We start from the raw sequence: 128,621 nt of genomic DNA on the forward strand, positions 1-128,621 counted from the left end.
AGCAACAGCATTGGAAGAGGTCAGGAGGAAGATGAAGAGCCTAGGGCAAAAGAGCATAAGAACAGGGTAGGTATTAACTCGAGAGGAATTTAAAGATTACCTGCACACCAAATGTTTCTATATTATGACCTCATGTAGGTGATTCACATTGACTCCGTTGTATTTTATTTTCCAGATCATGTATTACACACTTGCACATTGGCCAAATTGACCCGTGAGGCTCTTCAATGCTGCTCAGACCTCGAGCAAATAAAAGAGACTGCAACGGCATTGCAAGGAAAGATGCGTGATTTTGTGGACATGCTTGCCAAATTTTAAAAATAATTATTATAAAATTTTTTACAGTTTGTATTGGGATGTTCCCATTTTTATATAATATTTTAGGCCAGTTTTATGACACTCAGATGTTAAAGAGTGTACCCAAGTTTGGGAAAAGCACTTTCCAACACCCTAACCCTAACCCTAACCCTAACCCTAACCCTAACCCTAACCCTAACCCTAACCCTAACCCTAACCCTGTGAATGTTTGATACTAAAACATTTTTACATTCAACAATGTGTGTTCAATTCTTTATTAGACTTTCGTTGGGGGGTCGAGGTCTAAAGCTGTGTAAAGAAGCACTAAATGTATGATGGCTGTCCTATTCACATACTTACATGTTAATGAAAGCATTTTGGACACTGCCATATGCAAGTTGCTGGAGGTGTCAATGAAATGTTAAAGATACCCCCAGTTTTAACGCATATCACAGTGCGATCTGACATTTCACACAGGATCGGAGCACACAAGTTTGAACGACTGTGCGATCCTATCCTGATGCGGCTGAATAAATGCATCATGTGCGACTTTTGTGCGAGTGCAGTGCGAATTGAGCCATACAAACTGTATAGCTGATTTTCGCATGAACATCTGATCGCATGTAATAAAGGAGCAGTGCGCTACGATATTACATGCCATCAGATGTGCAGTGTGAATTGAGACATACACTTTGTATGGCTACATTCGCACTGAACACGCATACAAGTCGCACATGACCCTTTATTTCTGATGTATCTGGATTGGATCGCACAGTGCTTAACACTTGTGGAATACAATCCTGTGGAAAAAGTAAGTGGCGGGTCACCCTTATGCAATGCTGGAAGGCTGCAAAGTCGCAGACTTCCCGCATCGCATAAGTGTGACTCAACACTCAAGGTACTAGCAGTCCTAGGATTCAATATGGCATTGATATTGCCAGTAGCAATCAGTGTAGGGAGATCAGTGTAATCTATAGTGTATTGCTTGTTCGTTGCTCTAGTTCACTTTCCATTACCTGTATATATATAACACTTTGAGATGAACAATGATCAAGTTTCACATAACACTGACATATCCTAACATTGGTGGGCAGTGAGAAGGATGTCATAAATGAACACAACATAACAGGTGTAGGTACTTTGTTAATACCCTAATGTATTATCTGAAATATATAGTATGGGCAACTTCTGGACAATGAACACCAATATAAGGTGACATTAGATGAACCTTGGGTGTGACCTAGTTCTCAATGTGACAGGGTTTGTGTACATTTTGTGGGGTGCAGAAGGCCCTTGTATTTACACCACTGGCTAAAAAATAACACATGGCCATCATCACTTTGGATCAGCTGGTGAGAGACTACAGTCAAGAAACACACTGATGAATGTATTAACCCTTCCAAAGTCACACATATATAACACATGATTAACCCAAATAATTGTGTTTGGCATATGTGCCCAAATGATTATAATCCACAATACAGAATCATTGCAATTTTTGTTTAATGTGTTGAAAAATAATATATCTCTGACATTTATCTTGTGTGTCCAATCTTTAACAAGATTAATGTGTTTGTGACAGTGATTGCTGCCAGGACACAGCTCCTCTCCCCACGAAATAGTCCAGATATTCCTGGCGGATCTGACGGGCCCTGTGTGATGCCAATGCTGACCGTCCAACTTCCATTGACGTCATGGACTCCACTTGGTTAGAAGGTTGGGCCTCTCCACTTGTACCTGGCATAGCAGGGTCAGTATCCAGTTGCTGCAAGACATAATTTTGTGCATTTCTGCGTAGGAAGTTGTGCAAAATGCAGCAACACAAGACCACATTATCCACTTTGTACAGTGCCAGGTTTATGGACGTCAGGAATATCCGGAACCGGTTGGCCATTATCCCGAAGGCATTCTCCACAACTCTGCGAGCTCTGGACAACCGGTAGTTGTAAATCCTTTGGTCTGGGGTGAGGTTCCTCTGAGGGTAGGGCTTCATGAGATGCTCCCCAAGCGCAAAAGCCTCATCTGCGATAAACACAAAGCTCATACCCTCAACAGTTTGCTCCCTGGATGGCAGGTTCAGAGTGCCGTTCTTTAGACGACGAGCGAACTCCGTCTGATCAATAACTCCCCCATCCGAATTGCGGCCATTTTTGCCAATATCCAAAAAAATAAACTCATAGTTTGCATTAACTATGGCTAGCATGACTATACTAAAAAAACCTTTATAATTATAATAAAATGTGCCGGAATTCGGAGGGGGGACAATGCGGACGTGCTTCCCATCAATAGCACCCCCACAATTGGGAAAATTCCACTTCTCCAGAAATTGATCAGAAATCTCCAGCCATTGCTCTGCGTTTGAAGGAAACTGTGGGGAAAAAATAAAAAAAAAAAAAAAAAAATTAGTGCTTGAGCACATCACATTATTAATTACACACACAGTTGTCTGTTAAATGCTTATGCAACTTGCTAAAAAAATATACAACAGGAAGGCAAAGGTTTGGATATGGGGATGTAACATCTACATACATTTATTTTCAACCTCCTATTGTTCTTATATTGTAAAGGGCCATACACACTAGAAGATTCTCTGAAGACTTTTTCGTGCAGATTTAACTTTTCTATGTAGTGCAAGGGCCTACCAGATTGCATAGGATTTGAAAGTGTTTGTTGGACCTCATATTATTTGGTTTTGGTAAATCGGAAGGATAAATTGTTCTGACAATCTTCTAGTGTGTATGGCCCATTATACTCACCAGCTAGAGCTGAGATTTACAAACTACGGCCCTCCAGCTGTTGCAGAACTACACATCCCATGAGGCCTTGTAATTCTCTCACATTCACAGACATGACTAGGCATGATGGAAATTGAAGTTCGTGAACAACTGGTGGGCCATAGTTTGAAGACCTCTGAACTTGAGCTTTGGTATATGCTGACTTTGAGATTTAGCATGTGGGTGGGGGGATGGGTAAGTAAAACTGGGCATTTATACATCAATTAGGGCTTGTGGTCAGTGAAGGTTTTAACATCATTACATAAACATACAGAATCATAGGTGGGAATGGATGGACTGATGTATTTTAGATAAATCATTAACTAGGTACTAAAACATTGGCCAAGGAATAATTGTTTGAGGGAAAGCAATAAAATGACCCAAATTCAAAATACTGTTAACAGGCAATGCGTTTAGGGACACATAGGAGAGAATGGTGGGGTGGTTAGTGGGTAATTTTACAAATGGTTAAAGATAATCTACATCTTTACTACTATGTGCATGCGGACAGAGGGTAGTTTACAAATAATGGCCTGTGTCAATTGCTGTACATCCAAAAACATCATAATTCAGGTGAAACTAGTAATACATGTAATGTAAAAAATAAAACATACCTTGATATAGTCCTTCTGCAAGACCTTGATGATGGCAGAGCAGGTCTCAGGGATGATGACTCCAAGTGCTTGGGGGGAGATGCCTGTGGTGAACTTCAGATCCTGCAGGCTTCTCCCTGTTGCAAGATACCTCAACGTCGCAATTAACCTTTGCTCAGGAGTAATTGCAAGCCGCATACAAGTATCCTGCTTCAGAATATAGGGGGACACCAGGGCAAGAAGACGGTAAAAGATGGGATCCGTCATCCTCAAATAATTCCTGAAGTCATCAGGATTATTTTCCTGGAGCTCCCTCAGCAAGGACATATGAGAAAATTGATCACGGTTAAGCAACCAATTTTTCGTCCAGGAGGTCCGCTTCTTCTTCCTATTGCTCGTACGTCGTCTCAGAGCCAAAACTCCAACACTAACGACAGCAACGGACGAATTCACGGTCGCCATAATAAATTCTCGAACGATGTCTCGGAAAATAGCGAAATGTCGTCAACCAAACAAATGCTACCGAAATCAGCGCGAGATGCCCAGAAGGGTCACGGCCAAACACTCACTTCCTCTTTTGTAGCGGCGAACGTGCGTGGAACGTACTGACGTCATTTTCTGTCGGAAGACAAATGTCCTGGGCAAGTTTGGAGCACTTTTCAACAGACAAACAACAAACACACCAGCCGCGAACATTTGTAGGACGTTCCGTCGGCCGACGATCGGTACGTGTGTACGGGGCTTTATAGTCTGTAGGTTTTACTGTTGAGTTGGCCCATCCTTTGCAATTACATAAGCTCTGCTGGGAAGGCTGTCCACAAGGTTTAGGAGTGTATCTATGGGAATGTTTAAGCATTCTGATGTTTGATGAGAAGGCTTGGCTCGCAGTCTCCACTCTAATTTATCCCAAAGGTGTTTTATCAGGGCGAGGTTAGGATTCTGTGCAGGCCAGTCAAGTTCCTCCATCCCAAACTCGCTCATCCATGTCTTTATGGGCCTTACTTTTGTTAATCTTTTGATGCTATTGCACAATGCTGACACCACTCAGTTCACAAAAATACTCTGTGTTGTCGGCTCACAACAGGACTGGTACATAAAGGGTCTTTTAAGGAATAAAACGTGGTAAAATGTGCTTTGTACTGATTATATAAAATGAAGGTTTATTACAGTCCGCTTTAATGATTGTGATCCTCACTTGATACAATCTTATTCCTCTGTGGTATGCACATCTAAAAATGTTAACAGTCCTTGAACAAATTCAAAGCTCATAGGGAAATGTCACAGTTTTATTTTAGGCAAGCTATGACTTAGCTGGCATGTTAGATGCTAGAGAATAATTTCTATAAAAAAACATTATTTCTAATATATTCTGCTATGGCTTGTGCAAGAATGTTCACATACGTCACAGACAGATGATAAATTACATGAAACTTAGCATTGATGTTCAATCATGCATGCATATATGCTTGTACACCAAAAAAAATAAAATAACCAGAAACCTTACTGTAGGGGTACCCCCAAATATGACTTGTTTGAGTATGGCTCCAATCCTCCCTCTCCCACAACTGGATTTTTCTTTTTCTTTGTGCTCCTAGGCCCTTAAGCCCCATACACACGAGTAGAAATTCGGCCGGGAAATTTCGTCTGACGACTGATCTGCCGATTTTCGGCTTGTTAGTATGGTGCTTCCGACAACTGACTCCGACTTTTCGGCCGAAAAAATCCTGGTGTGCAGGCTATATAATTTTTGTCGACCGTCAAAACACGTCCGATTTTCATCTCATTAGTACAGATTTCGATGGGGAAAAATCTTATGAGCAAGACTAGGCATGCTCAGAGATGAAAGAACACAAAGAAAGCAATCCAACACATGACATCACTTCTGAAGTAGAATTCTGTCGTGCGGGAAAATTTGTGTGCAGTCTAGAGCAAATTCCAACCAACAGACACGCACTCTGGACAAAAGACGGACGACCGGTCGGCGGAAATTAGTTGCGTGTGTACGAGGCTTTAATCTATACATGGACAGATTTGTTGAAGGGCTCTGCCCAGCCTTCAGTACCCAGTAGAGACCATGCACAGGTGTGCTACGCACTTGCACAAACACAATGAAATTAGGAAGGTATAAGATTTTGTGTTCAGTCTGAGCATGCACTGATAAAGTGGAGGAGACCAAATAAAATTTCCCATACCTTCCTAACTGCAATCTGCTGTAGAGCTCCGCCAGGTCCTGAAGTATGAGCAAGGCACTTTAGCACATGTACACATGTGCAGGACGATCAAAGATAGTTCGCCCTCCTCTAACGCTGCTCCATGCTCTATCTTTGTTTCTGCCATCTTCTCCACTGCTTATTCCATCTGACATCTTCCATTCAATAGGTGGTACACGATGTAACTGTGCATGCAAGCTGGATTTATATTATCCAGTCACTAAGCTCTACTTTAAAGCATCTTGTATGAGTGTACACTGCTTCCATAGACATTGCACAAAAAATGTATGGGAAGGATATTTTTGGTAGAATAGAACGGCAAAACAATTCTACCAAAATGGAAACTGAGCTAGCTGGTTTTAGTACAGTTGCAGCGTTTGCTAGATTGTATTAGATTAAAAATGTTTCATTTACTGCCATTAGTTGCTATTTCAATTTGTTTTTCATTGGTCCCAAGTCTAACTGTTCACAGAAGAGTGAACCCTCCATCCTCAAGTTTCACTTTTGCTTTAAAGCTAAAGTTGAGCTGAAAAACACTTTTGTTTTTTCTACAGCTTTAGTTATGCTACTTAACTGTAATGAAGTATGGCCCATGACGTGTAAGCGGCTGGTATAGAAATCTTTACTGCAGGACTGCCCTGTTCTCTTCCTCCTGCTGAATGTTCAGTGCTGCTGGGGTAAACAAGTTTGGGTCTCCCAGCCTAGCTGCACTAAAGATGATCTGATAGGGACCAGAGGGATCCCTCTGCCTCAATTGAGAAAGTTCTTTCATTGATTACACTGCCTGTAACACACTTTGTGAATGGGGGAGAGTCTAAATAAGCATAGGATTCTTTCCCCATTTCCAGACTATAATCGGTGAAAGAAATTTTTCTGTTAAGGAAGGAGGAGGCATGGTGCCACTTGATCATCCTTAATGCAGCTGAGCCTGGAGACCTAAAGCTGTTAAAGTGATTGTATAACGTGTTCTTTTTTTAAAATTAAAATAACAACGTTATACTTACCTGCTCTGTGCAATGCTTTTGCACAGAGCAGCCCTGACCCTCCTCTTCTCTGGTCCCCATCCAGTATTCCTGGCTCCTCCCCCCACAGCAAGCTTGCATAGAATGCAGTAACACCCAGAGTCCTGAATGTTCAGCAGCCGGAAAAGGACAGGGCATTCCTGAAGTGGATATTTCTACAGAATCCAGCAAACGGCACATTGTGGGATATCATTTATTACAGATAATTAATGTAACTCCAGCTGTAGAGAAAAACTAAGCTTCCAAGCAGGGTTAATATGTACATGTACATTGGTCTAGCTTGATGTCCTTGGAAGCTGAAAATCATTGAAGTAGACACTACTACTCCAATAATCTCCACTTGCTTTCAGGTCTTGTGCGGAGTGACCAGCCTGATTCATGTGAACACAGGAGGTGGGCCTCTTGACATAGACGCCATTCAAAGAATGCTTTGCATTTTCTGAATGAATGCAAAGTGTTCTCTGATCTCCATGTCGTCAAAATGCAAGGCATTCTCTCACTGGCATACATGCTGAGCTGCGGATTTCCCATGTTCAGAATGCAGCAGGTCCACCTCTCAGCAGGGGGCTGGGAAGCAAGTCTACCTCAGTCATTTCCAGAGACATTGGCCAGATATGGTAAATGTATAGTTACATTGGTCTGAGCTGTACAAATGTAACTATGTAAAAATATACCGTGCTTGGAATTCATCTTAAATAAACCACAAGGCACGGAATGGTGATTAAGCAATAATAATATCACTGCAAAAAATATATACATTTACAGAATACAATAAAAACGAAAACACGTGAAAAAAGTTAAACTTGTCTTGTATTTGTTGCTGGCACCTTTGTTCCCAGAGTTCTCACAGTATACACACATTTTGCATGCTTTATATTACAGATCTGTCCATCGTACACGGTGTAGAGAATCATCTGTTTCAATTCATTGGCTTTCTGAAAGTTTTGGTTTAAACATCACTTCTTCTAAAGGCCCGTACACACGTACCGATCGTCGGCATACAAACGTCGGTGGACGAAGGATCTGCCGATTGTACGCGTGTTAGTATGGTGCCTCCGACAGATGTCTGCGCACAATCCGCGGACAAAAGTCTTTCGTGCAAACATGAAAATATTTGTATGCCGACACCAGAACGGACGATTGTTCGCCTGTCAGTACACAATTCGGCCGACAGACCGCAGATTTGCAAGACTGGGCATGCTCAGAAAATAGAAAACACAGGGAAAGTTAACCATTACATGACATCACTTCTGCAGTCGGCGGACAAAATTCTTGTGCTGTCCTTGTGCTGTCTTTGCACTTTTCAGCAGACACCGACATCCCGGGGAGAAAAGAGGAACATTTGTAAGCCGACCATCGGTACGTGTGTACGGGGCTTTAGTTAAAGAGAGGTGTCTCCAGGGTGTCTTGACTTTCTGAAATTCTGAGTTGATTTTATTTGGCGCATTTAAACACAATGTAAACTTCAAAACACTGAAAGACATTTAAACCCTTTTGCAGCTAAGAATATTGTTTCAGGAACAAAACAAGGTAATTCTGTAGTGCAGTCTTGCACTTATTTTCGGTGTTTTTTTAGTCAGTTTCTTTTCTCGAGCTTTTCTAAGTGTGGCGTGGAGTATTCTCTGTGAAAGTTTTACTTTGGCTGCAAGTCCATGATATAGCCTTGGGCTTTCTCTGTCTAATGAGCACTAGAGGCTCATGATGCTTAGGGCTAAGCCACAGGCTCACTGAGACCGGACTAATCACATGAAATAAAGTGAAAACAATAACGTAAAGTAAAAAAAATAAATTAAACCTTCATTCTGGGAGATCTTTGGCTACATGGACACAACTTTTGGGGTTTTGTGTATCGTATTAATAACAATTTGTCCAGTTAAGGACATTGTTTTCTATATAGCTCTTCCCTATATGTACAGTACAGATAGACCTTCTCTTAGGTATATTGATATTTACACATTACAGCTGTCTGTCAGTATTAAGCCCCGCACACACGTACCAATTGTCGGCCGTAAATATTCGGCCGCCGACCGATCGGCCGATTGTAGGCTTGTTAGTATGATGCTTCCGACAGCCGACAGCGCATTTTCGGCCGAACAGAATCTGTCGTGCAGACTTTAAAATATTTGTTGGCCGTCACCAGAACGGCCGATTGTTCGCCAGCCAGTACAGATTTCGGCCGACAGACAGCAGATTAGCAAGACTGGGCATGCTCAGAAAAGAAAAAAGACAAGGAAAGTTAACCATCACATGACATCACTGTGACAAAATTCGTGTGCAGTCTTTTGCAGTTTTCAACAGACACGACAGCCCTGGACAAAAGACGGCCGATCGTTCGGCCGACGATCGATACGTGTGTACGGGGCTTTAGAGAATCCATCCAGATCTAATCCAACCGTATACTGCAGGTAATACGTAATCCACCTAAATTTACTTAAAGGATAGTGCTTGCATATTTGCCACTGTTACCCCTCCCATCACTGGTGGTTAAGGATACTGTTGGCTACACTGTCAACAGCCTTTTAGCAACCAGCAATGCTGACAGTGGGCAAAGACTACTGGGGAAGCTAAAACACTAGTCTACTCTCTCCTTGTGATTGATGGCAGTCAATGGGTGGAGTCTATAGCCAATAGCAGGCTATCTGTTGACTATGGATCTACCCACTTCTTACTCTCAATCACTAGGAGGTGGATCAGATGGAGAACTAGGAGATGAAGAACCATCAGGCTCTGCCCACCCAGCCACCAACTCCTCCGTGCTGCAGTATCTGTGTAACAGCTACAATGGCAGGAAGGAACTCTGTATGGACATTCTGGTCTCTTTTTATTTTCAATCATTTTTATTGAATATTTTTAGAAGAATAATGAACAATATAAACAGAAAGCAGAAATTGACAAGGAGTACAGCAAATTGAAATGAATATAGTCCGATCTCTAGGACATAGCAAGAAGATAAGCACATGTAGCACCCCCCTAGTTAGGTAGGTGCTAGGTAAAAGCATTGGTTGCTCCTGCTGCTTATCAGAGGAGCCTGATCTATTAGTTTGCCTGTCACATGTTTCCAGGTGTGATTCGCTGCATCTGAGGGAGTGTCCCTACTGTATCCAATGAGGGAGCTTGTTGGACAGTGGAGGAAACCCAGCCAGTGGCACATTGTGTTTCATGGCAGTCCCAGTGGGAGGGCATTCCTGCAATGCATCCTGGGATTGACCATAAATACGGAGGGGACATGTGACAGGGCATCTTTGGTGGGAAGCAGAGTCCCAGGAGGAGGCAGATGGCTGGTCTCTCCTCCTGCAGGTGTGAAGAAAATTCAGGCAGTCAGCTTAGTGAACCAGGTGTGGAGCTGAGCTGCAGAGGATCCAGTGTGCTGACAGTGGAGCTGGTGGCAGAGTCTCTCAGGAAAAATAGTGTCGTGAGTACTCGGGGATTTGCCACAGGGTCTGCCGAGGAGAGGGAACCACTCCAGAGAAGTCAGGGGATCAAGGAGCTAGCTCACACAGGAAGTTTAACAGTAAAGGGGGTGCCGTGTAGTTGACCCAGAAAAATAGGAACAATGGGGGTGCCAAGAAGGGCCCTGAAGATTGTTCTGCAGTATAGTACAGTTTACCTCAGGAAGTTCACTCAATTCTATTTCACTACTTATGACAAGGTGAAGCAGCGGCCTAGCTGTGACTAGCGTTATACAGTGCTACTCAGCATTAATCAGACGTCCCAGGTAATTGTGCATAGTTATACAAGTTGGGGTATCCCACTCATTCCCTTCTCCCATCCAAGTTCTCAATAAAACCACAAAAACCAAAGCTACTGGACTATTCCTGACTGAGCTCAAAACACTTGGGAAAATGTTGAACTGTCATGCTGTTGCTAATGGTAACCCAGGGGAAACCGTAACCAGCAGCTCCCAAGGGAGTAGTGCTACACACAGTATGGAACAAATAGTGAGTTAACCTAATCCCCCAGGCTGCCTCCTGAAAAAAATAAAATTAGGGGTGAGGGAAGCTGAGTGCCGTGCACTGAGAAATGGTTGCAATGCCCCTTCATCAGAGAGTCCAGTAAACCCAGTATGAGGGAGAACTGAAGCTCTCATAGGTATCCAAGAAACAATTTTAAAGGGCACAGCAATCAAGTAGTAGAGTAACCATTGATGTGATCTAGTTCCCAGTGAGGACAGGGAGGGCTGAGATAAGGGTTCTCAGAACCCTCCTGGGCCCACTTATATAGAGTCAGCAGATGAGATAACGTTTTGTGTAGTCCTTGTTCAGGCATTACTATGCTGAACTCAAATTAACTGAGAAAGATGAGAAAGGAAGAAGCAGAAGAGAAGAGGAGGAGATGTTTAATCACGGGGGAGGTCATAGGGTAGCAGTATGTGCAGTATGCAATAAGCGGGTAAGGAATTAGTCTGCCCAGGGTTCCCAGATCAGTTCAAATTTTCCAAGCTATTTCTGGAGGATACTGACAATTGTTTCCTGCACCATGATCCAAGAGATCTTCCGTTTGGCTGCCTTAAAGAAAACAGAGCTTTTTCCAGGCCAAGGCTAATTTTAGCTTCTAGGAGCATATAGAACAGGAGGGACGGATTGTGTTTAGGGATATTATCTGCTCGTCTGTTCAGCAGAGCTATTTGGGGAGTTTGGGGAATGGGACAACCAGTGACCTTATGTATCATTTGGAAGACCTTGTTCCAAAAACCTTGTATCTGATGACATGACCACCGGGTATGGCAAAAGGTACCTATGAGGCCACAACCTCAAAAGCAATGCAGGGAGGTATCCAGGAACATTTTAGCAAGACGTGTGGGCACAAAATACCATCACAAAATAATTTTTAGCCTCAATCAGTGAGATATTGGTAACTCCCTGGAAAAGTGAGATATTGGTAACTCCCTGGAAAAAGCATTGGAAGCATTAGTGCCAGGTGTCCACTTCCCGTTAGTTCAGTTCCCAGCTCTGGGCATATGCAGGTTTGTCCCCTGCGTCGACTAGCAAGGAGTAGATGACAGAAATACCTCCCTTCTGGCCTGAGATCTCAGATCACCAATGTTCATAAGTTATTCTAGGAGGGTCAGGCTTACTAATCCATATTGAGTGTAAAAAGTGCAAAATTTGGGAATGCTGGAATCTTTCAGCACTGCGCATTTTCGGGTTTAACTGGAGCAGTAGCTCACAGATAAAGGCCCAATGGAAATGAAGATGTGTCCTATATGATATCGTACTTTATTTAGCCCCCATTGGAACGCTTTGAGGTTGAGGCAGGGAGGAATTGTGGGTTGTGGAATGTGTGTGATTGTGGCCGGAGTTCCGAGGTTATAGCGGGGGACCTGGTCACATAAGGCAAGCGAAAACAACAACGTAGGTGCAAGATTTGTAGACGTAAGCTTGGGAGGGCACCATGCAAGAAAATCCAATGTATGTTGGGGGGACTGTATGCCGTTCCATGTGGATCCAATCAGGTTTAGCGCCTCGTGAGTAAATCAAAGAAAATTGTGCTAAATGAGCTGCCTGGAAGTATCGTCAGAGGTTAGGAAGGGCTAGCCCCCTCATGGGTTCGCATTCTAAAAATAGATTTAGGGCACGGGTAGCCGCTTTTCCCCCAAACAAATTGATTAATTTTGGTCTGGAAGATCTTACATGCTCTCTTCTCATCAGGATGGTAGGGATCTGAATAAATAGAGAAGCCGAATGTGGAGAGTCATTTTAATCGCGTGGATCCAACCTATCCAGGAATCAAAGTCCTCTTCAAAAGTTTTGTAGAGAGGAGGATAAATGGCCCTTTACAACTGATTGATGCTGGGGGTCAAGTGTACTCCCAAGTATGGGATGGAGTCGGGGATCCAGGAGAAAGAGAAATGAGTCAGTAAATAGTCAACTAAAGGGGGTTCTACTGAAATATTCAGCGCTGTGGATTTAGATATATTTACTTGGAGTCAAGAAACTGTGCCAAGGTCCTGCAGCAGTTTAAAAATATTGGTGACTAGATAAGGGGTGAGGAGAAAACCAGGAGAAGGCCATTAGCGAACAGTGGGACGAAGCTCCCCAATCAATCGGCCATTCAGGGCACTGCCGCCAGGGTTTCTCTTTTACATGCATTATTAAATTACAGTTTTTTTTATATTTGCCTTTTATTTTAAAAGCCCAAAGTTTACTAGAGAGGGCAATGGTTAGAAACAGGGCCGGGACTAGGAGTGGGTAGGACGGGTAATCGATTACTGTAGGGATTGGGGCACCTTCCTTCTGTTTCAAGGCTGACAGGAGTAGTGACAGTGATTTTAACAAGCGACTTACTGCTGGGTGTAGGATCCCCTAAGCTTTCACATGCTGAATGGTGGGGGCGCAGTTTGGCATGTGTTGGGCACTGGATGACCTTGTCCTGGCACTGGTTAGAACTGTCCGGTATAGTAGAGAGGATTTTTTTTTCTTTTTTTTTTTAACAGATGGCCTAGGTCTCCACAGATAAAAGCTAACAGAGGTTTTAAACCTTTTACACTTTACCTGAGAAAAAAAAAACTAAACAAAGGGTGAAAGATTATTGTTGAACCATTTTTTTTTAAAAGGAACCAGAACCAAACATAAGATGAAATGTCTCCAAGTTTTGGCTGGAGCTGTAGTGTAAATAACTATAGAGTGTCCATACATTTTTTTTTTATCCTTACTGGGGATGTTGGATACAACAGGCAATGCAGTTCTTGGAGCCGCCTGCTTAAAAATCGGTTATCCATTTTGAGGTCTATGCCTATAGGTGAGTAACCCTTTGAAACCTATTGGGTACCTCATTGCATCTGCCATCGCTCTGCAATGCACAACAATGGAAATCACATTACTCTCTATGGTGCCTATTCATATTAATGCAACATGGTTAGGCATGAATTTGAAAAGGTGCAGGTGCTTTTTTGGCGCAGCATAGTGTTTCTGGTCAAATAGATAAGTGCATGCAAAATGCTTCTACAAATAAAAAAAAAAAAAAAAAAAAAAAAAAAAAGACGCAAAAAAGCTCAGGGAAAAATGCATGATTATGCAGTAGCACTAGTGTGAACCTAGGCTAAAGCCCAGCTCTTTCCTTTCACTTGAAATAGTTAATTTTGGTCAGCTTGGCCCAAACAAATTACATAATTTGAAAGGAAAGCTGGAGTTTGAAATGTGGCCACTTTTTCCCAATATTTACAATTTGAAATGTGACCATGTAATGAAGATAGTTACAGCCCATTTTGGGGAAAAACTCTTACCCCCTCACAATCCTCTATTACCCATTCAGCAGCTATAAAAAAAATAAATGACCTTGTAATGACACCTTCTCTTTCAGGTACAGCAGTCAGACTATGTTACCACTTTATCCTGCTAACTGGATAGTGAATCAGCATTATAACCTCTGTCTCAACAGAAAGTTGATCCAACAGGCAAACACAATTTAAAAACTGTCCATGATACTTTTTTTTGATTTGCACAGCAAGCTTTCAGTAAGCTTACTTTAAAAATCTCCTTTCACGTTTATAATGCAATAATAATGTGACGCACTGCTAAAAAAAAAAAAAAAAAAAAAGAAGACGAAGAAGAAGGAGGATATGCCCAGATTGTGACACCAGTACACAAGTCACATGAAACATAAAATAAAATGAAAATGTGTCTAAGAAATCCTTATTTTCCCACTGCAATTAAACGGTCATCCCAGAACTCCAATGCTGCTCATCAAAACAATGGAAACACGTGTTCCGCCTCTGATAATTTTTCCCTCATCTTCAATTTTTGTCCCACACAGTATAGGTCACAATGCACAGAGAAAAAAAATCGGATTTTTGTAAGATCTTACCGTAAAATCCTTTTCTCATATGTTCATTGACGGACACAGCTATAACATTTACGGAAACCAATAAATATTCACTGCATTTTTTTTTTATTAGGAAATAAAAATACAACTTAAGCAGCCCATAGATTATGAAAATTGTTTGATTCCCCCTAGGCACAGTCAGTGTTGATGGAGAAATGCCTCCCACAGTGCTATTGTGCTCTGCCGCAGGGGAAGGGAGCGCATAACCTTCCTGGCCAACGGAACAAAATGATTACTTCTAGCGGCTATAGCTGCTTGCAATAATCGTATGTACTAAAATCCAACTGGCTGGTTGTACCAAAGTTGATCGATGGATTGACTTGGATACAATCAACCTGCCATACATGCATCAAATCTCAGCTGGTCCCTGCTGAACTGGCCAAATTTCAAACCATGTATGGTGGGCTTTAGTGATATTGTACATTATCTGCCTGTGTAAGCTTGTGGAATAAACATCACACATTGCTGAAAAATATTCTTTATTACTGAAACATTCCAAAACAGCAGTATACAGATGTCATCATGAAATCATATACTGTCTTATTAAAGCATTAGTGCAATTTAATTCTGTAAAATGCCTATCAAAAGTTTTATGTCCATTGAGAGCTTTGATCTTCAGTATTTCGACAGTAAGAAAAAAACCCAGCCCACACTGCAGTAGAGATGCAGTAAATCCATAATTATTCAGAAGAAAACATTCAAATAGTTAAACAATAAATTAACATGAAACATAAAAATCAACAAGACAAAAATTAAAGTATAAGAAAAGGCAAAACTTTTTTTTTTTTGGAAAAAGTGGAGAGGGGATTCAAACACCTGCTAGGTTTTAATTGCCGTTTACCATTATTAACGAGAGTGAAAAGTAAGGGAAAATCCTCCAATGGGGACACTAATTTGAGTGAACCTAGTGATTACCCAGAAATCCCCTCTTTGTAAGGATTTACTCTTCTTTTTTCGCTTTAGGGCAGGAAGTGCAGGGAAATCTCCCCAATGGGACACAGCAAAAACAAAAAACTGACAGGGGCTGTAACTCTCCCCTACTCTTTCCAAAATGGAAAACAATGCCTTTACTTCTACCTTAACGTGGTTGTATAGACTGTGACAGTGACTCTCCTCCTTGTACCCTTGTGCTTTGCAACAAGAAATACATTTTAAGTACGTTTCCAGTGATTCCCAAATTAAGTATACCAAATTATAGTTGAAAAAATGCACTCTGTGGCACAAAAGTGAAGCAGCATCTCCAAGGGTGGTAATTATTCTATACACAGAACATTTACATGTTGCCCAGTATTGTAATGGTTCATCATACATTAAAAAAAAGTTAAGTGCTTAAACAGGATAACAGAAAGTGAATAAATAAAAAAAGGTTTTGTATCGGATTCTTACAAGTATTTGCTGTTGCATAAGTCTGTAGTTTGAACTGTGTGTTATTAAATAATACAGTTATTGTTGTGAAAATCCATTTAGCATTTCACGTCAAACATTTAAGAGCTACATTGTCTTTGACAGTTCTCTCACATAACACATATATGTTACAAATGTTAAAATCTTCAGATGTATCCTCTTACACTATTTTTACCCAGCCCGCTGGGGAAAAAAAAAAAAAACACATTAAATTAAAATTGCTTTTAAGTGTAAGCTCATCATTCGAACAGATCAATAGCATCCATCTCTCCAGTTTCCATCTCGCAATGTGCTCAACGATGATAGAGTCTTCGGAGGCTGAATAAAACTGCATGGAATAGAAAACAATAATTAGGACTCAAATTAGAAACTGCACAACTCATTGCATTAACATTTACTGGCAAGTAGCTCTATTTGTGTTTTCTTTTCTATATGGTTGAACAGGATGGACTATTTTTTTTTTTCAACTTAACTATGTTGTCATGATGCCATGTATGCATTAGATCAGTAGGTTCCCGCTCTAGCATTTTTTTTTTTTTTTTTTTACAAACAAGGAATGCTTTATTGAAAAAACAAGGCAAGTAAATGTCAAACAACAAGTCACAACACCGTGGGAAGTAAAAAAAACATATGCATACAGTGAGAAAACTTGGTATACAACAATCAACATTGTATCGCAAGAACAGTAATTAGACGTCCCCAAAAGGAAAACGCTACAAGTTTCAAGTAACAGTAGGAAAACTAGGAGCAGCTGAAGTCCAGAGGAGGGCAGGGGAGGAGAGGGGGGGAGAGAGAGAAAGGGAGGGAAAAAATGGGGCAGTGGGGAGGAAAGATGCAGGGGAATTGGAGCGGGGGGGGGGCAGAGAGGGAATAAAAGAAAGAAGGGGGGGGGAACAATCAAGGAAGGGGGGGGGAGACCACGGACCTCTGGAATGAATCAGTAGTCCAAGGCGCCCAAACCTTGTCATATTTCCAAGGGCAGCCCCTATTCATATAGGTCAATTTGTACATGGGCAGGTCCACATCTACCAACTTGAGCCAGGACGACACAGTTGGAGGACAAGGAGAGGACCATCTGAGCAATGTATCTTTTTTGGCATAGTACAGCAGGTAGGAGATCAACAGCTTAGAATGGTGCTTCCGCTGATCATCATGAACACCCAACATCGCCAGCGCAGGGGAAACCAGGAGAGAGAGCCTTAGACGACTATTGATGACCCCAAAAACAGCAGCCCAGTATCCAGCAATCACCGGCCAATCCCAGAACATATGGAGGTAGGTCCCCTGATGAATATGACAGCGAGGGCAAGTGGGGTCCCGCTCAGGGTATATGCAATGCAGCTTCACGGGGGTATAGTAGACTCTATGAAGAAACTTCACCTGTATCAATTTATCCCGGGAAGGAATCACCAGTTTGGGACCCAGTTCTAAACAATCCTCCCAGTCCTCCCGCTCCAGGAACGGGAGATCAGCTTGCCACCATAGTCCAGAGCCGCTCAACCCTAGGAGAATCCGCCCGCTGTAGCATTAACCACTTGCCGTCGACCCACAGTACGGTTACTACGAGCAGGAGGCAGCTACAGGCTCAGCAACATACTCACTGAGCACATGCGCACTGGATCAACCCCCTGGGGTGTGCAACCGCACAATCCTGTGACAACTGTGTCAACTAGATCATGGCGCTCAATACACAGCTGCTGTGAGCAGTCAGGGTATCATGTGATCGATATGACCAATCAAAGCGATACCACAATTACAATGTAAATAAAAAATAATTACGATTGGCACCCTGTACCATGTCATCAGCTGTAGCCAGTCACAGACCAAAATAGTAAGCAAGCTGTCATGAATGAAAGCCATTCATGACAGCCAAAACTATTGCTTATAATCTTGATCATCACAGTTGTAAGTAATAACCATGCAAAAAGAAAAAACACAAACTCATTCAGTGTAGAGAAATTTTGAAGCTATAGGGGGAGGAAAAAAAAAAAAAAAAAAAAGTTTTCCCTGTTTTTTTTTTTTTTTTCAAAAGAATTAACATTTTCTAAAAAAATAAATTCAGTGTGGAGTAGTTTTACAAATTGAAAGTCAAATGTGCTACACTGTGAACATGAAATGCCGTGTATATATAAGTGGCATGCTTGAAATAAAAGTACAGCTTATTCAGTAAATAAACTTAAATTTGCTTTTTAAAATGTGCGATAATTCAGAAGTAGCAGAGTGTTTCTGGAATGAGAATTCTGGAGGGAAATGCTACTTGCACTTTCATTATGGTCCTCATCATTTATTTCCCTAAAGTATTTTTTAATGTCCTTAGGACACCTCTGGAATGCAAGGACGTGTTTTAAAAAGAATATTTCATCTCACAATATTTCCAAATTGCAGCTTTGCTCTCAGCAGAAATTGCACTCTGGAAATGTTTCCAAACTCTTTATGTTGGTCTCACCGTTTTACTGAGAGGAGGAAAAGATAAAAACTATTTACTGACCAGACTATAGGGAAACATTATGCTGTGATGGTGGAGAATAATAATAGGAATCATTTAAAGGTTATTAATATAAACAAATTTGTCAGACCCTTTTACCAGTCAAATTAAAGCCAGAGAGGACAGAAACTATCATCTACTGTATCCCAACAATCACCAAGCTGTAGGAGGTACAAGATGGAGCCAACAAGCAAACTAAAAATGGGAACCTTTCCCCTGCAGTGCCCTCTAGTGGCAGAAATGCATATTCCAGTTTGAGAACTGCATTGAGAAGTAGTGTTACTTGAATTTTATTCCAGGATTTGCTTGCCTTCAGTTGAGAGAGCTTGGGGCAGGGAGGGAGTTGCATGCTTCTCTAAAGGCCAGTTCATGTCATATGCAGTCCAGTGAGTTTTTTCTGCATCAAAAATGCATGGAAAGTAGGGGTATATTGTTTTTTAGTGGCACCAGTGCACAGTGCCAGTAAAAATGTAAAAAACATGCTGAATTTTGCCTGCGCTGGACTGTATTGCAATGTGGAAAAACGCATCGAAAACACACCAAAATATTATGAAATGCATTAAAAATGCACCAGACCCCAACAGTGAAAAAACCCAGGAAAATGGAAAAAAAAAAAAAAAGCATCTGGAATGCATCCGGAAATGTATCAAAAATGTCCCGAAACCGGTAATGCGTTAAAAACGCACATGCAGAAACGCATCCAGAACAGATCTGCAGTGCACATTTGTGGTGTGAACCAGCCCTCATGCCTGAAGTACAGGGTATTTCTGTTCAATCCTGGTAGCAAATTGGAGGGATAGGGTGGGAAGGGAAGGCAAATGCTGCTGGGAAGAGGGAACGTTAAGTGACCCTGTTACTTTCAATATAAAGACAGACAGCATATTTCAAATGAATGTAAAGCGTTCTCCGATTTGACGTGGAGGAGAGATGACAGTGATAAAAATGCAAAGTGTTGCCTAAATGTCGCATATGCCAAGCAAGTGTGACCTCCAGTGTTCAGTAAGCAGCAGGGCAGTCAAACGCCAAGGGAGCCGGAATCTAGCAGCAATCACTGTGGTAGCAATGCCTACTACAGTGATTTCCAGATTACATGGGGTTCTTCCACGTACGAGACATGAATATATACTTTGGTCCAGGCTGGAAAAATGTAACTATGCAAAAATATGCATACTTAAACTTAAATTATTATTTTTTTTTAATTGAACATGTTAAGTCTGCCTAATTACCTGCGTGGTGGAGTAGCAATCTTGCTGCGGGGTATACTGCTTCCCCCCATGCTCGACAGAGATGGTCTAGGCAGTGCACTTCTGACAGGCAACGAACTTGCAGATTTGTTTGGCATAGGGATCCCAGAACTTGATAAAGACTGTAAACTAGTCGACTGTGGAATACTGCTGCTGCCTTGTATAGTGGGGCTGACGTAGGCTGTGGCTTTCAGAGGTGGCCTCACTGATACTGGGAAGTTACCCACACTGTGGACCCTCTGCTGCAGTTGACCAGGGGACGGTACTGTAAAAGAAATCGTTATATGACTACACAACAAATATTAGTAAAAACTGCATGTGAACATTAAAAACAAAAATAGTACATTTTAAAACAAAAGGGAGGCTTTTATGGTAAAGATTTCTTTATTCTCTATTTCAAACATGACAAACACAAGGAAACTGTAGAGAGGCAGAAAGATAGAGATAGAAGGTGGAGATAATCAAAATTGTTCCATAGCTCTTACCCTTACCTTCTGAGGCTTCCTCGGTGCATTTTTCTAGAGAGAAAGTTGACAGGATAGTAAAGGGAGGATGACCAGCGCTATGGATTAAAGATATATGAGGGGACAAATAGATAAAGAAATATAGAAGGTGTGAGCTGCCACCAATCAACCCTTAAGTGCAAGGGTGAAAGTGAAATATATTATGTGGCGATTGGTATCGGCGCTACCTTACAGTATAAAACGTGACTTCCCCAAAGTGTAGGTGAAAAAATATTACTCAATATCCATTCCTCTAGATCATTTATGAATAAATTAAACAGGATTTGCCCCAGGACAGAACCCTGGGGGACCCCGCTTTCCACACCCGCCTAATCTGAGTACTCCCCATTAATCACCACCCTTTGCAACCTCCCCTGGAACCAGTTCTCTGTCCAGGTACTCACCTTATGGTCCATACCTACCTTCCTTAGTTTGAACAGTAAGCGTTTGTGGGGAACGGTGTCAAAGGCCTTTGCGAAGTCCAGGTACACCACATCCACAGGCTTACCTTTATCTAGATGGCAGCTCACTTCATCATAGAAGGTTAATAGATTGGTTTGGCAAGAACGATTTTTCATGAATCCATGCTGATTACTACTAATACCGTTTTCATTACTAAAGTCTTGTATGTGGTCCCTTAACATCCCCTCCAAAACCTTACAGACTACTGATGTTAGGCTGACCGGCCTATAGTTACCCGGGATATATCTCGGCCCCTTTTTTAAATATTGGTACCACGTTGGCTTTTTTCCAATCAGCTGGCACCATACCCGTCTGTAAACTATCCTTAAAGATCAAGAATAATGGTCTGGCAATCACCTGGCTGAGCTCTTTAAGAACCCTCGGGTGCAAGCCATCCGGTCCCAGTGATTTATTTATGTTTCTCTAGTTTAGTTCTAAGTCTATCTTCTGTTAGCCATGGCGGTATTTCCTGAGGTGTGTTGTTTAGTTTGGCCTTACAAGCTGGGTTAGTGTAGCCCCCCAATTCTTTTGTGAAGACTATCCTGTCAACTTTGAAATATATTATGTGGCGATTGGTATCGGCGCTACCTTACAGTATAAAACGTGACTTCCCCAAAGTGTAGGTGAAAAAATATATAAGGGTGTCAACAGAAAATGTTTTTTGTGAGTAAATTAAATGAAATAAACAATCCGTGTGTTTATTGAATTTCAAATAAAAAACAAATATAGTGATACATGTGCAATATACATATCGAAATGGTGTAAAAAAGAAAATTATGGGGGGGGGGGGGGAGGGGGGTGTTCCCACAACCACAAGTGTTATATCAGGTATATGCTTTTTCTGATATATTTGTGCCACAACAAGTATTGAAAATAAACAGGTGCTACTGTGCAGAGTTCGAAATGACCACAACCACAAGTGTTATATCAGGACTTTCACTGATATATGTGCCACACATGTGCTAAAAATAAGCAAAAGCTGCTGTGCAGAGTCCAGAGTGTCCACTAGGTGGCGTCTGCAATACGACCTGTGCAGCTGTATGGGGGGTCTCTTCTTCGTATTTGGGGGAGCACTTCCGAGCCGGTGGTCTGGTGCCCTAAATGCTCATAACGAAAGAAGGCCCCAAAGGCCCCACCAGACCACCGGCTCGGAAGTGCTCCCCCAAATACGAAGAAGAGACCCCCCATACAGCTGCACAGGTCGTATTGCAGACGCCACCTAGTGGACACTCTGGACTCTGCACAGCAGCTTTTGCTTATTTTTAGCACATGTGTGGCACATATATCAGTGAAAGTCCTGATATAACACTTGTGGTTGTGGTCATTTCGAACTCTGCACAGTAGCACCTGTTTATTTTCAATACTTGTTGTGGCACAAATATATCAGAAAAAGCATATACCTGATATAACACTTGTGGTTGTGGGAACACCCCCCTCCCCCCCCCCCCCCCCATAATTTTCTTTTTTACACCATTTCGATATGTATATTGCACATGTATCACTATATTTGTTTTTTATTTGAAATTCAATAAACACACGGATTGTTTATTTCATTTAATTTACTCACAAAAAACATTTTCTGTTGACACCCTTATATATTTTTTCACCTACACTTTGGGGAAGTCACGTTTTATACTGTAAGGTAGCGCCGATACCAATCGCCACATAATATATTTCAAAGTTGACAGGATAGTCTTCACAAAAGAATTGGGGGGCTACACTAACCCAGCTTGTAAGGCCAAACTAAACAACACACCTCAGGAAATACCGCCATGGCTAACAGAAGATAGACTTAGAACTAAACTAGAGAAACATAAATAAATCACTGGGACCGGATGGCTTGCACCCGAGGGTTCTTAAAGAGCTCAGCCAGGTGATTGCCAGACCATTATTCTTGATCTTTAAGGATAGTTTACAGACGGGTATGGTGCCAGCTGATTGGAAAAAAGCCAACGTGGTACCAATATTTAAAAAAGGGGCCGAGATATATCCCGGGTAACTATAGGCCGGTCAGCCTAACATCAGTAGTCTGTAAGGTTTTGGAGGGGATGTTAAGGGACCACATACAAGACTTTAGTAATGAAAACGGTATTAGTAGTAATCAGCATGGATTCATGAAAAATCGTTCTTGCCAAACCAATCTATTAACCTTCTATGATGAAGTGAGCTGCCATCTAGATAAAGGTAAGCCTGTGGATGTGGTGTACCTGGACTTCGCAAAGGCCTTTGACACCGTTCCCCACAAACGCTTACTGTTCAAACTAAGGAAGGTAGGTATGGACCATAAGGTGAGTACCTGGACAGAGAACTGGTTCCAGGGGAGGTTGCAAAGGGTGGTGATTAATGGGGAGTACTCAGATTAGGCGGGTGTGGAAAGCGGGGTCCCCCAGGGTTCTGTCCTGGGGCAAATCCTGTTTAATTTATTCATAAATGATCTAGAGGAATGGATATTGAGTAAAATCTCAGTATTTGCGGATGATACTAAACTAAGCATGCCAATATCTTCTGGGCAGGATGTGCAAACCTTGCAAGCGGACCTTAACAAAATTATGGGGTGGGCAACTACATGGCAGATGAGGTTTAATGTTGAAAAATGTAAAGTAATGCACCTGGGTGCCAGAAACCAGAAAGCAAGCTACTCACTGGGGGGGGGGGGAACCTCTGGGTGAGTCTAGGATGGAAAATGACCTGGGGGTACTGGTAGACAACAGGCTTGGCTGTGGCATGCAATGCTAAGCCGCTGCAAGCAAAGCCAACAGAATACTGGCATGTATAAAAAAGGGGATTCACTCCAGAAAAAAAATGGATTTTTGTAAAATCTTACCGTAAAATCCTTTTCTCTTAAGCTCATTGACAGACGTAGTCCTCGTTGATTAATAACAACTCGGGTTATACTGCCCTCTACAGGAGTAGGACTAGACAGGAAAGAAAACGTTCTGGCCACACCCTAGGGGCAGTCCCAGAGGGTATATCCTCTCACTTCCTGCTACAGCAAATCAGTTATGTCACAAAGCAGTGTTTAGAGAATTTAACCCAACCCAACTCAAAAACAGAGGGGCGGGTACTACGTCTGTCAATGAGCTTAAGAGAAAAGGATTTTACGGTAAGATTTTACAAAAATCCATTTTTCTCTGTCGCTCATTGACAGACGTAGTCCTCGTTGATTAATAACAACTCGGGACGTCCCAAAGCAGTACCACAAATGAGGGGTGGGATAACAGAAATCAAAATCCAGAAGGCCCAACCGGAGCCAACCAGAAGCATCAAGGACTCATCGAGCAAAAAGATGAGACCTAAGTGAAACACCCAACAAACCCTTGAGGTAGACCAACAGTCTCCTCAGATTGCGGCCTGCAGAACCTTGTGGCCAAAAGAGGCATCTGACGATGCCATCACATCAACTTTATAAAATGTTGTAAAGGTATGAACCGACGATCAAGTCATCGCCTTGAAAACCTGGATTGCTGACGCCTGATGGCGGAAGACCCAGGAGACACTAGGCGCCCGAGTAGAGTGCGCCTTAACAGGGAACGGAGGATTCCGACCCTTAATAGAATAAGCCTGTACCACCGTCTGACTGGTCCATCTAGATATGGTCTCGGCAGACACAGGCAACCCCCTTCAAGGGCTATCCGTGATCACAAAAAGTGAGTCCGTCTTACGAAAACAAGTCCGTAGTAGTCAAGTTATCCTTCTGAACCCCATCCAAGGAGTGTAATGCAAACTCCCAAGGATGGCTAGTCTTAGGACACGGGGAAGGTAACACAATATTTTTATTCAGATGAAAACTCTGAAAACCACTTAGGAAGGAAGGATGGATTTGGAAGAAGAACCACCTTATCCCTATGAACCACCAGATATGGGGGAACGTCAAAATAATGCGGCCAGTTCTGACACCCTGCGTGCAGAAGTAATGGCCACCAAGAAGGCCACCTTCTGGGATAATGTAAGCAAGGGAATCTCCCTAATATCTTCAAAGAGAAGTTTCTGAAGAACCGACCACACTAAATTAAGATCCCAGGCGGTAAGGGTGCGCACACTGGCGGAGCCAGATGTCACACCCCCTTGATGAAATTCCGCACCAAGGAATGATTAGCCAAAGGTTTCTGAAAGCAGATTGCTAACGCTGAAACCTGACCCTTGATAGTGCTCAAGGACAGTTTCTGCTCAACCCCTTGTTGCAGACAGACCAAGATTCGGGTCACCGAATAGGTATGTGGGGGAAATCCAAAAGATTCACACCACGCAATATAAGACTTCCATGTGCTGGAAGTCACTTTCCTTGCTTTAACTAGAGGTAGGAATAACTGAAGCGGACACTCCCTTGTCCTTCAGTACCTGGGTCTCAATGGCCAGGCCATTAAGCCAGCGATTGTAAAGCAAGATGGAAGATCGGTCCCTGAGACCGCAAATCCTCCCTGAGAGGAAGTCTCCAAGGAGCGTCCGCGACTAGCCTCACCAAGTCGGCGTACCAGGCTCGACGAGGTCAGTCCGGAATTTCCAGAATAACTGGAATTCCCTCCCCCTCTATCCTGCGAAGAAGTTCCCGCAGTAACTTGAGAGGATGGAAGGCATGCCGTAGCTGATACTGCCCCCACGGGGCAATCAGCGTTTCTGCTGCGTCTGCAAGAGGATCGCGGGTGCGAGCTACAAACCTCCGCACCTTCCTGTTGAGCCAAGGTGCCAACAGATCCACATCCGGGGTGCCCCAATGAAGGGACAGCTAGTGAAAAACCTCTGGATGAAGAGGCCATACCCCTTGATCCAGAATCTGATGGCTGAAATAATCTGCCTGCCGATTTCCCACCCCCGGAGTGAACACTGCGGGGAGATCCGGAACAAACTGTTCCGTCCAATGAAAGATGCTAGTTGTTTCGATGGCCACCAGGACACTCTAAGTGCCCCTTTCTTGACATAAGTCACGACCGTGGCATAGTGCGATTGGATCCGAATCGGGCTGCTCTAGAGCTGCTCGGTCCAGTAAATCAGACAAAATCTGATCGCTCTCAGTTCCGATACCCTATTGGTAACCTGGATGCTATCGGAAGGAATGACTTCCCCTGGTTGAGCATCAGAGACTTCCTGGTCCGCTCGCTCAACCGGATCCGATTATCAAGGAAATCGGAATTCTGATTCCATTAGAAAAAAATCTCCTTCAGGAGAATTCGGGTATGAGACTGGGTATACGGTACTGCCTCTAAGAAGGCCACCATCAGTCCCAGCCAATTGACGGACAGCAACATCCGAATCGTTGACTGAACCTTCTGGAGTTTCTCCACAGGGAGAAACTTTCTTGCCCAGGATGTATCCAACATTAGGCCCAGATAGTTCAGTCTCCTGGTGGGAACCAGGGATGATCTTTGGGAAAGTGAAGAAAACGCTGATGTCCTGCGATGATGGGGATATAAGGATAGGCATCCTAAATGTCTATGGACGCCAGGAACTCCCCCTGATGCAGGGAGGCCACCACTGTTCGGATGGACTCCATCTTTCCCCAAGTCCAGAATTGGACGCACCTTGCCCTCTTTCCTGGGCATTGTGAACAGGTTCGAATAGAACCCCTGAAACTGTTCAATGTTAGAAGGGAAGAATCGTACCGGTGGAAGTGATCGAAACTCGATCCTGTATCCTGACCGTATGACCTCGCGAACCCCTTAGTCCGGGGTTCTGGCAAGCCATGGATCCGGAAACCGGTGAAGACATCCCCCCACCCCAGAGATGGGTAGGGGCGCATCAGGCTGTATTCTTCAGGCTTGGCTGAGCCGGACTTCTTGAAGATCTCACAGGAACACTGGAGAAAAAGCTGTCTAAAAAAAATCTAAGAAAAAAATCCTGCCAGGACCGAAGATCCTAGCAAGGCATCTAGGTCCTTACTCCTAACTAGACAGAAAAAAACTGATTTGCTGTAGCAGGAAGTGAGAGGATATACCCTCTGGGACTGCCCCTAGGGTGTGTCCAGAACGTTTTCTTTCCTGTCTAGTCCTACTCCTGTAGAGGGCAGTATAACCCAAGTTGTTATTAATCAACGAGGACTACGTCTGTCAATGAGCGACAGAGAAAAAGAAATTATTCTCCCACTCTACAAGACTCTGGTCCGGCCACATCTGGAGTATGCTGTCCAGTTCTGGGCACCGGTCCTCAGGAAGGATGTGCTGGAACTGGAGAAAGTCCAGAGAAGGGCAACAAAAATAATTAGGGGAATGGAGGACATCAGCCATGAGGAAAGACTACAAGCACTTATTCTCTCTGGAGAAGAGACGCATGATATCAATGTACAAATATTGTACTGGCAACCCTAGCATATGGAAAAACCTATTCAGAGAAAGGAAATACAATAAGACACGTGGCCACTCACTAAAACTAGAGGAAAGGCGGTTTAACCTTAAAATATGCAGGGGGTTCTTCACTGTGAGAGCAGTAAGGATGTGGAATTCTCTTCCGCAAACAGTCGTATCAGCAGGGAGCATTGATAGTTTCAAAAAACTATTAGATGGGCACCTTAAAGACCACAACATAGAGCTGTATACAATGTACGGTTAACAGCAAACACACACACACATCATAGGTTGAATTGGATGGACTGGTGTCTTTTTCAACCTCACTAACTATGCAACTATAAAACGCACCTGCCAGTGCCGATTATTTTTAAAAAGGTATTTTTTCAGTTGGTCTACACAACAAGAATATGGTATTTTTTTTTAAATATATTTGTGCCAAGAGTGCAGAGGACCAGGTCTCCAGTGATTCAGTACATCCACTCCAAAGTAGTGAATCAACAATGCTGCTCATGGTGCATGAGGGTTGTTGAATTGAGTACTAAGGAGGCATGGTGGATCACAGAAGACCTGGACGTCTGTGCTCTATGCGAGATTAGTGGTCCCACTTTCCAGTATGCTGGATCTATCCTGTTTGTGTATGACCCAGCCTGCCTGACTCTGTTTGCTATCACCGGGTCCTGCCTACCACCCTGGATGTTCCAAGTGACCAGTAGTTTGCTACCAGCAGCCATCTCAGCTGCCTGCTGTTGCCAGCACCATCCTGCCTCAGTCTGCTGCCTACCAGCTTGTCTGCTACTTGAGCCTTCTCACTTCACCTGCCCAATGTGGACCCCTGCCCTGCTGCTAGCAAGACTTACAGGGACTTGTGCAACTCTGTACTCCTACACCTCCTGTTACAACACCAGGGGTCCTAGGTCGGAGGTGTAAGAGGCCTTCCTCATATCAGGCTCTGCTATAGGTACGTGATATAGTGGTGATTCATTCTTTTTTTTTTCCTTCAAAATTCAAGAAAAAAGGGGTTTACAAACTTTGCTCTAATGAGCGTATGAAAATATAATAAACATTTTGAATAATATCAATATACAATGACAAGACTAATAAAGGTGTGTCCAGAGCATGGCACACATATTGTGACCATGTGAGCAACAACCAAAGTGGAGGTGACAGTGCATATACAGAGGAGTGATTCATTCTTAATAGTGATGGGTCACTTCGTGTTGTGGCTCTGTGTAATAGGTCTGTGGCTACTTTTACACAGCCGCACAGTTTTTATTTTATGATTAATTGATCACTTATGTCAGGCCAATGCCATATTTGACATAACCCGAAAGTGCTGATCGTTGATTCATAAAAGTAAAAAAACAAAAAACAAACAAACACTCAGCACTGTAGGGCTGTGCATTTTTTAGCAGCTGCAGATGGCTCACAGAGCCTCACAGACTGTGTGATCTTTGTGAATGGCAGTACTGGTCACCAGAGCAGACCCTGTTGCCAGAGACTAGAAATATCACTCACAGATCTATGTCCTAAGGACTTATGTACACTACAGCTTCTAAAATTTAGTTTAGGAGCTTTGGCAATAAAAAACAAAAAACAAAACACCAAAACCTCCTAAACTCAACTCCATAAAGTCTGTGTCCATATACACTTTACTAGAGTTTAGAAGCTGCTGCGGTTAGAAAAAATCACGTTCAGGGTAGAACGTTTTGACTGCACAAATCGGGCCGCGATTTTGCATTTTTCCTCAGTCAGCAGTCATCCTAGTCTGTGTGTACATGAAGCCTAACAGAGGCAACTTGTTCCCCTGTAGGAATAAAGAAAAGTTAGTTTTTTTGTAAGAGATCACTTCTTTCAGAACAGAAGTTCAGAACACACAAACACACTTGAAAGTTAAACTCAAGAAACTATAACTCAAACTATAACCCATCTCTCCCTCTTGGTTCTGATCTGTTCAGTTAGAAGTTGTCCAAGTTTGTTGTAGAATGCAAATTCCAAAACAAGTTTACTTTGGTAAACTGAGTTTTAGAACTGTTAGAAAAAAAAAAATGTTAATGGCACATGCAGCATTTCCTTGAAACCACACTAAATATTTATATAAAAAAAACATAAGAGCATAGGGCTAGAGCTAAGTTATATTGTTGAATGTGAATCCCAAGCTGTTCACTCAGAGAGCTGCAGAGATCAATAGGTGTACTTCCTTTTCAATCTTCAAGCTTAGTTTCCCGAGGGCTGCTAACAGAGCATCTAGAAAAAACAGGGGTATGACTTTGATGACCCATTCCTTACATCACCAAGCTCTATTTGAGGTGAAACACTAACCAATGGATCGGTCATAAAATATTTCAACTTCTCTCACAAAGATCAAGGTATGGACATTGATTATGCTATTTGGCAGCAGTCAAAAGTGCATCCGAGCTGAAATTTGTGCTAACTTGTTTTTGGGTCTACTTGGACAGACCAAGCCCTTGCTGCACTTTTTATTTTTTTATTTTTATTTTTTTAAAAGGCATCTATGAAAATCAATGAAGCAGGAGTCAGTGAACCCATGGGGGTTGTGTTTATACCAGGTCATTTACACATGCCTCACCAATCCTTTAAATATGCCTCTTGAAAACCTTGTTCTGTAGTATTTCCAGGTACTATAAATTTGCACACAGAAATATTACAGGGAACCCATATCTTGTTAGACTAAATCTGTAACTTTCAGCATAAGAATCAAGACTATGGAGGGGTGTGGTTTCTGTGTGCAGCTAACCTTTAGAAAACAAACAAAAAAAAATAAAAAAATTCAAAATAAAAAAAACATAACCCAACCAAATGTATTTTGGAAGATTTACTGCATCTACATTAAATAAAAAAAATGCCCATATTGTCCTCCACTGACACTCCGCATCTAATGCACTTTGTCATCTCCATAATGCCTTATAGAAGCTACCACAACTCGGTTTGAGACTTTACACAAAACAAAAATACATACATACTCTGTGCTACTGTATACCAAGAAATACGCTCATCGGCCACTTTTTTAGGTACACCTATTTGCTTGGTAGCACAGTTTGCTAATCAGCCAATCACATGGCAGAAACTCAATGCATTTAGGCATCTAGAACGTGGTGAAGACGACTTGTTGAAGTTCAAACTGAGAGATGGAAGGGGGAAGAAAGCGGTAGTATACTCTGCTTTTAAATTTTACCTACAGGTAAGCCTATAATAAGGCTTACCTGTAAGTAAAATTAATATCTCCTAAACCTGCATGGTTAAGGAGATATTCGCCCTGCATGCAGCCGCCACCAGCGGCGCATGCGCTCTGAAGGTCTTGCCGGAAAGTGAACTCCTGCGCGCATGCGTGGGAGTGACATCATCGTGACTCCAGCCACTCACACTGGAGCCGCCAAACCCGGAAGAGACATTGAGGGAAGATGTCAGCTGCCTCAGCGGTGTCTAGGCGACCGTGTCGGTGCTACATTCCAAGGTAAGTATTTCATAATGAGGTAGTATGCAATGCATACTAGCTCATTGTGCCTTTGTCCTGCAGGGTTTCTTTTTTTTTTTTTAGGATACAACCGCTTTAAGGGACTTTGAGCGTGGCATGGTTGTCGGTGCCAGACGGCTAGTCTGAGTATTTTAAAAACTGCTGATCTACTGGGATTTTCACACACAACCATCTCTAGAGTTTACAGAGAATTGTCCAAAAAATGAGAAAATATCCAGTGAGCAGCAGTTGTGTGGATGAAAATGCCTTGTTGAGGTCAGAGGAGATGATAGAAAGGCAACAGTACCTCAAGTTGTCACGGTTACCGCACGCCGCCAGCGAGCAGCTAACCAGGACATGGTTCAGTGACTGGGGAGTATAAGGTAATAAGGGGGAACTTCTACTGAATAATAGGACTGGCTGAGACACACCTTCACAGCCCACACTACCTTTGGCCACCACTAGAGGGAGACTCCACTCCAATCCAGCTGGCTGACCACGCACAGGCAGATATGAATCTTACATACAATCTGGTGCACTCTAAGGGTTGGGGAGCATTCTAGCAATTATTACACACTACTGGGATTCCTCCAGCTATCCTACAAGCTAGAACCACAGTGTTAATCACTCTATTGTCCACACACCAGACACACCACAAACGATAGCATGGCACCACCCAACAGTTTGTCAGCAGACTGGTCTGCTGGGCCATCACACACACACACACACACACATAGATCTCCATCTGGTAGATAGGCTAGTTTACAATCTAGAATGCAATCTGCCAACACACAGTTCAATTGCATACAGACTACCACATACCAAGCAATTAAGCACTAAAATTCAGCAATCTCTTCAGAGATAGGAGTCCAAGCTTAGTATGCATTAGTCACTTATTCATTTTATAAATTTAACCACTTAAGCCCCGGAAGATTTTACCCCCTTCCTGACCAGGGGGTATTTTGCGATTCAGCACTGCGTAACTTTAACGGACAATTGCGCGGTTGTGCGACACTGTACCCAAATGAAATTGACGTCCAACAAACAGAGCTTTCTTTTGGTGGTATTTCATTATCTGTGCGATTTTTTGATCATGCGCTATAAACAAAAAAAGAGCGACAATTTTGCAAAAATAACAATATTTTTCAAATTTTTTTATATGAAATTCCCAAAAACAAAAATGTAAAAAATCTAAATTTTTTTAACATTTTCGGCCAATTTGTTTTCTGCTACATAGGTTTGGTAAAAAAAAAAAAAAAAAAAAAATCGCAATAAGCGATTGGTTTGTGCAAATTATTGCGTTTACTAAGGGAAAGATTTTTGTAATTTTTATTGTTTTTTTTTTTAACGAGTAATGTCGGCGATCTGCGATTTTTTTTGCGGGACTGCGACATTGCGGCGGACAGATCGGACCCTTGACTGACATTTTTGACACTTTTGTGGGTACCAGTGACTAGACATATGCCGGTTTTCGGTAATTCGATATATCGCGGTATTGCATAGCCACGGTATTGTTATTGTGGCATTTTTAAAATACCGAGTTTCTCTGTCAAGTCTGCCTGACTTGTGAATTGATACATTTCAGTGAGCTGGATGACTCATTCACTCACTCAGCTAACACCTTTCAGCATTAAGTCTCCTAACTATAAACAAAAATGATTACATTTGTATCTTTTCCTTCCCTCTGCCAGGGAGAAAGGAAGTTTAACCTCTTAAAGACTGGATCTTTTTCTGACACTTGTTGCTTGCAAGTTAAAATCATTTTTTTTTTGCTAGAAAAGTACTTTGAACCCCCAAACATTTTATATATTTTTTTAGCAGAGACCCTACAGAATAAAATGGCGATTGTTGTAATATTTTATGTCACACTGTATTTGCGCAGCAGTCTTTCAAACGCAATGATTAGACTTTAATGAATAAAAAAAAAAAAAAAAAACGTAACAGTAAAGTTATCCCAATTTTTTTTTTTTTGTTACACAGAGAATCGTGATCTTTATTCCAAGCTAAAAAATCGTGATTCTCATTTTGGCCAGAATCGTGCAGCTCTAATAAATATATTATATATATAAATATATATATATATATACACACACACACACACACACACGCCTAGCAGCCCACATTACATTATTATATAGCCATCAAGCAGTGTCTGGCCTACCTGGTGATGACTGGTCCTGGCGCTCTGATCCGATGGCCTGGTCTTTAAAGGGGCAAATCCTTGCGATCCAGAAGTGGTGAAACCTGCAGGAGGACCGGTGTTTTTATCTATTAATGACTTTACTATTGCTTTAGGCCTGGTTCATATGTATGCGGGTTGGTGGTTCACATGTATGCGGGTTGGCGGTTCACATGTATGCGGGTTGGCGGCCCACATTTGCACAGGCATAGCAGCCCATTGATTTGAACGGGCTGCTATGTCCTCATTTTCCGCAGAAAAAAGGTGCATGCAGCATTTTTTTAAAATTCAGTGGCCTTGAAATCCATCCTGCTTTTGCACCATGCGACTAACCTGCAGTTCCTGCTTTGGCAAGCTTTCTGCATTTTTTGTATACGTGGGCACGGCATTTAAAAATAAACAGTTTGCGTGCGCAGCAACGGCAGGTAAGTCGCATGGCGCAAAAGAAGGATGGATTTCATGGCCACTACATTTTTTTAAATTCTGCATGCACCTTTTTTCAGCTGAAAACGCAGGCATAGCAGCTCAAGCCCATTCACATCAATGGGCTGCTATGCCTGTGCAAATGTGGGCCCCCAACCCGCATACATGTGAACCAGGCCTAAAGCAATAGTAAAGTCATTAATAGATAAAAACACCGGCCCTCCTGCAGGTTTAACCAATTAATGACTTTACTATTGCTTTAGGCCTGGTTCACATGTATGCGGGTTGGGGGCCCACATTTGCACAGGCATAGCAGCCCATTGATGTGAATGGGCTTGAGCTGCTATGCCTGCGTTTTCAGCTGAAAAAAGGTGCATGCAGAATTTAAAAAAATGCAGTGGCCATGAAATCCATCCTTCTTTTGCACCATGCGACTTACCTGCCGTTGCTGCACTCGCAAACTGTTTTTAAATGCCGTGCCCACGTATACAAAAAATGCAGAAAGCTTGCCAGAGCAGGAACTGCAGGTTAGTCGCATGGTGCAAAAGCAGGATGGATTTCAAGGCCACTGAATTTTAAAAAAATGCTGCATGCACCTTTTTTCTGCGGAAAATGAGGGCATAGCAGCCCGTTCAAATCAATGGGCTGCTATGCCTGTGCAAATGTGGGCCGCCAACCCGCATACATGTGAACCGCCAACCCGCATACATGTGAACCACCAACCCGCATACATGTGAACCAGGCCTAAAGCAATAGTAAAGTCATTTATAAACAACACCTCCTTCAGGTTTAACCACTTCTTGACCACAAGGATTTGCCCTCTTAATGACCAGGCCATCGGATCGGAGCCGAGCGCCAGGACCAGTTATCACCAGTTAGGCCAGACACTGCTTGATGACCTATTTTAGGCCTGGTTCACAGAGTCTGTACTGACTGACTATATAATAATGTGCATAAGTGAACCAAAGCCCCTAAATTCAGCAATGAAATTGAAGTGAGGTGGAAATTTAATAATTTAAATTTAATAATAGAATACCGTGATAATACCGTATACCGTGGCAAAACCTTAATCAATTAATCGCAGCATGAAAATCTGATACCGTCACAAGCCTACCAGTGACATTACTACAGTAATCAGTGCTATAAATATGCACTGTTACTGTAAAAATGACACTGGCAGGGAAGGGGTTAACTTTATTGGAGAAGGAGAATTGGAGAAGTGTGTCCCTAGGGGCGTGATTCTTACTGTGCAGGGATGTGGCTTTTCATGTAACAGCAGAGATCTATGATCCTACATAGCAGGACCGTATGATCTCTGCTGTTACACAAGGGAGAATGACAGGCGGCTGTGTTTACATTAGCCGCCTGCCTTTCTCCCTCTGTAACTGACGATCGCGAGTGACCGGCAGACATCGGGTCTGCCGGTCACACGCGCGGGGATCAGAGTGAGCGAGCAGGGGCGGGAGCGCGCTCGCCCCCTATTGGCTCGCAGGCGAGTGACGTACCCATACGTCACTTTGCCTGCACGGGGCTGACCGCCGCAGTATATGTACTTGCGGCGGCCGGCAACCGGTTAAGATCCCAAAAGTGGGTAGTGCATATGAAATATATACAAAGAAGGAGGAGTTACAAAAAAAAAAAAAAATACCAAGACAACACAGAATTGGCAATTTGCTATATAAATAAAAAGGAATAAAAAACAGAAATAAACTTTACCGAAGCTTATCCCTTGGTAGAAGCATACTAGAAACCGTGTGGGTACTCCCCAGTTTTGAACTGGCTTCATGGAAGAAGAACACCATCCATATCTCAGGTTACCCAGTTTATTGGAATATGGATGGGGGCTGGACTTTAGCCCTTTGCCAATCAACCCGGGGGGGGGGGGTCCCTCTCTCAGCCCACAGGATGTTTCGTGTTCTGAAAAAAACAGATTTGAATTGGCCAATAATGACGCTAACCGCACAGTCAGGGATAGGATTTCTGACACCAGCACATTGATCTGATCGCAACAGTACCAAACACTGCCTGCTGCCGCAATCAGGCACCATAACGGTTTTGTGTGTTTCTCTGGAATTCTACACACGCTACAAACACAGAGTTACATGTACACGTAGCCCAACATGTGTCCCATCAGAAGGAATTATTTTCATCCCTCTGCCCCTAATATTTTACCTATTATGAGAGATAGAATACATTCCTTAGATCTGGTGATATCAATCAAAGCTTGCAAACTGTTCGGGGCTTCTCATTGCCCCCTGATGGTTCTTGTAGACGGAAGAAGTAGGCCTCTCCTTTGAGGTTTTGGAAAAAGGGGACAATCTATGTTTACTGGCATGGGAGACTTTTCTTGGCATCTAGGTGTCAACTATCCTAGAGACTGGTCCTGTCCTTTTCAAATGCTAATAAAAAGTGTATGACTGATACCCTGGTTGTTACTGAGTTACTGTTGCCTCTTGATCATCTCAAACCAGTCTGCCCATTCTCCTCTGACCTCAATAAGGCATTTTTCGTCTACACAACTGCCGCTCCCTGGATATTTTCTCTTTCTGACCATTCTCTGTAAACCCTAGAAATGGTTGTGTGTGAAAATCCAAGTAGATCAACAGTTTTTGAAATACTCATACGCATTAGGCACCAACAACCATGGCATCTTCAAAGTCACTTAAATCCCCTTTCTTACCCATTATGATGCTTGGATTGAACTTCAGCAAGTGGTCTTCACATCTAGATGCATAAGACTAACAGCAGTGTTAATACAGAAAACCTAAATTCATAACGGATCAGACAAAGCAAAATAAACCATTAGCTGGATTGGCAGAACTATGGGAACAAAGAAAAAAAATACCCACACAAACCTCATCTAAAGAGAACTTTAAAAAAAAAATGAAAATAAATGAACGCACGGTAAAAACCACCATACGAACATGAATGTACAGTAGTGATATGTTACTGAAGGTCAATGAGTAAATGAATAAGAATAGAAGATTCTATATTGTCAAGTAAATGTATACAATCATGCAAAAAAGACTTCTATTGGTACTTTGAGAAATGAGCTTACAATGGCAAAAAAACACAGTAATGAGAAGAGATTGGATAAAGACTCTCCATTCTTCTAGACATCTACTGTATAGAGTTTGGAAAGCAAGAGAAGAATGTTATATATGAAAAATACAGAAAAAAAAATGGGTGTAACTGGGAACATTAAACAGGATTTAAATGATAGTGTGAACTTTCAACTCTTCGTTAAGCCCTTTTGGGGCTTGAGTAATGTTCCCAAGCTACTACCATACATAGAGCTAAAAATCGACCTCTCCGCCTGATATCAAATTTATTACAAATTTCCATTGCAAATCCAGACAGATGGAAAAAATGTTTTCCCCAACACTGGGACATTCTTTGCAATCCCATACTTGCCTCTGTCCAGGGCCAGATTAATGTAGGGGCTATTGGAGCTGCAGCTCCAGGCCCCTACCTTAATATAGGCCCCGGGTTGGCAATATTCACTGTTACCGTTCTTCAGTCACTTGTAAACACAGAAGTCTGGCTTCTATGCTCACTTCCCCAGGCAGCTCCCTCAGAACCTCCCCACACAGCACGAAGGCCGGACAAGGAGGGACAGTTGCCGATGCATGGATGCGTTTATGGGCTTCAGAGACAGCATCCCATGTTGAATTAGGCATGCATGGCTGCACCCTTCCTCCTCTGGGTGCATGCCAAGGCACGGCCCTTAAGGCCCTTCAAAATCCTCAGCACCAAGCCCATGATGCTCTTAATCCGGCCCTGCCTCTGTCATTTCTTCAAAACCATGATTTGTATATAAAAGGGTCCCCAACATCAAAAACAAAATCCCACCCAGTAAATTGGCAAAGCCACACAGGTCCAATCTTCACCCTATGACATTCTTCTGAAATTTAGTAGAGATGTATCAATGCAAAAAGAAACCTTGTAAAATGTGCCCATTTGTACAGCATCAAAAAAACTTTTCACGACTCACAGTGGTAGAGAATTTGCCATCAATCCATTCTTCACATGTTCCACCACATTTGTGATATTTTGCCTTTCTTTCCCATGCAGTCTCCTTTTTGTAGGCCACACTATATGTACTGCTAGGGCCAGGTTCGCCAAACACAGGTGGTTTATAGAGGAGGGCGATGTCCATCATAGTGTGCCCAGACACTACACCCTCAAAACACAATAAATCCCCCAAAGGTCTCAAGATTTGGATTTTAAAATCTATCCCCAATTCTTCATCCTTGAAGAAAGGTTTCAGTTGTTATGCAAATGCAGAACCTTTTGGCTTTTTGCTCTTAATAATCTAGCTCAAAAGGGGCCTAACGAAGAGTTGAAGGTTCACACCATTATTTAAATCCTGTTACATGTTCCCAGTTCCACAAGATTTTTTTCTGTTTTTCATATACAACATCTATACCATGTTTTTCATATACATCTCCCTTACCATGCTTTCCAAATTCTACACAGTAGAAGTGTAGAAAATTGGAGAATCCTTATCCAATCTCTTCTCATCGCTGTGGTATTTTGCCATTTAAGGTAATTTCCCAGAGTACAAATAGTATTTTTTCCAAAAATCTATAAGTTTATTTAACAATATAGAATCTTCTATTCTTATACATTTACCTTCAGTTTTACATCACCACATTACACATCTTATGGTGATTTTTACAGTGCATTATTTAATTAATTTTAATTTTTTGCCATCTTTAGATGACGTTTGTGTGATTTTCTTTGCTCTGTTTGCATAGTTCTGCCAATCCAGCAAATATTGTTTATTTTTATTTTTCTGATCCATTATGGATTTTGGTTTTCTGTATTTAAACCACTGTTAGTCTGCTCCCCTCCTCTCCCACCACCTGGTCTCTGCAGATTGGCTGGTTCATAGCTGTCATCCCATTTGCAGTTTCCCGTTTAGTCAATGCCCACCATCTCCAGCTGGTCCCACTGCCTTTAAATAGGCTTCTCTCTTTCCATTGGCTATACTTTAAAAAGGAGGCGGGGACTCTATAAAGACGTTGTACACTTTCGCTTTATGTTCCCGTGCCTGCAACGATCGTCAAAGATGGCACAGCTGTTTCCATCTCCCAGTGGGTCCGGCTCCCAGATCCTTGACAGCTGCTGCTGCTGTAGAATCTGGCTTCCACCCCATAGACATCAGGTTCCCTCCGCGATTGGCACTTCTGCTTTTATGTAAGTGTGCTAGGATTATTTATTTTTTTAATAAAAAGATCATGTAGGATTCACAAACTCCTGCCCCTTGGCTATATGTTCTTCATACACTGCTTAAGATCCTCCCTTGTCTGATTTGCCTGAGCTGCGGATCCACTCATCCACCCCAACATCCATTTAACCATTCTTCTTGATGTGTCCCAAGCTACAGACATGCCCGATCCAACTCTCCACTCATTCATCCATCCATCCAACCATAAATCACTGATTTTCTACAGCTGCTCACCTCACGAAGTCATTGCTTTGCATTTTCCTTGTGTGGTTTTATTCACTTTGGACCAGCACTCCCTAGAACAAGTACTTTTTAACCCTTTTTTTTCTCTTCTTATTCTAGAACACTTGTTAAGTCAATTTTCATCCATTTTTATCAGTATTTATACGAGGTAGTGTACATGTTTGGGACTCTACACTGAGCGCTGAGAGTACACATCTTCTTTAACGGTTTCTTTATTGCGTATACAGTATAAAGTGCAGAAACAAGGACCTTCTGCGCACGCATGGGGGGAGATTTACTAAAACTGGTGCACACAATCTGGTGCAGCTGTGCATAGTAGCAAATCTGCTTTTAACTTCACCTTGTTCAATTACGCTCTGACATCTACGCAGAGCTGCACTAGATTCTGTGTGCGCTCATTTTAGTAAATCTTCCCTAAGGTGTCTTATCGCTTGTCAACTCATCGCAGCCAGAGAATGATGTAACTGATCAGATCTCTGCTTAGTTAGATACTCTACAGGGGGGGGGTCACTGGGGTCTATTACACTCCCAATGTCTCTATAAAAAGTACCTGTCAACCTACCACACATGCTATCACATAGGGGTTTGTCAACAACTGTGATGAATAGAAATACATGAAAATTGTTTTTTTTTTATAATAAAACGTATTGAAAAAAAAAACGATGGGATCCAACATAACACCCACTGCCCTGCACACATCTGCAAATGCATGCACAGGGTGTTCATGTGAATGTAAACCGTGATCACACCAAACATCTGAAGGTATCGCCACAAACAAGAGTGAGAGCAAACCTAGCACCAGTACCCACACTTAGAGTGGTTGTAAAGGTAGAAGGTGTATTACCTTAATGCATTTTCTGCATTAAGGGAAAAAAAAAAAAAAAAAAAAACACTGATTAGCACCCCCTCCCTAACTTTTACAGCACTGCACTGTGCCAGAGAACAGAAGTGCTGTGCTCCCTCTCCCCTCACTGAACATTGAGGCAGCAGCGGTAGCCATTGGGCCTGGGAGGAGGGCTCATCAAACTTTTGTATTACTTTGACTCTAAACTGATAAGCTGTAAAACATTACTCATGGAGAGGTTTGGGTACCGTAATCTTTTGCAATGTCACTGCCACACGCAATTTTAAGACTTGGCATATTTGGTATCTATTTACTCAACGCAACCTTATTAAAAAGGTTAGGTATTACGTTGTGCGTTTGCACCAAAATTAATTTTATAATATTTTAACCATAAAATTTACATTTAATAAATAGTTGCACAAATATCATGTAACGATAAAAATAGCAACATTTATCCCTTTATTCTACAGGTCCTCTGCATTAAAAAAAAAAATAAAGAATATTCTGGGGGTTTTAGGTAATTTTAAAGCCAAAAAAGTAGATTTTTAGATCTCTGCAAATAATTACAAAATTTCTTTAGTATTAAAAGGGGTTAACGACATTGGGAAATTTAACAATGATCACTGTACTTACTACTTGACTGCAGCCTAGACATCCCATTTGCTGCACCGTGTAGGTTAGAATCAAAACTTTGGCTGTTTCGTACAGTAACAGGGGAAACCACAGTGCTTGCTGTTGTGCTTGGCATTCGAGCCAAATTAGGCATGCTTCTTCGTAGTTTATCTAGGTAGAAAGAAGAAAAGTTAGCATTCGAGTTAAAGGATACATACTGTACAAAACAAACATTAACCAGTTCCCACCCGCCCTATAGACAAATGACGGCCGGGCAGGACATACATTGTTCCAGGTGGATGTCATAGTTTGTGAGCTCTATAAATTTTCTACGGACTAAATAATAAACACTGAATTAGGTTATTTTCACCAAAGAAATGTGGCAGAATATAGTTTGCCTAATTTTTTTAAGAAAGATGATTTGTAAAACTTTTATCAACACTGTTTTTTTTGTCATTGTTTGCCAAATATGCTGGGAAAAAAACACACACTTTGTTTCTAACAAAAGATAGCTCTAGTTGTGTTAAAAATATGATAAAAATGTAATATGGACACCGTATTGCATGACCGCGCAATTGTCATTCAAAGCGCAAAAGCTGAAAAGTGGCCTAGGCAGAAAGAGTGCCCAGTGTTGAAGCGGTTCAAAAAAAAAAAAAAAAGTTTAAAAAACACAACTGAATTTAACAATACATTAAAACAAACTCAATCCTCCTTCTTATATTTTTTTTAACCACTTGAGTGCCTGCACCTTAAAGGCCAAGTTTGTCTTTCAACATGTTACAAGTTACACCTGTATTTGTGGTGCAACATGTATCAGGTTGAGCATCCACCACCTCACCCCCTCCCAGTAAAAGCAGGCGGGTGACCTTCTTCCCGCACCCGCTGTCACAATTTGAAAACTTCACAGCCATGCAGGCTCTGCCCACATGGCAGTGTCATTCATTCACCAAGTTCTGAATGAATGAATGAACGAACTACAAACTACCATCAGAAATTGTGGCTGAATTGCAGGGGAATTGGTGAGCGTACTCATAGTCCATTGTGCTTCCTAGACTTTGGTAAATGCCTGCCCGTATCGGAGGTACTGGCAGACAGTATACTGACAGTCTGCAAGAACCTGACATTGCACCTGAGATCTGCTGATCACAAGTGCAATGCTTACAGACTCCCAAGAAAAAAAAAAAATAAAAAAAAAAAAAAAAAATGCAAATTGTTTTTACCTACAAAAAAATGTGCATTTATTTATCTCTTTTTTAAAGGTGAACTTAACCTTTAAAATGAATTCAGCAACACAGTCCGCTTTCAGGCATTTAAGTGCATAAAAGAATCAGCATAATTACCTTTGTCCAATGACCAGTGATGCAAAGAGGAAATGCACTGCCTTTGCGATCTGCTATGGGTGCAAATACATAGTTAATGGCACCCCAACCACAGATCACAAATGCAGTGCATTTGAGGGGACCAGATCACATGGTACCACAGTACCATGCAATTTGGTGCGACATGTTTTTCAAAAGTGGAGCAAGGACTATTTTTTATGCATTCCTGTGCGATTAAAATGAATAGGCTGCCACACTGCTCTTTAGGAGAACACACAGAAATCCCACAGGAACGCGAATAATCTTTAAGGGTACAGCGATGACTACCTCAGACTGGAGACTCTACTCAAAGCTCTGCAGAGTTTCTACTCTGGCAGATGTTGGCTGTCAGTACCAGGAAAATAGTTCTTCAGCAGAAGATTTTCCAGGTACCCCACAACCTGCAGTCCCTTAGGGCAAAGCAGAGCCAAAATCAGGGAAAGCACCTTGGTGAAACCCTAAGGAGCAATGGACCGACTGAATTCCCCATAAGGTGAATGCAATGACTGACCTGGCATTTTCCATGCAAAACATGTGAACTAATGGGAACAAGTTGAGCATCGTTCGTTCCAGAATGGGCTGGAACCTCTCTATTTGGCTTTGGGAGCATAACAAAGGTTCAAGGAGAGACTTTGAAATTATTCCATAGCTGGTACAGGAATGATGACCCCTAGGGATAAAAGCTGCTGGACAGCAGATATGAGATCGGTGATGGGGAATGCAACAGGTTTAAAAGCATTAAGTGGGGACGGGGCAGAGCGTGGAAATCCAATTCATAGTCCTTGGAAATGCCAACCTGGACCCACATGTCCGAGGTTTGTTAGGACCAGAAGGCCGAAAAGGTGAGGTGCCATATCATCGGACAGAGGCCTTAGCACCAGCCTTGGCTGGCTTCGAAGGTCTTTTTTTTTTTTTTTAACAAAAAGCATATTCCTTTTCTGGACTTGGCACTGGATAACTGAGGGGGGCGAAAGGTTCCTAATTTAAGGCATAAAAGACCTACCAGAAGAGCTGCAAGCTTTTTTCTTCTGGGGAAGAAAAGTACTCATAGGCCCCTTTCACACATACGGTCCGTTTTTCATCCATCCGTTGACGGATGAAAAACGGACATCAATGCATCTCTATTTAAAAATGGATGACAACGGATGATCATCCGTCAACATCGGTTTTCATCCGCTTACATCAATGTCCGTTTTTTGGAACGGATGAAAAAAAAAAAGATGAAAAAAACGGATGAAAAAAACTATACATTTTGACGTGATTGAACTAATGAACTGAACGGACCGTATGTGTGAAAGGGGCCTTACCCTCTGCAATCTCTTTGATGTATTTATCCAAGGAAAGTCCAATTAGCCACTGAAGACATCCAGTCAGTGACAAAAAAAAAAAAACTTGTAGAGTCGGGACTTCCAGCAAGGCAATTTTTTTGGTGGTATTTAATCACCACTGGGTTTTTTATTTTTTGCGAAAGAAGTGAAAAAAGAGCAAAAATTTTGAAAAAAAAAAAAAAAACTTTAGCTTCTATGACAACATTTTGCAAATAAGTAATTTTTGTTCATAAATGTATACTGCTACATATCTTTAGTAAAAATAACCCAAACTAGAGGAGATTACTTAGTCTGTGTGAAAGTTCTAGAGTCTACGGGACCATTCACACGGGCTTTCCGCCCAGCGGACTCAGTTTTGCTCAGCGGGGATCGATCTGCCGATCCCCACTGAGCTGGCGGATTGCAGATCCTTCTCAGCCTACTTTGCATAGACAGACCTGTCAGATCCCCGCTCTCCTCTATTGGAGATTGGATGAAAACGGTCTAGACAGATGGAAAATAGGGTTTCCATCTGTCTGGATTTCACGGACAGGATCGGATAGCAGCGAGTGTCAGCAGACATCCGCTGCTCCATAGGGGCGCATAGAGCATCCGATCAGGTCCGCCTGAAAAACTGACAGGCTGACCTGATCGAAAAAGCCCGTGTGAAAGTGCATTAAAAATGGATTTTTGTAAAATCTTACCGTAAAATCCTTTTCTCTTAGCTCATTGACAGACGTAGTCCTCGGTGATACACCACCTTCGGGTTATGTTGCCTCCACAGGAGCAGGACTAGACAGGAAATTAAAAAGCTCTGGCCACACCCTAGGGGCAGTCCCAGAGGGTATATCCTCTCTCTCTCTGCCTCAGCAAATCAGTTATGTGAAAAAGCAGTCTTTAGAGATTTTAACCCAACCCAACTTAAAAACAGAGGGGCGGGGACTACGTCTGTCAATGAGCTAAGAGAAAAGGATTTTACGGTAAGATTTTACAAAAATCCATTTTTCTCTAGCGCTCATTGACAGACGTAGTCCTCGGTGATACACCACCTTCGGGACGTCCCAGAGCAGTATCACAAATGAGGGGTGGGAAAATGGAAATCAAATCCCAATCTAGAAGGCCCAACCGGTGCCAACTAGAAGTTTACAATGCTCATCCTTAATGATGAGACTCAACAAAAAAGAGAAATTTTTTTTTTTTTTTTTTTCAAACAGAAAAAACCCTCGAGGTAGACCACCGGTCTCCTCAAATTGCGGCCTGCAAAACCTTGCGGCCAAATGAGGCATCCGCCGATGCCATCACATCAATTTTATAGAATTTTGTAAAGGTATGTACCGACGACCAGGTGGCCGCCTTACATACCTGGACCACTGACGCCTGATGGCGAAAGGCCCAGGAAGTACTGAGCGCTCGAGTGGAGTGCGCCCTAACAGGGAACGGAGGACTCTGACCCTTAATAGAATAAGCCTGTACCACCGTTTGTCTAATCCATTTGGCAATGGTCGCGGCAGATGCAGGCAAACCCTTTCTGGGGCCATCCGTGATCACAAAAAGTGAATCCGTCTTACGGAATGATTCCGTAGCTTTCAGGTATACCCTGATTGCCCGAACCACATCTACGGAATGCAACGCATGTTCCCGATGATGCTTGGGCTGAGGACACAAGGAAGGTAGTACAATATCTTCATTCAGATGAAAATCTGAAACCACCTTAGGAAGAAAAGATGGCTTAGGATGAAGTACTACCTTATCCCTATGAATCACTAGGTATGGGGACTGGCATGATAATGCAGCCAGTTCTGACACCCTGCGAGCAGAAGTAATAGCCACCAAGAAGGCCACCTTCTGGGATAAAGTAAGCAAGGGAATCTCCCTGATGTTTTCAAAGGGAGGTTTCTGTAGAACCGACAAAACCAAATTAAGATCCCAGGGCGGTAAGGGCGCGCGGACTGGAGGAGCCAGGTGCCGCACCCCCTGGATGAAATTCCGCACCAAGGACTTGGTAGCTAAAGGTTTCTGAAAGAAGATTGCTAATGCTGAAACTTGACCCTTGATGGTGCTCAAGGCTAGCTTCTGCTCAACCCCTTGTTGCAAAAAGGCCAATATTCGAGTCACCGAATAGGTACGTGGAGGAAATCCTAAAGATTCGCACCACGCAATACAAGTCTTCCATGTGTGATAATAGACCTTGCTGGAAGTCGCTTTCCTTGCTTTAATAAGGGTAGGAATGACTGAAGTAGACAAACCTCTGTCCTTCAGTACTTGGGTCTCAATGGCCAGGCCATTAAACCCAGCGACTGTAAAGCATGATGGTAAATTGGTCCTTGAGACCACAGACACTCCCTGAGACGAAGTTCCCACAGAACGTCTGCGACTAGCATGTCCAAGTCGGCCAGGCCGGCTTGAGGAGGCCAGCCTAGAATTTCTAGGACCACTGGCGCTGATAGAATCTGAACCAGGCGTCCCTAGAGGTATCTGGCCCCGACCATCCGAGAAAGTCTGGTCGTTTTCTGTTCCCACACATTTATCAGATACCTGATTGTTATCAGGAAGGGTGATCTTTTCTGGTTGAACCTCAGGGACCGAAGTCACCCGACTAGAGGCTACTTGGCCTATCTGGTCAACCAGATCCGATTCCTGTGAGGTATAGGGACTAATCTTAGGAAAAGGTAAAGGAAAAGATCTATTCAGGGAACGGTAACTACCGCTTCCTGTAGTACTTAAATGTTGGAAGGGAAGAATCGCACCGGTAGTAGTGGTTGAAGCTCGATCTAATGTCCTGAATACCGGTGAAAACGTCCCCCCACCCTGAAACCGGGTGGGGGCGCACCTTCAGGCTGTGTACTCCTTTGCTTCGGGTTTGGCTGGGTTGGTCCTTTGCTTGTCCGACCAGCCCTTCTTGAACCCTCCTGGAGGAGTCTTGCCTTTCCCGCTAGTACCAGCCGGGCGCCCTTTATGGGCGGTAAAGAAAGGTCCTCGCTTGTTGCGAGGTCCCTTAGCTTTAGCAGCCTGTGGCAAAAAAGTGCTCTTGCCCCCAGTGGCATCCTTGATGATTTCATCTAGGTTGGCCCCAAATAGACGATTCCCCTGAAAAGGGAGATTTGTCAAGGTCTTTTTGGAACCTAGGTCAGCTGACCAGCATTTTAACCACAGCACACGTCTGAGGATCACCGCTGACATAGATGCATGCCCTAATAAGGGAGTAGTGTCCAAGGCTGCGTCACAGATAAACTGTAGCCCTTGTATAATCTGTTCCATCAAATCAGATGTCTCCTGGGGAATATCTTTTCCCCTAAGGTCTTGGCGTACCATTTTCGCCCATTCCGTAAGTGTCTGGGAAACTAGACCAATAACAATTACTGGTCTAAATGCTGACCCTATCAGAGAGAAGATGGTGCGGGACTCTGCTTCCATCTTTCGATCCACCGGATCCTTAAAGGACGAAGTGTCCTCCACTGGGATAACCGTGGCTTTATTCAGCCTGGAAATAGGTGGATCCACCACTGGTGATACCGTCCATTTCTTAATGATGGATTCCTCAAACGGATAGCGTCTAGCAATACGCTTGGAAATAGTAAAGGTACGTTTAGAATGCTCCCATTCTCCTTTAATCTGATTACCGAAACATTTGGGTACAGGAAAAACCTTCACCGTTTTGATGGGCTTATTAGTACCAAAAGGAATCTCTGTTTCAGTTGCCTCTGCCGGTAAAGCCTCAAGTTTTAAGGTTTCCTGCACTGCCACAACTAGTGCGTCCACCAATGCTTCTTCCTGAATTATAGCAGGAGAAGAAGCGTCCTCCTCACTGTCTGAGGGGGCTTTACCTGGGATAACAGCCTTTGCAGAGGAACCTGCAACTGCAGTGACCATCTCTGAATCAGAGTCAGAGGTGTCAGATAGTATAGGGGTAGGCGGGGGTCGCTTCCTTGACCCCCGTCCCTGACAGGCCGCCTCCACCCGAGCCACCATAGACTCCAAAATTGCTGTAAATGACTCTACACTCTGTGCACCGGCAGGTCCCGTGGCCCCCTCGAGGGAAACAGGTGGGGGAATATGTGTGGCAGGGTCCATGATAATTCCAGTCACTTCCTGGATAATATAATTCAAAAATAAAAACCTTTTTTTTTTTTTTTTTTCAGACCCCCAGCGCCACAAAAAGCCCCTTAGTGTTACCTGCTAGGGATCCCTATCGATCGAGAGAGAGAGAGAGAGATAGACTCCCAGGCTCACCACTTGATGCTCAGAGTTTAACTGCAACAGGTTACAGCGCTGTCTTGATAAACAGGAAGTCTTTTGGCTGGCTGCCCAGGAAGAAAGGAGGCGGCTCCGCCCCTCTGCACGCCTTCCGGCGCCTCCCCTAGCTCCACGAGGTGTTTGGATCACCTCAAACATGGCCGCCCCCATGCTGGAGACACGAGGCTACGCCAAAATGGCGGCTCGTGCGATCCAGCAAAAAAAATGGCGGTGGCCTGTACTGAATAGCGGTGTGCTGCAGGGCACACAACACTCTCTCTGCATGGGGATTTGGCGTGGTTGGCGGTACCGGCCCTGGCGGACCGCATGGCCATTCGGGAGGCCTGCTAATAGCTGGAGATCTGATTAGGAAGGCAGTCTACATGTCCGTGGCTTCTGACTGGTAGGTAGCTTATTCTTATCACCGTAAGATTCCCAGAATGCCACAGATTATAATCTTTTTAACATGTATACAATTAGATTGTTAGCTCCCAAACCAAGCCTCCTGGCTTTTTGCACATAAAATCACACTCAAAGTAGGAGGATCTGTGTCATTAATAGGATAGAGAGGGACTCTATCTTACCATACAGAGAGGGGCCCGCGTTCACCACAAGACCCGTCAGGGGAAAAGGGGGAACATACTACTCACCATACCGGAACCAGGCGGGCACCAACTCCTGACAGTACCCCTCTCCACCGGGGCGGGAGGGCTGTCGACCGATATGGACGCCGTGACTCATGGTCTTTGGCGTTTCAGCGAGACGTTTAACTCGCGGGGTCAGTCCTTTAATGGGACTTTGTTGCGGCCGACCCAGCGCGGAGCTATGGCCTGCACGCACTCGTAGGCTGAACTGGGGTGACCACCGGATCTCAACATCCAGCCCGTCGCCCAGTTCAGCTTTCTTGCTTGAAGATCTCACAGGAACACTGGAGAAAAAAAGCTGTCTAAAAAATCCTTTAAGAAAAAAATCTTGCCAGGACCTAAGATCCCAGCAAGGTATCTAGGTCCTTACTCCTAACTAGACAGAAAATAACTGATTTGCTGAGGCAGAGAGAGAGAGGATATACCCTCTGGGACTGCCCCTAGGGTGTGGCCAGAGCTTTTTAATTTACTGTCTAGTCCTGCTCCTGTGGAGGCAACATAACCCGAAGGTGGTGTATCACCGAGGACTACGTCTGTCAATGAGCGCTAGAGAAAAATTGATCACACCTGATGTACTGACGGCCCATCTCATTTGTTGAGGCCCTGAAATGTCAGGACAATACAAATATCCCTCGAATTACCCTTTTTTGGAAAGTGGACAGTCAAAGGTATTTAGTAAGAGGCATGGTGAGTTTTTTTAAGTTTTTTCATTTACCCAAGGACTGTGGGAAAAATTACATATATATTTTTTTTCTTTTACACAAAATTGTCATAACAAATTATTTCTCACACACAGTATATGCATACTTGCAAATGCACCCAAAAATACATTCTGCTACTCCTCCTGAGTATGGCGATACCACATGTGTAAGACTTTTACACAGCCTGGCCACATAGAGGTCCAACATGCAAGTAGCACTTCCAGGCATTCTAGGAGCATAAATTACACATACAATTTCCTGACAACCTATCCCATTTTTTAATGCCCTGGAGCCCCAGGACAGTGGAATTACCAACAAAATTACCCCATTTTGGAAAGCAAACACCCAAACGTATATTCTATGAGGCATGGGCTGCAGAGAGGTACTCAGGTGCTCTGATGGGCTGCAGACAGGTACTCTGATGTTCTGCAGAAAAGGTTCTTGGGTACCCTGATGGGCTGGTGACAGGTCCTCTTTATTACTGGGCAATCAGTGTGTTTTTACTGTGCACTGTAAATCAGTAACTGCCTGTTACCGCAATCTCCTCCACACACAGGATCGGTGTGTGAGGAGGAGAACCCGGTAACAAGCATTTACCGGGTTTGTTGACACTAGTGAGTTTGTGACTGGCTGTGATTGGGGGCGCGCACAATCGGCGTGATTGAGGACAACACATGACCGGCTGTGATTGGACACAGCCGGTCACGTGGTAAAGAGCCATTTACATTGGCTCTTTACCCTGATCAGGGATGGGCTGTGTCCCGAGGGAAATGCTCATCCTCAATCGCCGCAAACACCCCAGGGGCGTGCGGGAGTGGCAAGAACAGGCGGACATCATATGACGTCCGCCCAGAGGAAAGGAATGTTCCTACTGGCATCATTTTACAATGCACCAGTAGGGAAGGTGTTAGCCCAGTCATGTGAAGAATGAAGCCAAGATTCAGCAATACCAAATAAATCATGTTGCTCCTTGTGCACCAGAGCTTCCAACTCACCTATTTTGCTTGGCAGACTTTTGGCATTGGTAAACACTTTACATTCATTGTCACATATTGCACACATTTCTGCCCCATTATAATGAACCCCAATGAAAAGTCAACTGCAGGTTGCATGATAGGGCCTGCCAGGGAAAATAATGCTTTAAATAGTGCCTCTAATCTCTTATATTTTAGATCTTTGAACACAGGATTATCTTTCTCAGTGGCCAAGAGGGTCTTAAGGCAGGATCCACCACAGGATGTACCCACGATCATAAATAAAATACTGTAGGGAGAAAAAAAAAAAATCTCTAAGGACAGTCCCCATACAATACAGGTTCTACCAGTGGCTCAAAAGGGACTTGGCTGGTTTAGGGAATTTAAATGACCTCATACGTAATACTCTGTTGTGAGCAGACTAAGGTGGCTTCAACATTAAGCAAGAGCATACAATGTTAATAAGAGTAGCTTTAGATTTTTAGCTTGGTTGAAATCTCAGCATAGGGGTTTCATTCCTAATCTGATGCCCCAGAGAACGAGGGACCCTCCACTTCAATATATGCCTTCTCCTCAGGAATTGTGTCTGGCTCAAGAGCTAAATCATAAACAAATTTAGGAAGTGAGGCTGAAAAGAGGGGAGATCAAAAATGGAGCCTGAACATGAAAGCTCACTTGAGCCCTTTTCTGTTAATGACCTGCCATGTTTGTGATTTTTTTTCCCAGAGGGGTGGCTTATATCTCTGCAACAATAATGGAGGGAGGGAAACACCTTGGTGTCAGCTACCTGTAGGCCATAGCAATCCAGGGATTATGATCCAGATCACCTACGTGCCCCAATAGAGGAGATAAGGAGATGTTACCAGCTCAGTGACCACATCCGAAAAGGAAGGGCAGATGCACACAGGCGCAGTAAGCCCTGGGAGGCGAGGTGGCACAAGCGCAGTGAGTGTTCCAGGTTACTCACACACAGAAGCAATGTGTGCACAGGCACATTCCATAGGCAGAAATAGTGGCGACATTTAAAAGAGTCTTTTAACCTGGTATTTGCTGCAATTGCCTGCAAGCAGTTAATGATTTAAGTGTACCCCCAAGGTGTGGTTTCGGGATGGGCACGCAGGATCATGAATATTTAAAGGGCTTCCACCCTCACTTACCACATAAGATGCATGATTTAAAAGGGGAATAACCCCTTTCTGGCTTCACCCTCCATAATGGTCATACCCCCACAGGGGTCTTTAAGGACAGGGCTCTGTACCATGAAGACTGCAGACATGAACTTTTAAGCTCCCTGCAGCTACCTCTAAGCATTGCACTACACAACAAGGGAAGAGCCAACAGCACAGTCTAGTACCTAAGCAATGTTAAAGTCTGGCCCTTCTCATCTGACAGGGTCCAGGTACGGTCTCCCAAGGCCACAGTGGATAAAGTGCGGCTAAAATCTTGTTAGCAAAAAAAACAAACCAACACACACACACACACACACACACACACACACACACACACACACACACACACCTCGTAATATTCATCCAGGAAGAAAAAATTTCCATGCAAGCTGGGAAGCCTCTCAGTAGAGAGAAGAGGTCCATCACCTAAGGACATTAGCCAAAAAAAAAAAAAAAACTCAGGCTAGCTGACAGTGGGAGAGGTTATATGGGGTATGTACCATCAGCTTTTTTGACAATCACGTACAATCATCTGATGGTAGCTGCACATAACCCATTCTTAAAAATTTACCAAAGTCTACTGGATAATCAGAAAAACTGACCATTGGACTTACCGGTAACGGTGTTTCTACGAACCTTCCAGGATGGCAACACATGAGAGATGAGAGGCTCCACCCTACAGGAAACACAATCAGTTCACAGCTGTTAAAAGTCCCCACCCTTCCCCTTGTCCCTCAGTTGTAAAAAAAGTCTCCCAACCGATTCACAAAGGGTATACATTCACTTGGGTACTCACCACCTATTGTTTACATTCTTTCCTTACCCTTTTAACTGGGCAAGAAGTAGGCCTACCGTCCTGGAAGGTTAGTAGAAACACAGTTACCGGTAAGTAACGGTTGGTTTTCTCCCTTCACCTTCCAGGACAGCAACACATGAGAGGATAATAAAGTAACCACAGGCCTACCTTAGGGTGGGACCACTGCCTGCAAGATCTTCTGGCCAAATATCATGCTTGCAGCGTGTTTTACCTCCACTCCATTATGAGTGATGAAGAGATCTTGGATCAAGAGGGTGATCAGCAGGTTTGCACCTCCAAAGTCTCTGCCTTCTCTGCTTTGGATGCAGGACCTATGTGGAGTTAAAACCTAAAGATGAAATCAGAAAACCTGTGAAATCAGTAGGTTAGCAAGATTGACTGTCTAAATCATCTAGCAATCGTGGTCTATCATGTCTGTACCACTTCTTAGGACCACTAAAAGGACTAATCCAAGACTTGTTCTGTGAAACAAAGACACTACTTTGATCAACAAAGTGGATCTGGCTTAAACACTGCTCTGTTCAGGAGAATGATTAAAAAAGAGGCTCCCTGACAGACAGGGCCGGATTAAGAGCATCATGGGCTTGGTGCTGAGGATTTTGAAGGGCCTTAAGGGCCGTGCCTTGGCATGCACCCAGAGGAGGAAGGGTGCAGCCATGCATGCCTAATTCAACATGGGATGCTGTCTCTGAAGCCCATAAACACATCCATGCATCGGCAACTGTCCCTCCTTGTCCGGCCTTCGCGCTGTGTGGGGAGGTTCTGAGGGTGCTGCCTGGGGAAGCGAGCATAGAAGCCAGACTTCTGTGTTTACAAGTGACAGAAGAGCGGTAACAGTGAATATGGCCAACCCGGGGCCTATATAAAAAAGGTAGGGGCCTGGAGCTGCAGCTCCAATAGCCCCTACGTTAATCTGGCCCTGCTGACAGACAACCCTTGCAGGCCCCCTTTAAAAACTTTTATTTGTTTCCCATAGTGATGGTTAAAGAGAAGACCACTTAAGGGAAATAGATTAAGGAAAGGTTATTTCCTGGGCTCAGAAGCTGGACAGGTATGTACCCAAAGTACACCAAACCTATGACATCCCTAACATCTGAATGTTGGCATGTCAGTTGTTAAAAATGCTCTTTATACCAGAAAAAAACTCCCTATACACCTGCCCACAAATGCAATCAAATTAAGCGGAAAGGAGCTTCGTAAAAGAATGCTTTTAACCATACCGTAGAGATCAGGTGTCCTACCTGATGCCTAGAATCATAATCAACTCCCTATAGACCTGCCCGCAAATGCAATAAAATTAAGCGGAAAGGAGCTTGGTAAAAGAATGTTTTTAACCATACCGTAGAGATCAGGTGTCCTACCTGATGTCTGAAACCATAATCCACTTCAACACCATTGGGTTCCCTTTGGTACTGATGAGGGATACATTAAGCAGACCCCTACTTCAAAGTAAGGCCATAGCAGTAGCAGAACACACACACACATTGGCTTACTACAACCAGTTATGCCAAGAGTGTCATCTGAAGGATACATATAGAACTCAAAACCTATTAAGTTGGGTATACGGGTCAGAAAAGTTATGATATTGAATCTTTAGGCCATAATACTTCTATGAACAAAGTTCTTATAGGAAAGAGGAGGATATTTTTTAACCTTCTTCTAGTGTCCTACAACCTTACCAAGTATCAAGCAGAGGGAATGCCTCTGGTATGCCCAAAAGTAAGGGACTGAACTTTTAGGAATCTGATGTTTCTACAGCCAGAACCCCTGGCCCCTCCATGTCCCTGGGAAAATAAGGGCTGAAATAAAGTGATACATGTATGACTAATATCACAAACCTAGACGATCATAAATTGTGCGTTACTAACGCACAGCACCCGAAAATAGATGTAGACAAAGGACATAAGCATAGACAACAATGTTAAACCAAAGCAGAAAAGACAGAACATAAACTTCAATGTGGATTTTAAAAGTGCAATAAGCTAGGACTATATAATAAATATAAATAGGAAGACACAAACCGTCTTCACTGTTGAGTATTCAGATGCACAGCCAAATGTAAAAACAGAAAAGACCCAAAAACTTCAATGTCATTTATTTCTGAAGTGTAGCAAAATTAGCAATATAACCAGGGGAGGGCTGGCAGCCTTAGGCCTGGAGGGCAAGTCCAGTCAAGTGGCCTATAGAACCATGGAATCAGCTCACCATCCATGCCCACCTGGTTTTGGACTGACAGCTGTATACAGTGTCTGGCCCCTACATTAATCCAGCCCTGCGGCCTTTTTACTAGTTTTTACCACTTTTCAGAGTGGCCCGGGGGGCAATTTCCACCCTGCCCCCCTTGCCAGTCCTCCCCTGAATATAACCAATATAAAGACAGAAGGGACACGAACTTCCGTGCGGTGTATTGCTGATGCCTGACAAGATACAGTCATATAACCAAAATTAACAGAAAAGATGCAAACTTTGTTGTGCATTTCTGATAAGTAACAAGGTATAGTTATATATCAGAAAGACACTGACAATGTCAATGTTGTCAGTTTCTAATTAGCAGCAAGGTATAGTCATAACTCAGAGACACTGCCAACGTCAATGTTGCGCATATCTGATAAGCAACGGGGTACAGTCATAAGACCAACAAAAAAAGTCACCAACAAAACTCAAATGCTGTGCCTTGTTTTGTTTTAAAACATAAATGTTACTAACAAAACTTAAAAAGTTGTGCATCTTGATTAGTAACAGGGTAGTTAGAATGGAAATGTCACTAGCCATCTTTAATGCTGTGCATTTCTGAAAAGTAACATGGTACAGCCATGTAACAGAAATGTAACTAACAAAATTTTAAAGTTGTGCACTTTGATTAGTAACATTGTAGTCCTAACAGAAATGGCACTAGCAACCTTTGTGCATTTCTGATTTAGCAGCCTGGGTAGAGCCATATGTCCAACAGCAATGTTACTAGCAACATTTAAATGTTGTGCATTTTGATTAGTAACAGAGTAGTTACATAACAGAAATGTCAGTAGCAACCTTTAAATGTTGTGCATTTCTGATTTAGCAGCCCGAGTACAGCCATGTAACCAACAGAAATGTTACTAACAACTTCAATGTTGTGCATTTCTAATGCACAGAAAAATAAAGGTAAAATAGAAAAACACCCACAACTTTTAATGTGGTGTATTTCTAGTAAGCAATAGAGTCATATAGCCAAAATAAACAGAAAAAAAAAAAAAACACTTCAATGTTGTGTATTTCTGATGCTCAACAAGGCACAGTCAAACCAGAAAAAGACAGACAACTTAGTGTTGTGCATTTCTGATGAGCAGCAAAACAACCAGAAAAGACAAATAAACATCCACATTGTGTGTTTCTGATACACAATAAAGGCAACAGCAAATCGGGGCCAGGTAAGTGCTTTTCTGAGGCGAGTTTAGAAAATTGCAGAATGCCTTAGAGGGACAGCAGGAGAGGAGAAAGGCTGTTTGCTGGCCAGCCCCCCCCCCTTTCGAAAGGGGGGGGGTGGCTAGCAAACATCCTTTCTCCTCTCCTGCTGTCCCTCTACGGCATTCTGCAATTTTCTGAACTCGCCTCAGAAAAAGCACTTGCCTGGCCTCGATTTGCTGTTGCCTGCAGGCAACTGTGCCGCCTTTCCATCCTCCTTCTCCAGGGAGGTAGGTCCAGATGGAGTTGACACTCTTAGCAGCCTTCTGGCTCTTAGTAGCTGAGGAGCCTGTTACTTTTCCGCCGCGCCTTACACCCATTTCCGGGTCGCGCTGTGCGTTCTCCGCCTCTTCCCTGTTCAGACGGGAAGTTATGGTTTCAGAACAAGGCTTGGAGTGCACGAGTCCTCCCCTTATTGCTGCTGATGTTATGCGGCCCTGCCCTTCACAGCATGGCGCCCACTGTTTGCAGGGGAAGAAAGGAGGAGACCCGAGTTGCTGAGTGGGGCAACAAGCAGAGGGACCACCACACTGTGTCCGACTTGCCTGTGCCACAAGAGGCGACCTGTGAGAAGCCCAAAAGGCTTGCAGGTAGAGTGTGGCTCTCTCCGGCGTTCCTGAACCTGCCTCACAGGAGTACCATCCGACACTCTAGGTCTTCTGGACAGAGAAAAAATAAAATAAAATGTTTCGCTGTCGGACAAACACAATCAATACTGAGGGACAAGGGGAAGGGTGGGGACTTAACAGCTGTGAACTGATTGGGTGTCCTGTAGGGTGGAGCCTCTCATCTCTCATGTGTTGCCGTCCTGGAAGCTGAAGGGAGAAAAGTAGTTTACATTTTGTTTAAACAACCAAGTTGACTAGAAATTGACAAATTCCTTAAAGCACAGAAGGTTCCAAATATCAAATGGTACTCAAAGAAATCGCTTTACCTGCATTAGTTCTGTTTTGAGTTTGTTCAGATGTCTGAGGTTGGGATGAAAAATTGTATTGCTGATATCCATTTGAATTAAGATACTGGGAACTGGGACTCCTCCTGCACTCTCGAATACTAGAGAAAGTCTGTGAATGAGGAATTCCTCTCTGCAGTGGGGAGCAGCGACTAAGTCGAGGCTGAGGTGGTGGTAAGAGGTCAAAGTCTTCATCGTCATCTTCAACACTGTAACGATCAGATTCCTGGTCACTGTTGGCACATGGTGCTTTCTTTCCAGAGTATAGCGAAAGGCTAGAGCGATGTCGTGATACTGAACTGCAAGCAGAGGTAGATGCAAAATCTTGCCTAAGACCTGCAAAACAAAACCATTCATTTCTGATCAATTTTTCACACTGGCGTCAGCTAAGAAAAAGGAAAAAACTCCCCAATTGGGAATCAAATCAAGTTTGCCAAAAATTCTAATCTACTCAAGAAAAATAAAAAAATTGGATCAATAGAGTTACTAATAGAGTTTTTCAATCAACTATTGAGACCCAGAGATGTTATCACTGGGTTTGTCTAATGGTCTTTGTTTCAAGAGTGGTAGAAGGGGGTCAGCTTTCTAACAATGATGAGTCATCCCTAAGTCCATACCAGACCGTTATACGAGTATGCAGGCCGATTGAGGGATATAAAGGGAGTGCACCCCCCCCCAAACCTCCAAAGTATACCAGGTCACATGTCCTCAACTATGACGTCACAGGGGCAGGGCCTCATGGGTGTTATGTGTCATTACAGGGGACTGTGCTGTCACCAGGTGGACATGCCCCTGTGATGTCATGTGACGGAGTCTCCGAGTGACATCATGGGGTGGGGTAACGCGGTGAGGTCACAGAGTGACCCCCGCCCCATTGTTTGCTTAGAAGAAAAGAGGAAGTGGAGTGGTCATTCTTTGAGTGTCAAACGACGGAAGCGGTCCTGTTTGGCTTTTTTTCATGCGGGCCGTGATTGACAATGGATTTACATTAGGGGACAGGTTTTTTGTTTTTTTTTATTAATAAATTACTTATTAAAAAAAGACTGTTGGCATTTTTATTTACCCATTACATTTTTGGGTAAATGAGTAGGGGTACTTATTGACATTGGGGGGGTGTCTGAGGCCCCCTTTTTAATGGGGGATTCCAGATTTCACAAAGCTACCCCCTGCTCCCCCACAACCACCAGGCGAGGGTTGTGAGAAAGAGGTCCTTGATCTCATCCACCCTGCTGACAGCTGACGGGTGCCTGCTCCTAAACAACTGATGATTCATCTGAGTCACTGGTTCTTAGGACGCCAGCAGGTACAAGCTACTAACAACCAGCATGAATTGCACTATAAAAACAGGTTAAAAAAAGAATGCAGATGAAATTTTCATGCATGCCCATTGAAGTCAATAGACCACAAAATTGCACTGCATCGCACCAAGATCGCACAGGAATCTTTTTAAAGTCGGATCGCTGTCAGACTGCATGTATGTGAAGAGACTGCAAAGAAACTGTTGATATTTCACTTAAACGCTCTGGCAGGCAGTTGTGGTGCGGTTGCGGGGCGTGAAGATTAGTTTATTACCTGTAATGGAAAGGGCATTTGTGGAAAGGTTTTTAACATGCCTAAAATGCTCAAACGCTCAAAACTGCCCATAGGGCATTTGGGGGGAATTTTTAACTCGTCATTAACGCTTGCAAAATGTCAGCCTAACACCCATACTACAGCTCATTAATGCCAGTCTAAAGCTGGATACACACTATCCAACTTTTGTGGTTAGATTTCCTTCAGATTTACCTTTTCTATGTAGTGCAAGGGCCTGCCTGATTGCATACAAATTGAAAGTGTTTATGTTTGACCTCATATTATATGGTTTTGGTAAGTCTAAAGGAAAAAGTCTTCAGAAAATTTTTTTTTGTTAAGCTTTAGAAATTTGAAGTGTGAACAAGCCCTAAAAGCTGTCCCTTACAAGCATTCTGTCCACAGAATAAACATGAGGTAATATGTCAGTAACGTCCCAAACAGTGATACAAACAAACAATAAAAAAAAAAAAAAAAAAAAAAAAAAAAAAAAAAACACAAAAAAAACTTATAAGACCATATATTTGCTTCTTTCTAATGCAAGGTAGAAAGTTATAGAATCTGATCAATTGCTGTCAGCAACAACAAAAGGCACCAATTAGACAGTCCGTCAACATTAAAGTATCTAGTGTTCCCTGAATACACCCTCTTTAGCAACACCCATCACATTCCCAATTCTTTAACAAGCCCTGCCACTTTACAGACTTATCCACTGTGCACACCATATATCAGGGCAGGACTGGGGAAAAAAATAGGCCTGGGCATTTTAGACAGAGCAGCCCCGAGCCTGGGGGCCCTACCCTTGAAGCCCAGGGGCAGAACCCCAGGGCCCGGTCGCTAGTGCTACCTTTGCGACCCCGGTAGTCCCGCCACTAGTGTCCGTAGTTTTTATATATTTTTTTACAATTTTTTAAGGACCCCCGTTTTGGGGGCTTTGGTGAGATATCAGGGGTTTATATAGACCCCTGACATCTTACCTTTGAGACAGAGAAAGGACCCTCTCAGCAGCACAGAATGGACAGACAGGAATAGCTCTGTACAAAGCTTCTCCTTCATTAAAAAACGGAAGTATAGTAAACACAGTTTACTATGCCTCAGATTAAAGTCTGATCGCTACCGACATAATTTACCAGCCTCTTCCCCGCTCTTCATTCTGACAGATGACAGCAGCTGGCAGGAGAGGGGGGGAACCCGGCAGGGATGCAGGGGAGGAGATGCATAGCTGAACCTTCAAAACTTTCCTTTTTTGGAACCAACATTATACATAAAAGATTCAGCTAAGGCTCATGCACATTAGCAGTTGATGGACGGTAACCCCTGCCCCTGCGGTTGAGATGTGCTTTTACCACCCCCCAACCCACACCTACCATTAAGGGCTCATTTACATAAACTTTAGTCTCTGAAGAGTGATCCAAGTTTGGATTTCTCTTCAGGGAGAACCCGACAGGTGGTGGAGAGGTTTTGCATCATTTCCTCACTACTTGCTTTAACTCCTTGTTCACCACAATACAGTCCAGTCAGCATAGAATAGCGATGCAGGCACCGGTCTGATATATACACAGAGGTCAGTCGACTATCTCCTCTGTGCCTGGCAATGTCCCCAGTCTCCCCCAGCACCCCCCACTGCAATAACCCTCAGCTCACACTGCCATGGACACCCAACCTGTACAGACCCCTCCTGTCAGCATGGCTCCAACCTCCCCCACCACACACTTCGCTCGTCTCACCTGTCCCCGCACCTCTCCCTCCTGCAGACCGGCGATGTCTCGCCGGGAAAGAACGCAGGGGGACCACGAGGATCTGCCTTTTAGCTGCCCCCCAATTTTTTTTTTTCATTTGGTATCACTTCCTGTTTGCTAGAAAGCTGTACTTGTACATTTATTCCTTTTGCTTTTTGCTAGGCTATGTTTTGTTCAGGATTACTGTAAAGTGCAAAGTGCTACACAAATATGACAGCACTATATTCAGAGAAAATATTAATATAGCTGAAAGGGGAAAATAGGTTTAAAAAACTTGGACAACAAAACTGTACCCAGGGCCACCATGTATGGTCTTCTGATGTCTTCAAGACAGAGGCAGGGTCCATAGACCTGCACTGGACAAAAGGAAACCAAGGGACAGTCCACCGATGCAGCATGGTGGAGCGCCGCCTGCCAGGTGAGCGGAGGATCAGGCGGGTAAAATGTTTTTACTGTCCCCTAGACAGACACAAGTAGTTAATTCTTGCAGTGCAGATATGGCCCCGTTGCAAGGGAGTCACTTTTAGCCAAACTCAAGTAGGACCAAACACTTAGTATCTACCATAAACACTAACAATTTAAAAGAGCTTACTTTCTTCTTGTAATCGTGCCATGATCTGAACGTCCGTGAGGTCTTGTAATTTGTATCCCATAGCGATGGAGTCATCTTCCAGTTCTGAAGTGCTAAGTTCACTGTCCATTGAAGACTGTGGGCTCAAAGGGGAGATCTTCAAATTGTAACCTGAAAAACAAAATAATCATTAAAAGGATATACAATACATGTGTGAAAACAAAGTTCTGATTGCTGTGACCTATTTTGCTGTGACCTATTTTCTAATCGCCCTAGTTGTGATTAGGTCCCAAAACTCGCTTTGCTGCCCCCCCCCCCAGTAAGGCTCCGTTCACGTAGCGGCGTATTGGATCACAGGCAGAATCGTCGCGAATCTGCCCGCGATCCCGATTTATTGCAAAATTGCGGAATGCCCGTGCAATTCCCGTGACTTGCAATGGTACCCCAAACGGGCCGAGATTTTGCCACCTTAGTCGCCTGACGAATCGCGGTAAAATTGCGCAAACAGAATCGAGAGACACCTGTCGCCCCCAAAAAAAAAAAAAGTACAAGAACTTCTTTTGGGCAACAGGCGTCCCACGATTCTGTTTGCACGATTTGTCGGGCGACAATCGTGCCGCATTTGGGGTGCCATTGCAAGTTACTGGAATCAGACGGGTGTCCCGCGATTTGCAATAATTCGGGATCGCGGGCAGAATCGCGTCCATTCTGCTTGCGATCCAATACTTCAGTATGTGAACAAAGCCTTAGAGCAGAAACGTTGGGGACTGTGGCAGGAACACTTCCACTCACAAACCTCACTGCGCATGGTAAATGTAGCGGACCCATGGAGAAATATTTGTGCTAGTCATCAGTAGCTTCCCTGCATACATTTACTCTTGTGGAATCTATTACAGCAGCTCTCCACCCACCAATCTTTACAAAGAAGGGTGCACACGTGAAGAAGAGGAAGGGGAAGGGCTTGATCCAAAGTTAGTACAAAGGACCTCCAAATATAGCTACACCACTAAATACAGCAAATGGCTGCTTTTTTATCCCTATGAATTTAAATTATACAAATATGAGAAAAAGATATTTACATGTAGATACATTTTTGTGCATCAGTCTCATTATCCAGGCTAAAAAGTAGCAGTCTAGTGTAACCATAGCCAATTCATTTCTTGTCAGTAAAGAACATAGACTGAATGAAAAAGACATCTCCAGAATTATTTTAATGCTATTTCTCCATTACTGCAATCCATTGAAGACTGATTTAGACCACGTGCACACTGTATTCACTACAGTATGTTGCTTTTTCTCGTACAGGAGTTTAGTAGCAGAAAAACGCAGTAAAAGCCTGGCATTGATGCATTCTATTGGTTAAATTGTTAATTTGTTCTGGCCATTAGCATGCATCAACGCGCATAAACATGCCAAAATGCATTTATGCTCAAAAGCTTCTCTGCTGAACGTGACTTTGGGGTGGGATTTTTTTTATAGTTTTTAGAGGCAAAAAAAAGAAAAAGCTCAAACACCTGTACATAAGCCCTTAGGCTAGGTATACACATGTTCGGTGCGAATTTCCCCTCAGTTTCTCAGCAAAATTCCAAAGCAGTTCAGCTGTGATTTACATGCAATTTTTTTCCAACAGCCGATGATTTATCATCAGTCTTTTTAATATTTTTTAAAAATTGCAGTGGGGTCCCCCCAAAATCCATACCAGACCCTTATTGGAGCGTGCAGCCTGGCAGTATATAGGGTCTCGTATCGATTTAGGGGGGAACCCCACCCCATTTTTTTAAAATCTATTTTGGCATCGGTTCCCCTTAAAATCTGTACTAGACCCGAAAATGCCTGCTATTGATTGGGGGGACCCCCACGCTGTTTTTTCGTCTAATCGAATTAGTGTATAAAATGGATTAGATGTGCGATTCACTGCAGAAAGCAGTGCTTCTATAACGCACACGACTCTTAATTTGCACTGCCACTGCACAACATATATGTGAACCGGTTCCATATAAAGCGGATTTGATTCACGTTATGAGAATAAGATGCAGTTCAAAATGCATCCAACTCGCATATATGTGAACAGAGCCTAAGTGCCGGTTCACACTTATGCGATCACAGACATCGCATATGATTCGGAGCGCACTGCTCCTAAAATCACATGCGATGTCTGTGCGGTGCAAATTCAGCCATACAGTTTTGCACCGCAATCCCAGTGAACTCGCACAGGACCCTTTTTTGGTCCGAAGCAGAATCAGATTGCATGGTGGTTCACACCAGTGCGATCCGATTCATGTGCGAACTGTCAGATCGCACTGCGATATGCAATCTGATCTGGGGGTGTCGTTCACTTTGAATTGACACCCCCAGCGTATTGTATATGGCAGTGTGAACTGCCTGTTCTGCGGATGCGATGCGGGAACACGCAGTATATTCACAGTGTTCCCGCATCGCAATAGTGTGAAGTGTTTTTAAAAGGAGGTATGGGATTTGGGAAAAACGATAGATTAGATAGATTAGATAGAATAGATACAAACCTGTACATACAAAGTATCTTACAAAAGTGAGTACACCCCTCACATTTTTGCAAATATTTTATTATAGCTTTTCATGTGACAACACTGAAGAAATTACACTTTGCTACAATGTAAAGTAGTGAGTGTACAGCTTATAGAACAGTGTAAATTTGCTGTCCCATCAAAATAACTCACACAGCCATTAAATGTCAAAACCGCTGGCAACAAAAGGGAGTACTCCCATAACTGAAAATGTCCAAATTGGGCCCAATTAGCCATTTTACCTCCCTGGTGTCATGTGACTTGTTAGTGTTACAAGGTCTCAGGTGTGAATGGGGAGCAGGTTTGTTAAATTTGGTGTTATCGCTCTCACTCTCTCATACTGATCAATGGAAGTTCAACATGGCACCTCATGGCAAAAAACTCTGAGGATCTGAAAAGAATTGTTGCTCTACATAAAAGATGGCCTAAGCTACAGGAAGATTGCGAAGACCCTGAAACTGAGCTGCAGCACGGTGGCTAAGACCATACAGCAGTTTAACTGGACAGGTTCCACTCAGAACAGGCCTAACCATGGTCGACCAAAGAAGTTGAGTGCACGTGCTTAGCGTCATATCCAGAGGTTGTCTTTGGGAAATAAATGTATGAGTGCTGCCAGCATTGCTGCAGAGTTTAAAGGGGTTGGGGGTCAACCTGTCAGTGCTCAGACTATACGCTGCACACTGCATCAAATTGGTCTGCATGACTGTTGTCCCAGAAGGAAGCCTCTTCTAAAGATAATGCACAAGAAAGCCCACAAACAGTTTGCTGAAGACAAGCAGACTAAGGACATCGATTACTGGAACCATGTCCTGTGGTCTCATGAGACCAAGATAAACTTTTGGTTCAGATGGTGTCAAGTGTGTGTGGTGGCAACCAGGTGAGGAGTACAAAGACAAAAAGACAAGTGTGTTTTGCCTACAGTCAAGCATGGTGGTGGGAGTGTCATGGCCTGGGGCTGCATGAGTGCTGTCGGCACTGGGGATCTACAGTTCATTGAGGGAACCATTAATGGCAACATGTACTGTGACATACTGAATCAGAGCATGATCCCCTCCATTCAGAGACTTGGACGCAGGGCAGTATTCCAACATGATAATGACCTCAAACACACCTCCAAGACAACCAATGCCTTGCTAAAGAAGCTGAGGGTAAAGGTAATGGACTGGCCAAGCATGTCTCTAGACCTAAACCCTATTGAGCATCCTCAAAACGGAAGATAGATGAGCGCAAGGTCTCTAACATCCACAAGCTCTGTGATATCATCATGGAGAAGTGGAAGAAGCTCTGGTGAACTCCATGCCCAAGAGGGTTAAGGCAGTGCTGGAAAATAATAGTGGTCACATAAAAATATTGACACTTGGGCCCAATTTGGCCATTTTTTACTTAGGGCTGTACTCACTTTTGTTGCCAGCAGTTTAGACATTAATGGCTGTGTGCTGAGTTATTTTGAGGGGACAGCAAATGTACACTCTTATACAAGCTGTACACTCACTACTTTACATTGTAGCAAAGTGTAATTTCCTCAGTGTTGTCACATAAAAAAGCTATAATAAAATAGTTACAAAAATGTGGAGGGGTATACTCACTTGTGTGAGATACTATTATATAATATATATTATATAAATAATTTATTTATTTTCCCTCATTCACCTAGGTGTATGCATCATCAATCCGATGCTGCATCTGTCCCCCACCAGCTCTGCAGTAAGAAAGTGAGACATGAGCAATCAAAGACCGCTGATAACTCAGTCCCCCCCCCCCATTTGCTCTGAGCAGAGAGCAGTGACTGTTAGTCAGCAGTTCTCTGCTCTCCTCTCCTCAGCGGGGGTAGGAGGGGCTCTATCAGTCTCCCAGCAGATCGCTAAGAGGCTGAGTCTGGTGCTGGTCCAGGCTTCTGGGTGGATCCCGATTATATGGTCAGGATCTTTTCAGAGCCTGGACTGGCTCTGTGATGAGAGCAGAAAGGGGGCTTCAGCCTGCTGTTCGCTGAAAATGGATCACAGAAGTGGAGAACTAACTGAACTCCTGTGATCCATAGAAGTATAGCCAAAATAGCTTTAGCTATACTACTTTAATTAAGAGAGATGTGGTCACAGTATAGAATCTACAGGTTAAAAAAAAAAAAATCACAAATGAAGAGGACAATACTGTAGGGAATGGGGAAAGAAATGTGAATCTAATTGACTAGTGCGTGGTAAGATCTATTTGGGAAAGTATGCATTCCACAAGAACCCACATGTAAACTTCTTATGTTTCACATTATTATGCACACAATTAAAACTGGATTATCACAAATTAACATCACATATTTCATTTGGTACATAAAGCCAACTTTGTCATGTATAGTTTTAAAAGAAATTGAAACCAACACATCTTAAAAAACATGGCCAAACATCTATTACAGCCTTTAAAATAAATAACTGCTAAAAAAAAAAAAAAAAAAAAGCAACAAAAAATCACCATAAAAAGGAATAAAAGCAAAAAGTACAGTGCCATAAAACAACTGCAAAACATCAAAGGCAAAATAAATATAGAGAAAGCCAATTACACTGTGAAAAGGTAGAAAAAACCCACAACATTTTCAGTGCAAAATAGAATAAGTTGTAGGTTTACCTGTCTTTTCTGGTGTTAGTATTGCTTTAGTTGGGGTTTTAAGGATGCTGGGAGAATTAACACCGTTGCAATATGGAGTGAGTCTCGCAACTGGACTATAAGGAAAAGACATGGAAACAGGAGTGGAAAAGAGACTCCTCCAGCGACCAGCTAAACATAAAGGAACAAAAATTACTGATTAGTATTTATTTTAAAACCATAACAAGCACGGTTCAGGATAACAGTAAATGAAGGTCAACTTCACCCAAAACCAATAATTTAGTTTTGCGTGCATTCTGGCAAATCTCGCTTTTGATCAAAAGCCTCAGTCACAACATAGACAAAATGATGAAGGGCAATTGCACCGTTGACGTCTCCACATTTGGTGCGTGATGCAATCCAGCGTCCTCAAAAATATCAGTTTTGGGTGGAACTTCAATAGACAGGGCTCTGGCTTAAAGTCATTATCAATCATGGGATTACATCCACTTGTGTCCTGACAGGACTGCATTAAAACCCGTTAGGGGACACTACAATAATGTACCAGATCTGTGATGCTTTGAAGGCCCAATCCAAAGCACCTACCACCTTTTTAGCAAAACGTCATAGCACTAGATATCACCAGTCTTACTAGATACCAGTATGACTTCTAAAAGAGGTCAATAGTTTGGTTTTACTTTACATATATAGATGGCTATATATGTAAAAAAATAAAAAAAGTCAAATACACAGGCTGGACACATGTGAGATTTTTACTGTTTTGTGCAATCAAAACCTGGATTTTTTTTTTTTTTTTTTTTTTGTTTAATATATCAGAGATCCAGTCCAATACCTTCATCATTTGGATCTCATAAGGGTATGTATACCTCAAGTTAGGTATTCCTGTACTAGAGAATGAACTGCTGTTTATACAGCCACAAGGTATATACCATATTTATTCGGTGTATAAACACACACCTTAATTTTATGAAAGAAGATTTAGGAAAAACAACTTACATTAAAAATAAACAACTTTGAAGCAAAATAGGGGTCAGTGCCCATCAATGCAGCCTCATAAGTGCCCATCGGCAGCCTCATCATTGCAGCCTGATCTGTGACCATATGCAGCCTTGCCATTGTCCATCATTGCAGCCTGATCTGTGCCGGATTACACAAAGGGATCTCCTGTTTACTCTGCACAGGCAGTCACACACAGTCCTGCCTCCTTGGCCAGCTCTTACGATAGACAGAACACTGGTCCAATAATGTGACATCTATCCTAAGAGCCAGTACAGGAGTTGGGACTGTGTGTGACTGTGAGAGATCCCGGCTTTGTATAATGTGGCGGCGCTCAACCCACTCCCTTCCCCTCCGAGGCAGTCAGGTATAATATCGGCGTAGAACACGCACACACGATTTGCCCCCCATTTTCAGGGGGTAAAAGTGCATGTTTTATGTCAATAAATAGGGTATGTTCATATACACTAATGAACAATAAAAAATGATACATTTCAAATCTAGATAATAGTATTTGCACACATTACATGGCAAGGTTACACCACTCCAGGTGAGAATAATCCTCCCTCTAATGACTGGGGTGCAGGTCCAGTCCATGGTCTCGGCAAATATCCAAGCATGAGAGAAACTCCAGATTATAGAGGATAAATTGTATTTATTGTTTTCCAGGTATACACAAATCATGACAACACTGATACAGACAAGTAACAGCAGGAGTTGATGCGTTTCACGAATTAACTTTGCTCAGCCATAGACTAAAATGCACCTCTACATTATAGCACCTAAATAGTATAAAATCAGCTGAACATAAGTGTTTAATTACGCTGTTTAACATATTCATCAGGTTCCTATAATCAAAGAACCACCCCATTAACAACCAACAACAACACTACTACTGTGTGTACAGGAACCTTGATGTAATCATCGCTGGTGTATGGGCATTACAAAAGGAAAAAAAAAAAAAAAAAAAGGTACTCGGAGCCAGGTGCTGAGCCAAACCCAACAGGAGGAAGGACAATATGTCCTACAGACTGCTTACAGGGATGATAGTTTACTCGCATTAAGAAAAACAGGCCTTCCAGGTGTGATGGTAGATTGAGTTGTTTTTTCCTCGTCTTCAAGAGGGTAAAAGTGCATGTTTTATGTCAATAAATAGGGTATGTTCATATACACTAATGAACAATAAAAAATGATACATTTCAAATCTAGATAATAGTATTTGCACACATTACATGGCAAGGTTACACCACTCCAGGTGAGAATAATCCTCCCTCTAATGACTGGGGTGCAGGTCCAGTCCATGGTCTCGGCAAATATCCAAGCATGAGAGAAACTCCAGATTATAGAGGATAAATTGTATTTATTGTTTTCCAGGTATACACAAATCATGACAACACTGATACAGACAAGTAACAGCAGGAGTTGATGCGTTTCACGAATTAACTTTGCTCAGCCATAGACTAAAATGCACCTCTACATTATAGCACCTAAATAGTATAAAATCAGCTGAACATAAGTGTTTAATTACGCTGTTTAACATATTCATCAGGTTCCTATAATCAAAGAACCACCCCATTAACAACCAACAACAACACTACTACTGTGTGTACAGGAACCTTGATGTAATCATCGCTGGTGTATGGGCATTACAAAAGGAAAAAAAAAAAAAAAAAAAGGTACTCGGAGCCAGGTGCTGAGCCAAACCCAACAGGAGGAAGGACAATATGTCCTACAGACTGCTTACAGGGATGATAGTTTACTCGCATTAAGAAAAACAGGCCTTCCAGGTGTGATGGTAGATTGAGTTGTTTTTTCCTCGTCTTCAAGAGGGTAGGGATGAGTTAAAAGTCCCCTTATTCTCTTTACCGTAGCTTTAATAGCCACGCTGTTGAAGCCCATGACCAAGAAGCAGGATGAAATATGGTCCCTGGGAGATAAGAGCAGAACGATTCAGAAGGTCTGCCAGGTGTCTTGACAATGTTTGAGTACCACATCATCCTGGTCCAATTTGGTGTGATGAAAATCATTGGAATCCCCTCCATCTTGATCCTGTGAAGTGGATGAGAGAATTTGAAAGAGCAGAAAGGCATAAATAATGTTGAACTGATTCATGGATTTACCAGAGCATCAAACCAGTCCAGTATTTTGTTGAATCTTGAAGCTAGAAGATCCAAGTCTGGTGTTGCCAAGAACTTGTCAATTTTCCACCTCAGATTGGAGAATGCAGGACAAGGCTAAAATACAAAGTTCTACACAGAGGAGAGTCAGGTCATCTTCTTTGAGAGTAGTATGGCTTTTGGTGCCTTGTTGATTGGTTCAGGTAGGTCACAGATGTGGCATGGATTTCACTTGATTCTCTTTAGGTGTCCTCACAAAAGAGGTTCAGAGTTAACAACTAATCAAGAGACAACCAAACTGTTCTGAGCTCCAGAACGTAGATGGAAAGGTGGGCTTCCTAGTTCCCAACAAAAAGGCATACAGGATTTTGTCCCAGTCTGAAAAGGCCTTTTCTTACTGCAGTAGATTAAAAATCTGGCCTGGGGTGTCAGACAGACAAATGGGGTGGTCTTCCTGTCCAAGTTAGTTAGTCCTACATGGTCTGGAGTGAGAATGGATGTATGGAAGAGCCTCAAAGCAGGCAACCATGACACCCAAGACCCTCATGCAGGCACAAAGCAAGAATCTCCTCCAAATTGGTAATGCTGATTACCCAATGAAAAACAAACCTAGTGCTGATGAGGCAGAAAGACGGGAATGTGCAAGTAAGCATCCTGGACATAGGATTTCCTTGATGTACTTATCCAAAGAAGTTCCAAAATAGTTCTCTTACAAAAGGTAAATTCTAAAGACAAATCTTGCATGGGAGATCAGTAGACCAGCATGAAGGCCAAAGCATCATGTGCATAAGAATGAAAAAAAAAAAACTCACGCTAGCCCCCCAAACAACTCGCCTCTCTGAACTGCCCCATTTCAAATAAAGAAATTTTGTTGGCTCTCAGAACCATGCCGAAAGGCAAATCTCCATGGCCTGATGGGTTTTTCAGCTGAATATTAAGAATATGCTGAAGTATTGCTTCCACTTTCAAACAAAGTTTAACAGGGCAGCGACCTTAGCCTCCTTTCCACCGGAGATTTTGAAGGCAATATTAGTCATACTTCATAAACTAGGAAAATCTCCAGACTGTCCCCAAAGCTTCCGTCAGATCTCTCTCTACTCAATTCGGACCTGAAACTTTATGAAAAAATAACAGATTGCTAGACATTTCTTCTACTTTAATCCAAGCCGACCAGGTAGGCTTAGTAATGGGGTAGGCAAGCGCCAGATGGCACAAGACGCATGTTCAACTTACTAAGGGTAGCAGAAACCCGTAAAAATCCCCAACAGTCTCTCGCATAAGTCGCTGAGAAGGCATTTGATAGGGTCCATTGGGAATACCTTCAAGCTACATTAACCAAATTTGGTTTCCATGGCCTTATCAAACAAGCCAAAACCGCACTTTACACTAGTCCATCTGCTCAAGTCTTCACCTCCAATGTACTATCAAACCAATTTCCCATCACAAATGGCACAAGGCAGGAGTGCCCCCTATTTTCACTAATTGTTTCCTTAGTTTTGGTACCACTAGCGGCCTTCATAAGATGGCATCCCCAGATTTATGGCATCAAAATTGGCAGACCGGAATACAAAATAGGGCTGTTCACAGATGAGATACTTACCCTTTCTGAACCAAAGTCATCTCTCAAAATAATTTTTAGGCAATCTTTTTCCTTGGGATTGCTGGCTTGACCACAGAAAGATGGGATAACCATCTCTTGTGATCTGTGAAAATTTGTAGATACTTTGGGAAGGAAACCTGGATCCGGTGATAGAACCACTATCAGGAAGAATGGAACAGTATGGTTTTGCTACGGACAAGGCTTGCAGCTCGCTGGCTCTCCTGGCTGTGAACCGGGCTACTAAGAGCACCGTTTTGTAGGTCAATAATTTTAAAGTACACGCGTCTAGCGGTTCAAATGGATGTTTTGAGAAACTCTGCAGCACTGTAGACAGATCCCAAGGGGGAAATCTATTGAGTTGTGGGCTCATAGAGACAGCCTTAATAAATATCTTTTAATTAGCGTGTGTTCTGCTAATCTGAAGTCTAGAAAGCTGGACAGCGCCGCCACCTGAACTTTTAAAAAGGTATTGGGGGATAAACCCAAGTCCGCCCCCCCACCCCGTAGGAAATCCAGCACTGCCAGGATGACGGGTCCAGAAATCCTGTTACTTTTGCGCCAAAAGCAGAATTTCTTCCATACCTTATTATAGATTACGTTAGTTGACTTTTTCCTACGGTTTAAGATCATGTCAATTACTTTTTCAGACAGACCTTTAACTTTTAGCAAGTACTGCTCAGGAGCAAAGCCACCAGAGATAGACAGCTCACTTGAGGATGGCAAAGCTCTCCCTGGACCAATAGGTCGCTCCTCTATGGCAACCTCCATGGTGTTGCTATTGAAAGCTTCTGAAGAGCGGCAAACCAAGACCTCTTTGGCCAAGCTGGAGCTATAAAGTTGACTTTTGCTCTTGCTCTTCTGACCTTCTGAATCACTTTGGGTATGAGATTGAATGGAGGGAAGGCATATAGGAGATCCTCTGTCCAAGGGAATGCAAACGCATCTAGACCCCGACTGCAAGAGTCCTTGTAAATTGAGTAAAAATCCTCCACTTTCGCATTCTTGGCTGAGGCGAACAGGTCCATTAGCAGGAACCCCCACCTTTCCGTGATTGTCCTGAACACTTTCTGGTTAAGGCTCCATTCCGTATCAAATCTTCTCTCTGCTTAAAAAATCTGCCAAATGGTTCAGCTCTCCTTTGAGGTGAATGGCCGCCAGCGAGAGAGTTTTTTTCTTCCGCCCAAGTAAGGATCTGTTCTGCCACCGACATGAGGGAAGGTGCCCGTGTCCCCCCTTGTTTGTTTATGTAGGCCACTGTAGCCACATTGTCGGACAGAATCAGAATATGCCTTCCTTCTATGCTGGGCCAAAAGGCAATCAGAGCCTTCCAAACTGCTTTTAGCTCCCTTAGAGTGGAGTCGTCGTCTCCCTCTGATCTCTCCCAATCTCCCTGGGTGGCTAGCTTTTTCGTGTGGGCTCCCCAGCCCCACACGCTTGCATCCGTTGTTATTCGGACTGGATTTGTCTGTGTCCAGGGTCTCCCCATCACCAGGTTTTCCTCCTGTAGCCACCAGTGTAAAGAGTTCTTTACTTGACCTGGCAGAGTTACCCGCTCGTTCAAGGTACTCAGTTGTCCATTCCATTCTGTCAAGAGAAATTCTGCAGTATTCTCACATGTGCTTGAGCCCAGGGTATCGCTGGGATAGCAGCTGTCATCAGTACCTGCAACCTCATAATTTCCCTGATGGATACTGCCTGTCTTAGAAGGAGATTGGAGATTTCCAACTTCAACAAGTTCTACTCTATTGGCAAATACATCTTTGCTTCCACAGAGTTGAGAGAATGTAACCCAAGAAAATTACTTTTTGAGTAGGTTGCAGGTTTGACTTTTCCGTATTCATAATCCACCCTAAAGACTGTAGGGGGTTTATCTTAAAGGCTAGATTTTTCTCTAGCTCTGCAGATGACTCCGCAAATAGCACCAGATCATCTAGGCAAGGTATTATCTGCACCCTTGTGGTCCTCAACCCCTGCAGAGCTTCTGCTAGAGCCTTGGTGAAGATACTGGGTGCCGATGCCAATCCAAACGGGAGAGCGTTGAACTGAAACCAGAGTGTCTGCTCTGGCCCTTTTACTGCAAACCGGAGAAAAGGTTTGGACAGTCCCTTATCGGGATATGCAGGTATGCATCCTTCAGATCGATCATTGACATAACAGGATTTTTGCCTTACCATAAAATCCTTTTCTCTTAAGCTCATTGACAGACGCAGGACACATATCTTGATATCAGTAGGGTATTGCTGCCCCCTAGAGGAGTAGGACACTAGGCAGAAAAAAAGTTCTGGCTACACCTATGGGCAGTCCCAGGGGGGTATACCCTCTCTCTTCCTGCTATAGGATGTCAGTTCTGTATCAAAGCAGAGTCAGAGAAACCACACCAACCCAACTCAAAAATAGAGGGGCGGGTGTTTTGCGTCTGTCAATGAGCTTAAGAGAAAAGGATTTTACGGCAAGTCAAAAATCCAGTTTTCTCTGTCGCTCATTGACAGACGCAGGACATCATATCTTGAAATCAGTAGGGACGTCCCAAAGCAGTGCCATAATTGAGGGGTGGGACAGCAGAAAAAACAGTCCACAAGGCTAAAAACATAGCCAACCAGGAAACATAGGACTCTTCAGAACAAGAAGATGAGACCCATCTGAAAACAAACAGAACCCCCAAGGTAGACCAAGGGACCCCTCAAACAGCAGCCTGCAAAACCTTGCGGCCAAAAGAGGCATCCGCATACGCCAGCACAACCTTATAAAACTTTGTAAAGGTATGAACAGATGACCAGGTAGCCGCCTGGCAAACCTGAAGTACAGATGCCTGATGGCGAAAAGCCCAGGAAGCACTAAGTGCCCGAGTAGAGTGCACCTTAAAAAGGGAAAGGAGGAACCTGACCCTTAATCGAAAAAGCCTGCACCACCGTCTGCCTGATCCATCTGGAAATAGTCACAGCAGACGCAGTCAACCCTTTTCTAGGGCCATCCGTGATCACAAAGAGCGAATCTGACTTACGAAAAGAGTCAGTAGTTGCCAGGTACACCCTGATTGCCCAAACCACATCCAAAGTGTGCAGTGCAAATTCCTTAGGATAGATTGGCTTAGGACACAAGGAAGGCAACACGATATCTTAATTTAAGCAAAAACTGGAAACCACCTTCGGAAGGAAGGACAGATGTGGACGAAGAACCACTTTATCCCTATGAACCACTAGATTGGGGGGGGGGGGAAGGGGACAGGACAGCGCAGCCAGTTCTATCACCCTTCCTGCAGAAGTAATAGCCACCAAGAAGGCCACCTTCTGGGATAAGGTAAGCAGGGGAATCGCCCTAATATTTTCAAAGGGAGGTTTCTGGAGAACCGACAGCACCAAATTAAGGTCCCAGTGTGGCAATGGAGGGCACACTGGAGGTACCAGGTGCCACACCCCCTGGAGGAAATTTCGCACCAGGGAATGAGTGGCCAGTGGCCTCTGGAAGAAAATCTGAGACCTGACCCTTGATAGTACTGAAAGCCAGCTTCTGCTCAACTCCCCGTTGAAGGAAGGCCAAGATCCGAGTCACCGAGTAAAAAAGTGGAGGAACCCCAAGGGACACCACGCAATATACGACGACTTCCACGTATGATGATAGATCTTCCTAGAAGTCGTTTTCCTCGCTTTAAGTAGAGAATCCCCTGCCCTTCAGCACCTGGTTTTCAACAGCCAAGCCATCAAAGCCAGCAACCGTAAAGCAGAATGGAAGATAGGCCCGAGACAGTAGGTCCTCCCTGAGAGGAAGTCTCCATGGAGCGTCTGCGACTAGCCTGATGAGGCCAGTCCGGAGCCACAAGAATGACTGGAATTCCTTCCGCCTCTATTCTGCGAAGAAGTCTCGGTAGTAACTTGAGAGGAGAAAAGGTGTACAGCAGCTGATACTGCCCCCACGGGGCAACCAGCGCGTCTGTGGCGTCTGCCAGAGGATCCCGGGAACGGGCTACAAACCTCTGCACTTTCCTGTTGATCCCGGGATGCCAACAGATCCACATCTGGGGTGCCCCAACAAAGGCACAGCTGGTGAAACACCTCTGGATGGAGAGACCATTCCCCTTGATCCAACATCTGTCTGCTGAGGAAATCCGCCTGCCAATTTTCCACACCTGGAATGAAAACAACGGAGAGAGCTGGAACAAAGCATTCTGCCCATCGGAGGATGCCGGATCACTTCCAAGGCCACAAAAACACTTTTGGTGCCCCCATGGCATTGTCTGATTGAATGCGCACTGAAAAACCCCGAAGATGCTTGGTCCAGTGAACCAGGCAAAGCCTGATCGTTCTCAGTTCCAATACATTTATCAGCAACCTGGATTCTTCCAGGGACCAGCTTCCCTGAGCAGAAAACCTGGCGAGAACCCCTCCCCACCCGGACAGACTAGCATCCATGGTGACATTCGTCCAATAGATCGGAAGAAAGGATTTTCCTTGAGTGAGCATTGGAGCCTGAAGCCACCATATCAGGGACTCCCTGATCTGATTGTCCAGGGAATCGGGATTCCTGTTCCCTTTGAGAAGGATCTCCTTCTGGAGGGTCCTCGTATGAAACTGAGTGAAAGGTACTGCCTCGAAGGACGCCACCATCAGTCCCAGAACTCTCATACAGGTCCAAAGGGATGACCATTTACTGGACAGCAACAGCTGAGTCGCTGTCTGGAGTTTGTGGAGTTCGCTAAGGACGAAACCAAAGTCAGGCCCAGATAGTCCACTGGAAGTGGAAGTCCCCCGGGAGGGAACCAGGGACGACTTCTGCAGGTTCACAATCCACCCAAACTCTTCCAGAGATTTCATGGTGATCTCCAAATTTGTCATCAGAACCTGTGCAGACTCCGCACGGAGAAGGAGGTCATTAAGGTAGCCCAGGACCAATATCCCCCATTGTCGCAACAGCACCAGAACCAGAGCCAAAACCTTTGTGAAGACCCGGGGAGCAGAGGCGAGACCAAAGGGAAACTCAATCTTGTACCTCGACCGTATGACCTCGTGAACCCATTTGTCTTGAATCCGGGAGAGCCATGGGTCCGGAAACTGACAAAGATGTCACCCCACCCCTGATATGGGTGGGAGCGCACCTTCAGGTTGAAGTGGCCTTGTCCTCAGGTCTGGAGCCCCCGCTTGGAACCCCCCCGAGGGGGCCTTGAAGGGATTCGCCTTGTCGACTGATTCAGAGGGACGAAAAAACTTCTTGCGTGTTGAAAAGGAGGCTCCCCGTCTGCGACGGGGGTCCTTACCCTTGATAGCCTGCGGGAGAAAGGTGCTCTTGCCCACAGTGAGACCTTTGATAATATCATCTAAAGGTAGCTCCAAACAGGCGATCCCCCGAAAAGGGAGATCAGTTAAGGCTTTCTTTGAAGCCTGATCCGCAGACCAGCACTAAAGCCACAGCATGTGCCTGAGGACCACCGCCGAAAACGACAAACGCCCCAGCATTGAAGCAGTATCGGCATCGCAAACAAATTGCAGCCCTTGCACCATTTGGTCCAGCAGTTCTGAAATGGCAGGGGGAAATGTGTCTCCCCTCCAGGTCAGGGCGTAGTAACTTAGCCCATTCCGTTAAAGTTTGCGAAACCAGGTCAATGGTAAACACAGGTCTTAAGGCAGACCCCGCTAGGGAGAACATAGTACGGGACACAGACTCTGCCCTACGATCCACCGGATCCCTAAAGGACGGGGAATCCTCCACCGGGATCACAGTAGCTGGCGGATCCACCATAGGCAGCACGGTCCACTTTTTAAGGAGGGCCTCTCAAAAAAGGTAGTGCCTAGCAATCTGCTTAGGCATCCCAGGGGAGCGTTTCGGACAGTCCCATTTCTCATGCGGGAAAAGGAAAAACCTTTGTCACCCTGGAGGGTTTGCAGGTGCCAAAAGTAACCTGCGCATCAGTTGCAGACGCAGCTGCGTCCTCCATCTTTAGGGTATCACGTACAGACACAATCAGTGCATCCACCAGCGCCTTGTCTTGCGCAGCAGCAGAGGCAGAAAGGTTATCCTCACTATCAGAAGAGACGGGCGTGAGGCAGTAGACCCGAACGGGAAACCTGTGTTAGAAGTGACTGATTTAGACTCAGATTCTGAGGCATCAGACGAGGCAGGAGTAGACAGAGGGCGTTTTCTAGCACCTCACCCCTGAAAGACCACCACCACCCGGGACACAAACTAATCCAGGACCGCCGAAAGTAAATCTGTAGTCAACTGGGAACCCGAGGGCCCTGCGGCCACCTCGAGGGGATCAGGTGGGGACACATGTTCAGCAGGGCCCATGGTATCCCAGGGGAACCCTTTAGAAAAATTTGAAGAAAAAAAAAACGTTTTTATTTTGTTAGGAAAATGCCGCCGCGCTACAGCACCCCCAAGTGGTAAGGCAGCGCGCCTAGAGACTCCCAGCAGAGAGAGAGAGAGAAAAGACACCCCAAGGCTCACCAACCCACAGCAAGATGCACCAGAAGGTCCAGAGTGTCACAGCAGCACGTGTCAGCAGCGATCTTCCTCTCAAAAAAATGCCTGCAGGAGCAGTGTGCTCTAGACCCCGACTGCAAGAGTCCTTGTAAATTGAGTAAAAATCCTCCACTTTCACATTCTTGGCCGAGGTGAACAGGTCCCTTAGCGGGAACACTGTAAAGAAGGGTGGCGCTCACTGGTGTCAATGAATAACTGTCCTCTATAGAAAAAAAGACCAGGAAGTGTCTCTGTATAGTATCACTCATATTTATTGAGATCATAAAAGGTTAAAATATAAACCATGACAGTCCCAACAATCCTACACCACCTAGGGTTGCTGTGGGATACCAAAGGAGATGTACCAACAACAGGTGATAACCGATGTTATTTGGGAGTCTGCTGGCGTCCCACCTTGATAAAGGTGGCTAGTGGAAATAAATGATGGAATAGGGAGTGGAGTACCTCGAGGGGCACATGGGTGCCGTTGTCCAGCTGGAGGGAGGACACTGTGCGCGGCCTCCGCACGGTCCTATGGTGGATGCAGCTCGCCTGTGTTGGATCCCCCGGGTCATCCGCACCTTCCGCGATAACCGGAAGTGACGTAGGGATCGCGTCACCGGAAGTGACGATCTGGAAGTCGGGCTAGTCAAGGGAACCCCCACCTTTCCGTGATTGTCCTGAACACTTCCTGGTTAAGGCTTCATTGGCTTAGACTACATGGTGCTTCAGGCATGTAAATGTCATCCACTTTGAGCCAGCTTAAATCCTTGCTTGATAAAAGCAGCCTTAGTAGTTTACAAAGGCAATTGTTAAAGCACTTTGTAATTAATAGTCGTAATTAATTTGCGATGGTTAGCGTGCATTTAAAATAATGGAAGGAGGAAATATGCATGTACAGCAGGTGTTTCAAAGCCACAGATATAATTGAATAAACACTTTATTACTACAAATCATCACATTAGTTCTTACGCTTCAACCTGTAGGGATTACAGATACCGAAGATGAAAGATGAGTGAATTTGTAGATGAAGTACATTATCTCAAACCATTTTCCCAAGTCAAAAAAAGAAATAAAAAATAGCATGCTTTTTCAATAGCTTTATTGTTCAAACTTGAAATGATGCCAGTGTAAAACCACCATCTTACCCACAGAAACCCCACATGGCACAACCCAAACTAAGCAGTCTTCATGATTTATGTAACAACAAAGGGATGGAAAAATTAAAGCAAGTCTTTGTAATAGAACCCAAACTGGTTTTAAAGTGATAACAAGGAAGATACTAAACCTTATCATCAAATCTGTCATTTGTATTTTGTTTATACTCAACATAAAGCAGTTCAGCAAAGAACCATAAAAGTTCCATTAACCACTTGGCAACAGCCCACCACAGATTTACGGCGGCAGGCATCCGCTCCTGGGCAAAGCGATGTAGTACTACATCGCTCGCTCCCGCCGCTCTGAGGCGCGCTCCCGCGCGCCCCCCGCCCCGCCGATGGTCTGATTGGGTTCAGAACCGATCAGTCATCAGGTCCAGGCCAATGATTTTTGGCCTTGACCGGTTGATTGGTCCTGACCAGAGACTGACTTGTGCCTGTGTAATGTAAACACAGGCACAGAAATGACCCTCTCTCTCTCCTCCCAAAATCCTTTTTGGATTCATCGAGAGAAGAGAGAGGATCAAAACTGAGTCCTGCACAAGCACAATTCCACACACCTAGCTAGGAACATTTAACCCCCGATCATCCCCCCCCGTTAACCCCTACACCCCCTGTCACATCGCACACTGTATACAGTATATAGCAGTTTCCTATATTTCTGTATTGGTCGCAAGCGCTAAACCAAGTCACACTGTTACTTTTAGGCTTAGGATACAGGTAATATAGTGGTTTTCTGTATTTCTGTGATAGTGTGATTGTGACTTCAGTGTGATTGTGACTTCAGTTAGCGCTAGCGAGTTTGTTTCTGTCCCAAGTAGGTTTAGGGTCCCCGCCACCCCCCCCCAAATAAAGATTTAACCCCCCGATTACCCCCAGTTAACCCCTACACCCCCTGTCACATTGCACACTATAGACATTATATAGTATTTGTCTAGATTTCTGTAATAGTGTGACTTGTGACTTGGTTTAGCGCTTGCGAACATTACCTTTAGGCTTAGGATACCCGCCACCCCCCAATAAATATTTAACCCCCTGATCCCCCCCCCCAGTTAACCCCTTCCCTCCTGTCACATTGCACACTATACAGACACATATATAGACCGTATATAACATTTGTCTAGATTTCTGTAATAGTGTGACTTGTGATTTGGTTTAGCGCTTGCGACTGTTACTTTTAGCCTTATGATACCTGCCAACCCCCCCCCCATAAAGATTTTACCCCCTGATCACCCCCAGTTAACCCCTTCATTGCCCTGTCAGTGTCACTTTTATAGTGTACAGTTTTTTTCTGATCACTATTATTAGTGTCACAGGTGACAGTTAGCGTCAGTCTAGGACAGCACAGATCCCCGGTGCATAGTTAGAAATATTAGTTAACCCCTTGATTATCACATCCACACAAATACACTTCCATTACTAGTATAGTATCTGAACGGATCAATATCTTTGATCTGATCAGAACTATACTAGCGTCCCCAATAGTTTAGGGTTTCCAAAACACAGCATTAGCAGGACCAGTCACGACACCTGCGTTTAGCCCCTCCTCCCAGACCACCCCACCCAGGAGAGTGCAGTAATCAACAGATTACGGACACTTCCAAAAAACACAACACACAAAACCGCTGTGTTAGCAGAGTCAGGCCTGATCCCTGCTAGCAGTTTTTTGGTAGCGGTTGAAATAGTCCTTGACAACCAGGTGCTTTTTTTACCTGTGAGCCACACTACTGTACCTGTAAATTGAGTTGCTAAAATGTCCAAAACGGTGGTACAGTAGTGAAGAGGCCTACAGCATACTGACCATGTCAGATGAGAGCGATGGGGAAGCCTCATTGGCAGAATCCGGGTCAGTATACGAGCCTGTAGAGAACAGTGGCTCCCTGACAGATAGCTCCGCCGACGGATGGGTCCCTGCTAGGATCAGGCGTACCTGACCCCATTCTGGAGTTGCTGAGGTGCAGGAATTGCAGGGTGCTTGTATGAAGCAGAGTGTCGGTACTAGTGCCGCTCACACTTCTGGTGAACTGGCAAGCACCAGCGGCCTAGTACACCCTGGACCTAGACATACCAGCACTGCAGTATCACTTGGTGACATGGCGAGTCCCATAAGTGCAGTTCAAGCTGGTGCGGTGGCTAGCACAAGTAGTGGCTCGCAGCCACCGCAAATTCAAAGACAGGCCCGTAGAGCCCATAGTGCCCTCCCTGATGCGCTGGCATATCCTAATTGGCAGCCCACTGATTCTACAGCGCCCGTACTTACCCCATTCACTGCCCAACCTGGAATCCACGTGGAAACAGCCAAATTTACTCCCCTGAATTTTTTCTAGCTGTTTTTCATGGAAGATCTTTTCAGATCTATTGTGGACCAAAGCAATTTATATGCTGGTTAATTCATCGTCGCCAACCCAAATTCGTCCCTTGCCAGACAATTCGGCTGGAAACCTATAACGGTTTCCGAGTTTAAAGCCTTTCTGGGCCTTTCCCTTAACATGGGCATAACCAAAAGGAGTTAGTTGCAGTTATATTCGTCCACTAACCTTATTCGCCATATGCGCGTGTTCTCTGCTTCCATGTCCAGGGCGAGATACAAGCAAACTTTGCAGTTCATGCACTTCAACGACAATGAACTCTGTCGTCCTATGGGAGACCCTGAATATGACCAGCTCCACAAAATTCGGCCCCACGTAAACAACTTCAATCAGCAGTTTGCAGCCTTGTTTACCCCCAAACAAGTCTGCTTTGATGAGTCCCTGATTAAGTTTACTGACCACCTTGCTATCAAGCAGTATCTCCCCAGCAAGCGTGCCAGATACGGGGTCAAGCTGTATAAGCTGTGTGACAGGGCCACAGGCTATAAAGTTAGTTTCCATGTTTACCCAACTGCCCAGACTACATAGGGAGCAGCGGCAAGATAGTTTTGGACTTGGTGTCATCCTTATTCGGAAAGGGGTACCATTTGTAAGTGGACAATTTTTATTCAAGCGTGCCACTATTTAGTCACCTGCTCGAATTACAAATCGGCGCATGTGGCACCGTGCGACCTAATCGCCCGGGCTTCCCCCAATGGCTTGTAAATTCCTGTCTTAGTCGGGGGGAGAGAGCCATCTTGAAAACGGACAAATTGCTTGCTGTGAAGTGGAGGGATACACGGAATGTTTTCGTTCTGTCCTCCCTTCACGCAGACACGACGGTCCAAATTCATACGGCAACTGGTGTTTTGGAGAAACCCCCTCTGTGCCCATTAATATAACCTTAATATGGGAGGGGTGAACCTCAACGACCAGCTTTTGGCGCCGTACTTAACTGTCCGTAAAGCCAGATGCTGGTACAAAAAAGTGTCTGTTTATTTATTCCAATTGGCTTTGCTGAACGCCTTTGTGCTATACAAAGCGTCAGGACGAACTGGATCCTTCCTAGAATTCCAGGAAGAGATCATCAGTGCATACCTGTATCCAGGAGGTGCTCCTGCCCAACTTCCCCTACCAGATGCAGTGAGCCGGCTGCATGGGAGGCATTTTCCACATGTCCTCCCGCGTACCCCTACCCAAAGACACCCACAAAGAAGATGTGTCTGTAGCAGGCGCAGATTTAGGCGTGAAACCCGCTATTATTGTCCCTTCTGTCCTGACCACCCTGGTCTCTGCATCGGGGACTGTTTCCAACGCTACCACACACACTAGTGGAGTATTAGCGCATGGTACAGCACGACACAGTATAGGGCACACTAACACAGGGTCTCGAAAGATGTTCGATTGCTATCGACATTTTGAGAGACCCTAACCTGGAATGTTGCAGTTGGAAAAAAAAAAAAAAAAAAAATTAAAAAAAAAAAAATATTACATAAAAAATAAAAGCCAAAAATAGTTGTCGTTAGAGTTTTTTTTTTCTGTTCTTACTCTGCTCTTCTACTTCTACCTCTTCCTACTTTACTTTTACTGTACTTTGTTACTGTTTTTCCTTGGTAACCATTTTTTACTTTTCAGTTACCAATGTAATCTTTTCTTTCTATTCTATTGTTAACCAGTTTGCCTTGCAGGTACACATCAGCTGCCACACTGATTTTATATATTCTGACACAAACAGCGTTTGCGCTCAGCATATATGGAAATCTCTGATGGCAGCGCTGTAGGAGGTGATTTCACAAGCGCAGTTAAAAAAACAATTAGGTATACATGGAATTTGTCATGTATACCCATCATTAGAAAGTGAGTTTGGATGTTTTGGGCGGCTAATGGTGGCAATACTACACAATTTTCTTGCGGACATTTCTGTTAGGTTCTCATTTTTTCGTTCAGCCCACAGGCTGCATGAAAATAAAAAAAACTACGATATATGCCAAACAAGGACCAGCAATGTACTGGTACGTTGATGGACTTTGAGTGGTTATACCAGGATGACCTGCAGATTTAGGCATCATTTTGGTATCATTTTTTACAGCCAGCGGTCATGTAAAAGCGATCCTAGCAGATAATTAGCTGCTAGAACCCCCAACCCCCCCTCCCCCAGTTTTTCTCTGGCTCTCCTGTCCCACCAGTTAACCCGAGAATACAGCCGGTGGTTCAATTATCTAAACATAGAGCTGAGTGGAGACGAGAATGGCTTCAATCAGCTCTATGGCCTAAGATACCGTAAGCTACGAGCATTTCATGACTTCAGTTTTGCCAGAAATAAACAGTGCCATTGGGAAATTTGGAAAGCATCTTATCACACTAACCTTGGTGTGGTTAGATGCTTTAAGTTAAGAGGAGAGATCTAGAGTCTAAAAGACTCCAATTTAAAAAAAAAAAAAAAAAAAAAAAAAAGGGGAGTACCTGTCACTACAGATTGCTATCATAGGGGATATTTAAATTCACTGTGATAATAAAAAAAAAAAAAAAAAACACAAATGAAGGAAAGGTGTCATAAAATGAATTAAAAAAAAAAAATCAAGCCCCCTGTCCCCCCCGTGCTTGCGCGCAAAGGCGCATGCAAGCATTGGACTAGTGTCATATGTAAACCGCAATTGCAGCATGCATGCGAGGTATCGCAGTGAATGCCAGGTCAAGGGCAGTAATTCTTGCAGTAGACCTCTTCTGCAAGTCCAAAGTGGTAACCTGTAAAGACTTTTAAAAGGCTTTTAAAAAATGTACATAGTTTATTGCCACTTCATGGGCGTGCGCAATTTTTAAAGAATGTCATGTTTGGTATCTGTGTACTCGGCATAAGATTATCTTTTAAATTTTACCAAACAATTAGGAATTATATAGTGTATTTGTGCATTAAATTTTTAAAAAAAATTATTTATTTTTTTTAACACAGAAATTGCATTTGGAAAATCTGTGCGCAAATAGCGTTCTGTAGGGCCTCTGCTTTAAAAAAATATATAATATTTGGGAGTTCAAAGTAATTTTCTAGTAAGAAAAAAAAAATATTTCCTGACAGACTACATGGCAGCATACGTATCGTGTTTGGCCCCGCCTCCAAACCTACCCATAGGACATCACTCCCATAAATCTTTGCACCTGTTCAGCACACGTGTTCCTTTTTTGTCCTCCAAAGGATTACCTGTATCCTACCTGAAGATGGATCCCGGGAGATGGATGTCTCTACCAATCTGGTATGGAGTTCTCCAATAAGCCCCAGCTGCTGCGGGGTATGGAATAGGGGCGAAGATGCATGCAGCCTTTGGCCAAAAAGCCCAGCTGCTGCAGGTGGCCGGTACCCTAAAAGTAACAAAAGTCCGGTGTGTGATCATCCATCCCTGGTGGTCAGCGGTCCGTGAGTATCTATTTTTGATATATATCCATGGCAGCTATATTGTTTTGCTCATAAAATGCCTTTTCTGTGTTTACCTTTTATTTTCCTTGTTTCCCTGGTGGCTAGCGGTCCGGGGCCGGTCAGCGATCACTTCCTGATCGGCTGCCGGTTCTGTGCGCTACTGCGCATGTGCGGCGCCTCGGGAACGAACGAGGCTTGGTTCTTGCGAATGCGCCGTGGCAGTGCGGCGCATGCGCAGTGGGTTTTTCATGCGGCGATCGCTGACGACGTCATAGGGCGCCATATTTAAATCCCCAGAGCTGTCAGCAGAATCTGTGTGTTTACACGCTGCTGATAAAAAGGAGTCTGTGCTGTTGCCAGCTGTTTTTTTTAGTTTGAAGGATTCCTTTCTGCTGCATTGCTGCCGCTCTGCTCTGTTCCCCACCTGGCTTCCTGGTGGTCCCCAGTTTGGGAGCCCCCCCCCCCATATTGCTTCATTTTTCTGACATCGTTGTCCGGCTCATCCCTGTAGCCCGCCCTTAACAGGTATTGGGGGCTTTTCAGATGGGGGTGCGGGTTACGGGGGGGGGGGGGGGGGGATTGGAACACAGGAGTTCCTAGCTTCCTGTTTGTTTTTCCTTTGTTTCCTTTTTGTTTCAGCCCTTCTCGTTCAGAGACTAGGCACTCCTCAAAGCAGTGAAAGGCGTTCAAGTTCCCACCACCGGCACTCTTCTCGGAGGTCCCCATCGGGCTCCCAACGTCATAAGAGCGTCCACATCATACAGCGCACGAAGACCTGAAAAAGCAGGTTGTTGGGGCTGTGGCGCTCGTGTCCCTGAAAAGAAGTCCCTACGTGACAATTGTTTTTCCCAGGCTGCGGGAGAAATGGATACTTCTGACCAGCATATTGAAGCCCTTGTTAAAAGGGTGGTAAAGGACTCTTTGGCCGAGATGGGCATCAGTCAATCCCAAGGCTCTGCAACGGCTCCTCCAAGCCCTTTCCCTGCAACGCTTCAACCGCAGGAAGACTGAGTCTGCCCATACAAGTCATCAGTCAGCACTCGTGTCGGGTAGCGACTCTGAAGCTGAGGACCCCTGTCTGGGGTTTGAGTACGCCTTAGTTCCTTCTTTGGTAAAGGCGGTCAGGGAGACCTTAAAATTGGGAGGAGTCAGCTGTTCCCCCTCCCAAACAAAAGAAATATTTTAAGCAGCTCAATAAGGAGTGTGTTAATTTTCCCTTCCTGGGAGAGTTGGGAGAAATTATCTCAGAGGAGTGGAGTAAGGTGGAGCGAAAAAACTCCTTAGTCTCCAAGATGTCCAAATTATATCCATTCAAAGAGGAAGATGTTAAAAATCTTATGTCTGCTCCTGAAAAGGATTTATCTGACGGCAGGTATGGCCTGCAAACCGGCCCTGGCTTTAGTCGCTCTATCCAAGGCTATGGAATCATGGGCTGACGTAGTGGATGAATCTGTCAGAGCAGTGTCGGAAGAAGTTGCCAGGAGTTCCCCAATCCAGGAACTTAGGCTGGCCTTGTCGTTTCTTGGGGAGGCTTCCATAGATCTGATCCGCCTGTTGGCCAGAGTTATGCTGTCCTCAGTCACAGCTAAAAAGGGCCCTATGGCTTCATCCTTGGGTCACTGATTCGGCGTCAAAACAAGTTTGGTGCCGTATTCCCTTTGAGGGGTCCTCCCTTTTTGGGAACAAGCTTGACGAGGCCATAACTCGGGCTACGGGCGGGAAGTCTGGGTTTCTTCCCCAGGATTGGCACCAGTTTAATGTAAAGAAGGGGCAGCCTAACAGGAAGTTTGTCCCAGATCGGGCCAGGGAGGCTCGCACATGGTCGAGAATTTAACTGAAATTGGAGGTCCAGACAATCCTCCGGGAAGACTTCAAAGAACGTCTCCTCTGGTGACCGCGAGCCCACTAAGTCTTTGAAGTTGGGCCCACTCAGGCATGCCGGGTGGGAGCACGTCTACTCTCCTTCCGTCATGTCTGGGCGGCTTTGATTCGAGACCCCTGGACCGTCAGGATGGTGTCTTCAGGTCACAAGTGGGTCTTCAAAGAGATGCCAGGTTCAAGATTCCTGCCTACTGCTCTACCATCTCTAGTAGAAAGACGTCAAATTTTACTTTCATACGTCGAGTGTCTCATTGCTCAAGGGGCTGTTATCCGTTCCAGAGTCCGAGCGAGGCCAGGGAATATACTTTTTCTGGTTCAAAAGAAAAACGGGTCATGGAGACCAGTCATAGATCTGACTTTCTTAAACCAGTTTATAAAGAAAGAGATTCAAAATGGAGACCCTGCTATCCATAAAACAAGCAGTTCAGCTGGCCAATTGGATGGTGTCCATCGACCTGAAGGACGCCGATTTTCATGTCCCTGTGGCAGAAGATTTTCAGAAATATCTCCGGTTCGCAGTGGGTGACTCCCATCTACAATTTATCTGTCTCCCATTCGGGCTTTCAACATCTCCACGGACCTTTTCAAAAATCTTATTGGCCGTGGTAGCCCTGTTGAGAACAAGAGGTATTCGGCTCCATCATTATTTGGACGACCTCCTCCTGTTGTCTCAAAACAGAGATCAACTCATAGATTTGAAACAGGTTGTGTCCACTCTCCAGAGCTTCGGTTGGCTACTGAACGAGGAGAAAAGCCACTTGACTCCAACACAGTTCCTTATTTACCTCGGTGCCCTATTCGATAAAGCGAGGGCGACAATCTCTCTTCCAGAAGAGAAAGTAGGTATAGTCTGGGACAGAGTTCGCTTCCCCCTCTCATCTTCCCATCTGCAAGCACGTCAATGCCTGAAGGCGATTGGGACTATGGTCGCAGTAGTCCCCATGGTGAAATGGGCACTGTGGAGGATGAGACCCTTTCAGAAGGGATTCCTGCAGCAATGGGATGCATGGCATTTGGATCAGCCCATCTTTCGGACTCCAGCCATGAGAGAGAGTCTCCCGTGGTGGTTGTGCAAAGATCACCTGCTGAACTGCCATTCACTGAGACCGACTCCGTGGGTAGTGATCACCTCAGACGCCAGCAATACAGGCTGGGGCACCCACTGTCTTTCGGAAGTGGCTCAGGGCAGGTGGAGGTTTCCTACTCAAGGGATAGTATCCAACGTCCTGGAACTTCGGGCAGCATTTCAAGCTCTACGGGCGTTCTCCCATTTGACAAAAAGCCTACCTGTCATGCTAAGGCTGGACAACACCTCAGCAGTAGCGTATGTGAGGAGGCAGGGAGGAACGTGCAGCTGGTCCTTATTGAGGGAAGTGGAGCCAATCATGTCGTGGGCACAGAGAAATCTTTCAGATCTGTCGGCAGTCTACGTTCCAGGAATCCAAAATGTTCAAGCGGATTTTCTGTCCAGAGTAAACCTGGACAACAACGAATGGTCCCTCCACAGGGAAGTATTCAGCTGGATTCTGTTGTTGGGGTTCTCCCCAGAAGTCGACCTCTTCGCCTCCCTCTGCAACCACAAGCTAGAGAAATACTACACGAGGTTCAGGGATCCCCAGGCATTCGGGGTGGACGCCCTCTCGGATCAGTGGAGATGTCACAGAGCGTATGCATTCCCGCCAGTTCCGATAATATTACAATTCCTTCGGAGACTCAGGTCGGAGCCAGTAGAAATAGTGGCGGTGATTACCTTCTGGCCCAACAGGCCATGGTTTTCCCTTCCGACTCTGCTCAGTGTCCAAGACCCAGTTCTACTACCAATCAGACCGGATCTGTTGTCCCAGGGGTCTGTACTCCATCCATGTCTGGCCCATCTACATCGGAGGGTATGGATGTTGAGAGGAGGAGGTTGTCCAGAAGACGCAATTTCCACGCTCCTCAGTGCCAGAAGAGACTCGACAAATAGGGTCTACCAAAGAATCTGGTCAAGATTTTCCTCACGGTTGGCTGCAAGACCTGATCCTCAGTCTTCCATAAAAATCCAGGATGTGCTGAGCTTCCTACAATCAGGTTTGGATCTCCGCTTTCTGTGAGTTCCTTCAGAGTCCAAGTATCTGCTAGCTCAGCCTTCACGGGTATTTCCTGGGCTAGTCATACCTTGATACGCCAGTTCTTTAAGGGAACAGTTAGAATTGGGCCGCAAAGAAAGCCTAGGTTTCCCAAGTGGGACCTTCCTCTGGTGCTGGATTTCCTATCAAATCACATTCAGGACACGTCTGAGTCCATTACTATCAAAGAGCTTACTCTGATAACGGTCTTCCTAGTAGCGGTGACTTCGGCAAAGAAGGTATCAGAGATTGGGGCCCTCGGGGCGCAAGAGCCCTTTTTGACATTCTTTCCTGATAGAGTGGTTCTTATTCCCATGTTGGATGCGAGACCAAAAGCAACATCGGTCTTCCGTGAAAATGTTGAAATTGTGTTACCTACTTTCAGACAAGAGGAAGACTCTCCGGTTCATCCACTGGATGTTGGTAATTGCATCAGAAAGTATCTGAAAGCCACAGCTTCTTTCAGGAAGTCGGAGTATCTTTTTGTCGCCTTTCATGGCAAAAGTAAAGGCTCAAGGGCCTCTACAAGGTCCATCTCCTCATGGATTATTCAAACCATCCAGTGGGCTTATAGGGCTAAGGGCTTGACCCCTCCAGCAGCAGTTACGGCTCATTCGACGCGGAGCATTTCTACCTCGTGGGCAGTTTCCAGACACGTAGCTCCCGATGTAATCTGCAAAGCAGCAGCGTGGTCTTCCATTAATACCTTCTTGTCCCACTACTGTGTTGAGCCAGCGGCTCTTTCCTCTGTAAATTTTGGTTTGCAAGTCTTGTCTGTTGACAAAGTGAATTAAACTTTTTTCTGTTCAGCACCTGCCCTCCCTGTGTGTACGGCGAGTTATTTCCCGATACGTATGCTGCCATGGAGTCTGTCAGGAAAACTGAAAATTTATATCAAATACTTACCGTAATTTTCCTTTCCTGATGGACTCCATGGCAGCAGGAGTTCCCTCCCGAATTCTGTGGAGGATAGTTACAGAGCACGTGTGCTGAACAGGTGCAAAGATTTATGGGAGTGATGTCCTATGGGTAGGTTTGGAGGCGGGGCCAAACCCGATACGTATGCTGCCATGGAGTCCATCAAGAAAGGAAAATTACGGTAAGTATTTGATATAAATTTTCAGTTTTTTTCATGTCAACAAAAAGTCACAGAAAAGGCTTGGTTTTCAAGTGGTTAGAAGAGTGGGTGAGGTGTGGCTAAGATTGGGCATAAAATGCCAGGACAGTTCAAACACCCCCCAAATGACCCTTTTTTGGAAAGTAGATACCCAAAGCTATTTGCTGAGAGGCATATTGATTCCATGGAGTATTTTATATTTTGCCCTAAGTTTCGGGAAGCTGACAATTTGGGTTTGTTTTTTGTTTTTTTGTTTTTTTTTATACAAAAGTTGTCACTAAATGATATATTGCTCAAGCATTCCATGGGTATATGTGAAATGACACCCCAAAACACATTCCAAAAAGGGGTCATTTGGGGTGGGAGGGTTTGTGCTGTCTTGGCATTTTATGGCCAAAATTGTGAAAGGTAGTGAGGAGTGAAATCAACAATTTATGCCCTTGGAAAGCCTGAAGATGGTGATTGGTTTTCGGGGTCCTGTACACAGCTAGGCTCCCAAAAAGTCTCATATGTGGTATCCCTGTACTCAGGAGAAGCAGCAGAATGTATTTTGGAGAAGCAGCAGAATATATTTTGGGGTGTAATTACCCATATACCCATGGCATGCTTGAGCAATATATCATTTCAATAAAAACTGTAAAAAAAAAAAATTTTTTTTTTTTTTAGTAATTTTCTGAAAAACTGACAAAAAAATTAAATATTCATTCAATGAGCTCAACATGCCTCAGGACATTTCTTAGGATGTCTACTTTCCAAAAAGTGGTAATTTGGGGGTGGTTTGTACTGCCCTGCCATTTTAGCACTTAATGAAATGACATAGGCAGTCAGAAAGTAAAAGCTGCATAAATTCCAGTATTTACACCATAGTTTGTAGACGCTATAACTTTTGCGCAAACCAATAAAATCAGTTTGAGATTTTTTTTGTCAAAGACATGTAGCTAAATACATTTTGGCCAAAATATATGACAAAAATTGAGTATATTGCATATTTTTAAAAAAAGTTGAAAATGTAATTTTTTCTTAAAATTTTCGCTCTTCTTATATTAATATCTCAAAAAATAAAAAAGCGCAGAGGTGATTAAATACCACCAAAAGAAAGCTCTGTTTGTGGGGAAAAAAAGACGTAAATTTTGTTTGGGTACAGCATTGCATGAATGCGCAATTGTCAGTTAAAGTCACGCAGGGGCAAGTTAAAAAAAAAGGGCCTGGCCATCGAGCAGTCAAATCCTCCGGGGCTAAAGTGGTTAAACCTTTCGCGCTGCCAGAGCAGTTTTTGCACACATGCTAAAAAAAAAAAAAAAAAATCAATTTAGGCATGCTGCAGATTACATATAACCCCCCAAACATTTTGAGACTCACTATGTTCATCTGTTCTCTTCAACTTCTCTGAGGATTGCAGTGATTTATTGGCCTCTCGACCCAGTATCACGCTTCCTTGATGACTTCCTGGCTTGGTTACCTTACTTTTTCTTCTCTAAAATACCCACTATCATTCTTGGGGACTTTAATACTCCCATTATTGTTAAAAGCCAGGCTACATCTCAACTTCACTGACCTAACACAATGGACACACACTTCCACTCGCTCCGAGGCCAACACCCTTGAGCTTGTATTCATCCATCTTTACACTCCTGGCAACCTTGCCAACACCCCACTTTCCGCTCTCTGCTCACAGCCTCATCAGTATAAGACCTCCTGCTCTCTAGCGCCCTAGTCTTCTCCTCCAATACTTCTCCAGAGCCTCTCCCATCCTCTGGAACACTGTACCTCAATCTGTCTGGCTATGTGCTACGGTGTCCACCTTTAGGCGATCCCGAAAAACAAATTTCTTTAGGGAAGCCCATCCTGTCTCCACCTAACAACTACATTTTTAATTCTTCCATCAGCTTATTCTTGACATGTATATCCTTTTGTACCACTTGCCCAACCATATTAGATTATAAGCTAACCCTCTTGCATTGTATTGTAACTGTACTGGTACCCTTTATATTGTAAAGTGTTGCACAAATTGTTGGCGCTATATAAATACTGTACTATAATAGTCATAATATTTTGTGCACTGTATGCTTGCCTGCAGTTCAGCTTTAACACGATTGTCAAATATCCCAACTTCTGCTCTACATTTACAAACAAAACTGTGTTTCTGCTTTTACAGACACATTCATGAACATTATAAGCAATTCTTTTCATTCAAGTGTCTTGTAGTTTGGGTTTACTGTTCCTTTAAAGCAATGCCTTGCGTATGTTCTCTAGATCCCATCTTCTGGTGTGAAGTGAAGCATGACTCCAGAATATGGTTATAAACTGAGCAGAGCCTCAGCTGAGACAGAAACAAGATGACAGTCATTAAGGGAGCACTGGACTATTCAGGTGAATCCAGAGAGCAAAGTGATTTCTCACACAAACCAGTAAAGCATGCCAAGAACATACTTCAGCCTCTTACCAGCACATCTTTGTCTCCTTTCCTCCTATTAAGACATCACTGGCTAAAGGCGAATAATTGCATACATGCATTCTGGCAACAACATCAGCATTGCTACTGGTTTTTTAAACCTATAGTGACTGATGGGCTTGAAATAAAACATTTAGGTAACGGTTTATCCTTTTTTTTTTTCCCTGGGGGGGGGGGGGGGGTTTGAGGCCTGCAGTATAATCCATTCAGGCACCAGTCACAGGCCATCGGAATCAGGAAGAGAATTACTACCTACATGACCAGCTGAGCCCCCTGCCATTAGACCCCCAACTGGCACTGAAATGGAACCCATGGCAGATGGACAAAACTAGGTGCTAGTTGTTGACAGATAACAAATAAGGATGAAAGACTCCAGTAGGGATTCTCTTACCAAAAATACGATTTTACATACAGAAAAAAAAAAAAAAACACATACATTTTTTATATGTGCTTGCACCCTTTCAACTAGACCTCCAACTGCTTTTTTTCATGTGTTAAACATTCATTAAATAGAAAGGGCTATACAAACGGGTGGAGTAGCATTCAAAAATATATCTTGTTCTTGATTAACATATGCTAACCAATGCATAAAGGCACAAAATACAAGTATACATTTATCCAACACATGTTAAGGCTCTGCTAAACACATGTAAATTTTCAAAAAAATAAAAAACAAACACACACACACACACACACACACACACACACCTAAAAAACAGAACATGTTTAAACAAGCAATATAGTAAAAATGGGATTTCCACTAAAAATAATCGTTTATTTGGTAAAATGCAGGTGTTTAGTCACAGGAAAAAATGGATAAATGTAAATGGGCTATGAAGCAACATCTGGAATTGCTGAAGCACCATAAACACTACTGGCTAACTGACTAGACCAAATCAACTTAAATAGCATAGGGAGCTAAATTCTGATAGTCAAAATGCATCATTGATTATTTGTTTGCTTTAACATCCTCCACCGCAATTCAAACTGAACATACAGAGATTTGGGGCTATGCCCTTAGGAGAAAGCATGCAAACATTTATCTCCAAAACGGAGAAAACACATCAAGGCAGGGTGGATAAAAGTCAATGAATAAAAAACAAAAATTCATATTTTTTATTTATCAGATATTTTGATTTAAATCAAGTTTATTTTAATAAAATGCTTTTGGAGTACATTTTTTTTTCTATTTAAGATACATGAATAAGTTCGGAATATGTAAAATGGAAGTGGGTATTCGCGCTGCTCTTCAGATAGGCTGCTAACAACCTATAGGACTAGTTGAATAAATGCCATGTGTCACTGTATTCAAAAAAAATACGTGTGTAACCACACTCTAAAATATAAAATTTAAAAACCTATGCGTGTCACTGTGCTCCATTTAAAAATGTGTTATGTGTGCAAATTATGCTCTGAAAGTGCAATACACATTCAATTAATTAAACACACACAAAACCTGTGCAAACCAATATTGGTACTATTCACCATAAAAGTGCAATAAAAAAGTGCCTGTGTACAAAAAACATCTGCAAAAACCAGCTTGTTCATAAGGTAGCATCCTGTACAACATATATAAAGTTCATAAAGGTGTGTTAGTGTCCTTTAGTTTCACTTTTCCCGTGGTCTTGCTGCTCCTTGTAGTACTTTCGGTAGAAAAAAAAAACAACGGCGTGGCCGGATGTGAGCGAGGGTAGACGTGCCGGACCGGAGCTCTCTGTTAATCCTGCAACTTACCTCCGTTTTCGGTGTGCGGTGGGGCTGCTCTCCTATACCATCTTGTGGGGGAAGCTCTCAGGTCTCCAGCGATGCCATCCTCGACCCCAAAACCCGCCCGGCAGCCGCCACAGGACCAGCGCCAGACCCGCTCCGTCAAGAGCCAGGGCTCGGGCTCCGCCTCCGCCATCTTGGCGCCCACGTCTTCCCGGAAGAGCGGTGGTACGGGTGCAGGCATGGAGTCTCAGAAGCCTACGGACCCCGCGCTCTCCGGCACTTCTCAGGGACAGGCTCAGGAGGTGGTCGCGGACCAGCGGGCGATCACGGCCCCCATCCTAGAAGCCATAGATGCTTGCAAAGCGGCATTGATGGTGCGCATTGATCACCTGGCATCGGAGTGCACGCTCATCCGCCATGACCTGGATAAATTCAGGGGGAGACTCACTGCTGCAGAGGATCGCATCTCGGAGGTGGAGGACAGCTCACACTCCCATGGCGCTCAGCTGGCTGACCTCCAGAACATTGTGAAATCCTTGCAACACCGAGCTGACGATGCGGAGGATAGACAGCGCCGGAATAATGTAAGGGTGGTGGGGCTTCCTGAGGGGCTGGAGGGGAAAAAGCCTGCTACATTTGCGGAACAGTTCTTCAAACAACTGCTCTCTCTGGAGAATTTACCCCCCACGTATGTGGTAGAAAGGGCTCATAGAGTGCCAACTGGGGCCAGACCCCCTGGAGCCCCCCCCCCGTCCGTTCCTGGTGAAGTTCCTCAATTATAGGGACAGAGACATGCTCCTCTCGGAGGCGCGGAAACACCCTGAACTTCGCTTTGAGAATGCGCGTGTCATGCTATTTCCCGATTTCTCGGCGGAGACACAACGCCGCAGGCGTTCCTTTACGGATGTCAGGAAGCGCCTAAGGGCCAAGGAACTTATCTATAGCATGCAATATCCTAGCAGGCTCAGAGTACAGTACAAGGGCTCGGTGAAATTCTTTGACACTCCTCAAGAGGCTTCGGACTGGCTGGATGGCGTGTGATGAGTCCTGACTGCCAGTGCTCTCGGCTGGCTCCCCTTTGGATGTGGTCCGTTTTTTCTTTTTCCCCTTTTTTTTTTTGTTTTTTGTTTTCCTGTTGTACGCTGCCCCTGCTGACTTTCTCCTCCTGTTGTATCATTCCTTCTGGATATCTACGGCTTGCTGATGGTTTAGGAATGTCTACTTTTGGGGTTCCCTATCCTGCTATCTGGAGACTGGTTATTGGAGGAGGGGTGTGTCGTGGCGCCCTCCTTGCACACCGGGTGATCCGGTCTCAGAGACTCCATCGGAACTGTTAGAACATCTTCTTTACCGGACTGTTGCTCACATTGGAAAACTGACGTGCGTCACTGTTTTTTTTTTTGGGCAGTTTGGGATTGAAGCCGCATACCAGACTACGTTTTTCACGTTTTGGGAAAGCTCGTTTTTGTTCAACTTTCCCTTTTTCTTTGTTTGTTGGGGGGGTTGTTCTGGTATAATGGCATGGGGAGTTCTGCACCAGCACCTGTTTTTGTTTGCTCATGTATATTTTGAGGGGGTAATTTATGGGTCCCTTTTTTTTTTCGTCCTGCCCATAGCCCTTACCTGGGCTCTGTGTAATTTTTTTCTAGATTCCCATGGCTGACAATATAAAACTTCTCTCATGGAATGTGAGGGGCCTGAACAATAAGTTCAAACGTGCCAGTGTCTTTCAGTATTTAAAGCTCATTAAGCCACATGTCATCCTCCTGCAGGAGACCCACCTTGATGGGAACTTGATTTTGGCTCTCCGTAGGCCGTGGATACAAAGGGCATTTCATGCCACGTACACCACCTATGCTAGAGGGGTTTCCATCCTCATTAGTAAATCTATCCCATGTTCGATCCAGCGGGTGATCTCCGATCCAGGGGGCAGATACGTGGCTGTGCTTTTGGATATGTACTCTGTTACCATGCTGTTGGTCGCTGTTTATGTGCCTCCACCTTTTCAGATACAACTGCTATATGATTTAACTGATAAGTTGGCTGAATATATGCATTTACCTGTACTGTTCATGGGTGATTTTAATGCCATCCTGGATGCTACCTTGGATACTTCCAACCCCAATAGACCGCCCTCGGTGGATCTGCTCACCTGGGCTTCCACGGTGGGCTTGACTGAACTTTGGAGATGGAAGCATCCGCTCTTGAGGGAATACTCTCACCTGTCCACCGCTCATCGTTCCTCTGCTCGCATAGATCTGGCGTTTGGTACTGCCAGAATGCAATCCCTTTTGACTGCCTCGGAATACAGGGCCGGGGGAGTGTCTGATCACAACCCGCTACTCTTGACAGTGAACCTCCAATTGGGGGCTGGAGTGCGGGGTTGGCGCCTGGCTGCGGGCTGGCTCCAACAGGATCAGGTCGCTTCCCGCCTTGAAAAGTCGATCCAGTCATATTGGCCAGAAAATGTGGACTCAGCTGATCAGAGAGTGGTGTGGGAGGCATTTAAGTCAGTGGAGAGGGGAGAGTGTATATCGGCCATTAAATCCGCTAGGAAAGATCACAATGAGGAGGTGAGGATGTTACAGGAGGAGGAGCGGAGATGTGCGGAGGAGAACGCGGCCTTGCCGTCTGATTCCAGCTATGCTGCATTGCTGGAGGCGAGACGCCTTCTCTCTCTTCACGTCTCGGATCTTGCTCATACAGAAGCTAACAATCTACGGGCTTCTATATTCGCACAGGGCGATAAGAATGGCAAGTTCCTGGCACTGCTGGTGGCTGACCAGCAGCCGCCAGTTAATATCCCGCTTATCAGGGCCGCTGGGGGTGTGCTCAGGTCGGATCCTCGTGACATTTTGGAGACATTTACTGACTATTTTGAGGCCCTGTACGCCCCGCTACCGGATAGTGACTCTGTGCACGCAGATGCCCTCCTGGAGGGAGTTGACTTGCCATCCTTGTCGGCGGAGGATAGCGCCCTCATGGATGCTCCGGTAACAGCTTTGGAGGTGGCAAGAGCCATTGCGGCCTTCCCACCACATAAGGCCCCGGGTCCTGACGGTTTCCCTGCTGACTTTTACAAACAATATTCCGAACATTTAGCGCCTAGACTTAGCTCTCTGTTGCAGCACTGTTTGGAGGTGGAGGAACTTCCTCCCTCCATGATGGATGCCTATATGGTGCTGCTTCAGAAACCGGGTAAGGACCCCCTGGACTGCTCCTCGTATCGCCCTATCGCCCTTTTAAATATGGACCTTAAAATCCTGACGAAGGTCCTGGCCACTCGTTTGGCTGGGGTTATTCACTCATTGATAGACCCAGATCAAACGGGCTTTATGCCGGGTAAATCTGTGGACACTAACATTCGGCGATTGTTCACCCATCTTCAAATTCCTGGGGAGGCGTCGGGGCAGCGGGTGGTGGTCTCAATCGACTTTGAGAAGGCCTTTGATTCGGTCGACTGGGCCTTTATGCACAAGACGCTGGATCGTATGGGGTTCGGACCCAAATTCAAGACCTGGATCCGACTCCTTTACGCAAGCCCTAGAACAGCCATACGATTGGGCTATCTCACTTCTCCATATTTCCGGGTGGGGAGGGGGACGAGGCAGGGGTGCCCCCTTTCCCCATTCCTGTTTGCCCTTACCCTTGAACCCATCGCAGCCGCACTGCGCAGCTCCCCGGCCGTGGGGTCGATTAAAGTCGGCTCTATTAAGGAATGTCTGGCGTTATATGCCGATGACATGCTGTTGTTCCTGGAGGATCCGGGTCCCTCCTTGAGGGCGGCCCTGTCCATCCTGAACGATTTTGGCAGGTGCTCAGGGCTTCGCGTTAACTGGAGTAAGTCCTCCATTTTGCCTCTCGATGACGGTGCTCGACCTGCTGCGGCCGGGGACCTGCCCCTTCGTTGGGTGGATAGCTTCACCTACTTGGGGATCAAGATAACTAGGCGTCCCCAGGATTATTTCTCGTTGAATTTGGCTCCTCTATTGCCTAAACTCCAACAAAATATCCAAGCTTGGAAGCGTCTACAACTTTCCTTATTAGGTCGTATTAGTGTCCTTAAGATGAAATTTCTGCCTGTAGTCTTATATTTCCTCCGCAATTCCCCGCTATGGGTACCACTGACCTTTTTCCGGAAGTTGGACGGCCTCGTCTGTTCATTCCTCTGGTCGCCCGGGGTTCCCAGGATTGGCCTTCGGGCCCTCCAGGAACCGTGGGGTAATGGAGGCCTGGCACTGCCCGATTGGCGCAAGTATTATTTGGCAGGACAGATGGTGTTTGCGCGGCGCTGGCTGCGGGCGGACGGGGAGGATTCGGCAACAATCTTAGAGGCGGCCCACCTGGGCTCCTTCGAAACCCTTAGGTTGGCGCTGTTTAGGGGTCTGGGCTCAGATCTCCCTTTAACGCTCTCCATGAGGGCGACTGTTAGGGCTTGGGCCCAGTCATTGAAGTTGACATGCCCCAGTTATGTTGGATCCTCCCCGTCCGAGCCGTTGTGGATGAACCCTACCTTTCCTCATTTTCGTCACTTACCTGATTTGATGTTGTGGGCGACGCGGGGCGTAAAAACCTTGGGTGATATAACAGCGGCGGGGGCTCTCTTGCCGTTTGACCGTTTGCGGGAGAAATTCGACCTGCCTAGTGGCTTTATCTTCAGATACCTCCAATTGCGGCATGCCTTTCAGGCCCAATTTGCCTCATCCTCTGTAGAGCTGTCTCCTTCGGACTTAGAATGCGTGTTGACCTGTGATACCACACTCAAAACTCTCTCCACTGTGTACAAGGATATGTTCCGACTTACACCCCCTGGCATAGTTAGATGTAGGGAAAAATGGACGGCTGAGGTGCCGGACCTACAGGGGGAGGACTGGGATGATGTATGGACGGAGCCGTTCAAATATTTAGTGGCTGCTAGGGACAAACTAATTCAGTTTAAATTCCTCCACAGGATTTACTATACTCCGGCCCGTCTGGCCAGAATCTTCCCGACTTCGTCTGCGGAGTGTTGGCGTTGTTCCGCTTCCCCCGCAGATGCAACTCACATTTTTTGGGGCTGTGGCCCAATTCAGCAGTTTTGGACTGCGGTGACGTCCTGTCTCGCCGAGGTGCTGCTGACTCCGATTCCGCGAACCCAGCGAGTCTGTTTGCTGGGTTTGGTGGAGGAGGTGGTCCCCTCTGTGGCCCACAGGACTTTGCTGAGTGTTCTTCTATTCTATGCCAAAAAGGCTATTTTACTACATTGGAAGAAGGTTTCCCCGCCATCCTTACTGTTCTGGAAAGGCCTAGTGAATGCAATGCTGCCCCTATACAAAGCCACCTATGTCTCACGAGGTTGCCCGAAAAAATTTGACAAGGTTTGGAGGGCGTGGGTGGACTCCTCAGACACTGTGGGCTGAACTGCATATTGTGTAACTGTTATGACGCTGGTGTATTGAACGCTCTATAGAAGTGTACTTATGCTATCTTGTATTCTAGCTTTGTAGTCCTGCAAGAACAGCCAGATATTGGGTCTCTTTAATGTTGAATTGACATGTTTTGATCCCGGGTAGGGGGGAGATATGGTGTGTGGTTTATGAGAAGGGACCGAAGGTTGTTTACTCCGGAGGCCGGTGGTAGGTCGTGCTGTCCTTGGACGGTGGCCTGCGCTGACCCCCTGACCTCTACGCTCCTGGTCTTCTCAGGGTGCTGGTGGTCGTTTTTGGGTGGGTGGGGGGGGGGGGGGGAGGTTGTTGTTGGGTTATTGTATGCCTTTTTTTGGCTGCTGTGTGTGTCTGTTTGTGTTACTCTGTTCTTTCTTTAAAAATCAATAAAAAGAATTTTTCAAAAAGAAAAAAAAAACAACAACAAGCAGCTGCGTTGTTATACCCAGATTACACCCATGTCGTGCGATAAACCCCAGTATCTTCACTCGTGTGCCCCACCTGAGGTAACACTCACCAGATGTCAGTCCCCTTCTGCAGGGGTGTCCCACTTTGCATATCTATGAGCGCCTCCTCAGTCTCTTATTTGCGCCCCATCGCATTCAAATTGGACCGATATGTGCCCATGGACGGCTCAATGGAATGTAGAAGAGACAATCTCCTTAGTGTAAATCCGCATAAAGTATATTTTATTTAAATTATTATCTGTTGTGACTAGTGCACAAACAATAAATAGTCCAACAGTCCAAAGTGATGAAAAACTATTCAGTCTGTGATCAAATGATTTAAATGGTGGTATAAAAGAAATCCAGCGAAATCAATATATGTCCCTTCACCTGGTGAATTTCCTCCTTACCCGGCGGAAAATAGGTAAGTGCAATAGATAGATCCACTGTATTTCAAAAGTGCACTCTTCACGTGATGTTCACCTCCAACCTTATAATAAACACCTGGTGCATAGACAACAATGGCCTCTTACCAAAATGATGCAAAGAATGGACTTGAAAACCACTGGTATAAGTATGACGCTGCTTCCCTTCTCCTTCAGATAGGGTTAGGCGGCTTTCCCAATGAGATCAGCATTAATGTTCCATCCACGATCGGACATGGGCGTTGTTGACCATCTCGGTGTGGGACCTCCAAAACTGTTGGCGTTCGATCACTCCCAGAGATTACTTGTTTTGCTGCGAGGAACAAATACGCCTACAATCACCGTAAGTACGCGAAGTACAAAAATCCCAATATGGTCTACAAGGTGGTGACCTGACTTCTCTCGAGTGCGATCTTGTCCGATCGTGGATGGAACATTCATGCTGATCTCATTGGGAAAGCCGCCTAACCCTATCTAAAAGGAGAAGGGAGCAGCGTCATACTTATACCAGTGGTTTCCAAGTCCATTCTTTGCATCATTTTGGTAAGAGGCCATTGTTGTCTATGCACCAGGTGTTTATTATAAGGTTGGAGGTGAACATCACGTGAAGAGTGCACTTTTGAAACACAGTGGATCTATCTATTGCACTTACCCATTTTCCGCCGGATAAGGAGGAAATTCACCAGGTGGAGGGACATCACTGTCATATATTGATTTCGTTGGATTTCTTTTATACCACCATTTAAATCATTTGATCACAGACTGAGTTTTTCATCACTTTGGACTGTTGGACTATTTATTGTTTGTGCACTAGTCACAAAAGATATTCATTTATTTAATTCCCTTTTTGAATATTTATATCACTGTTGGTTTATTCACACCACAGCACCAGTAGATTGCATAATTTTGTATGTACACCTATTTTGAATTAGCGCACCCACCTTTATTTATTCATCCATTTATATTTCTGGTAGCAGCTTTTCACCTATCAGCGCACCCCTTCTCTTAACCCATCAATATTTTATTTAAATTAGTAATGCATTTACATGAAAAGACGTTCAATCGCTCGTATAAACAATTCAGGAAGTCCGGGTCGCTCTGCGTTCCACAGACAGAAACCAGAAGTAGCGCAATGATGCTAGACATTTCGTCACTCTGACATCTGGAGCGGCGCCATATTGCTGCTCCCTCCAGTTTATATTGTGTGTAGTAACGTGGCAACCTGCCGCACATGTCCTATGGCCATATTGGACATATCATTACTGATACCTGCGTCCTCTATGTGGTCCTCATAGCTTAAATCCAATAAAATGTAAATATAAAAATAGATGGAAAAAAAATGAATGGGGCTGCTAAAGTTAATAAATCTTGACCGCAAATATTTAAAAATACAAATAAAAAATAATAATTTAGTTTTTCTATTTAAGATACATTAATAATTTAGTTTATTCATCATGAAATAGAGCTTAGTTATGTAGCATGAGGCTGTATATTCTGCAATATTTACATTTTTGGTAAACTCATTCAATAAATCCAAGCAGTGCAAGCTAAGATACTATGCGCTGCATTGATAAAGTCAAACAATTTCACAGTAACCATGAGATGAAACAAAGTTCAGGACTATTCCTTTATCCCATTATTTTGCAAATCTATGTACACTACAAACTGTATGATTGAATCGGTTCTGATATCGCTGTTTTACTAACCTGACAGCTTATTATTACAAATAGGAAACCTTCAAATTGTTTGCAAATATTAAAACTACCAGCAAGAATAAGGCCTTACATTTAAAGAGCACCTGTCATTTCAGATCAATCATGGCAGCGTCTGTTAGCAGGCATTCCCTCACCTGCTGCCGCCACATACCTCACCTTCTTGTGTCACTGCTGCATCACCAGTCGTCCATTAATGTGAATGGGACTGTCGGTGAGTAAACAGCGGGTCAGAGGAGGAGCCGCTGCGAGACAGATGACAGTTGCTCTTTAAAAATGAGGATTTAAAATTGAGTGTATTTAAAATCAAGCCTTTTTACTAGTGATTTAAAACAGGATTTAAATCCACTTGATTTAAATCAAATGCACCCTGCATCAAAGGTAAATGCCATTTTAGCAGGGCAGCCTTTTAAATGTGAAATGTGATGCTCTGCAAAGTTTGGATTAAAAATACAAAGCCATACCTTTGTATAACACATATATGTAAAAAACTTTAAGACAGCACAAAAATCAGTACCCATGGCCCTGCAAAGAATAAATTTTTTTGTGACGTGTCCTTATATACATAAGTGTCTCTATGTTCTTCAATATGCAGTTCACAAGCACTTCCCCGTATTGACATACAGAATTATTCCTACAGATACAGATGCAAGAAAAAGTATGTGAACCCTTTGGAATGATTTGGATTTCTGCACAAATTGGTCATAAAATGTGTCACAACAATAGACAATCACAGTCTGCTTAAACTATTAACACACAGAGAATGAAATGTTGCCATGTTTTCATTGAACACACCATGTAAACATTCACAGTGCAGGTGGAAAAAGTATGTGAGCCCTTGGATTTAATAACTGGTTGAACCTCCTTTGGCAGCAATAACTTCAAACGTTTCCTGTAGTTGCAGATCAGACGTGCACAACGGTCAGGAGTAATTCTTGACCATTCCTCTTTACAGAACTGTTTCAGTTCAGCAATATTCTTGGGATGTCTGGTGTGAATCGCTTTCTTGAGGTCATGCCACAGCATCTCAATTGGGTTGAGGTCAGGACTCTGACTGGGCCACTTCAAAAGGCATATTTTCTTCTGTTTAAGCCATTTTGTTGTTGATTTACTTCTATGCTTTGCATTGTCCTGTTGCAACACCCATCTTCTGTTGAGCTTCAGCTGGTAGACAGATGGCCTTAAGTTCTCCTGAAAAATGTCTTGATAAACTTGGGAATTTATTGTTCCTTCAATGATAGCAATCCGTCCAGGCCCTGATGCAGCAAAGCAGCCCCAAACCATGATGCCCCCACCACCATACTTCACAGTTGGGATGAGGTTTTGATGTTGGTTTGCTGTGCCTCTTTTTCGCTACACATAGTGTTGTGCATTTCTTCCAAACAACTCAACTTTGGTTTCATCTGTCCACAGAATATTTTGCCAGTACTGCTGTGGAACATCCAGGTGCTCTTGTGCAAACTGTAAACGTGCAGCAATGTTTTGTTTGGACAGCAGTGGCTTCCTCTGTTGTATCCTCCCATGAAATCCATTCTTGTTTAGCGTTTTACATATTGTAGATTCGCTAACTGGGAGGTTAGCATTTGCCAGTGACTTTTGTATGTCTTTAGCTGACACACTAGGATTCTCATCTTTACAGGACAGCCACTCCTAGGGAGAGTAGCAGCAGTGCTGAACTTTCTCCATTTATAGACAATTTGTCTTACCGTGGACTGATGAACAGCAAGGCTTTTGGAGATACTTTTATAACCCTTTCCAGTTTTATGCAAGTCAACAATTCTTAATAGTAGGTCTTCTGAGAGCTCGTTTGTGCAAGGCATCATTCACATCAGGCAATGCTTCTTGTGAAAAGATAACCCAGAACTGTCAACTGTGTCATTGATTGGACTCCAGTTGGCTGACATCTCCCTCCAATTAGCTCTTGGAGATGTAATTAGTCTAGGGGTTCACATACTTTTTCTACCTGCACTGTGAATGTTTACATGGTGTGTTCAATAAAAACATGGCAACATTTCATTCTTTGTGTGTTATTAGTTTAAGCAGACTGCGATTGTCTATTGTTGTGACTTAGATGATGATCAGATCACATTTTATGACCAATTTGTGCAGAAATCCATATCATTCCAAAGGGTTCACATACTTTATCTTGCAGCTGTATACGGGTAAGAACAACAAGCAACTCCATCGCTGTCAGTGCCAATAATCTCATCTTCTAGTGAAGAAAAATCTCCAGATAAAAATCCTGCAGACTCCATTAACTCCAGAGCATCTGTTTCTTAGGTTATCCATAAATGGAGAATTATTTTTATTTATTTATTTTTTTTTTTATTAACCAGCGGACTAAATCCGAAAAAAAAAAAACAAATTGATTTTCCCATTCACACAAGTAAGGTGTATGAAGCACTCCTCCCTGCTGTGCTATTTGTACTCTGACAGCTTGAGCTGCTCTGCTGTCAGAACACAGTGCTGTCACTGATCAGAGCTGAAGCAGCTGATTGAATTAAAATGTTCCAACATTCCCGTTCAACAATATTCAAAGATCAGTTTTTGTCTAGTGGGAATGGCCATAGATGGGTCAAAAATCATCCTGTCAAAATATCCAAATTTCAATCCTCCTATGGCCAGTTTTAGTCTGTAGCTGTGCATGGTGGTTTCTCCTGCTGGCCCCTATGTCACTACAGTAATGGAAAAAGCCTCAACGCTTCAGGTGAAGTAATCCCTCTCTGAAAGACAGGTGCTGGTCCAGTCCACGGTCTGAGCATGGTGTACAAGGAAGGGCTACCGCACTCCAAACTTGAGAGAACAAGGAGTTTTAGGTCATAAAATCCATACAGGACATGAAAACATGATGATACAGGAGGACAGCAGCATAGTGGATTTATGTCACGAAAAAAAAAAATATTAAGCAAATTTTTTCCTGATGTGCGCCAACCATGCTGCTGCCTTTTTTTTAAATAAAATTCATTTTTCTCTAGATGTTGGAGTACAGTCACCCTTCCTTGTTCACATTGCCCCCTATTTCACTACAGGACATTGTGAACCCCAGGACTCCTGAATATTGTGGGATTAGCTGGAGGTTTTTCTTTACTACTGGCAAGATCTTGTTAACAATTAACCCTTTTTTCTATCAATTCTTTAAGCAGCACAATCACTTTAACCCTGTTATACTGTGCCCAAGCTAGCTGCCCTGTAAGAAGAAGCCTTTGGGCCAAAACATACTTTTGCGATCGGAGGCAATTGGGTAACATTAATGCGCGTTGTGTGTGTTCTTGTGCTATTCAAAAAAAAAAAAAAACAAACATGGGTAAATCCTAAATTCTGCAGATGGGGGTGTCACATAATGGAGTGTAGTGGTGGCATTCTCCTGCAAGTCCAGGAATGGGACAGAGCCTTTGCGTCCTGCGCTCACACCAACTGAACTAAATGATGTGCATCATTCAATCCAGAGTAGAAGCGGTGCAGAGCTGAATCAGTGAGTCTGCAGGAAATAGCGCTGGGGGTCAGGTGAATTTAGAAGCTGGAGCGGCTTTATTTTAATTAATTGCTGGGGGTTAAACCCCCCCCCCCCCCCAAGCTGAAACAGGACAACAATTTATTAGTGATGCAAGCAGTTCTATCTATAGAAACTATAGAAGGGTTTTCATTATGTAGTAAGCAACCACAATACATTTTTATGGAGTTACATCAATGACCTATAATTCCATATTAACCACTTCGCACTCTGCTTTCTGTTTTACGATACGGAGTGCTGGGAAAGGGCACTTTATGCTTCTACCCATGCAACCTCTAACTGTTACAAAGGATTTCCAGTGATAGAGTGAGGTGCGTAGAAGAAGAGCATTCTTTCGATCTCCATGACATCTGCAATGTCCCTTAGTAGTTTACCATTGTCAGGTATGACGACATTCAGAAGTGACACAATGCTTGTAGATAGTAAACCAACAGTTTATTAGTGGCTAAGATAAGCAAGATCTTTAACTATCAAGATCCTTTGTTTATAATTTATGAAAATTCCTATCCACGGCTAAATGATGATGTTTAACATCGTTTCTAAATTTGCAGCACAATCTATACAAATGAAAATTTTGAATTCAGCCATAAGGTTTGAGCCAGTCTTTTAAAGTTCAAGTTAAAGATAGGACTAGAAAGTAAATAAAGCAGGAAAACATCTTTGGGTAATGTGCATTAAAGACCAATTCCACAATATATCTTTACTATCACCAGTGTACTGACATCAGTTTTATACACAAATTGCATGCCTAATAGAAAATGGTTTGGCAATCTATGATGCTACAAAACTACATACTTCCTTATTTACCTCAACAACCAGATTTGTTTTTTTTTCTCTTTGATGATAGGTTTGCAACCTAAGCTGCTACAAAACCAACAAATACCAGTCAAATATGGTCAAGAAACAAACATTTGAACTGAAACTTCAGCAAAAACCTCTTTTTTAGACAGACCGAGGAAGGCTTAGAACCGCTCTTGAATTTTTATAGCTATGTCCACATTAGGGAGGGCTTTCTTTAATCACTGTCCAAGTGATTAGTCACTAAGGCAGGAAGTAAATCTCTCCCAATAGAAATGCATGCAGCAAAAAAACAATTTTTACCAGCCTTGGAAAGATTTCGAGCCTCTGTCTGGTGCTTTTTTTTTATTATTCTTAAGATATTCTCATCAGAATGATTTTAAACTCACTTCCTATGCAAGAGAGAGAACTCAGCAGAAATGGGGGAAAGGAAAACATCCTAAGGGTGACACAGCCAGCAATAAAATCTGACAGATATGACAGGTTCCCTTTAAGCCTGCATTAACAACATGCTTTTTAAGTGTTCCTCTTCTGAGCTTCTCAGCTTTAACCAGGCAAGGCGTGTCCTGACCACATCTACCCAAAAATCAGATAACAATGGCAGCAATGTGTTCAGCTAGAAGGAACCAGAACATCCAGCTCAGCATTCCCATAAACGCCCCATGAAGTATTTTTTCAGAGACTGAATGACAATATTGATATGTTTATCCACAGTTTGAGACCTTTTTCCTCTCATTTTACATTAAAACCTGATACACACTCAACCCCCTACCTGCTATTATCCATAAATGCTTGTACACACAATATATACACATTGTATTAAACAAGCAGGACGAACACAAAAAAAAAAAAAAAAAAAAAAAAAAACACACAAAAGGGGGTGATTAAAATTTATACGTAGGCAGACTAAACATAACGCACATCAACATTATGTTGATTACCTTGCTCAAGTCGGAAGCAGAGAGAACGTTTTGCAGCTTCTATTTCAGGAGATGGATTGTCCAGAACCTGCCTACACCATTCCATTGGACTAAGGCTGGAATCAAATGGCCTCTGCTTCTTAGGAGGAGACACATAAAGCCTAAAGAAAGGAAGAAAAATCAAGTCAGATTAAAAGTCAAGGACGTTCAAAAGACAAATGCCTGCAATACTTTTATTTTCTATTTTTTTAATTTTTTATTAGGAGGACAAATATTGGTCATTCTCTATACTTTCTAAATTGGAACTCACTTTTCATGTGAGCAGATTCTTTAAACCAGGGACACTATATATGAGAAGTAAGAACGTGTATATCTAAAAATCACATTAACAAAAAAAAAAAAAAAAAGTCAGCTGACCAAGCTATAGTATTTTTTAAAGTCCAGATTTCAAGGCCATCATCTTTTCCTATGCCGTATTACGGAATACATTTCAAGGCCATCATCTTTTCCTATGCCGTATTACTGAATACCCAAGGCTTTATGTGCTGTACCCCCTGCTAGAACAGTTTAAAAGTTCTTTCTCACTGAACAACATAAACCCAAAACATCCATTAATGTACTGGATGCGCCTTCTAATCATGACCAGTTCAGGGCCAAGTCAGAGTTTGCAGCTTTAACTTCCTAAACCAGGGAGTAAACTGAACTCTGAGCACAAAAACAGTCATCTAAAAATATTCCTTCATAGCCACAAAGGATATAAATTCACTTTATGTTCACAAAATGTCTTTGCAAACCCATATTTTTACCTTGTAAAAGTATTAGGGACGTCATCATTGTGCTGCACTAGCCTGCGCAAGGAGCAGAGCTGTGGGAGGGACCCAGTAGATCCACCTACTAAAAGGTTGCCTGTAGAAGGCTACAGGAGGGGGCAGGAGGGTGGAAGGATACATGACCAGTCACCCTGCACAAGGGGAGAGAGCATCAGTGACAGGTCCTAATTATAGGAAGCTCCTGCACAAAGGTTTCATGCTGGATTCAGATCTGAATAATACACAAAGCACACCCACAATCAAGTACAAATGGACACGACTCTCATATTAAAACAATATTTGCTTACGCCAGATGTCAGCTTTAATGCGGAACTAAACCCTCCTATCCTTTACAGCCAAGGAATCTGCCATCTTAGCCTTTGATATGCAGTTGCCTTGGTGCTGCACATGTAATCAGTTATGACACCAGGCATTTGAGGACTTGACAGCTTGGATAAGTGCACTAGCAAGTATGAGTTTTCATTCACAGCATGCCTTAAATCAGTGCGCTTAGTTCCACTTTAAGTTATGCCCCAACTCTTTACAAATGTGTCCTGTAATCTGTGTACAACATGCTGCATTTTTTAGCTCACTTGGGGGTCTACAAAAATTACAAAACGAATATTATGGAGTCATTATTCCCAGGGCATACCCAACAAACGGCAACAGATACCCCTAGTCGAGGACCATCGGAGAAAGGGGGAACAATAATATAGGTTACAAAACCATACCTCCCCTTTTCCATACATTAATGCAACTATTCATGTTCAGGGATTTGCAGCCATGCACAGATGCCTGGGGGCAGTCAAATTTTACCAGCATGTTCGACAGCCCTCTAATGTCTGTGCAGTGTATGTACTGTACAGAGAACACAAGACACCAAGTTATCATTTTGTGGCCAATTCACTTTAAGTTGTTGGTTGTTGGGTGGAGAAGCACATCTATCACCTTTGTTACCGCAGGCTGCTTTTCACCTGAGGAGGCCCACTGGGAAAAGGAATTAGGGAAAAAAAAAAAAAAGGGCAACATTATCTACAGAGCACAATACTTTATCTGTGACAACATCTAGGGCTCTTAGCTGGCAACAGAAACACAGGCCAAGCGCAATCAGTTTTTAGTAGTAAAACACTTTTAATGTGCAGCTTGTGTAGATTCTACTGGTTTTCCAGTCAAACAGTTAAAATACACAGCTAAAATACATAGATTGGAGCAGTCCTGATTGCCAGTCATTGCCTTCCTGTCCTGGGGTTTATACAGCTCTGCCACACAGCAGAGTCTTAAATTAGACCCTAAAGATTTGGGCCCCTTTCACACATACGGGACCGTTTGTTTGTTTTTCATCCATCCGTTGACGGATGAAAAATGAACATCAATGCATTCCTATGGAAAAACAGACGACAACAGATGATTATCAGTTTTCATCTGCTTCCGTTAGTATCCATTTTTTGAATGGATGAAAGCCCTGCTTTTCTTCCGTTAAAAAAATGGATCGGACGAAATACGGATGTAAACTGACAATACTTCATCCATTTTGACGTGACTGAACTGATAAAATGAACGGTCCGTATGTGTGAAAGGGGCCTTACTAGAAGAGTAAATTATTAACTAGAGATTGCAAAATCTGATGCAGCTGTGCATAGTAGCTAATCAGCTTCAAACTTCAGCTTGTTCAATTAACTACATACCCACTGGGCACTTATACCGTCTTCCTAACCAGCCCAATTTTCAGCTTCCAGTGCTCTCAATTTGAATGACAATTACTCAGTCATGCAACACTGTACATATGACATTTGTGGCTCTTTTTCACACAAATAGATCTTCCTTTGGTGGTATTTAATCATCATTGGTTTTATTTTTTGCACTATAAAATGAAAAAAAAAAAAAAAGAAGACCTTGTTTCGGTTTTAAAATTTAGCAAATTTAGTCATTTTTCTTCTGAAATTTTGGCCAAAAGTTAATACTGCTACATATCTTTGGTAAAATTAACCCAAATAAATATATATACTATTTGGTCTTTGTGAAGGGTTTAGAGTCTTCAAGCTATGGTGCCAATCACTGAAAATTGATCACACCTGATGTACTGCGGGCCTCTCTCATTTCTTGAGACACCAACAAGCCAAGAAAGTACAAATACCCCCAAAAGGACCCCTTTTTGGAAAGTAGACATTCCAAGGTAATTTAGTAAGAGGCATGGTGAGTTTTTTGAAGTTGTAATTTTTCCCACAATTCTTTGCAAAAATATTTAATTTTCACAAAATATTACCAAGCTATTTCTCACACATTGTATAGGCATACTTGCAACTACACCCCAAAACACATTCTGCTACACCTGAGTATGAGGATACAGCAGGAGTGAGACTTTTAGACAGCCTGGCCCCATACATACAGAGGCCCAACATCCAAGGAGCGCCTCCAGGCATTCTAGAAGCATAAAATTACACATATAATTTCCTGACAACCGATCACACATTTGAAGGCCCTGAAGGACCAGGACAATGAAAACGCCCACAAAATGACCCCAACACATAATCCAGGAGGCATTATGGAGTCTTTTGAACATGTCTTTTTTCCACAGTTTTTTTAGAAAATGTGGAAAGAAAAAAAATCAAACCTTTTTTTTTTTTTAATACACAAAGTTGTCCATTTATAGGATATTTCTAACACGTAGCATGTGCATAGCCAAAACTACACCTCAAAATACATTCTGCTACTTATCTTAAGTATGGCAATACCACATGTGTGAGACACACAGCCTAGCCACATACAGAGGCCCAACATTCAGGGAGCACCATTAGGTGCTCTAGGCACAAATTACAAATATAATTCCCGGATTACCCACTACATTTTTGTGAGGCACTGTAGGGCAAGGATAAGCACTGTAGTGGCATGGATGAGCAGTGATGCGGCACGAATGAGCAGTGATGCGGCATGAATAAGGAATGGATGGGCATGATTAAGGCACGGATCAGGCAGGGGTGAGCAGTGCTGCAGTCTCCCTCCTCGCACGCTATACCAATCGCGGTGTACAGCGTGCGAGAACAGGCGAGAACTGAATCAGACATGTGCCAGTTTTTTGACAACTGACTGCTCCGTCATTGGACGGAGCCAGCACGTGGTAAAGTGCCGCTGTCACTGGCCCTTTACCACGATCTGTGATGCGCCGGGTCTACAAGTACACTTCCATGTGAGCCCCCAGGGGGCGCGCAGGAAGCGCTATTCTGGGACGACGACATTGTATGCCCTCCCAGAATAAGCTCACCGTGCTGTAGCCATCATTCGACTATGGCCCGGTCGGCAAGTGGTTAAGCTTTGACAAACAAAAAAACCCGAAGTGGACTGGTTTCCATACTAAGCTGCACCAGATTTTGCACCCTCCAGTCTCAGACTGTGTGCCATCTGCCACGTGCTGGACTGGGTCTGCCACCTTTTGGGAACAAGACAGGAACTGTAGCGCGGGGAGTACCCCACACTAGTACCCCCTCACTGGTGATCAGATGTTGTGCGAGGCTTGGAAACGCACAATGTATTTCAGCAGTTGCAACTGAAATAATAAGACCACCAGTGAGAGGGTACTAGATATTTTTGCATCCACTGACCCCAATGCTGGAGGGTTATGACTGCAGTCTTCGACAACTCTACTTTGTGTTATCACTGTGGCCACTGACATCAATACTGGGAGTATGCCCTGATTTCATCCGATCTCCTCAGCTGATGGTCTAGGGACCACCACACTACTGCTCTCTGGACTCATTCCTCTCTCTCCAGGGCTGAGCAGCGAGTGAAGAATTATCAATGTCGCTCCCTCCCTAGGCTGCCAACTTCCCATTTCACTACTTCTGGAGGTGGTTCTGCCCCACTAAACTGCGGGTCCTCTACTTCTTCTGCCATATTTTTATAGGCTAAAGAACTCTACATAACTCTCCCTCATATTTGCCCTCCAGAACTGCTGCTACGTCTCCTGGCACAGGGGTCCCTGCACTGTGATCCTCAAGGCTCCTCCCACTCTTCAGGGTTAAGAGATAAGTTCACCTTTATAGAAAAAAAAATAATAAATGCATATAGTTTTGCAGAAATAAAAAAAAAAAAAATTGCATTTATTATTTTTGTCTCGAAAGCTTTGAACCTGCAAACAGTAGATCACGGGTGAAATGTGGGCTCCTGCAGACATGTCCTCCAGCTTTTAGCCCTTACCTCTGTACAGGCTCTCGATTTGAAAACTGAAGGACATGTCCATTACCTACGAGAGCACTCATACGCAGCCCATGGCAACTAAAAGTCCATCTGCCATGGTGGAAGATGGTACCTGTAGTTTATTCATTCACAGGAATCTGAATGAATGACACAGCTGTGTGGATGAACTTATCCTATAATCAGTGAGAGGAAAAAAAAATTAAATTTCTTCCCACACTCCGAAGACATGCCGGTAGGCTATTAGGCCCCTGTCCAAATCGGTTATAGTATTTGTGTACCCATGGGAGATTGGAACCTTAAAATGTAAAAACTTTTGAGGGAAAATCTGATGTATGGTGTAGATTGTGGGTGTTATTCCGGTTGAAAGAAAGAATAGACTAGTTCATCCAGTTCAACCAACAAATGCCTGCAGTAATAAATAAAACAGCTTTTTTTTTTCCTAATACTGTAGGGACTTTTTTTAAATAAACCCATAACTATATTCACTGCCCAGGTTCAGCTTTAAAGCTATAAGTGAAAGGAAGCATTGTCTATAGAGTTTAAAAACAAAAAGATAATTTTTCTTGTTCTGTACAAGTGCAGTTGGTCACATGCCCTGAAAGTGAAGCTAATCTGCCGGCCTTGTTCACAATGAATGTTGTTACCCACTTCTTGACCCACTTAGAGAAAAGGCTTTCTCAGGAAAAGCATCAATAGCGTGAATGTGCAGCAATGCAGAAAAACTCAATGAAAAGTAGGCTGCTCATGTCAACAACAAAATTAATTTGTAAAATAACTACAGATTATAAAGATCATTAAAAAGAAAAGAAACAACTTGTCAAATATTTACACATAACATGCTACAATCTTTTTCTAATACACAAATGTATTCAATGAAAAAGTAGCAAGTTCTTTTCAGACTCCCTTTAGCCTGGTAGGGGAATTGCAGAAGAAACACAACAAGAGATATTACAATGCCATTGAATAGAACCATGAGTAATTTAACAGTTTACTGCAATGTCTGGGTGATGATAGACCAGATTACAGAACAGGAATAAGGGCCCATTCAGACCTCTCATTTCAGGTTATGCAGTTGCAGTGTGGTGTATTTACATTTGGTACGGTTCATCCTTATGGAAAATACACCAAGGGCATAGCAAGCAGCAGTTTAAGGTATATGGAAACCCAATCCCTACACTCCAATATGAATTGTAAGATGTTACTAGGTTTCAAAAGTATTTATTCATTTTTTTTTTAATTAATTAAACTGGTAATCCTGCAATGAAGGTCCTTGTTCAGGCACTTGCAATGGATAGCTTTACACCGTCTCCCAACTGGAGGAGCAGGGCCATCTTGCCAACCTAGGCTATGGGACTGTGCGTTTCTATTGATGTACACAGTGTAAGGAGACAGCGGTAGTCCCTGCATGCAAGGGCAGCTCCACAGGATGCTGAGGAGCTCAGTGTACATTTTGTGAGGACAGTGAACAGGCAGGGTAGTGTATTCTTCAATTCTGAGAACTATTGCTCATGCAAATCTCTAAATATAATAAATTGCAACCCCAGCATATGGAACAAGCTTATCCCCTTGACCAAGTACACACACATATATTATATACACATATATATATATATATATATATATATATATATATATATATATATATATATATATATATATATATATATATATATATATATATATATATATATATATATATACACACACACACACACACACACACACACACACACATATATACATACACTTTCACAAAAGTGAGTACACCACTCACATTTTTTAAAGATTTTATTAGATTTTTCCACGATACAGCACTGAAGAATCTACACTTTGCTACAATGTAAAGTAGTGAGTGTACAGCTTGTATAACAGTGTAAATTTGCTGTCCCCTCAAAATAACACACAGCCATTATTGTCTAAACCGCTGGCAACGAAAGTAAGTACATCCCTAAGTGGAAATATCCAAACTGGGCACAAATGTTAATATTTTATGTGGCCACCATTATTTTCCAGCACTGCCTTAACACTCTTGGGCATGGAGTTAACCAGAGCGTCACAGGTTGCCACTGGAGTCCTCTTCCACTCCTCCATGACAACATCACAGAGCTGGTGGATGTTAGAGACCTTGTGCTCCTCCAACATCCATTTGAGGAAGCCCCACACATGCCGTTAGGGTTTAGGTCTGGAGACATGCTTGGCAAGTCCATCACCTTTACGCTCAGCTTCCTTACCAAGGCAGTGGTGGTCATCTTGGAGGTGTGTTTGGGGTCACTATGTTGGAATACTGCCCTGTGGCCTAGTCTCTGAAGGGAGGGGGGGGGGGGGGGGGATCATGCTCTGCTTCAGTATGTCACAGTACATGTTGGCATTTGTGGTTCCCTCAATGAACTGAAGCTCCCCAGTGCCGGCAGCACTCATGCAGCCCCAGGCCACGACTCTCCCAGCACCATGCTTGACTGTAGGCAAGACACTTGTCTTTGTACTCCTCACCTGGTTGTCGCCGCAACACGCTTGACACCATCTGAACCAAATAAGTTTATCTTGGTCTCATCAGACCACAGGACATGGTTCCAGTAATCCATGTCCTTAGTCTGCTTGTCTTCAGCAAACTGTTTGCAGAAGAGGCTTCCTCCTGGGACGACAGCCATGCAGACCCAATTTGATGCAGTGTGCGGCGTATGGTCTGAGCACTGACAGGCTGACCCCCCACCCCTTCAACCTCTGCAGCAATGCTGGCATCATTCATACGTCTATTTCACAAAGACAACCTCTGGATATAACGCTGAGCAGGGGCACTCAATTTCTTTGGTCAACCATGGTGAGGCTTATTCTGAGTGGAACCTGTCCTGTTAATCGCTGTATAGCCTTGGCCACCATACTACAGCTCAGTTTTAGGGTCTTGGCAAACTTCCTGTAGCTTAGGTCATCTTTATGTAGAGCAACAACTCGTTTTTTTTAGATCCTCAGAGAGTTCTTTGCCATGAGGTGCCATGTTGAACTTCCAGTGACCAGCATGAGTGAGTGAGAGCGATAACACCAAATTTAACACACCTGAGACCTTGTAACACTTACAAGTCACATGACACCGGGGATGAAAAATGACTAATTGTGCCCAATTTGGACATTTTCACTTAGGGGTGTACTTACTTTTGTTGCCAGCGGTTTAGACATTAATGACTGTGTTGAGTTATTTTGAGGGGACAGCAAATGTACACTGTTATACAAGCTGTACACTCACTACTTTACATTGTAGCAAAGTGTCATTTCTTCAGTGTTGTCACATGAAAAGATAATTAAATATTTACAAAAATGTGAGGGGTGTACTCACTTTGGTAAGATACTGTGTACACACACACATATACACTATAACTATCTATGCTCTAGTATTTTTTTTATATCGAGAAGTGTATTTTATTACAAAAGAGACATGGGATGTCCGTTCTGCAATGAAACCAGCTTGTTTTTGGCTTTTTTTCTGCTTTAAGTCAACAGAAAGCTTCCATTTCCATTTTTTTTTTCTCGTTTTTTTCTTCCCTGCAAAGTAAATGCATAATGTGCTAGTATGCATTGCATACTAGCACATTAAGTGACACTTACCTGCAAACGTAGCCCGTGTTGTTTCCGCTGGCGGCCACATCCATCTCCAACAGCCTTCCTTCCGGGTCTGCAGACTCTGGCTGTATTACTGGCCGGAGCCATGTGACGTCAATCCCGCATACGCGCGCGGGAGCCGCCAGTCACGGCACAGGGCTCTGAAGAAACGGCACGGGTGGCCGTTTTTTCAGAGCACATGCGCTGATGACGTCATCGGCTGCATGTACTGTAAATATCTCCTAAAAAGGTGCAAGTTTAGGAGATATTTACAGTACCTATAGGTAAGCCTTAGTCCTATAATATTCAAGTTTGAACACTTCAGATTTCATGACAAAGATTATTATTGCATATAACATGAGCACCCTGTATCTCTGAATTTGATTGTTTTTACATGTTTTTTTTTTTTATTAAAGGCAGCCTCTACTTGTGTGTGGTGGTTTTTTTTTTTTCATATTATATGCAATAGAATTGCCCATATTTGTGACAGGTTTACTCTAAAGCAGACTGGGCACAGACCATACATTTCTCTGGTTGTTTTGTTTGATAGATCAACCTATTTATGTATAAGCAGCATTCTCCTTTACCACAGAAAAGGCAAATGTCAAAAGAATAGATATCTAAAGAAATCTGACATTAAAGTGGTTGGCCATATAGTACCTATAGGTAAACCGGATCCATTGAGGGCCAGTCACAGGCTTCTGACGTGCCAACTGGAAGCAGGTTAACCAGCATCCAATTCACACCAGTTTGAACCCAGCCTTAAACCGCAACTTTAAAGCGGTAATAAACATTGCTAGAATAAAAAAAATAAATGAAAAAAATCTTCTTCCTGCAAGGTAATGGCATATTGTGCTAGTATGCACTGCACATGCACGCAGGAGTCTCAGCCATGGCACAAAGCTCTGTAGGGATGGCACAAGAATGTTGTTCCTTCAGAGTGCATGCAAGTGTAGGGGATACTCCTTGTACCTACAGACAAGCTTTTTTATAAACTTACCTGTAGGTACAAGTGTCCAATGGGAGTTTTCTACCACCAACTTTAAATCAGTTACAGAGTCAAAAGATAGCTGCCCCCCTTTCCCTCAGCCTTAAGCCCCGTACACACGATCAGATTATCGAACGATCTGTCGTCCGTTTTTTGTGGCATGCTAGTCTGATGTGGAAAGTGAAGAGGTTATTTTCATCCGAATTTTCCCGTAGGACAGAATTCTACTTCAGAAGTGATGTCATGTGTTGGATTGTTTTGTATGTGTTCTTTCGTCTCTGATCATGCCTAGTCTTGCTCTTAAGATTTTTTTCCGTCGAAATCTGTACTAATGAGACGAAAATCGGACGTTGTTTTGACGAACGACAAAATTTATAGCCTGCACATCAGGATTTTGTCAGCCGAAAAGTCGGAGTTGGCTGTCGAAAGCATCATACTAACAATCCGAAAATCGACAGATCGGTCGTCGGACGAATTTTCCCTACAGATTTTCTTATCGTGCGTACGGGCCTTAATACTCACCTGTGTCCAAACCAACTAGATATGGCTGAGTGGACCACCCAGCAATCACATTTAGGAAACCTAAAACATGGAGGGTAAAAGAAAAAGAAAAGTGCCTCCAAGTGTAGTATTTAGAAAGTACAATATGTGAACAATCACATGAAGGTAAAGGATAAAAGGCTCATCTTTAAAAGGTAAATACCCAGCGGAATTACTTCTCAGCGCCTCCAGTTCAAAGGTTTAGGAGCCACGGTAGATGGGGAGATGCCAGCAAGTTCGAGTTGTTCCAGGTACAGCTCGATGAAAAGCAGCTTGGAGCACAGTGCCAGTAGGCATATGACCTCACCAGGGTGAAGGGAGAAAACCACAACACTTTTCAGAGCATGCATGCTCCTTTCTCAAGTGAGAAACTACACTTAGAGGCGTTTTTCTGTTTCTTTTACTTGTCACTTTCTAGAGTTGGCTTCAGTCCGGAGAAGAGATTTGCCATTAGTGTGTGTGTGTTTCCCTCAACACCTGCTAAATTGACAAGGGTTTTTCACCTATGGACTCCTTTATGGAATCATTAGACCATTCTTTTTCATTCAAATAATTCCTATGTAATTATCCTGTGCGCTGGCATTTTATTTGTTTTTGTCCTGTAAAACATGGAGGGTGCCACTGCCAACTTCCTTCTCCTACTACCTACCTGGCCACTATTTGCTTCAATGATTTCTGAGCCGGAACAAACATGCAACAACTAAAGTCAAAGCTATTGACCTATAGGTTTTTCCAAGGGCAAAATCTCAGAAAATACTTAAGTGCCGGTTTACATTTATGCGATCACAGAGACCACATGCGGAGCGCACTGCTCTGCACTGCTCCTAAAATTACATGCAATCTCTGTGCGGTGCAAATTCAGCCATACAGTTTGTATGGCTGAATTTGCACCGCAATCGCAGTGAACACGCACAGGACCCTTTTTTTGGTCCGCAGCAGAATCAGATCGCATGGTGGTTCACACTAGTGCGATCCGATTCTGTGCAAACTCTCAGATCACACTGCGATATGCGATCTGATCTGGGGGTGTCGTTAACTTTGAATTGACACCCCCAGCGTATCGCATATGGCAGTGTGAACTGCCTGTGCTGCGGATGTGATGCGGGAACACGCTGTATATTCGCAGCGTTCCTGCATTGCATAAATGTGAACCGGTGTAACGTGAGAATTACCTACCCCGTGAGAAAAACCTACCCCTCGTCACTTCCGGCCAGGAACAGCTGAGCAGCGCAGCAGTGCGCATGCTCACAGCCCCGGATACCTAATGGAAGAGCTGAGGATCAGACTACTGCGCATGCGCACTAGTCTGAAACGATCTCGGTGTCCGTTAAAAAAACCTACCGACGCGGCGGTGACATAAAATAGCTGTGCTGCACTATGAGTCATCTCCGCTCCTGTCCCGGTCACTTCCCTGATCTTGGCTAGTAAATATAAAAGCGGCTGGCGGCTCCGTGATTTATCTTTTCATACAGCCGCCGCCGCTTTTATATTTAGTAGCCGAGATCAGGGAAGTGACCGGGACAGGAGCGGAGATGACTCATAGTGCAGCACAGCTGTTTTAATGTAACTGCTCGCGTTACACACACTGCTGTGAACCGGAAGTGACGGGGGTAGGTTTTTCTCACGGGTAGGTAATTCTCACAGAACACCGGCACTAAAAGGGAAACTCCATCCAAAAGGGGAAGTTCTGCTTTAAAGCCTCCTCCCCCACCCCCCTCTAACATTTGGCACAGGTTTGTGGAGGCGGGTACCTGGTTTTGACAGGTACCCGCATATACTTCTGTTTGGATCGCTTCACTCCCTCTACGCAGTCTTCTGGGATATGTCACAGGTCCCAGAAGATTGCTGGACCATTCACAAGGTAAAGCGCGGCTCAGGCATGTGCAGCGGGCAACCCCTGTGAAGCCCCAAGCTGTGACAAGGGTGACCATAATTAGGATGCCGGCTCCAGGGACCAAATACGGTTCCCAGCACCCCCTTGGGTGAGCACAGCGCTGGATCCTGGGACAAGTAAGTGTCTGTTTATTAAAAGTCAGCAGCTACAGTTTTTTGGAGCTCGGCTTTAAAGCTGAACGCTTGGCAGGTAAAAAAGGGTAAAATAATGTAGCTCTAATCATTAAGAAATCATCAGTGCAAGTACCTGAATATGACCTGGTATTAGCCTCTTGCCGTTCCTGTACAACAGGGCTGCTGTGTGGGGGGAAAAAGCAGTACAAGGACCCAATCAGTTCATGTGTTGACAAAAAGCATGCTGATAGGAGGCGAAAGCAGAGTGAGACCGATTAGCTCATTACTATGCTGCTTCTCCATTCACTATCCAGTTACAAGCTGGGATAGTTCCAGGACAACCTGGGCTCAGAGGTAGTGAGTTGAATGATGCTTGCCATCAGACTGAGGACATCTATTGGCAAAACAAATGTACAGTGGGGGGAAAACTCTACATTAAAGGATATTTCAGCAAAAGCTAGTTTTATTTTATCTTTTAAAAAGCTATTGTTTTTAATCATTTTATTTTTGGTTAGAATTCTGTCTTAACTGGAGCAGCGAGGCAACCAGTACTATCAAATGGAGAGTTCAGCAATAGCAGCCTACATATTATTTTCAGTACAGGTTTTCTTTAGCCTTATCACACAGTAAGTGAGTAATGTTTATATAACCAGTTTTGATTATTACGGATTTTCCAGGATTGGAAAACACCTACGCGTTTCAATACACATACATTTCCACTGAAAGTCAATGAAAAGGCATGACAATGCATGTAAAAGCATACTTGGATCAACAATGATGTGTATTTCTATGCACAATGTGCAATACTAAGTGTATTGTGCAGTGCAACATGTTACACAATGTGTGGTTTTATGCATTTCCATTTACTTCAATGGAATATACATGCATCTAAACACAAGAAGGGTGAATCCAGCTTCACTAAACCCCCAAATAAAGGCTATGTTGCCCCTTTGTCTATGTCACTGTTCCAGCTCTAGTCATCAGAATGTCCACTGCACAGCTTAAACACAGCCTGTGTAGAAAGAAATAAGGGGCTGACATAGGTGACCTAAAAAAATGCTGGTTGCCTGGCTATCAAGCTGACCCTCTAACCTCAATGGCACAGAATTGGAACAAGTATGCAACCAGTGAAGTCAGAACTACGGCATGATTACTTGCAGATCAGAGACTGAAGCAAGAGAATCTGCATAACAGTCAGACAAGTAGCATTTTTCTAGAGGAGGGGCAACAAAAGGTAACCCCTGTATTTATCTATCCATGGGTTATTTTTTATGAAGCACACCTATTTCATCAGGGATTGTGTGAAGAAGTCTGGAAAACATGACCTGTTCCTGCTCTCCGCACACCAATATAAGGAAAAGCTGAAAGGAATACTGCATGGCACAGAGCACAGGCTGTTGTAGAATAGAAAGCAGTGCATCTCCGTAGTACCATATAGGAGGGTGCACTGCATAGAACCATAGAGGTGGCGTGATACAAAACAAAACACCCACAGCTCTACCCGCCAATCCGACGCAACATGCCACAAAAAAAAAAAGAAAAAACTGATGACGCTGTGCCATTCAAAAAGGAAAAAAAATTAAACCTGTACATAACGTGACAAAGAAGCAACACCTTCATAGCAGGTCCCCAGCCTTAAATAAGTGAGGATTTAAGGGAGCGAATAAATCCAGCCACTGCTCAAGGATATTCTAAATCCTATTGCCTGGAACAGATTGCACGCCTGCTGCCAATATCCGAGCAATGACAGACTAAATCCTCTTTGGCTAATCAAGGCCTTTCTTATCGGTAATGACAGCTCAGTCCTACCAGTACATCAGAATTGCCAATCATCACATCCCAGTCCTACCAGTACATCAGAATGGTCAATCACTACATCCCTGCCATATGAGTACTTCAGAACCATTGAAGCCCAGTCCTACCAGCACATCAAATTGTCAGTCAACACATGCCAGTCCTACCAGTAGCATCAGAATGCCAAGCACAAAATACCTAGTCTTACCAGTACAATGAAATGTCAATCAAAACATCCCAGTCTTACTTGTACATTGGAATGTCAACCAACACATCCAGTCTGGACTGGGATGTGTTGAATGACATTTTGATGTCACATCAGAAATTCAGAATTAACACAGTACATGGGAAAGTCCTCCCAGTCCATCAAAACCATCAGCTCCCTGTCCTATTACCTCCTAGTTCTCCCAGTGCCGTCAGAACCACCACGTCCCAGTGCCGTCAGAACCACCACGTCCCAGTGCCGTCAGAACCACCACGTCCCAGTGCCGTCAGAACCACCACCTCCCAGTGCCGTCAGAACCACCACCTCCCAGTGCCGTCAGAACCACCACCTCCCAGTGCCGTCAGAACCACCACCTCCCAGTGCCGTCAGAACCACCACCTCCCAGTGCCGTCAGAACCACCACCTCCCAGTCCCGTCAGAACCACCACCTCCCAGTCCCGTCAGAACCACCACCTCCCAGTCCCGTCAGAACCACCACCTCCCAGTCCCGTCAGAACCACCACCTCCCAGTGCCATCAGAACCACCACCTCCCAGTGCCATCAGAACCACCACCTCCCAGTGCCATCAGAACCATCACCTCCCAGTGCCATCAGAACCATCACCTCCCAGTGCCGTCAGAACCATCACCTCCCAGTGCCGTCAGAACCATCACCTCCCAGTGCCGTCAGAACCATCACCTCCCAGTGCCGTCAGAACCATCACCTCCCAGTGCCGTCAGAACCATCACCTCCCAGTGCCATCAGAACCATCACCTCCCAGTGCCATCAGAACCATCACCTCCCAGTGCCATCAGAATCATCACCTCCCAGTGCCGTCAGAACCATCACCTCCCAGTGCCGTCAGAACCATCACCTCCCAGTGCCATTAGAACCATCACCTCCCAGTGCCGTCAGAACCATCACCTCCCAGTGCCATTAGAACCATCACCTCCCAGTGCCGTCAGAACCATCACCTCCCAGTGCCATCAGAACCATCACCTCCCAGTGCCATCAGAACCATCACCTCCCAGTGCCATCAGAACCATCACCTCCCAGTGCCGTCAGAACCACCACCTCCCAGTGCCATCAGAACCATCACCTCCCAGTGCCGTCAGAACCATCACCTCCCAGTGCCATCAGAACCATCACCTCCCAGTGCCATCAGAACCATCACCTCCCAGTGCCATTAGAACCATCACCTCCCAGTGCCATCAGAACCATCACCTCCCAGTGCCGTCAGAACCATCACCTCCCAGTGCCATTAGAACCATCACCTCCCAGTGCCATCAGAACCACCACCTCCCAATGCATGAGAAGTATCCCCTCTTATTGTGGAAGGCCCCCTCCTCATGATGGTGGAGCCCAGTGATCAGCATTCAAGACATGCATCTCCTGAGTCCATCCAACCTGTTCCCTCCCAGCGAATCCAAGGGAAGCAGCGATTGTAGACAATGGCAGCACCCCTCTCTCTATCCATCCATCCATGATTAGGTGGTCCCCTCTCTCCTCTCCAGGATTACCAGCTATCCTCGTCTTCATAGCCGTCCTCCAGGTCCAGGATGTCCACTTCGTCCAGGATGGTGGTCCCCGGGGACGGGCAGGCCAGCCTGCTGTTGTAGTATCCCAGTGCTGGGTCTGATGGGTAGAGGCTCCCGCAGAGTAGAGTGGGCACAGGGCTGGGTAAGCAGAGGGCGGCGGGTCGGGTGAGTGTCGGACTGGCCAGCAGGCAGGGTTGATGCATTGCGGGAGGAGGCTGCAGCAGGTGCGGGCTGGCGGTGCAGTTACTGACGGCGCTGGCTCTGTTCCGGAGCTGTTCATTCTGTTTCTCTAGCTTCCTAACCAGCTCCTGCAGCTTCTTCACCTCCAACTCGGCGTTCACCACCAGCCCATTAGTGGCCCCTGAGGCGCACTTCACCTCCGCCATCTCTCTGCCCGCCCGTCCGTCCGCCTGCCCGCCCGCTGCCTCCTCCGGCTCTCTCCTCTCCTCTATGTCCGCCTCACTCAGGGATGGCTGCTCTGTACAGCCTGCATCCTCCTGACAGCGCTAACACTATTCTACTGTGATCGCTGGGCTCCCTCCCACCGAGAGGGGGGGCTACACACAATGGAACAAAGAGATCCGGGGATACACCGAGTATCCACTGTCCACTGACACCCTCATCTATCACTGCTAGGAGGAGGGTGGAGTCATTCCCACTTCATTATACACACCCAATCACCAATTACTCACTCTCCTCTCTCCTAGTCTACACATACTACTCATATCACATTGCAATGGCTCTATATACTATATACAATTTCATGTAAACATACCTATGGGACATTGTAAACATCACTATTCTTAAATCATTATATGACAATTGTGATATCACTATATGACAGCGTAAACATCACAATGTAGCATTGTAAACATCACTGTATGACATTGGAAACATTATAATATGACATTGCAAACATCACTTTGTGACATTGTAAACATCACTGTATGACATTGGAAACATAATCATATAACATTGTAAACATCACTACATGACATTGGAAACATAATCATATGACATTGGAAACATCACTATCTGACAACGTAAATACTATTATTACATTGTAAACATAACCATATGACATTGTTAACATCACTATATGACAATGTAAACATAATCATGTGACAATGTAAACATCACTATATGACAATGTAAACATAACCATATGACATTGTTAATATCACTATATGACAATGTAAACATAATCATGTGCCAATGTAAACATCACTATATGACAATGTAAACATAACCATATGACATTGTTAATATCACTATATGACAATGTAAACATCACTATATGACATTGGAAACAAAATCATTTGACATTGGAAACATTACTATATTACATCGTAACATTACCATGTGACAATGTAACTACTACTATGCTAAATTGTAAACATAACCATATGACAAGACATTGTTGTGACGAGACCAATCTCGCCACTGGGCATTGGAGAAGCCTGGTTGCTCGCCTCCTGCAATGAGACTATGGACCCTCTCATCAGCCCATGCTAAACGTAAACCCCATGGCGATTTGACTGTGTTTGTGGCATCTGAGCGCTGTTTGGATATGTTGAGCGCTGAGATACAGGCTATCTGGGGGTGGATTGGGGGTTCTGTTCAGTCTGTTCAGTGGGAGCCCATTTTGTGTTTCTTTAACCATGTGGCTAATGGAGTCTTGCCTCTATCCTGGAAGCTAAACCTTATTCCTGTAAACTGTAAGGCACAGGAAGTGCACTCCTAATATGGTCATTCCAGGAAGTCCAATGAGGAGACGGACTGTCTGAGGTGGCTCTCCATTCACCTATTGTCGGGTGTGCTAATGAACTTGCCTGCTGTCTGCTAAGAGATGTATTGACACCCAGAGTAATGTGTACTGAGGGCTCGTTAGGGAACCATTGTTCTGTGTCTGGCTATTGTGTACATTGATTACCCCCTGGGGGCTTCTGTCTCCTTGCACATGGCAGTCCTTCTGGTTAAGCTATCTGACCAATCACTGCTGACTCATTTTCAAGCCCTTATTTGCATGGCTGGAGAGGACCTTATGGGGAACTGCAGGTACTGTGCAATTGACCAATGGGAAAGCGGTTGTTGGGGGAAGGATGTTCCAAATTCTGTATAAAAGTGTGCTGTGTTCTTCCAATAAATGTTGTTCCTGTTTTACCCTCAACTCTGAGCTTTGTTTCGTTATTGGGGGGATTTATTGTATGCTGTTCCAGTTTGACTGCTAGGAGTGCAAACCCTTCATATGGTTTTTCCTATTCTGCTGTATGCAGCATTCATAAGGTTCCAGCTACACTGTTTGCATCATTCCTTGGTTTCCAGTTCGGGAGTTTGGTGTCCTGCAAGTAGCTGTGCCTGTAGCTCTGGAAGGGGAAGATCTCCTAAACGGTTTTAACCCTTTTGTGTCCGGGGTGCCGTTACAATTGGTGGCAAGCGGCGGGATCGTTCCCACAGCCAGAAGGACAGCTACAGGAGACACCATTCCGTGGATTTACAAGTTGGGGGCAACACGTCTCAGTACAGCAACCCTTAAAGCAACAGGATGGAACCAGCAGTGGAGTACAGATATTCTCTGAAAGAATATGACCGTATGGTGTGGTTACGGCTGAGCTTCTTTGGACCCAATCCACTGGAGAGATCCAAGCGGTTCGTGAGGAACTTAGTGTTCATGTCTCTGCTAGACAGGGCAGAGAGAGAGGGCCAGCTAGCACGTTGGGAGGAACTCCAGCGGCAGGTACAGTAAAGGGAAGAGGAAAACCCAGTCTCCATTCCCCAGCGGCAGCCTGATTTATTGGGAATTGGGAGCCCAGTCTCCATTCTCCAGCGGCAGGATGAGTTACAGGGGGCAGAGACAGTCGGTCCTGTCACCCAGCAGCAGATTGATTTGTTGGGAATTGGGAGCCCAGTCTCCATCCCACAGCAGCAGAGTGTCCTGCAGGAAACAGGGAGCCTAGTCTCCTTTCCCCAGCAACAGGACACTGTATTGGGAGCAGAGACAGTCGGTCTCCCTCCCCAGGGGCTGGAAGTATATTTGGGAGAGGAGCTTGTTACCCCCTCTCCCCATGGACAGTTTGATTTGTTGGGAATTGGGAGCCCAGTCTCTATCCCACAGCAGCCGAGTGAAGTGCAGGGAATTGGGAGCCCAGTCTCCATTCCCCAGCGGCAGGCTGAGTTACAGGGGGTAGACACAGTTGGTCCTGTCCCCCAGCAGCAGATGGATTCATTGGGAATTGGGAGCCCAGTCTCCATTCCACAGCGGCAGAATATTTCATTGGGAATTGGGAGCCCAGTCTCCATCCCACAGCAACAGGGCTGTTTAGCCAAAGGGGAGACAGTCGGTCTTCCCCCACAGCAGCATGGTGGGTTATCTAAAGGGGAGACAGTCGGTCTCTCCCTACCTCAGTATGGTGGTGTATCTAAAGGGGAGACAGTCTGTCTCCCCCTCCAACAACCAGGCTCCAACCAGGCTACTTCCGTGGTAGCGCTTGCAACAGGGCAGAGTACCGCTGGTCTCTGCCCACTCAGCAACCCACCAAGGCAGTCTACCAGTCCCCCACACAGCCAAGGTGAGGCACCTGGACATGGACAAATTTATCTTCTACCCAGGTGTAGTAACCAGCTATTTTGGGTGGGCTGTACTGCTGTTTCTGTTTTGTGGGTGGGCTGCTGGACTAACAAGGGCACTGACCGGCAGAAGGTCAGATACCCTGTTAGTCTGTTTGGAAAAGGGGAGAAATGTGACGAGACCAATCTCGCCACTGGGCATTGGAGAAGCCAACAAATTTTCTCAAAAGTTGAAATTGAAAAAGTTGCCCTAAATTTTTTTATTTTTTTTTTACAGCAAAAAAATATATTTTTTTTTTTCATAAATCAGCCAGGACTGGCAGCAGCCGGAAAATACATTGTCTAACCACTTGCCGACCGCCGCAAGTACATATACTGCGGCGGTCAGCCCCGCACAGGCAAAGTGACGTACCGGTACGTCACTAGCCTGTGAGGCTCTGGGGAGCGAGCACGCTGACAGCGGGAGAAAGGCAGGCGGCTAGTGTAAACAAGCCGCCTGTCATTCTCCCCTGTGTAGGAACAGTGATCATACGGTTCTACTATGTAGGACCGTTGATCATTGTTCCTACACCTAAAGCCACAGCCAATCACAGTTAGAATCACGCCCCTAGGGACACACACAGCCCCTCCCTCTCAAATAAAGTTAACCCCTTCACTACCAGTGTAATTTTACAGTAACAGTGCATAATGTCACTGGTAACCCCAAAAGTGTCAAAAATGTCAGTCAAGGGTCCGATCTGTCCGCCCCAATTGTTCCGCAAAAAAAATCGCAGATCGCCGCCATTACGCGTTAAAAAAAAAAAAAAATGACAAAAATCTTTCCCTTTGTTAGTAAACGTGATAACTTTTGCGCAAACCAATCAAAATAAGCTTTTTGCGATTTTTTTTTTTTACCAAACATATGTAGCATAAAACAAATTGACCGAAAATGTTAAAAAATTTTGATTTTTACATTTTTTTGGGCAAATTTCATATAAAAAAATATGAAAAATATTGTTATTTTTGCAAAATTGACGCTCTTTTTTTGTTTATAGCGCATGATCAAAAAATCGCACAGGTAATCAAATACCACCAAAAGAAAGCTCTGTTTGTGGGAAAAAAAGGACGTCAAATTCGTTTAGGTACAGCGTTGCACGACCGCGCAATTGTCCGTTAAAGTCACGCAGTGCCGAATCGCAAAATACCCCCTGGTCAGGAAGGGGGTAAAATCTTCCGGGGCTTAAGTGGCTAATACATATAGGGTCCATTCACACATCTGTAAAATGGGTCCGCATCCATTCCACAATTTGGCGAAACCTTTACAGACCCATTGTTTTTCATTTCCAGTCTGAAAAATTAGGCATTCACAGGATAAAGAAGTAAGTGTCGGCCATTCCAGGTCCCAAAAATTAACCCACATGCGTTTACCTGACAGCTAAGAACGTAGTATTCTGTGGCTGAAGGTACATTAGGCATTCACAGGTAACAGAAGTAAGTGTCGGACATAAAAGGCACCAAAAAATAGCCCACATGGGTTTACCTGACAGCTAAGAATGTAGTATTCTGTGGCTGAAGGTACATTAGGCATTCACAGGATACAGAAGTAAGTGTCGCCCATTCCAGGCCCCAAGCATTAGCCCACATGGGTTTACCTGAAAGCTAAGTACGTAGTATTCTGTGGCTGAAGGTACATTAGGCATTCACACAGTATACAGAAGTAAGTGTCGGCCTGTATAGCCTGCAAAAATTAGCTCACGTGGGTTGAACTGACAGCAAAAAACGTAGTTTTTGATGGCTAGAGGTATGGTAGGTGTTCACGGTACACAGAACCGTAAGTGTCGGCCTGTATAGGCTTCAAAAATTAGCTCACATGGTTTGAACTGAAAGCAAAAAACTTAGTTTTTGATGGCTAGAGGTATGGTAGGCGTTCACAGTACACAGAACCGTAAGTGTCGGCCTGTATAGGCTCCAAAAATTAGCTCACATGGTTTGAACTGACAGCAAAGAACTTAGTATTTGGTGGCTGGAGGTAAATTAGGCATTGACAGAAAAAATAATTGTCGGCCCTAAAAGGCCCCAAAAATTTGCCATTCAATGGACATGAAATGCCTTTTATGCCGCTGTATGTAGCAAAGCCAAGGACCAGGGATTGTTGTGGGTGGAGGAATTTCGATGAAACATGGTCTACTGGTCAAATGTGTTGAATTCCTCAGAGATCCATGCCTCATTCAATTTTATAAATGTGAGGTAGTCTACACTGTCATGAGCTAGGCGAGTTCGCTTATCGGTCACGATCCCCCCTGCTGCGCTGAACGTCCTTTTGGACAGGACCCTGGATGGGGGGCAAGCCAACATTTCCATTGCAAATTGTGCAAGCTCTGGCCAGAGGTCAAGCCTGCCCACCCAGTAGTCCAGGGGTTCATCACTCCTCAGAGCGTCCACATCGGCCGTTAACCCGATGTAGTCGGACACCTGTCGGTCTAGGCGTTCCCTCATGCTGGATCCGGAGTACAGCTGTCAAAGGTTCGGCTGAAAGAAGGATCTCATATCTGAAGTGACCAAGACATCTTCCAACCGCCCTCTTCTTGCAGGCGCTGTTGGATTGCTACCCACAACTGTCTCTCTGTGACTGGAAATTCCTCTGCCAGCGCACAGAAAATCAGAATGCAGCATTTCCCGCAGCAAGGCCTGGAAGTGCTGCATTCTGACCACCCTCTGTGATTGTGGTAACATTTCCGCCATTTTGTGTTTGTATCGGGGGTCTAAGTACGTTGCCACCCAGTACATGGTCCTTGGCCTTTATGCGTTTTATACAAGGGTCCCCCTTAAAACACTGCAGCATGTAGGCCCCCATTCCCACTAAACTGGAAGCGGTATAGTGGCCTGCTTCCAGCTCATCATCCAGGATAATGTCATCCTCGTTCTCCTCCCCCCATTCACGGATAACACCAGGGATCCCAGAAAGGTTTAAAGCATGCTCTTTTTGCTCCTCCTCTTCCCCCCCAGCACCATCCTCCTCCTCTGACTCCTCTTCAGACTCCTGCTGTTGATTTGTCTCAGAAGGAGTAGCACCCCCTGGGAATTCATTCAGCATTGCGACTTCCTGATCTTCCTACTCCTGCTCCTCGACGGCTTGATCAATGACACAACGCAATGCACGCTCCAGAAAGAAGGCATAAGGTATGATGTCACTTATGGTGCCCTGGCTGTGACTGACCAGTTTGGTGATCTCATTGAATGGCCGCAGAAGTCTGCATGTGTCCCGCATGAGCAGCCACTGGCAAGGTGAAAAAAAACCAAGCTCCCCAGAACCTGTCCTGCCGCAGAGTTCGAACAGGTAGTCATTAACTGCACATTTCTGCTGGAGCAGCCTATCGAGCATATGCAACGTTGAGTTCAATCGCTTTGGGCATTCACAAATAAGACGCCTGAGGGGCAGGTTGTGTCGCCGCTGAATCTCAGCAAGGCGAGCCATGGCTGTGTAAGATCTTCGGAAATGGCCCAAGATTTTCCTGGCCTGCCGCAAGACGACCTGGACCCCAGGGTATTTGGCAACCAATCGCTGCACCACCAAGTTCAGGACATGTGCCATGCATGGCACGTGTGTTATTTTGCCCTGTTTCAGCGTGCACAACAGATTGGCACCGTTGTCGCACACCACTTTACCAATTGACAAATTCAGCGGTGTCAGCCACTGATCTGCCTGCGAACGCAAAGCTGAAAGGAGTGCAGGACCAGTGTGGCTCTTGGCTTCCAGGCACAACAGACACAGCACAGCATGGCAACGTCTCACCTGGCATGTGGAATAGGTTCTGGGGATCTTGGGCAGCGCAGGAGAAGAGATAGTAGCAGCGGAAGAGGAGGAGTCAGCCGAGGAGGAGAGGGAGGATAGAGGAGGAGGAGAAGAAGAGGCAGGCCTGCTTGAAATCCGTGGCGGTACAACCAAATCTACACGGGTGCCAATGGTTGCATGCTTAAAGGCCATCAGAAGGTTCACCCAGTGGGCAGTAAAAGTGATATACCTTCCCTGCCCGTGTTTGCTAGACCATGTGTCTGTGTAGATAACACCCCGCTTCAATCCATGGTATTGGGGGCCCACAGGTTTATCACACCAGTTCTA

The 128,621-nt window shown here is 44.1% G+C and overlaps 1 protein-coding gene across 2 annotated transcripts; it reads right to left on the minus strand.

The window, feature by feature from the left end:
- Positions 1–15,718: 15,718 nt before the first annotated feature.
- On the minus strand, positions 15,719–121,572 carry SLAIN1 (SLAIN motif family member 1). 2 transcript variants are annotated; one of them, XM_082245557.1, is made up of 8 exons: positions 120,938–121,572; positions 105,314–105,453; positions 64,731–64,880; positions 59,596–59,745; positions 55,678–56,031; positions 40,121–40,270; positions 19,833–20,115; positions 15,719–16,449 (listed from the first exon to the last, which is right to left on the minus strand). In XM_082245557.1, exons 1-8 carry the CDS (start codon positions 121,339–121,341, stop codon positions 16,374–16,376), a joined length of 1,707 nt encoding a protein of 568 aa, XP_082101683.1. In that variant the 5' UTR covers positions 121,342–121,572; the 3' UTR covers positions 15,719–16,373. The 2 variants fall into 2 exon arrangements, with proteins under 2 accessions (XP_082101683.1, XP_082101684.1); XM_082245558.1 differs by lacking the exon at positions 64,731–64,880.
- Positions 121,573–128,621: the final 7,049 nt, after the last annotated feature.

The sequence above is a fragment of the Pelophylax lessonae genome (genome assembly GCF_965119305.1).
Source record: "Pelophylax lessonae genome assembly, chromosome: 2".
NCBI classification, from domain to species: Eukaryota; Metazoa; Chordata; class Amphibia; order Anura; family Ranidae; genus Pelophylax; species Pelophylax lessonae.

Coding starts and splice junctions, on each gene's coding strand:
- SLAIN1 (XM_082245557.1), bottom strand. CDS start 121,341: ATGGCGGAGGTGAAGTGCGCCTCAGGGGCCACTAATGGGCTGGTGGTG. Junction 56,032..59,595: donor GGCACGATTACAAGAAGAAA/GTAAGCTCTTTT, acceptor TTTGTTTTGCAG/GTCTTAGGCAAGATTTTGCA. Junction 40,271..55,677: donor TCAAAACAGAACTAATGCAG/GTAAAGCGATTT, acceptor CTTTCTACCTAG/ATAAACTACGAAGAAGCATG.